Genomic DNA, 141,706 nt, shown 5'->3' with positions numbered 1-141,706 from the left:
CTTTCTCTGTCTTAGTTCACTTGTATGATAATCCCTAGGCTCTCTATTTTGCTGCAAATGGCAACATTCCATTCTTTTGTGTGTGTGTGGCTGAGTAATGGTAAGCAGTCTTTTTATTAAACTCACGCCAGTCACTCACTTTGGATCTGATGTCTGCTTTCTGCCCAGACTGGAGGATGTGGTAGTTAGCCGTACTGAGAACATCCTAAGAGACACTGTCCCAGCTTAACAGGAAACACTCTATGTAATTCACCCAATGACCCCACTGGGGTCATTGAAGAGGTGGCAAGAGTACACAGAAGAACTGTACAAAAAAGATCTTCACAACCCAGATAATCATGATGGTCACCTAGAGCCAGACATCCTGGAATGTGAAGTCAAGTGGGCCTTAGAACGCATCACTATGAACAAAGCTAGTGGAGGTGATGGAATTCCAGTTGAGCTTTTTCAAATCCTTAAAGTTGATGCTGTGAAAGTGCTGCACTCAATATGTCAGCAAATTTGGAAAACTCAGCAGTGGCCACAGGACTGGAAAAGGTCACTTTTTCATTCTTATTCCAAAGAAAGGCAATGCCAAAGAATGCTCAAACTACCGCACAATTGCACTCATCTCACACGCTAGTAAAGTAATGATCCAAATTCTCCAAGCCAGGCTTCAGCAATACGTGAACCGTGAAATTCCAGATGTTCAAGCTGGTTTTAGAAAAGGCAGAGGAATCAGAGATCAAATTGCCAACATAGGCTGGTTCATCGAAAAAGCAAGAGAGTTCCAGAAAAACATCTATTTCTGCCTTATGGACTATGCCAAAGCCTTTGACTGTGTGGATCACAATAAACTGGAAAATTCTGAAAGAGATGGGAATACCAGACCACCTGACCTGCCTCTTGAGAAACCTATATGCAGGTCAGGAAGCAACAGTTGGAACTGGACATGGAACAACAGACCGGTTCCATATAGGAAAAGGAGTATGTCAAGGCTGTATATTGTCACCCTGCTTATTTAACTTATATACAGAGTACATCATTAGAAATGCTGGGCTGGAAGAAGCATAAGCTGGAATCAAGATTGCTGGGAGAAATATCAATAACCTCAGATATGCAGATGATACCACCCTTATGGCAGAAAGTGAAGAAGAAACAAGAGCCTCTTGATGAAAGTGAAAGAGGAGAGTGAAAAAGTTGGCTTAAAGCTCAACATTCAGAAAACGAAGATCATGGCATCTGGTCCCATCACTTCATGGGAAATAGATGGGGAAACAGTGGAAACAGTAGCTAACTTTTTGGCGAGGGGGCTCCAAAATCACTGCAGATAGTAAATTGCAGCCATGAAATTAAAAGACGCCTACTCCTTGGAAGGAAAGTTATGACCAACCTAAACACCATATTAAAAAGCAGAGACATTACTTTGTCAACAAAGGTCTGTCTAGTTAAGGCTATGGTTTTTCCAGTAGTCATGTATGGATGTGAGAGTCGGACTATAAAGAAGGCTGAGTGCCGAAGAATTGATGCTTTTGGACTGTGGTATTGGAGAAGACTCTAGAGAGCCCCTTGGACTGCAAGGAGATCCAACCAGTCCATCCTAAAGATCAGTCCTGGGTGTTCATTGGAAGGACTGATGTTGAAGCTGAAACTCCAATACTTTGGCCACCTGATGTGAAGAGCTGACTCATTTGAAAAGACCCTGATGCTGGCAAAGATTGAAGGCAGGAAGAGAAGGGGATGACAGAGGATGAGATGTTTGGATGGCATCACCCACTCAACGGACGTGAGTTTGGGTAGAGTCCAGAGTCCGTGATGGATAGGGAGGCCTGGCGTGCTGTGGTTCATGGGGTTGCAAAGGGTCGGACAGACTGAGCGACTGAACTGAACTGAACGACCCCATGGAGAAATAGAGATCTGGAGAGGTAGTCTCTAGTCCAGAGTTTCAGAATGAATCAAGTGGTGGACCCAGGATTTGAACCGAAAGCAATCAAGAATAACTCGGAGCCACTGTGGGAATTTGAAGCCAAGAAGTCAGGTTGGTGTTTTGAGAACGCCCTTTGGTGGCTGGATGGAGCACGGTCAGCTGAGTTAGCATCTACCCTGGCCCTGACCCCGACACCTCCTCTTAGGAGTCCCTGCTTTCTAGGAGCCTTGGAGAAAGGCAGACACACCCTGGTATTCTTTCCTGAGAAATCCCCTGAACATTAGCTCCCTGGCTCTGCAGAGTACTCCTGTTTCAATATTTGGCTAATGCAGCGACAACATTGAACTATATTCAGCTGTGGACACTGCCTGGGTTCCAAGATGTCTTCTTGAAGGAAGTGACATTAGAGCAGAGCTTTAAAGGACAGGTAGTCAAGGCCTGAGAGAATCCCCCTTGTTCTGGGAAAAGGGTGCATCTTTGTGTGGGAGGGAGCCTGGCCAAGGAGGCTTGGTAAATAGGTCAGGACCCATTTGGGAAAGTACTCTGGCTTTGGCACTTTTTCTGGTAGCTTAGTTTGGACCTGCAGATTTCCCATACCATTTAGCTTCTGCAGTAGCAATGCTGTGTAACAAACCAGCCCTGACCCTCAGTAACTTTCATTTAGCTCACAAGTTTGTGGTGCCTGGGCAATTTAGGCTGATCTTGGCTGAATGGTTTTCCTGGGCTCAGCTGTGCTTACCCACAAGTCTGGGGCAGGGTAGGGGGTGGTGGTGGGGTGTCAGCTGTTGGGTGATCTAGCCTGGTCTCATCGCAACAAAAGTACAGGTTGAAATGGGTGGGGGCCCCTCAATTAAGACTTAGGCTGGGGATTGGCGCTCTGTCACTTCCAACTCATTCTGCTGGTGAAAGCAGGTCCCACAGCCAACCCAGAGTCATGTAACTACAAAGTTACATGGTAAAGAGTGTGAATACGGGGAGGGGTGAGGAATCGGGGGCCAAAAGTTATCATCAGCTCAGAGATCTTGGGCTCTGCTCCCCAGCAGGAGACATCAGAGCTTGTCTCTGAGAGGACCCCAGAGAGCTCCCAGGTCATGGCTCTTTGCAGAAAACTCTCAGGCCCAGGGTGGACAGGGTTTATGTGGGGAAAGGGAAAGTGAAGTTGCTCAGTCGTGTCCGACTCTTTGCGACCCCATGGACTGTAGCCTACCAAGCTTCTCAGTCCATGAGATTTTCCAGGCAAGAGTACTGGAGTGGGTTGCCATTAGGGAACACAATAGGGAGAATGGCAGGGGGAAGAAGCTGTTGTGTCTACATTTCTCATTTGGGTGTGGCTGTCTAGAGGGAGCTGGCGGGAAGCTTGGAAGACATCCACGTTTGCTGGCTGTTGAAGAGTGAATGCCTTATTTGATCATATCATTGCATTATCTGTTTTCTAAAAATATTTATTTATTTACTTATTTTCCTTTGGCTGCCCTGGGTCTTAGTTGCAGCCTGAGCAATCTTTTATCGTGGCATTCGAATTCTTAGTTGCAGCATGTGGGATCTAGTTCCCTGACCAGGGATTGAACCTGAGTCTTAGCCACTGGCCCACCAGGGAGGTCCCTGCATTATCTGATTTGAGGTTTTTAATCTAAATATATTAATTTAGATCTATTTATCATTCAATTATACATGGGCTATGTTTTTCTGAATTTTTGTCTTTAGCTCAATGAAGCCTTGCTTTGTAAATAAAGGTGCAGATGAGGGATTCATGCATCCTAAGATCTTTGGAGTCATTTCGAAATCTTTCCTCCTAGTTCTTGTGTAAGCTTTGAGCCCTGCAAACCCACATTCCTTCTTGTGTGCCCTGCAGAAGCCACTTAATCATCCCAGCAGTTCCCTATAGCCAGATTATGATTACCTCCATTTGACGAGCGAAGAAAATTGAGTGGTTTCCACAAGTAAGTTTCCCAGAACTTTTGCTGCTTGTAAAAATGATTGGATCCAGATGATTCTAGAACTTCCCTGGGTATTTTTTTTTTTTTTTAAGCGAGGTTCACTGGGCTGTCACCCTCAGAATGGAGACAGCTGTCTGGGCACAGAGGCCTGACCGGGACGCAGGCACACTCCCATCTCTCTGGCAACACAGCATGCAGAACGGAGGGGCTGGTCTCTGCAGTTGTCATTCTTACAGGAACTGCGGGTGTGGGTTTTTCCTGACTCTTGATCTGGAGTAGCCTCCCTATTCTCAGGGCTCATAGGCTTTGAGAAAGTCAAGTCTGGAATAACAGCAATCCTTTTACAGCTAATCTGGCAAGCCCAAGCCCATTCTTTCACATTTGGAAGCTGTATCATTCATTTGGCCTTTCCAAGTGGCCTTAGTGGTAAAGAAGCCGGCTGTCAATGCAGGAGACATGAGACTTGGTTTGATCTCTGGGTCAGAAAGATCCCCTGGAGGAGGGCATGGCAACCCACACCACTATTCTTGCCTAGAGAATCCCATGGACAGAGAAGCCTGGCAGGCTGCAGTTCAGAGGGTCGCAAAGAGTCGGACAGGACTGAAGCAACTTAGCACACAGCAGCATCATGCATTTGGAGTATTAATTATTTTCCCTATGTGTTACCAATCAGAGCTCAAATTTCTTGATACTTATCTCAAAGCAGTAGGAGGTACAGGGGAGGTGCCAGCCACGCAGAGATATTATTCTGGCCCAGGGCAAAGGACCTGGGTTCAGTGTTGGGCTCTTGTAACACTGATGGTGTTCCAGGCTCTTCCCAGTCCTATCACTGCACCCAGCTTGGAGCTGGGAGGACGTTATCAGCCCACACCCTGGCACCCTCAGCCTGCGCCCACCAACCTCCCGGGAGGGCTGCCCAGGTGCAGGGACAGCCCAACGATTAGGAAGTGCTTCCAGACAGAGTCTTGAGCCAGGTTGAGTTCTGAGAGTCCCATACGTCCAATTTTTGGCAACTGCAAATATTGCTGCCAGGAACATTCTTGTCTGAGTCCTTTGGTGGACATACCTATGCCCTCCTATCCAGTATGTAGGCAGGGCTGCAAGTGCAGGGTTAAAGGATATATGTATATATATATGTTTAGCAGAATACTGAGAAACAGTTTTCTCAAGTAGTTGTATACACTTGCTGAATTTTGAACCAGGGGATCGTATTTCCTATTTAAATTAAAAAAAAAATTTAGGCGTACAGCTACAAACACCACCAAATTGCCCAGACATTGCTTACATTGAGTGTATTAGTTTCCAATCGCTGCTATAACAGCTGACCACAATCTTAATGGCTTAGAATAACACAAGTTTATTATCTTACAGTTCTGGAGGTCAGAAATCTTGCATAGGTCTTCTTGGGCTAAAATCAAAAGCCTTCTTCTTTCAAAAGAGACTTCCCTCATGGTCCAGTGGCTAAGACTTCACGCTCCCATTGCAGGGGGCCCAGGTTGTCTCTGCTCAGGGAACTAGATCCCGCATGATGCAACTAAGCGTTCGCATGCTGGAACTAAAGACCCCACAAGACCTGGTGCAGCCAAATTCATAAATATTTTTTAAAAGGGAAAAAAAAAAAAAAAAAAGGAGGCTCTAAGAAAGAATCTGCTCCTTGCCTTTTCCAGTTTCCAGAGGCTGCCTGCATTCCTTGGCTCCCAGCCACATAACTCTGACTTCTGCTTCTGTCCACACATCTCCTTCTCTGACTCTGACCCTCTTGCCTCCCTTGTATAAAGACCCAAGTAGTTACACTGGACCTTTCCTGATAATTGTCAGGATAATCTTCCCATCTCAAGATGCTTGAGTTAAGCACACCTGCAAATCCCCTTTTGCCACACAGCATCACATAGTCACAGGTCCTAGGGATTAGGATGTGGAAATTCTAGGGGGGGCATTATTCTATCTCCCGGGCTTCCCAGGTGGCACTAGTCGTAAAGAATCCACCTGCTTAATTCAGGAGACAAAAGAGGCACGGGCTCAATCTCTGGGTTGGGATGATCCCATGGATGAGGAAACTGCAACCCGCTCCAGTATTTCTGCCTGGAGAACCCCATGGACAGAGGAAGCTGGGGGCTACAGTCCACCAGGTCACACAGAGTCGGACACGACTGAAGCAGTTGAGCACGTGTGTACGCATTCTATCTCCCACACCGAGCCACAGTTTCGGTACCAACAGAAAGACTCGTGTCACCCTCTATGGGTCACAGATCTGAATCAGCACTGGCTGTGGTGGCTGTGAGTGGGCCATCAGGCTCTGGCAAAAGAACATAAAACCCAAAATGACATCTCCTGCTTGGCAAGGCTCTCCATACCCAATTGGTCCCTGCAGAAGTGGGTGGCCAGGTCTTCCCCTATTCATTACTGAGATTTCATCTCAATATTATTCCGATAATGACTTTGAGCTCTTCTTCTTCTTTTTATTTTGCCATGCTGCCCAGCTTATGGGATCTTAGTTCTTTGACCAGGGATCAAACCTGTGCCCCCTGCAGTGGAAAGGCAGAGTCCTAACCATTGGACCATCAGGGAAGTCCCAGAGCTCTTCTTCTGTACAAGGTGATGTTCTAAGAGCTTCTTGAAGACTAAGTCATTTCACATGAATGAACAACCACCACCACACTACAAATTATGATTATTCCACTGTACAAATGAGGATACTGGGGCACAGAGAAGTTAATGAATATTTCCAAGGTCACACAGCTAGGGAGTGACAAAGCTGGGATTCAGTCCCTTGTTTTGAAAGGGCTACAATCCTCTGTAGTGAGGCCAGCATCAGTGCACAGCATTTCTACCCTAGGCCTACGCTCTGCTTTCTGGAGCACACAACCTTCCACCTTCAGGAATATTTCTAAGTGAGCAATGTCGTCTTCAGTGGGTTTTCCCTCCCGGAGACTTGAGTCTTGAGGGAGGAGAGAGCCACCTTGTGGTGAGACAGGGCATCTGAAGCCCTGGGCCCCAATTCTCCATGCGTGCACCCACTGGACCAGTCCTGCATTCTGCTATTTCATGCCTTGAATGCACCAACGTATTAGTTGTTTATTCTATTCATTAAAAATTTTAAAAATTTACATTTTTAATTATTGTGTAACTTAGAGCACAAAACTGAAGTGTACAGCTCGATATATGCATATACTTATAAAATGAACTGTAGCCTGCCAGGCTCCTCTGTCCATGGAATTAGTCAGGCAGGAATACTGGTAGCCATTCCCTTCTCCATGGGATCTTCCTGACCCAGGAATTGAACCTGGATCTCCTACCTTGAAGGTAGATTCTTTACCGTCTGAGCCACCAGGGAAGCCTGGTTACATATTATATAAATATAATATATATTAAATATGTATAATATATTATATAATATATAATTATATAATATATATTATATTTTAATATAATTGTTTTATATATAATTATATTATATAATATACAATATTACATTGTGTATAACATTATACAATAATATTAATATATAATATATAAAATATAATATATTATATTTATTATATGCAATATTGTAACAGAAATGAATAATATGCAATATAATATGTATATATAATTTATAATATAAATATATATCTCTATATTATAACATTATATAATATATATAAAATATAATTACATAACATATAATATATAATGTATAAAATACAATAAATTAATATATAATTATATAATATATAATTTTCATTATATAATATAATATATTGTTTATATAATATATTATTATATTTACATTATAATAATTTATATAATATTTAAACTGTTATTAATACAACATTATTAGTTAACAATAATTGTTAATGATTATTAATAATATTACTAATATAATACATTAATAATATATCAATGTTTATAATTTTATAATTTTATATTATATATTAATATAATATAACAATATATAAGAATATATTATAATTAATTACATAAAATATTATATTAAATATATTACAATATATAATATATAAAGTATAATAAAATAATATGATTATATATTTATATAATATAATATATAATATTTATATAATTATATATAATATAATTATATAATTATATATAATATAATTATAATATTGATTTATACTATAATAATATGTTCACATATATTATATAATATTTATATTGTATATTAATATTATATACTATACTATACTATACTATATTATTATATATAATATTATATGATATATTAATATACATTATATATTATACTGTATATAGTATTCGGCTTCCCTGGTGGCTCAGAGGTTAAAGCGTCTGCCTGCAATGCGGGAGACCTGGTTCGATCCCTGGGTCGGGAGGATCCCCTGGAGGAGGCCATGGCAGCCCACTGCAGCACTCTTGCCTGGAGAATCCCGTGGACGGAGGAGCCTGGTGGGCTACAGTCCACAGGGTAGCAGAGTCGGACACGACTGAGCGACTTAACTGAGTATTACATAGTATTATATGAAAATACTATATATAGTATTTTATATATATATACGTTCATTCATGTCACCACCCCTGAGGTCTGGAGACAGAACACTCATTGTTCCAGAAGGTTTCCTTGTGCCCTCCTCCAGTCAGTAACGCCCAGGGCTGGCTGTTAGTGTTCTATCACCATGAGCTGATACTTACATGAAAGGAATCTTTCAGTTATGCAGTCTTCTGTCCCTGACGTCTTTCACTCAACATTATGTTGTAAGATTCAACCATGTTATTGCATGTAGCTGTACTGTTATTTTTTAAGTTGCTGTGAAGGGAATTCCCTGGTGGTCCAGTGGTTAGGACTCTTTGCTTTTGCTGACAGGGACCCAGGTTCAATCCCTGGTCGGGGAAATAAGATCCCCAAGCTGCGAGGTGCAGCCAAAAAATATATATATTTTGGTGAAGCATTAAGTCTATTGTTGATGGACGGCTTCCCAAGTAGCATTAGTGGTAAAGAACTTGCCTGCCAATGCAGGAGATATTAAGAGATGGGGGTGTGATCCCTGGGTTGGAAAGGTAACCTGGAGGAGAGCACGGCAACCCACTCCAGTATTCTTGCCCAGAGAATCCCATGGACAGAGGAGCCTGGAGAGCTGTCCATAGAGTTCATAGGGTCGCAGAGTCGGACGCAACTAAAGTGACTTAGCACACATGCACGCATTGTTGATGGATATTTGGGTTGTTTCCAGTCTTTCAGTTCAGTCGCTCAGTTGTGTCCGACTCTTTGCGACCCCATGAATCGCAGCACGCCAGGCCTCCCTGTCCATCACCATCTCCCGGAGTTCACTCAGACTCACGTCCACCGAGTCCGTGATGCCACCCAGCCATCTCAACCTTGGTCGTCCCCTTCTCCTCCTGCCCCCAATCCTTCCCAGCATCAGAGTCTTTTCCAATGAGTCAACTCTTCACATGAGGTGGCCAAAGTACTGGAGTGTCAGCTTTAGCATCATTCCTTCCAAAGAAATCCCAGGGCTGATCTCCTTCAGAATGGACTGGTTGGACCTCCTTGCAGTCCAAGGGACTCTCAAGAGTCTTCTCCAACACCACAGTTCAAAAGCATCCATTCTTTGGCGCTCAGCCTTCTTCACAGTCCAGCTCTCACATCCATACATGACCATAAGAAAAACCGTAGCCTTGACTAGACGAACCTTAGTCGGCAAAATAATGTCTCTGCTTCTGAATATACTATCTAGGTTGGTCATAACTTTTCTTCCAAGGAGTAAGCGTCTTTTAATTTCATGGCTGCAGTCACCATCTGCAGTGATTTTGGAGCCCAAAAAAATAAAGTCTGACACTGTTTCTACTGTTTCCCCATCTATTTCCCATGAAGTGATGGGACCGGATGCCATGATCTTCGTTTTCTGAATGTTGAGTTTTAAGCCAACTTTTTCGCTTTTTCACTTTCATCAAGAGGCTTTTTAGCTCCTCTTCACTTTCTGCCATAAGGGTGGTGTCATCTGCATATCTGAGGTTATTGATATTTCTCCCAGCAATCTTGATTCCAGCTTGTGTTTCTTCCAGTCCAGCGTTTCTCATGATGTACTCTGCAGAGAAGTTAAATAAGCAGGGTGACAATATACAGCCTTGACGTACTCCTTTTCCTATTTGGAAGCAGTCTGTTGTTCCATGTCCAGTTCCAACTGTTGCTTCCTGACCTGCATGTAGGTTTCTCAAGAGGCAGGTCAGGTGGTCTGGTATGCCCATCTCTTTCAGAATTTTCCACAGTTTATTGTGATCCACACAGTCAAAGGCTTTGGCATAGTCAATAAAGCAGAAATAGATGTGTTTCTGGAACTCTCTTGCTTTTTCCATGATCCAGCGGACGTTGGCAATTTGATCTCTTGTTCCTCTGCCTTTTCTAAAACCAGCTTGAACATCAGGGAGTTCACGGTTCACGTATTGCTGAAGCCTGGCTTGGAGAATTTTGAGCATTACTTTACTAGTATGTGAGATGAGTGCAATTGTGCGGTAGTTTGAGCATTCTTTGGCATTGCTTTTCTTTGGAATTGGAATGAAAACTGACCTTTTCCAGTCCTGTGGCCACTGCTGAGTTTTCCAAATTTGCTGGCATATTGAGTGCAGCACTTTCACAGCATCATCTTTCAGGATTTGAAACAGCTCAACTGAAATTCCATCACCTCCACTAGCTTTGTTCGTAGTGATGCTTTCTAAGGCCCACTTGACTTCACTTTCCAAGATGTCTGGCTCTAGATTAGTGATCACATCATCATGATTATCTGGGTCGTGAAGATCTGTGTATTCTTGCCACCTCTTCTTAATACCTTCTGCTTCTGTTAGGTCCAGACCATTTCTGTCCTTTATCGAGCCCATCTTTGCATGAAATGTTCCCTTGGTATCTCTAATTTTCTTGAATAGATCTCTAGTCTTTCCCATTCTGTTGTTTTCCTCTATTTCTTTGCACTGATCGCTGAAGAAGGCTTTCTTATCTCTTCTTGCTATTCTTTGGAACTCTGCATTCAGATGCTTATATCTTTCCTTTTCTCCTTTGCTTTTCGCCTCTCTTCTTTTCACAGCTATTTGTAAGGCCTCCCCAGACAGCCATTTTGCTTTTTTGCATTTCTTTTCCATGGGGATGGTCTTGATCCCTGTCTCCTGTACAATGTCACGAACCTCATTCCGTAGTTCATCAGGCACTCTGTCTATCAGATCTAGGCCCTTAAATCTATTTCTCACTTCCACTATATAATCATAAGGGATTTGATTTAGGTCATACCTGAACGGTCTTTAGTTATTATGGATAAAGCTGCCACCAATATCCTTGTCCATGGATATATGCGCTCATATTTCTTGGGTGTATACCCAGATGTGGAATTACAAAGTCAGAGTCTCAGCAGGTCCGCCAAACTTTTTTTTCCAAGTGCTTACTAGTATTTTTCAACTCCACAATGTAATTTTTTTTTTTTTTTCTGTGACATGTGGCATGTGGGATCTTAGTTCCCTGACCAGGGATTGAACCTAGGCCCCCTGCAGTGGAAGCTCAGAGTCTTAACCATTGGACCACCAGGGAGGTCACCTATTATTTCTGTCTTTTAAAATGAGTCAGAAACTTGAGCCATGTGTCTTGAGACATGCTGAAGAAATCAAAACACTGTTTTAAAATTTTGTCTTGAACGAACTTTGCTCATTTCTGACTAGTTTCCTCCTTTGTTTGAAAAGTTGCCAAGGTAATAGATTGTTTTTCAGTTTGCATTTCCTGGGTTCCTAGGGAAGGAAAATGAACATTTTTTTCCAATCTGCTAGCGCACTAGATCATTTATTTGTTGTTGTTCAGTTGCTAAGTCCAACTCTTTGCGATCCCATGGATTGCAGCACTCCAGGCTTCCCTGTTCTCCACTGTCTCCCAGAGTTTGCTCAAATTCATGTCGGTTGAGTCAGTGATGTTATCTAACCATCTCATCCTCTGCTGCCCTCTTTTCCTCCTGCCTTCAGTCTTCCCCAGTATCTGGGTTTTTTTTTTTTTCCAATGAGTCGGCTCTTCCCATCAAGTGGCCAAAGTATTGAAGCTTCAGCATCAGTCCTTCTAGTGACTATTCAGGACTGATTTTCTTTAGGATTGACTGTTTTGATCTCCTTGCCATCCAAGGGACCCTCTAGAGTCTTCTTTAACACCTCAGTTAAAAAGCATCAGTTCTTTAGCGCTCAGCCCTCTTTATGGTCCAGCTCTCACATCCATACATGACTACTGGAAAAACCATTGCTTTGACTATACGGACCTTTGTTGGCGAAGTGATGTCTCTTGGTTTCTAAAGTGCTGTCTAGGTTGGTCATAGCTTTCCCTCCAAGGAACAAGCGTCTTTTAATTTCATGGCTGCAATCACCATCTGCAGTGATTTTAGAGCCCAAGAAAATAAAATCTGTTACTGTTTCCACTTTTCCCTCTTCTATTTGCCATAAAGTTATGGGGCCAGATGCCATGATCTTACTTTTTTGAATGTTGAGTTTTAAGCCAACTTTTTTTACTCTCTTCTTTCCCTTTTATCAAACAGCTCTTTACTTCCTCTTCACTTTCTGCCGTTAGAATGATATCATTTGCATATGTGAGGTTGGTGATATCTCTCCGGGCAATCTTGATTCCAGACTGTGATTCATTCAGCCCAACATTTCACCCCGATGTACTCTGTATATAAGTTAAATAATTGGAGTAACAGTATATAGCTTTGTCTTACTTGTTTCCCAATTTTGAACCGGTCTGTTGTTCCATGTCTGGTTCTAACTGTTGCTTTTTGACCTGCATACAAGTTTCTCAGGAGACAGGTAAGGTGGTCTGGTATTCCCATCTATTTAAGAATTTTCCACAGTTTGTTGTGATCCATGCAACCAAAAGCTTTAGTGTAGTCAATGAAACAGAGGTAAATGATGTTCTGGAATTTTTCTCTATGATCCAAGGAATGTTGGCAATTTGATCTCTGGTTCCTATGCCTTTTCTAAACCTAGCTGGTACATCTCAAAGTTCTGGGGGGCTACTGCTGAACCATACCTTGAAAGATTTTGAGCACAATCTTCAGTTCAGTTGCTCAGTCGTGTCCGATTCTTTGTGACCCCATGAATTGCAGCACACCAGGCCTCCCTGTCCATCACCAACTCTCGGAGTTCACTCAAGAGCATAACCTTACTGGCATGCAAAATGAGCACAGTTGTTCAGTAGTTTGAACATTCGTTGCTAGTTGGAACCTTGATGGGTAATGCCATTGTTCAAAGACCTGGGTCCACCGCTAGGGGGCACCACCCCACCAGGTGAATTCAGAGTTCTGCTTCAGGGCTCATCATTCAGGTGCAAACCTGTAGACTGCAGTGTTAAGACCCTGCCTCTCTTCCCTTAGGATATATATTTTTTTAATCAAGACTTTCTTTCCTAAGTGTCCCATCTGGATTTAGCACATAAATTTGAACCCTGGAGCAATCAAGGCCGCATAGTGTTCTGCTTGGTTATGGAAGCAATGCTGTTTCCCATCTGAAGCATCCTCTCTGGGTATATAATTCTCAGACATCTTTGAAGGCTCAGGTCTAGACTTAACTCAAAAGAGGCTTCCATGACCTCTGTAGGATCCCTCCCTCCTTCCTGCTGCATAATCAGATGGGTAATCCATGCTCAAAAAGATTAGACTTATTTTTTAAAAGGGTCTCTCTGGCTGCTGTGTTAAAAATAGAATGGGATTGGGGAAGGGGTAAGGTTGCAACACAGAGATCGCTACAATAATCAAGGAGTGAAAGGGTGGTGAATTGGATGAAGGAAGTGGCTGCGAAGGTCATGAGAAGTGGTCAGATTCTAGAGGAAATCTGATAGCTAGATATGCTAACCGACTGGGTGTAGATTAGGAGAGGAAGCGAGGAAGGCCAAGCGTAGCTCCAGCGATGTGGTCTGAGCACACTTAGAAAAGATTTTATTGTGGATGATTTCAAACATATACATAAGTAGACAAAAATAGCACAGGAAACTCCCCAACCCGGACCCAGGCAGTGAAAGCACTGAGGCGTTCACTTCAACAATTGTCACCTTATGGTTAATTTTATTTCTTCTGTGCCTCCACCAGTCTCTATCCCATATTACATTAAAGCAAATGTCAGACTTCATTTCATCAAATTTGCAAATCCTTTATTATATTTATTTCTTCAAAAATATAAGCTCCCTGCCTTTTTTGTTCTTTTAAAATTGAAGTATGGCTCGTTTGTAACATTGTGTTAATTTCTGCTGCAGAGCAAAGTGATTCAGTTACACATAGACACTGTTTTTCATACTCCTTTCTACTATGGTTTATCACAGGATATTGAATATAGCTCCCCATGCTATACAGTAGGACCTTGTTGGCTATCCATTCAAAAATGATCATTCGCATCTTCTAAGCCCAAACTGCTACTCCATCCCACCCTGCCTTTCCCCCTGGCAACCGCAAGTCTGTTCTCTGTGGGTCTCTTTCTGTTTTCCAGCTGTGTTAATTTGTGTCATATTTTAGATTCTACAAGTAAGTGTCTTTCTCTTTCTGACTTGCTTCCCTTAGTATGATAATCTCTAGGTCCATCCATGTTGTTGAAAATGGCATTATTTCATTCTTTTTTTATGATTGAGTAATATTCCATTGTCCCTGGAGTAGGAAATGGTAACCCACTCCAGTATTCTTGCCTGGGAAATCCCATGGACTGAGGAAACTGATGGGCTACAGGAGACTGATGGGGTTGCAAAGAGTTGGACCCCACTTTTCCACTGAACAGCAACAACAAAGGGACAAAGTAGGTGATTAAATCGTGACTCCCACTTGGGGATTGTAAGTAGAAAAAATATGCGAGACCCCTGTAAGTTGATGATTGCTCAAGAAAGCAGGTTTGTCCAGATATGTTAAGCTCCCCTCCCTTTAAAAATAAACATGCCACACAAAATTCTTAAATATTTATCAGAATATAAAATATTATTATATTATCAGTATTATTATACATAATGTTGACTATACAATAGCAACAGTTGGTTCTCACAAAGACCACCAGAGTCTCAGTAGTGCCACAAAAGGGAAAATTAAGTAAGGCTATTCGGGATGGGTTTTTCTAAGCAAGGAAGTAGCTAAGATGAAGCCAAGATTATGGCACAATCATTTAGGGTGGGTGAACACAAGGAAACGACAATCTTGCAACAAGCCTTGATAAGCAAACTTTTGTGTAATAAGTGAACTCGTTGCCTACATGAGCGATCTGTTATCCTGAAAAAGGACCTGTTTGCCCAGGTGAATAAACTGTTTGCTTAGATAAACTGGTTTGCATGAATTTCCTGGGGGTAAATATTGAGTTATGTATTATTTTACAGACATCCTTCTGGGTAAGATTTTCTTGGAACAAACCATTAAGTCACATTGAAATGCATAGTTCCAAATGCATAGTCTAAGAGAATTTAAATACATATAGGTTAAATAGCCAATCGAGGAATGGATTTCCTTACCTGTCTCATAAAAGTATTTTTCCTGGTTTTTCAAGTCAGGAGCCAAGTGAGTTTTACACACTGTACTTGATTTTGTGTGTTTAAGTTTCTTTCGGAGCTATAGCTTCCTTCCTCTCTCTCCTTTTATCCCATTAAAATTATTTTTAAAAATTTATTAATATTTATTGCTGGGGCTGTGCCGGGTCTTAGCTGCAACACACAGGCTCTTTAGTTGTGAGACACAAACCCTTAGTTGAGACATGTGGGTTCTAGTTTCCGGACCAGGGGTTGAACCCGGGCCCCCTGCACCGTGAGCTTGGAGTCTTAACCACTGGACCACCAGGGAAGTCCCAAACTAAATTAATTTTTGACAAAGCCAGGTCACTATCTTTCAGAATTTCTGCAGTCTGGGTTTTGCCGATCATATCCTGCGCTGTTGTTTAACATGACGCTTTGCCCCGTGAATTCCCTTTTATTTGACAGTTAGATCTGCTGATCTAAGCCACTTCAATAACTCTGGCAGACAGTGGGAACGCGACAGAGTGAGAAGCACCAGAATCTGTCTCTCCAACCTGACAACAACTGCACCCGCAGAATCTGTCTGATATAACTATTTTGGAACTCTGGCTTCCCAGCTGGCTCAGTGGTAAAGAATCCGCTGGCCAATGCAAGAGACGCAGCTTCAACCCCTGGGTCGGGAAGATCCCCTGGAGGAGGAAATGGCAACCCATCCAGTGTTCTCTCCTGGGGGATCCCACGGACGGAGGAGCCTGGCAGGCTACAGCCCACAGGGGTCGCTAAGAGGTGGACACGACTGCGCATGCTCTCACCACACCAGCGTCTGTCGACAGGCTTAACAACTTCCAGGGGAAGGCTTGATGTAAACTGTAGTTCAGTCAGTTTAAAATACTTGATGTAAATTGTGGTTCATTTCAGTCAATGGCACAGCAGCAGCTACTCATCCACCACCCCCACCCACGCGACAGGCTGCGGTGCCTGTGCTCCTGGAGCAATTTGCCTGCTTGCCCTCCAGAGAGCGGAGATCTCTGTTCTGATCGCTGATCGCTGCTTCCCCGGCCACCCCATCCCACCACCTATTTCAAAAGACTCTTTAATATTTTCTTTTCCATTTGAGCCTATTTTTTCTAACTGCAATGAAAACCATTTTAAGATCCGCTTGTGGGGTGTGACCCACAGTTTGAAAGCCACTGTTCTAAGCTTTCATGATCACTTGCTTGACCGACTACAGTTTCTTCCCGGCTTGCCTCCTCGTCTCCTGTCCAGCTTCCAGGCAGCTATCTTTCTAAAAGGCACAAACCTAAGGCTTTCTTGTTGACTCAAAGGTAAAGAATCTGCCTGCAATGTGGGAGACCTGGGTTCGATCCCTGGGTGGGGAAGATGCCCTGGAGAAGGGAATGGCTACCTGCTTCATTGCCAGGGAAATCCCATGGACAGAGGAGCCTGGCGGACTACAGTCCATGGGGTCACAAGAGTTGGACACGACTAACACTTTCAAATACACCACAGCCAACACTGCACAGATGAGACTGATGGCAGTGTGTGAGCCACATATGTTCACAGTCTGGGGAGGAGGGCATTGCACACCACGTGGGGCCACCCAGGGTTTGCACTTTGGTGCAGAGTGAATAAGCAGGGGCTGCAGGAGGCAGGCTTTGTAGTAATAAGAGGAGGAGGTGTCCCTTGGTTCCTTTGGCTTGATGGAAAAATCCAGTCTTGAAAATTCATGAAGGGGATGCAGGGGGGGTAATATGCATATAGATGAATCCCTGGGAGATGTCTGGGACTTTCTGATTAGTATCAAGAACATTCAATCTGTAAAAGGGAAGAACTCATTGTCCACCTCTCCTGCTGACTGGATAATAGGCCAGACTATGGGGCCCAGTACAAGCACCCAAGGAACTTACCCTAATACCCTCCAAGTCCAACCATGCTGTTGCAAACAACAACATTTCATAAAAGTGTCTGAGTAGTATTCTATTGTATATACATCCCACATCTTTTTTATCCATTCATCTGATGGATATTTAAGTCGCTTCTATATCTTGGCAACTGTAAATAATGCTGCTGTGAACACCGGGCTGCAAGTATCCATTGTTGGCCTTCCGGTTAGAATGAAGAGGTATATCATTGAGATTTTCTTTATGTCTAATGATACTGAACATTTTTTCATGTGCCTATTGGCCATTTGAACATATTCTTTGGTGAAGTATCTAGTAACTTTCTTAGGAAAGAAAGAGTTAGTCACCCAGTCGTGTCCTTGTCTTTGGGATCCCATGGACTGTAGCCCACAAGGCTCCTGTGTCCATGGGATTCTCCAGGCAAGAATGCTGGAGTGGGTTGCCATGCCCTCCTCCAGGGGATCTTCCTGACCCAGGGGTTGAACCCAGGTCTCCTGCATCGCAGGCGGGTTTTTTCCCATCTGAGCCACCAGGGGAGCTTCAGTCTCTTAGCTTAATTTTAAATTGGGTTATTTTTCACTTTATTATTGAGGTGTAAGTGTTCTCTACGTGTTCCAGTACAACTACCTTATCTGACACCTGACCTGCAAATACTTTTCTCCTATTCTGGCAGTTTTCTTTTCATTGTTATGAAAACTAAAGCGTAAACGATTTAATTTTACAAAGTCCAATTTACACACATTTTCTTTTGTCGTTCAGCCTTTTAGTGTCATATATGAGAACTCATTTCTTAACCAAAGGTCTTAAAGATTTACTCTTACATTTTCTAAGAATTTTATAGTTTCACCTTTAGAAATGGAGTCTGTGGCTCATGTTGGCTTAACTTTTGGGCATGGTATGAAGAAGGTATCCAGCTTACTTATTTTGCGTGCAGATATGCTTGTCTCAACACCACTTGTTGCAAAGATTATTATATTATTCCTGCCACGTTGACCTACCTTTTTTTTCTTGGCCGTGCCTGGCAACGTGTGGGATCTTAGTTCCTTGACCAGGGTTTGAACTGCCACCCCCTGCGTTAGAAGTGTGGAGTCTTAACCTCTGGAACGCCAGGGAAGTCCCACATTGAACTATCTTGATAGGTTATTGAAGATCAGTTGCAAATGTGGAGGATTAATTCCAGACTTTCAGTTAGATAGAGTTCCTTGATCTAAAACATGAAGACTAATAATAAGGTTCATTTTTTTCTATAATTTATTCTCTTACTTTTCCTTGTCATAGCTGGTGATACCGAATATATCAGACACGTCTGAGATGTGCTGAATTTTTGGTTTGTTTTTGGTAGAAGGGTCAAGATGGGTTTTAATTTAAATTTTTTATTTGTGTCTTGGCTGCACCACATAGCATGTAACATCTTAGTTTCTCCCCACCAGCGGTCGAACCTGGCCCTGGCAGTGAGAGCACCTCGTCCTGACGAATGGATTGGCAGGAAACTCCCTTGGAGATTTGGTTTTAAATCTTTTTCCTGCCCATGCTGCAGACTTTTCGTGACTCCTCAGCTAGGAACGAGTGTGTGTGTGCGTGTTTGTGTATACGCTCTGTGTGTGTATGATTGGGCCCCTCTTCACTTGTGTAAATTCAGTGTCATGAAAAAGTGTGTGAAGGGTATGAGAATGGACGTTCCCCAAGGGCCATATTTCCTTAAAATCTACTTGGAGGGCCAAAAAAGGAGGCTTCTTTGCCATTTCTCTGGGACCAGAAGGGAAGATCTTCTGATCCCCATTAACTGCATTGCTCTTACAATGTCCCAGTTGCCTTTTCTAAATTTTTAGTATTTATTGGTTGATTTTGGCCTCGCTGGGTCTTTGTTGCTGTGTGACTTTTCTCTCGTTGTGGCGAGCAGGAGCTACTCTCTAGTTACGGTGCCCAGGCTTCTTCCTCATTGCTGTGGTTTCTCTTGTTGCAGAGCCCGGGCTCTAGGGCCCACGGGCTTCAGCAGTTGCAGTGTGTGGGCTCAGTAATTGCAGCTCTGGGGCCCCTGAACTCGGGCTCAGTATTTGTGACACACGGGCTTGGCTGCTCTGTAGGGTGTGGGATCTTCCTACGCCAGAGATGGAGCCAGTGTCTCCTGAATTGGCAGGCAGGTTCTTTACCACTGAGCCACCAGGGAAGCCCCTGATTTCCTTTTATTTGTTTTTAATTGAAGTCTTTTTAATGAAAATACTTTTTATGTTTTAAGTTTAAAATTATTTAATGTCCTGGTTTCAAGTGAGGCTCTGCGTCTCTGGCCTTAAAACACAGAGGACAAATATTCTGTCAACACAGCCTGCCTGCACGGTGATTAAACATCTGTGTACCTCTTCCCTGGATGGTGAACGGAAGTCCATCACGGGTCTCGTGGACTCCTTAGATAGGCACTGGGTGTTTTGGACCAGGATAAAATTTAGTGATCAGGACCTTTCAGGACCTTCATTATTTCTAACACGTGTATATTTAACCTTCTTTCAGTCAGGCCCAGTTAGTGACGGACAAGTTTGTCTAAAGCTCCTGTTTGTTTTAAAAAGGAGAGTGGTCCTGTTGATAAATACCAAGGATGTGTCAGATTCTGTACTAGTACTGAGGTCAGGGAAAACAGCCCATCCTGACCCTTCTCCAAATTACAGCCCCACCGTGGAAGATGGGCAGTTTAATTTTAAGGAAAGAAAGGATGAACTGGAAAGGCGTGATCCAGACTGCTTATCCTATGGAGTCAGAGAACAGGTCCAGGAAGGAATAACATTTCAGCTAAGTTGGGAAAAGACAAATCTTTTATGACAAGGAGCAGTCCTCCATACCTCCTGGGACCCTCCTCCCCCCACCTCAAATCTTACCACCAGGTCTTCACCTGTCAATCAAGCCCCCAGGAGGGACAATTGTGATGTGTATTGATTTTCCATCGGGACCCCAAGGAAGGGAAAGGAAAACAAGAAGATCCTGCCTGGTTAACCTGAGCACGTTGAGACCTTCCCAATCAGGTTTCTTTGTGGAGGAAAAAAAAAAAAGACCACACCTGCTGAGAACGTGGTTTATTGATTGGACCCCCACACAGGGGGAACATGGTGGAGATGCAGGGAAAGGATTTCACCTCTGACTTTCAGAGCATCACCTTCATGCTTGAGAGTTCTTGATTTTCTTCACTGAGGTTTCAAAGGCTTGATGCATCCATGGCCAACGGTGGATGCACTGGACAGTAACTGAACATAGTTTTGGGGTCAATGTAAACGAGTCTATTTTGCTTCTCAGTCAGTCCCACGGAGGGCAAAGGTCTCTTTCTCCTTTGCTCTCTGCTCTCCCTGTCTCAATTCTGCTATCTCGCATGTGCTCCTAAGACTCTTGTCCTCTCTCTGCCCCTCTCTCCCCTTCTCTTCCACCTCATCGTGGCACCGATCCTCCCCAGATCCTCCTGCTTCCATTTGTCATCCTGCAAACTCTCTTTCTCCTTCCCTTGGGGACTCCCCTCTCTCCAGTGTTTGCAGTTTGCCTTCGTCTCGCCCTCTGTTTCCCTCTTTTGTCCCCTTTCTCCTCTTCATCCTCTCTGCATGTTTCTCCTCCTGAAACTCTGCTTCTCACTCTTCCTTCTGCATCTTTCTCCCCCATCCACTCCCTCCACCTGCCTCCTCTCTCTTCACTGGGCATCTGACTCCACCTCTTTTTCCAGCTCCGTCTCTTCCCTGCTCACTGCTGTCTCTTCCCACCCTCCCTGGCCACTCTTACCTCTTTTTTATGGCTAGCAATACTTCCAAGCTCCATCCTGGTCGTAGTTTGGAGAGAGTGAGCACCAAGCCCCAAAAATACTCCCAATTTTTGTGCAAGTCTCATATTTCTTGCCTCCAAAGATAAAGGGAAAGACACACTTGGCATGGTCTGAAAAATAGAAGGGAAGGGTGAAACATTAATTGCGGGAGGGTTGTTTTTAATCACGTCAAGAGAAAAGGGGGCTTCCCTGGTGGTCTGTGGCAGAGAATGCCTTGCAATGCAAGTCAAAATGCTTTCTGTTTGAACATGGGTTCGAAACCTGGTCTGAAAGATCCAGCAGGTGGAGGAGCTGTTAAGCCCAGGCACCTCAACTACTGAGCTGACACCCTGCAACTACCGAAGCTTGTACTCCTAGAAACCTGTGCTTCCCGACAAGAGAGGCCACTGCAATGAGAAGCCCAGGCACCAATGGAGAGTAGACCCCACTCACCGCAACTAGAGAACTGGGCATAGCAACAAAGACCCAGAGCCACCAGAGAGAGAGAGAGAGAGAGAAAGGGACATGAGTGGAACACATGGGGCTGGGTCAGGAGACGCCTGAGACTACCCTCTCAGTTCAGTTCAGTTCAGTCCCTCAGTCGTGTCCGACTCTTTGCGACCCCTTGCTGCACGCCAGGCTTCCCTGTCCATCACCAACTCCCAGAGCTTGCTCAGACTCGTGTCCAAGGCTTCCCTCTGGGAGGCAGTTATGGACTTTCCCCCTTCATCTGGGGAGCCAGGTGCTTCTCACACGAGGACAGGCTGCACACTCACCGCTCTCAGAACAGAATTTCCATCTTCCTACATAGTCTGCATCGAGGGAACACCACGGGAATATGGAACCGTGGAATGTGCAGTCAAAATGCTTTTTGTCTTTGTAGGTGAATGGGAAAACACATGCTTCATCTGAAAGAAGAAAGACATTGTTCGCTTCTTTGGCACTTAGGGTTTCATGATGTCTGTGGTAACTCTGGCGAAATCTCCATCCAAGCCTGCCCATCAGCCCCAAACCTGCTGTGTACAGAGCCCCTGCTAAGCATCGGGGATGTCAGGGTCAATGTGGTGTGGTCCTTCCCTCAGGGACTAGGAAGGCTTCTCTAACTTTGGACAGTTTCTACTTTATTTATTTATTTTCTGGCAGTGAAGAAAATTTTACTTAGAAATATAAGCCTGTCTATATGCTGTTCTGTACTTAGTTGCTCAGTCGTGTCTGTCTATAGACACAGAGAAAGTGGTATAAAGAGTGACCGCTAAGTTGCTTCAGTTGTGTCCGACTCTGTGAGACTCTATGGACTGTAGCCCGCCAGGCTCCTCTGTCCATGGGATTTCCCAAGCAAGAATACTGGAGTGGGTTGCCAGTTCCTTCTCCAGGGGATCTTCCCCACCCAAGGGTTGAACCTGCGTCTCTTACGTCTCCTGTCCTGGAAGGCAGGTTCTTTACCACTAGCACCACCTGGGAAGCTGTAAAGAGTGACTAGTGGACATGTTAAAAAGATATAAATTGGGAGGTTTTGTGCACGGATGTGAACTTGGGGGAGTTTCTACTTTAGCCTCTGACACCAGCTCTGAAGCCTGGACCCTATGTTCAGAGTCCAATCCCATTGTCTACAAAACGTTCACCCCCGATGCTGGCTTGGACACCCCCTGGGGGTATGTGTGTGACCGAGAGGGCAGCATTAGCTCATGCTTGCGAGGCATCTTTGGAGAATCCCCGTCACAGTTCCCCGGCCACGCATGTTAGCTTCCTGCACCGGGCTGTTTTTTTATTGTCGTTTGCTTCCCTTGTGGATCGTCTTGAGGATCTGCACCGGGAACACTACCTTCGTGTGATTCCTCAGAAGACTTGTCTCGGGTAAGTTCATCATCTGGAGGAAAAGCAGGAGAAAGGGAGACCGATGGAGGAAGAGTAGGAGCGAAGCAGCGTCAAGGTTTGGTGGAACAAATTGAGAGAGTAACGTGGACATATACACACCCCCGTGCGTAAAATAGATAGCCAGTGGGGAGGTGCTATATGACACAAGGAGCCCCGCCCAGCACTCTGCTGTCAACCTAGAGGGAGAGGGTGGTGGGTGGGGTGGGAGGGAGGGTCAAGAGGGAGGGGACATATATAGTGAAGTGAAGTCGCTCAGTTGTGTCCGACTCTTTGCAACCCCATGGACTCTAGCCTACCAGGCTTCTCCGTCCATGGGATTCTCCAGGCAAGAATACTGGAGTGGGTTACCATTTCCTTTTCCAGGGGATCTTCCCAACCCAGGGATCGAACCCGGGTCTTCCGCATTGGAGGCCGACACTTTAACCTCTGAGCCACGAGTTTGTGTGTGTGTGTGCTGAGTCGCATCCAACTCTTTGCAATCCCATGGACTGTAGCCCGCCAGACTCCTAAACCCATGGGATTCTCCAGGCAAGAATGCTGGAGTGGGTTGCCGTCTCCTCTTCCAGGGGATCTTCTCAACCCAGGGATCGAACCAGTGTTTCCTGGACCTCCTGCATAGGCAATCACATTCCTTTACCACTAACCCCATGAGATGCCCATATGCATATATAAATATATGTGTATATGTGCGCACACATACGTATATATGGGCTTCCCTCCTGGCTAAGATGGTAACGAACCTGCCTGCAATGCGGGAGACCTGGGATCAATTCCTGGGTTGGGAAGATCCCCTGGAGGAGGGCCAGGTAACCCACTCCAGTACTCTTGCCTGGAGAATCCCCATGGACAGAGGAGCCTGGCAGGCTACTGTCCATGGGGTCACAAAGAGTTGGACATGACTGAGCGACTAAACACACACACACACACACACACACACACACACATACCTCTCTCTCTATATGCACCTATGGCTGACTGGAGATGTTGTAGAAACCAACAAAGCACCATAAAGCAATTATCCTTCAATTAAAAATGAAAAACCAAAGCCACGGTAACAGAAAAACAACAACAACCAAAAAAGAACGAAGCAGGGCCGCAACCGGAATATCATCTCTAGTGGGACCTGCCCTGTGTCTCTAGCTTTTATCTTCTTGTATGTTTTGAAGTCCTTGTTCCCCCTGAACAGATACACTTGCTGACTAGAAGGCCAAGAGAACAGGTGAGGGAGACACCGGGCGGTCCTCACTGCTTGCCTCTGGATCCGCATGGATCCAGCTACGAAGCACAGACACTGTCGTAGCAGACAATGCGTAGGGCCTGCCTGGAGACCACGCTGTCCTTCCTGCTTCCCACGACGTTACGGAAAAAATCTGAACGGACTTTTCGGCCAACCCGGTATTTCAAACAGTTAGCTCTACAAAGGTAGAAATACTCTTCATTTGACAAGATAACCAACGCTGGGAGTAGGCTTCCCATGTCTGGGACAGTGAGGTGGAGATTTAGGAATGAGGCAGCTCCCAAAAAGGCCTTTGGCTTTACTGCCAAACTCACCTGGGTTTCAGTGTCATGGGGTTGGTGGGAAATTAATAAAATGTGAAACCCTTCATAGCGTCTTGCCCTTGGGACATACTCAAGAAATGGGAGACATATTTGTAACCACTATGATTACTCTCATGACTTTTACGCTTCAGTCCACGTCTGGGGCAGGTGCTCTCTCACCAGGTCTAGCCCATCTCCCCTCTCTCACCTCCGTTCACAGGGTGCAGCTGCAGAATCACAGACACGCCGGCCCAAATCAGAAAGAGCCCCAGCCGCGGCGCCATGGTAGCCTGCCCTCCTGCGACTGACCGGCATCCGTCTGCTCCTTTTGTAATCGGTGACCTCACCATCCCTTCAGCCTGATAAGAATCAAGCTCACCTGGATGATGCTTGATCATTCCCCAGCCTGAGAGCATGAAGTTCAAGTTTATCTCTCAGATGGAAAGTACAGGACCTTGGCTGGCACTTTCGTGTCTCCAAGCCTCAGTGGTTTGAAAGGCATTTAAAAGGAGACCTAGGTCCAGTGGTTATGAATTCGACGAGGCAGCAGGGAGCGATAGCAGGAAGCGAGATCTTAATTCCCTGCCCAGGAATTGAACCTGGATGAGAACCAGGAATCCTAACCATCTGCCAGCAAAGGCTAGATTCTAGAAGCAATTTTTCCCTGGATCTTTGCTCCCAGTGAAAAATGCATTTGTCATGGAGGCAAAAACTTTGAATGCAGGTACAAAGTTTATTGTTAGAGACACAGCACAACAGCTAGTGGGAGAGCACACGGAAAAACAGTTTAGTTAAGTTAGAAGCAAGGCAGAGACGCACAACCAGAGAGAAAGGGTGTGGGTGTCTGCTTTAGTGAAGAGGAGCGTGGCAAAGAGACCGTTAAGTCATTTATATAAGTGAGTTCTTCAGGGTGTGTGTTTATCTTTAGCCAATTATCTGGTTTCCTTTTCTACACCTAACCTACCCTGGGGCCCTCCCCAGGGTGCTCATGCACCCCTTCAGCCAGGATGGATCTCCAGTGAAGGCTTCTGGGAGGAGAAAGACTCATTATGGCCTCCTGTTACTCCTGACTTTTGACCCACAAGGAGCCTTTCTGCACACTTGGAGTGGCTCACTTCTTCCCAAAAGTGGAGGGTTGGGAGTGTGGAGACCCCTTAATCCTTTATTCAAACAGGGTTTTTCCCCTCTTTGTCCTTGCCTTGATTATTACCTTGACAATTGCCATGAACCTTAAGGTGTTTACAAGAGACAAAGACTGGCTATTAACCTTGTTTCTATTGTTACTTCCATTCCTGAGAGCAAAAGGTGGTTGATGGTAAGTGCCTTAATTAGAGCTCATCTGTCTCTTGTCTCAGAAAATGCTAACAGTTCTAAGTATTTAGCCTGAAGCCCACTTCCTCATATCCCATGAAATGCAAACAGGAGGCTAGTTGTAAATATCTAACCTGGAACTCACTGATCTCCTGCCTGAGTTAAGGCTCCATGCTTCCGCTGTAGGGGACAAGGGTTCAATCCCTGCTCAGGAGGTTAAGATCCTGCCAGCCCCATGGTTTGGCCAAAAAAAGAGAAAGACACTACTGACTTCCCAGTTGTAAGGACCACTGATAGTCCATGGTGTGAACTGTTCTAGAGTCAGACAAAATATCTTTTCAGTTCAGTACGGTTCAGTTGCTCAGTCGTGTCCGACTCTTTGCGACCCCATGGATCGCAGCACGCCAGGCCTCCCTGTCCATCACCAACTCCTGGAGTTTACTCAAACTCATGTCCATCGAGTCATTGATGCCATCCAGCCATCTCATCCTCGGTCGTCCCCTTCTCCTCCTGCCCCCGAGTCCCTCCCAGCATCAGGGTCTTTTCCAATGAGTCAACTCTTCGCATGAGGTTAGGTATGCCTAATCAACCACTTAAAGCAAGCAGAGTGCCACGTGACTCTGTAGATGATACTTTTGGATATTTTTTGCAAGGAAACTAAGAAACATAATGACTTGGTTGGTTGCTCCTAAAGTCACCGTACTAAATGGTGAAAGAAGAAGGTGAGCTCAGGAATTCAAACTTTCAGCCCAAGTGCTGCCTAAATGACTTGAGAGTTTCTTGATGTCTTTCTCCTAGAGCTGCATGGCTGAAATCTGGAAATCAAACATAGAACCTCATCTTTCCACTGACAGATTTGGCAACTTGATTGCAATGCAAGTTGAACCCTCAGCCTCTCTATATGCCTACATTTGTTATTGTTGTTTCTTTGTTTCTTTTGATCACACTTTGCAGTCATGGGGATTTGTTAATTCTGAGACCAGAGAGGGAACCCCAGCCCCCTGCAGTGGAAGCCTGCAGTCTTAACCACTGGACCACCAAGGAAGTCCCTGTCTATCCTTTTAATTGTTCTTAGCATATAGGATTTATGGTATAAAACTTTATCTATTTCTTTTTTGGTCTTCCCTGGTGGCTCAGTGGTAAAGAATCCGCCTGCCAGTGCAGAAGACACAGGTTCTGTCCCTGGGTCGGGAAGATCTCCTGGAGAAGGACATGGCAACTCACGCCGTTATTCTTGGCTTGGAGATTCCAAGGTCCGAGGAGCCTAGAGGGCCACAGTCCATAGGGGTCACAAAAGAGTTGGGCACAACTTAGCGATTAAATAGCAACAAGAACGGCAGCATAGCTGCTTTGCTGTGTTAGCTTCTACTGCAGAGAAGAACGAACCAGCCATGCACACACATATCCCCTCCTTTTTGAGTTTGAGTTTCCTTCCCTTAGTCCCTGTCTTTACTTTTTTTTTTTAATAATAATTTTCATTTATTTCTTTGTCTTTGCCTGTGCTGGGTCTTCACTGCTCCAAGGGCTTTTCGCTAGTTGTGCCGAGTGAGGGCTATGCTCTGGTTCCAGTGCTCAGGCTTCTCATTGGAGTGGCTTCTCTTGCTGTGGAGCATAGGTTCTGGAGCACAGACTCGGGAGAGGTGACGCACAAGCTTAGTTGCTCCAAGGCACATGGGAATCTTGCCAGATCAGGGATCGACCTCATGTCTCCTGCATTGATAGATGGATTCTTTACCAATGAGCCACCAGGGAAACCCTTCCTAGCATCTTTGATGTTAAAAATAACTTCTTGTGGAGTTCCCTGGTGATAGAATGGTTAAGATTCTACACTTTCACTGCCCAGGGCCCAGGTTCAATCCCTGGTCCGGGAACTATGATCCCACAAGCACCCTGGCAAAAAACAAACCAACCAACCAAAAAAAAAAAAAAAAACCCAACAATAAAATAAAACCCACCAACAAAAAACCCACCCAAAATAAAACAACAATTCTTGTTTTAGATGAAAGCATAGACTCAATGAGAAACTTATACCAGACCTAAGAGATAGAAATAAATGTAGAGAGAGAGAGAGAGAGAGACAAAGAGGGTGAGAGGGAAAGCAAAAGGAAAGAGATGGCTTTTTTTTTTTTTTTTAAGGTGGGGTGTGGGCACAGAATCAGTGAGAGTCATAGCAGATTCCCAGTATTAGGAGGAGGATGGAGGTATGCAGGCTGCCTGAGAAGTGGACCATTGACTCTACCCCTTGCCATTCAGTAGTACTCGTAGGATCAAGAGTGCCATGCTGTTCCGATCATCCTCTATCCAGCCCACCTTAAATATTAGAAGAAAACCAAATACCCATCACCCAACACTGTGCAGATGAGGCTGACAGCAGTGTGTGAGCCTTGTATATTCACAGTCTGGGGAGGAGGACATTGCACACCACGTGGGGCCACCCAGGGTTTGCACTCTGGTGCACAGCGAATAAGCAGGGGCTGCAGGCTGCTTTGTAGTAACAAGAGGAGGAGGTGTCCCCTGGTTCTCTTGGTTTGAAGGAAAAATCCAGTTATGAAAATTCATGAAGTTGATGCAGGTGGTAATATGCATATAGATGAATCCCTGGGAGATGTCTGGGACTTTCTGATTAGTATCAAGAACATTCAATCTGTAAAAGAGAAGAACTCATTCTCCACCTCTCCCGCTGACTGATCCATAGTCCAGACTATGGAACCCGGTGTGAACACCCAAGGAACTTTCTTATATTCTTGTTTTGTATCTTTTTAAAAGCACATGTATGTTTTCTTTTTGTTTATTTATTTGGCTGCTTCAGGTCTTTTAGTTGTGGTGCACAGGCTTAGCTTCCCATCAATATGTGAGATCTTAGTTCCTTGACCAGGAATTGAATGCAAGTACCGCTGGTGGCTCAGAGGTTAAAGCGTCTGCCTGCAATTTGGGAGACCACGGTTCGATCCCTGGGTTGGGAAGATTCCCCTGGATAAGGAAATGGCAACCCACTCCAGTATTCTTGCCTGGAGAATCCCATGGATGGAGGAGCCTGGTGGGCTACAGTCCACGGGTTCGCAAACAGTCAGACACGACTGAGGGACCTCAATTTCACCCTGATGCTGAAGCTGAACCTCCAATACTTTGGCCACCTGATGGGAAGAGCCGACTCATTGGAAAAGATGCTGGTGCTGGATAAGATTAAGGGCAGGAGGAGAAGAGGGAGACAGAGGATGAGATAGTTGGATGGCGTCACTGACTCAATGGACATGTGTTTGAGCAAACTCGGGAGACAGTGAAGGACAGGGAAGCCTGGCATGCTGCAGTCCATGGAATTGTAAAGAGTCACACAGGTCTTAGCTACTGAATAACCCCTGAGTTGCAAGGCAGATTCTAAGCCATTGGATCACCAGCAAATTTCCTATTCTTGTTTTTAAAAAGAGCTTTACTGAAGTATAGGCTTCCCTGGTGGCTCAGATGGTAAAGAATCCGCCTGCAATGTGGGAGACCTGGGTTCCATCCCTGGGTTGGGAAGATCCCCTGGAGAAGGAAACGGCTACCCACTCCGTTATTTTGGCCTGCAGAATTCCATGGATAGAGGAGTCTGGAAGACCACGGGGTTGCAAAGAGTCAGACACAACTGAGCAACTTTCAAAAAAATTACTCAGGTATGGTTTGCATGCCGATCAAAAATCCACCTGTTCGATGTGTACAGAGCATTGCAGGAAGAGATTAAGAAGATCTGAATCAACAGAAAGACATTCCACGTTCACGGATGAGGAGACTTAACGTTGATAAGATGAAAATACTCACTAAGTTGATCTTGCTGTTTTTATTTTTGCTTCTTTCCCTCGTCTCCTGCAGGTATTCCCATGTGTGTATATTGCTAAACCCGGTAGTATCCCACGGATTGCCAAGGCTCCACTGAATTTTCTTCATTCTTTTTCTTTTCTTCAGGTTGGATAATCTCTATTGATCGATCATTAAGTTCACTGATTTTTTTTATTTTGCTAGCTCAAATCTGCTGTTGGGGCCCTCAAGTGGGTTTTTTTTTTTAAATTTTTGTTATTATACTTTCCAACTTCGGAATTTCCATTTGGTTCTTTTGAAAAAAACTTCTAACTTGCTATTAGTTTTCTCTATTTGATATATCAATATCATTAAACTTTCTTTTAAATCTATGCCACGGATTTTTTTTTTTTTTTTTTTTAGCTCTCAAATTTTTCTTTTCTTTTTTTACTGAGGGTACAGTAAATAGAGAGCTTCCCTGGTGGCTCAGTGCTAAAGAATCTGCCTGCCATAGCGGGAGACATATATTTGGTCCCTGGGTCTGAAAGCTCCCCTGGAGAAGGAAGTGGCAACCCACTCCAGTATTCTTGCCTGGGAGATCCCATAAACAGAGGAGCTTGTGGGCTATAGTCCATGGGGTCAAAAAAGAGTTGGACACGACTCAGCAACAACAACAACATAGTTGATAGACTTTAAAAAGAACAAAATAATGCCATTTTCAGCAACATGGATGGGCCTAGAGATTGTAGTACTGAGTGAAGTAAGTTATTTGAACATATTCATAATATAAACTTTGGAATCTTTGTCTGGTAAAAGTCTATCATCTGAATCTCTGAAAGACAGTAACTTCTGATTGTCTTTTTGTGTGTAAAGTTCCCTTTTCTATATCTTTGCATAGCTCATACTTTTTGTTGAAATCAAACATTTTATTTTATTAAACATTCTTTTTTAATATTGGCTAGAGCTGTTTAACAATGTTGTGTTAATTTCAGTGGTTCCATTAGCCATGTGTCTATTCTTTTTCAAATTCTTTTCCCATTTAGGTTATTACAGAAAATTGAGCAGAGTTCCCTGTGCTATAGAGTAGGTCTTTGTTGGTTATCTATTTTAAATATAGCAACGTGTGTGTGGACATTTTATCTTTATTTTGCCTTTTTAAAATTGAGGTAGGTTGATATACAGTATTGTATGTCTCTGGCATGCAAAACAGTACTTCACCTCTTAGAGGCTTATTTCATTCATAGTTATTATCAGCTATTGGCTATATTCCCCGATATTGTACAATATGCCCTTGTGGCTTATTTATTTTATTCATAGCAGTTTTTACTTCTTAATCCTCTACTTTGCTCTTCGCCCTTCTCACTGCTGTGGCTTCTCTTGTTGCAGAACATGGACTCTAGGGTGCATGGGCTTCCAAAGTTGTGGCCCGTGGGCTCAGCGGTTGCAGCTCCCGGACGCAGGCTCGATAGTTGTGGCGCGTGGGCTCAGCGGTTGCAGCTCCCGGGCGCAGGCTCGATAGTTGTGGCGCGTGGGCTCAGCGGTTGCAACTCCCGGACGCAGGCTCGATAGTTGTGGCGCGTGGGCTCAGCGGTTGCAGCTCCCGGGCTCTAGAGCGCAGGCTCGATAGTTGTGGCCCCTGGGCTTAGTTGGTCTGTGGCGTGTGGGAACTTCCCGGCCAAGGGATGGCCCAGTGTCCTCTGCGTTGGCAGGCAGATTCTTTACCACTGAGCCACCAGGGAAGCCTCTGGTTTCCTTTTATTTTGATTGAAGTGTTTTTAATTAACACACGTTTTTTTCTGTTTTAAGTTTAAAATTATTTATTTTATGTCCTGGTTTCAAGTGAGGTTCTGCATCTCTGGCCTTAAATCAGAGGACAAATATTCCATCAACACAACCTTCTTGCACAGTGATTAGAAGTCTGTGTGCCTCTTCCCCGGATGGGGACCGAAAGTCCATCACTGGTTCTCTTGATTCCTTCGATAGGCACTGGGTGCTTTTCATTAGGATAAAATTTTGTGGCTAGGCTCTTTCAGACCCTTCATTGTTTCTGCCACTTGTGAATTTAATTGTCTTTCAACCAGACCCAGTTAGTGATGGAAATAATATTTGTTTAAAATTCCTGTATGTTTTAAAAAGAAAAGTGGCCCTTTTGATCAATACCAAGGTATGTCAGGTTCTGCACTTAGGAGTGAGGCCACCCACGGTGAACACAGTCCATCCTGACCCTCCTCCAAATTCCTTCCCCCGTGGAAGATGGGCAGTTTAATTGTGAGGAGAGAAAAGATGAACTGGGAAGGCATGATGGGGACTCCTTATACAGGGGCATCAGAGAGTAGCTCCAGGAAGGCATAACATTTCAGCTAAGACTGGAAAATCTTTATGACAAGGCCCATGGGATCCTTCTCCCACCCCACCTCAAATATTACCATGGGGTCTTCACCTGTCAATCAAGCCCCCAAAAGGGACAATTGTGATGTACACAGATGTTCCATTGGGACCCCGAAGAAGGGGAAGGAATACAAGAAGATCCTGCCTGGTTAATTGGAGCACACGGAGACCCTCCCATTTGATACACAGGTTTCTTTGTGGGACAAGGACCACACTCTCAGAGAAAGTGTTTATTGATCGGACCCATGCACAGGGGGAGCATGGTGGCGATTCAGGGAACGCATTTCACTTCTGTCATCAGAGCATCACCTTCGTGCTTGAGAGTTCTTAACTTTCTTCGCCGATGTTTCAAGGTCTGGATTGCACCCATTGCCACGGGTGGATGCGCTGGACAGTAACAACATGGTCCTGGGGTCAGTGGTAACGAGTCTAGTTTTGTTTCTGAGCCAGTCCCACAGAGGGCAAAGGTCTGTTTCTCCTTTGCTCTCTGCTCATCCCATCTCAGCTCCTACTGTCTCATGCCTGCTCCAAAGACTCTGTTATCCTCTCTCTGCCCCTCTCTCCCCTTCTCTTCCACCTTGTCTTGGCACCGATCCTCCCCAGATCCTCCCCCTTCCATTTGTCATCCTGCAAACTCTCTTTCTCCTTCCCTCTGGGACTCTCCTCTCTCTATTGTTTGCATATATGCCTTTGTCTCGCCCTCTGTTTCCCTCTTTTGTCCCCTTTCTCCTCTTCATCCTCTCTGCGTGTTTCTCCTCCTGAAACTCTGCTCCTCACTCTTCCTTCTGCGTCTTTCTCCCTCATCCCCTCCCTCCACCTTCCTCCTCTCTCCTCACTGGGCATCTTACTCCACCTCTTTATCCAGCTCTGTCTCTTCCCTGTTCACTCCTGTCTCTTCCCATCCTCCCTGGGCATTCTTACCTTATTATTATTATTATTGCTAGCAATACTTCCAAGCTCTATCCTCGTCGAAGTTTGGAGAGAGTGAGCACCAATATCTTTTAGTGACACTCCCAGTTTTTGTGCAAGTCTGATAAGACTTGTTTCCATAGATAAAGGGAAAGACACATTTAGCGTAGTCTGAAAAACAGAAGGAATGGGTGAAAACATTAATTGTGGGAGGGTCATTTTTAGTCTCATCAAGAGAAAGGGAGACTTCCCTAGTGGTCAATGGTTAAGAATGCCTTGCAATGCAAGGGACATCAGCTCGATCCTTGGCCTGAAAGATCCCATAGGCGGAGGAGCAATTAAGCATGGGCACCTCAACTACTGAGCCAACCCGATGCAGCTAATGAAGCCAGCGCCCCTTTAGCCTGTGCTCCTGAATAAGAGAAGCCATTGCACCGGGAAGCCCACACACCAACCTAGGGTAGACCCCACTCGCTGCAACTAGAGAAAGCTCTTGCACAGTAATGAAGACCCAGAGCAGCCAAAGAGAGTTAAAGAGAGGAAGGGATGTGAACGGAACACACGGGGCTGGGTCAGGAGATGTCCAAACCTTCCATCTAGGAGACAGTTTTGACCTTCCCCCTTCATCTGGGAAGCCATGGGCTCCTCCTGTGAGGGCAGTCTGCACACTTACCTGTCTTAGTACAGGATTTCCGTCTCCCTGTATAGTCTTCATTGAGAGAACACCAAAGGAATATGGAATCATGGGATGTGCAGTCAAAAATTTTATGCCCCTGTAGATGAACGGGAAAACACATTTCATATCTGAAAGAAGAAAAACATCGTTCTGTTCTTTGTCTCTTAGGGTTTCATGATCTCCGTGGTAATTCTGGTAACATCTCTGTTTCAGCCTCCCAGGTGCAGAGCTCCCTGCTAAGCATTGGGGATGTCAAGGTCAGCACGATGTGGCCCCTCCCTCAGGGATTAGGAAGGGTTCTCTAACTTTGGGCAGTGTTTGCTTTATTACATTTTTGACAATGAAAAAATTTTATTTAAAATATATGCCCATTTATAGATACAAAGAACTAGATGTAAAGAATGACTAGCTGGCATGTTAAAACTACATAAATTGTGAGGACTGGTGTGCAGATGTGAGATGGGGCAGTTTCTACTTTAGCACTTTGGTGACGCCAGCTCTGAAGCCTGGACCCTGGGTTCAGATTCCAGCCCTGCCGGCTACACGTTGTTCATGTCTGATGCTGTCTGGGGTCGCCCCCTTGGGGGACATGCACAGCTGCCTGCTCCCGGGACCGAGGGGGTGCTATGAGCTCCTGCCTGTAAGGTGCCTCTGGAGAATCCCTCGGTTGCCCTGCCACACATGGTAATCTGTTGCACTGGCTTGTGGCTTGTGGTCTTTCTCTTCCGTTGTTGATTACCTTTGGTTTCTGCACCAGAAGCAGTGTCTTTCTTTTCTTCAGGAGGAATGCAGTAGTCCTCAGACAGCTGCTGATCTGGAAGAAAAGCGGGAGCAGAGGAGATGGACGGAGGAGGGGCAGGAACAGAGCAGGTCGTCCCCTTCTCCTCCTGCCCCCAATCCCTCCCAGCATCAGGCTTAGGCGGGACGAATTGAGAGCATAACTTCGATACATACGCACCACCCTGTGTGCAACAGACAGCTAGTGGGGAGCTGCTATATAACGCAGGGAGTCCAATGGCGCACTCTGTGTTGTCAACATAGAGGGGTAGGATGAGGGGTGGGGTGGGAAGGAGATTCAAACAGGAGGAGATATATATATATCCCATATGCATATATAATATACACATATTTATATATACAGTTATGTATATATACATACACATATTTATGGATGATTCACGTTGTGGTATGGCAGAAACCAACACAACATGGGAAAGCAATTATCCTCCATTAAAAATAAAAAACAGAAACAAGAGAACAGAAAAAGAGCAACAACCAAAATAGAACAAAGCAGGCCACAACCAGAATACCTTCTGTGGTAGGACCTGCCCTGCATCTCTCTTTTATTTTGTTTTATATTTTGAAGCCCTTGTTTACCCTGAACAGATATACTCAATGACTAGAGGGCTAACAGAACAGGTGAGGAAGACCCCGACCTGCTCTTATTGCTTAGCTGTGGACATACATGAAATCAACCACAAGGTCAGACTCAGCTGTGTCAGTCTGTTCCTAGGATATGCCCTGAGTCCACACTGTCCCTCTTATTTCATGCAATGTTAAGGGAAAACACAGACTGAATCCAATATTTCAAACAGTGAACTCTTCAAACATCAAAAATTCTTCATCTGAACAATGTAACCAACCCTGGTCTAGGCTGCCCATGTCTGGGACAGTGCCGTGGAGATTCAGGGGTGAGACAGCTCTCAGAAAGGCTTTTGGCTCTGCTGCCAAACTCACCTGGGTTTCAATTTCAGAGAGTTGCTGGAAAATCAAATACCATGTGAATCCCTTCACAGCATCTGGTCCTTCCGGCATACTTATGGTAGACGTATTTGCCATCACCATGGCCACCTGATATGAGTAGCTGACTCTTTGGAAAAGGCCCTGATGCTGAGAAAGATTGAAGGCAAAAGGAGAGGAGGACAGCAGAGGGTAAGATGGTTGGATAGCATCACTGATTCAACAGACATCAACCTGGGCAACCTCCAGGAGACACTGAGGGACAGGGAGGCTTGGCGGGCTGCAGTCCATGGGGTTGCAAAGAGTGGGAAACCACTTAGCGACTGAACATCAAAAAGATCATTATGATTATGTGACTTTTGCACGTCAATCCGCATCTGGGGCAGGGTCTTTCGCATCAATTCGAGCCTGTCTCCCCTCTCTCACCTCCAATGACAGGGTCCAGTTGTAGAAACATGGACGCGCCAACCCAAATCACAAAGATTCCCAAACACTGTGCCACGGTAGCTTGCTCTCCTGTGGCTGACCCACATCGATCTGCCCAACATTTCTTCAACCTGATAAGAATCAACTTCACCTGCACGGGGCTTGATCATTGCCCAGCCTGAGAGCATGCTGTTCAAGTTTATTTCTCAGATGGAAAGTACAGGACATTGGCTGGCATTCTAATGTCTCCAAGCCTCAGCGGTTTGAAATACATTTAAAAGGAGACTAAGGTCCAGTCCTTATGATCTCAAGGAGGCAGAGCAGCAGAGAGTGCCAGCAGGAAGCGAGATCTTAATTCCCTGCCCAGGAATTGAAGCAGCCTGGATAAGAACCTGGAACCCTAGCCATCAGACAGCAAAGTCTAGACTAGCAGCAATTTTTCCCTGGATTTTTGCCCCTAGTGAAAAATCCATTTAACAGAGGCAAAAACTACAAATGTGGGTGCAAAGTTTATTGTTAGACATAGCACAAGTGGGAAAGCACACAGTGAAAAACAGTTTGTTTAATTAAGACAGAAGCAAGGCAGAGATGCACACCCAGAGAGAAAGGGTGTGGGTGTCCCCTTTAGTGAGGCGGACCGCGGTAAAGAGGTGGTGAAGTCATTTATGTAAGTCAGTTCTTCAGGGGCTTTGTTTACCTTTTGCCAGTTATCTGGTTTCTTTTCCTACACGTGGCCTACCTTGGGATCCTCCCCTGGGAGCGCATGCACCCCTCAACCAAGACAGATCTCAAGTGAAGGCTTCTAGGAGGAGCAAGACTCATTATGGCCTGCTGTTATCCCCTGAATTTTGACCCACAAGGAGCTCTTTTGCACACCTGGAGTATCTCCCTTGTCCCAGAAATTGAGGGAGGAGAAACCCCGTAATCCTTTACTCAGACAGGGTTTTTCCCCTCTTTGTCCTTGCCTTGATTATTACCTTGACGATTGCCATCCCGATTTTCTCAAGGTGTTTACAAGAGACCAAGACTTTCCATTAACCCTGTTACTTCCGTTCTAGAGAGCAAGCAGGAGGCTGATGGTAAATGCTTAACTGGAGTCCTTCTATCTCTTGTCTCAGAAAACCTAACAGTTCTAAATATTCAGCCTGAAGCCTACTTCTTCAGACCCCATGATATCCAAACAGGAAGCCAGTTATTATTTTTTTTCTGATTTAATTTATCTTTTATTTTTTCTTTTAGCAAACATTAGGTAATATGAACAAAATTGTACTGTTAGCTATAGTTACACATCCTTATTTGCTTTATATGTTATAAACATACTTAAGCAGATAACATTCACTGAAGTAAATTAGACATATTCCAGAACTCTGACACATACTTTTCTAAAAAAGAAAGCTCATCAGATTTTCCTACGAGATCAGCATCATACAGCAAACTAAACTAGTATATGCTGCTTTTAACTTAACATGTGCCATTTTTCAGACTTTAATTTTAGGTCACAGCTAAAATAATTTTTGGAGAAGGCAATGGCACCCCACTCCAGTACTCTTGCCTGGAAAATCCCATGGGCGGAAGAGCCTGGTGGGCTGCAATCCATGGGGTCGTGATGAGTCGGACACGACTGAGCGACTTCACTTTCACTTTTCACTTTCACGCATTGGAGAAGGAAATGGCAACCCACTCCAGTGTTCTTGCCTGGAGAATCCCAGGGACGGGGGAGCCTGGTGGGCTGCCATTTATGGGGTCGCACAGAGTCAGACACGACTGAAGTGACTTAGCAGCAGCAGCAGCGAAATAATTTTTATCTCAAGTTTTATGAAAGAACAGAAGCTGAAACATACAAATCCTGTCCGTAACCAGTTATAAATATCTGAGCTGGAGCCTATCTCCTGCCTGAGTTAGGGCTCCACGCTTTCACTGCAGGGGGGCATGGGTTCAACCCCTGGTCAGGGAAATAAGATCCCACAAGCAGCATGGTGTGGCCCAAAAAAGACTGCTGACTTCCCAGTCATAAGCAGACCACTGATAGTCCATGGTGTGAACTGTTTTAGGATCAGGCAAAATATCTGTTAGATATGCCTAATCAATCACTTATAACAAACAGGGTGTTATGTGGCTCTGTGGATGATAATTTTGAACATTTTGGGGGAAACTAAGGAATATGATGACCTTGGTTTGTTGCTCCTGACATCAGCACACAAAATGGTGAAATAAAAAGATGAGCTCAAGAATTCAAACTTTCAGCCCAAGTGCTGCCTAAGTGACTTGGGAGTTTCTTGACCCCTTTCTCCTAAAACTGCAGGGCTAAAATTGCTGGAAATCAAACACAGAACCTCATCCGGCCATTGGCTGATTTGGCAGCTTGATTACAATGCAAATTGAACCCTCAACCTCTCAGGGTGCATACTCTTTCTTTTGTTGTTGTTATTTGTTTTTTTTTTTTGGGTCCCCCTTTGTGGCATGGGGGTTCACTAGTTCCATGAGCAGGGATGGGACCCAGGCGGAAACCTGGAGTCTTAACCACTGGACCAGCAGGGAAATCCCTCTATATAGTTTTTATTGTTGTTAGTGTATAGGATTTATAATGTATACCTTATTTTTTTTTTATTAAATAACTTTTATTGCAGTATAGTTGCTTTGGTCTTCCCTGCTGGCTGCTCAGTGGTAAAGAATTGTCCTGCCAACGCAGAGGACACGAGTTTGGTCCCTGGGCTGGGAAGGTCTCCTGGAGAAGGAAAGAGAACTCAGGCTAGTATTCTCGCCTTGGAGATCCCAAGGTCTGAGGAGCCTGGCAAGCTACAGTCCATGGGGTTCACAAAAGAGCTGGACATGACATAGTGGATAAACAGTAACAATGTAGTTGGTTTGCCATGTTGTGTTAGCTTCTACTGCATAGCAAGATGATATATAAGCATGTATGCATATATGAATATATATGCATATATGAATATATATGCATATATGCATACATGTATATATATCCCCTCCTTTTTGAATTTCCCTTCCATTAGTCCCTGTCTCCTGTTTTCCTCTTTTTTTTAAAAAAAATTTATAATTTTTACTTATTTACTTGTTTTTGGTCTGTGATGTGTCTTCATTGCTCCAGCAAACAACAACAAAGGACTTTCCGCCAGTTGTGACAAGCAGGGTCTACCCCCTAGTTCCAGTGCTCAGGCTTCTCATTGTGGAGACTTCTCCTGTTGCCATGCACAGACTGTAGAGCACAGATTCAATAGTGGTGGCACACAAGATTGGTTGCTCCGAGGCATGCGGGATCTTCCCAGATCAGGGACCGATCTTGCATCTCCTGCATTGGCTGGCAGGTTCTTTATCACTGAGCCACTTGGGAAACCCTTCCTAGCATCTTTGAGTGTTAAAAAAAAAAAAATTGTGAAATTCGCTGGCGATGGAATGGTTAAGACTCTGCCCTTTCATTGCCCTTTCATTGCCTAGGTTCAATCCCTCGTCTTGGAACTATGATCCCACGAGCACCAAGGCAAAAAACCAAACAAACAACCAGACCAGAAACCATCCCAAACAAAAACAACAACAAAAAACCTCTTTTTTGTGTATGTGTGTGAAAACCTGGACTCATCAAGAAATTCATACCAGATCTGAGTGATGGAAACAGATGTAGAGAGAAATAGAAACAATGGGAGTAAGGGAGAAATAAAAAGGAAAAATAAGGTAGGTTTTTTTTTTTTTAATGTGGGAATAAAAACAGTGAAAGTGAAAGTGAAGTCGCTCAGTCGTGTCCCACTCTTTGAGACCCCGTGGACTGTAGCCCGCCAGGCTCCTCTGTCCATGGGATTCTCCAGGCAAGAATACTGGAGTGGGTTGCCATTTCCTTCTCCAGGGAATCTTCCCAACCCAGGTGTTGAACCTGGGTCTCCTGCACTGCAGGCAGACGCTTTACCCTCTGAACCACCAGGGAGAAACAGTGAGAGTCATAGCAAATTCCCAGTATTAGGAGGAGGCATGCAGGCTGCCAGAGAAGTGGGCCTTCTGCCCCTCGCAGTTCAGTAGCACTGGTAGAATCATGAGGGCAAAAGCCATGCTGTTCTGACCATCTTCTGTTCAGTCCATCTTAAATATTAGGAATGAACCACACACACAACACCCGACACTGCGCAGATGAGGCTGACGGCAGTGTATGAGCCTCAGATACTCACAGCCTGGGGAGGACATCCCACATCACGTGGGGCCACCCAGGGTTTGCACTTGGGTGCAGAGCGAATAAGCAGGAGCTGCGGGAGGCAGGCTTTGTGGCAAGAAGAGGAGGAGGTGCCCCCTGGTTCTCTTGGTTTGAAGGAAAAATCCAGTCATGAAAATTCATGAGCTTAATGCAGGGGGGATAATATACATATATCCTGGGGGATGTCTAGGACTTTCTGATAAGTATCAAGAACATTCAATCTGTAAACGAGAACTCACTGTCCATCTCTCCTGCTGACTGGATAATAGTCCAGGCCATGGGACCCAGTGTAAACACCCATGGAGCTTCCTTTTATTCTTTCTTTTTTTTTTAAGTCTCTATTTTTTCTTTCTTTCTTTTTACTTATTTATTTGGCTGTTTCGGGTCTTTAGTTGTGGCATTCAAGTTTAGTTGCCTGTCGACATCTGGGATCTTAGTTCCCTGACTAGGGATTGAACCGGTATACCCTGTGTTGCAAAGCAGATTCTTAGCCACTGGACCATCAGGGAATTACCTATTCTAGTTTTTAAAAAGAGCTTTGCTGAGTATAGTTTGCATGCCTATCCAAAACCCACCTGTTTGATGTGTACAGAGCATTGCAGAAAGAAATTAAGAAGACGTAAATCCATAGAAAGATTTTATCTTCATAGTTGAGGAGACTTAACATTGTTATGATGGCAATACTCGACAAATTGATCTTACTATCATTTCTGCCCCTTTCTTCTCCTGCTGATATTCCTATGTGTGCATGTTGCTAAATGGGATAGTGGCCCACGGATTGCCAAGGCCTTGTTGAATTTTCTTCATTCTTTTATTTTTCTAAAATTGTGCTTAGTCGCTCAGTCCTGTCTGACTCTTTGCAACCCCATGGACTGTAGCCCACCAGGCTCCTCTTTCCATGCGGACTCTCCAGGCAAGAACACTGGAGTGGGTTGCCATTTCCTCCTCCAGTTTTTCAGATTGGATTATCTTTATTGATCTATCACCAAATTCACTGATCCTTTTGTTAGCGCAAGTCTGCTGTTGGGGCCCTCTAGTGAGTTTTTTGTTGTTTTTGTTATTGTGCTTTCCAACTAAGGAATTTACATTTGGTCCTTTTGAAAAAACATTCTAATTATTGGTATTCTCTATTGGATGTATCAATATCATTACATTTTCTTTTAAATCTGTTTGTTGTTTTGTTCAGTTGCTCAGTCATATCCAACTCTTTGTGACCCCATGGATTGCAGCATGCCAGCCTTCCCTGTTTTTCACTATGTCCTGGAGTTTTCTCAAACTCATCTCCATTGAATCGGTGAGGCCATCCAACCCATCTCATCCTCTGTTGCCCTCTTCTCCTCCTACCCTCAATCTTTCCCAGCATCAGGGTATTTTTCAATGAGTCAGCTCTTCACATCAGGTGGCCAAAGTGTTGGAGCTTCAACTTCAGCATCAGTCCTTCAAATGAATATTCAGGGTTGATTTCCTTTAGGATTGACTGGTTTGATCTCCTTACTACCTGAGAAACTCTCAAAAGTCTTCTCCAACACCACAGTTCAAAAGCATCAGTTCTTCAGCACTCGGCCTTCTTTATGATCCAACTCTCACATCTGTATACGACTACCGGAAAAACCATAGTTTTGACTATATGGACTTTTTATTGGCAAATCAATGCCTCTGGTGTTTAATACACTTTTATAGGTTTTTCATAGCTTTTCTTCCAAGGAGCAAGGATCTTTTAATTTCATGGTTGCAGTCACCGCCCACAGTGATTTTGGAGCCCAAGAAAATAAAGTCTGTCACTGTTTCCAGTTTTTGCCCCATCTATTTGCCATGAAGTGATGGGACCTAATGCCATGATCTTCATTTTTTGAATGTTAAGTTTAAGCCAGCTTTTTCACTCTCCTCTTTTCACCTTCATCAAGAGGCTGTTTAGTTCCTCTTCATGTTCCACCATTAGGGTGGTGTCATCTGCATATCTGAGGTTATTGATAACTTCTCCTGGCAATCTTGATTCCAGCTTAAGCTTCATCCAGCCTGGCATTTTGCATGATGTACTCTAGCCTCAGATATGCAGATGACACCACCCTTATGACCCCAAGATGCTTGTTCCTTGAAAGAAAAGCTATGACAAACCTAGAAAGTGTATTAAAAAGCAGAGACATTACTTTGCCCCCAAACTTCTGTATAGTCAAATCTATGGTTTTCTCAGTAGTCATGTATGGATGTGAGAGCTGGACCAGAAAGAAGACTGATGCTTTAGAACTGTGGTGTTGGAGAAGACTCTTGAGAGTGCTTTGGACTGCAAGGAGATCAAACCAGTCAATCCTAAAGGAAATCAACCCTGAATATTCATTGGAAGGACTGATGCTGAAGCTGAAACTTTAATACTTGGGCCACCTGATGATGAAATGACTGATTCATTGGAAAAGACACTGAGGCTGGGAAAGATTGAAGGCAGGAGGAGAGGGCGAGATGGTTGGATGGTGTCACTGACTCAATGAAAATGAGTTTGAGCAAGCTCTAGGAGATGGTGAAGAACAGGGAAGCCTGGTGCACTGCAGTCCATGGGGTCACAAAGAGTTGGACATGACTGAGTGACTGAACAAAAAAACTCTGCATAGATGTTATAAAAGCAGAGTGACAAGATACAGCCTGATGTACTCCTTTCCCAGTTTTGAACTACTCCGTTGTCCAGTTCTAACTGTTGCTTCTTGACCTGCATACAGATTTCTCAGGAGACAGGTCAGGTGGTCCAGTATTCCCATCTCTTTAAGAATTTTCCACAGTTTCTTGTGACCCACACAGTTAAAGGTTTTAGGGTAGTCAATGAAGCAGAAGTAGATGATTTGGGGAATTCTCTTTCTTTTTCTCTGATACAACAGATGTTGGCAATTTGATCTCTAGTTCCTCTACCTTTTCTAAATCTAGCTTGTATCTTTGGAAGTACTCAATTCAGGTACTGTTAAAGCCTAGCTGGAAGAATTTTGAGCATTACCTTGCTAGCGTGTGAAATGAGTGCAATTGTGCGGTAGTTTGAACATTCTTTGGCATTGCCTTTCTTTGGGATTGGAATGAAAACTGACCTTTTCCAGTCCTGTGGCTACTGTTGAGTTTTCTAAATTTCCTGGCATATTGAGTGCAGCACTTTCAAAGCATCATCTTTTAGGATTTGAAACAGTTCAACTGGAATGCCATCACCTCCACTAGCTTTGTTCATAGTGATGCTTCCGAAGGCCCACTTGACTTCATACTCCAGGATGTCTGGCTCTAGGTCAGTGACCACACCATCGTGGTTATCTGGGTTATTGAGACCTTTTTTGCATAGTTTTTCTGTGTATTCTTGCCGTCTCTGCTTAATCTTCTGCTTCTATTTTGTATATCACTGGTATTTTCTTTATGTCTGATGATGTTGAACACTTTTTCATGTGTCTGTTAGCCATTCGTACAATTCTTTGGTGGAGTATCTATTCAATCGCTGTAGCTCATGTTTAAATTGTGTTGTCATTTTATTATTGAGGTGTCAGTATTCTCTACATGTTCTAGATTCAAGTTCTTTATCTGATACCTGACCTGCAAATACTTCTCTCCCATTCTGTCAGTTTTCATTCCTCTGAAAACTAAAGCCTAAATTTCATTCTGATAAAGTCCAATTGATAAACCTTTTCTTTTGTCATTTGTCCTTCCAGTGTTACATATAAAAACTCATTTTTTTACCCCATGGTCTTGAAGATTTACTTGTATATTTTTTCTAAGAATTATGTAGATTCAGCTTTTAAGATTAAGCGCATGACTCATTTTGACTTTACTTTTGCACGTGGTATGAAGTAGGTATCCAGTTTATTTAGTCTGCTTGCAGATATACTTGTCTTGTAGAGAAGGGATTGTCAACTCACCCCAGTGTTCATGCCTGGAGGATTTCATGGACAGAAGAGCCTGGTGGGCGATGGTCTATGGGATCGCAAAGAGCGAGTGATGTGACTGAGCAACTATTACACACACACGATATGCTTGTCTCAGTACCACTTGTTGCAAAGAGTATAATATTATTCTTGCCATGTTGAGCTATCTTTTTTGTTTTTTGACCACACCTCGTGGCATATGGGATCTTAGTTCCCTGATCAGGGTTAGAACTCGCACCCTCTGCATTGGAACTGCCAAGTCTTAACCATGGGACCTCTAGGGAAGTCCCCACATTAAACTACCTTGATGTGTTGTTGAAGATCAATTGCAAATGTGATGGATTATTTCTGGACTTTCAAGTAGAGTTCATTGATTTAAAAAATAAAGAAAATAAAGTTCATTTTTTATATAACATTTTCTATTTTTTTCTTTGGCATGGCCAATGATATCTAACATACCAATTATTTAGCATGTATTGTCTGAGATGTGCTAGTTTTTTGATTTGTTTTTGGTAGAAGCATCAAGATTGGTTTTGTTTGTATTTATTTATTTATGTTTTGGCTGCACCAAGCAGCATTTGAGATGTTAGTTTCCCCACCAGGGATCGAACAGTGAAAATGCTGCATCTTAACCACCAACTACCAGGGAATTCCCTTAGAGACTGGTTCTAAATCTTTTTTCTGCTTATGCTGTAGACTTTTCATTATTATTCAACTGGGAATGCATGTGTCTGTGTATGTGTGTGTGTGTGATTTTTCCAATCTTCAGTTGTGTGATTTCAGTACCATGAACCACTGTGTGAAGGGCTTGAGAAAAGACTTCACCCAAAGGGCAGTATTTCTATATAATCTGTTCAGAGAGTCAAAAATGGAAGCTTTTTTGCTCTTTCTCTAGGACCAGGAGAGATTTTCTGAGCTCTATTAACTGCATAGCCCTTATATTATCTGGGTTTCTTTAAAAAAATTTTTTTTAAATTATTTATGTTATTTTTGGTGTGCTGGTTCATCCTCGCTTAGCAGGCTTTTCTCTAGTTGTGGCGAGCTGGGACTACTCTCCAGTCTCGATGGGCAGGCTTCTCAATGCAGTGGCTTCTCTTGTTGTGGAGCACAGGCTCCTCTGTGATTGCGGCATGTGGGCTCAGTAACTGTGCCTCCCAGACTCTAGAGCACAGACTCAATAGCTGTGGTTAGGCTTAGCTGCTCGAGGCTTCTGGGAGCTTCCAAGACCACGGATCAAACCCATGTCTCCTGTATTGCCAGGCAGATTCTTTACCACTGATCTGCCAGGGAAGCACTGTTTTTTTCTTATTTGTACATTTTTATTAAGCATTTTTTTAACAGCTTACTTTATTCATTTTTAATTGAAGTATAATTGCTTTACAATATTGTGTTGGTTTCTGCCATACATCATCATGATTGTTTCCTTTTACTTATTTTTATTAAAACATTTATAATGAAAACTTTTTATTTATTACCTTAAAATTATTTATTTATTTTTATGTCCTGGTTTTAAGTGAGGCTCCAAGTTTCTGGCCTTAAATCACAGAAGACAAATATTCTATCGATACCTCCTTCCTGCACAGTGATTAAAAGTCTGTGCATCTCTTCCCCAGATAGTGACTGAACATCCATCACCAGATCCCGAGGATCCTTAGATAGACTCTAGATGTTTTTGAAGAGGATAAAATTTAGTGTTTAGGCCCTTTCAGGCCCTTCATTATTTCTGACATCTATGAATTTGACCTTCGTTCAGTCAGGCCCTGTTAGTGATAGAAAAAATATTTGTCTAAATTTCCTTTTTTTTTTTTTTTTTAACAAAATTCAAATCAAATTTAATTCTCCCATCCAGACTATTCACTTATTTTGCAGTATTTCCTTTTGATTTTTAAAGAACTAATTAATTAGTTAATTTTAATTGGAGGCTAATTACTTTCCAATATTGTAGTGGGTTTTGCCATACACTGACATGAATCAGACATGGGTGTACGTGTGTCCCCCATCCTGAACTGTCCTCCCCACTCCTTCCCCATCCCATCCCTCAGGGTCATCCCAGTGCACCGGCTTTGAGTGCCCAGTTTCGTGCATTGAACTTGGACTGGTTATCTATTTCACATATGGTAATATACATGTTTCAATGCTATTCTCGAAAATTCTTATTTGTTTTTAAAAGGAGAGTAGTCCTTTTGATAAATGCAGAGGATGTTAGGACTGAGGCCAGAGCAAGCACAGTTCTCCTTGTTCCCTTCCTGTCAATTATAGTCCACCTGGAAAGATGGGCAGTTTAACTGTAAGGAGAGAAAAGATACACTGGGAAGACTCGATTGGGCCTCCTTACACTGGGGAGTCAGAGAATAACTCCAGGAAGAAACAACATTTCAGCTAAGTTGGGAAAAGACAAATCGTTTATGACAAGGACCAGCCCTCCATACCCTCTGGGACTCTCCTCCCATCCCAGCTCAGGTCTCACCGCTAGGTCTTCATCTGTCAGTCAGGCTCCCGGGAGGGACAATTGTCATGCGCACTGATGTTCCATCAGGACTCCGAGGAAGGGAAAGGAACACTAGAAGATCCTGCCTGGTTAACCTGAGAATGCTGAGAGCCTCCCATTTGATACACAGGTTTCTTTGTGGGACAAAGAAAGGCCACACCTGCAGAGAAAGTGGTTTATTGATTGGACCCATGCACAGGGGGAACACGGTGGACATGCTGGGCAACAATTTCACCTCTGTCATTCAGAGCACCACCTTCATGCTTGAGAGTTCTTGATTTTCTTCACTGAGGTTTCAAAGGCTGGATTGCATCCATGGCCAAGGGTGGATGCACTGGACAGTAACTGAACATAGTTTTGGGGTCAGAATTAATGAGTCCGTTTCGTAGTCAGTTCCACGGAGGGCAAATGTCTGTTCCTCCTTTGCTCTCTGCTCTTCTTGTCTAGATTCTTGTCCCATCTCAGCTCCTAGTGTCTCTCGCCTGCTCCAAGATTATCTTGTCCTGTCTCTGCCCCTCTCTCCCCTTCTCTTCCACCTCATCATGGCACTGATCCTCTCCAGATCCTCCTCCTTCCATTTATCATCCTGCAAACTGCCTTTCTCCTTCCCTCCGGGACTCCCCTCTCTCCAGTGTTTGCAGTTTGCCTTTGAGTCTCCCTCTGTCTGCCTCTTTTGTCCCCTTTCTCCTCCTCATCCTCTCTGCGTGGTTCTCCTCATGAACCTCTGCTCCTCACTCTTCCTCCTGCCTCTTTCTCCCTCATCCCCTCCCTCCACCTGCCTCCTTTCTCCGTCTCAGTGGGCATCTGACTCCACCTCTTTATCCAGCTCTATCTCTTCCCTGCTCACCCCTGTCTCTTCCCATCCTCCCCAGAACACTCTTACCTTTTTTTTTTTAATACTGATCGCAGTACTGCCAAGCAAAGTCTCGCTCAAAGTATTCAGTGAGTGAACACCAAGCTAAACCAAAAGCACTCCCCTCTGTTGTGCAATGGAAATATCGTTTATCGCGATATATAAAGGGGAAATGACATTTGGGACGGTCTGAAAAAAGAATGGGTGAAAACATTAATGGTGGGAGGGTTATTTTTAGGCTTGTCAAAAGAAAAGGGGGCTTGCCTGGTGGTCCAGTGGTTAAGAATGCCTTGCAATGCAAGAGATACTGGCTCGATCCCTGGTCCAGGAAGAAACCAATGCTGAGGAACAATTAAGCCCGCTGCCTCAACTACTGAGTCCACACATGGCAGTTACAGAAGCTGGTGCACCCAGAGCCTGTACTGCACCAGACAAGCCGCTGCAATGAGAAACCCACCCGCCAATGAAGAGCAGCCCCCACTGAGACTAGAGAAAGCCCACGTGCAGCGACAAGACTCAGCACAGCCTCCCCCCCGCCCCCAAAAGAGACCCAGAATCAGATCCGAATAGAACTCATGGGGCTGGGTCAGAGGCTGCCTGAGGCTTCCATCTAGGAGACAGTTATGAACCAACCCTCTTCATCTCGGAAGCCACATACTCCTCATATGAAGATGAGCTGCACACTTACCTCCCTTTCTACAGATTTTCCATCTTCCTACATAATCTTCATCAAGAGAGCACCATTCTCTTTCGGAATTCACTGACGTGCACTTATAATATATTTTGCGTCTATAGGTGAATGGGAAAGCACATGGAGGACCTGAAAGAAGAAGTCCTTGTTCCCTTCGTTGACTCCTAGGCTTTCACGATCGCTGGTAACTCTGGCAAAGTCTCCGTTCGAGACTGTCATGTACAGAGTCCCCCGCTAAGCCCTGGGGATGTCAAGGTCTGTCTATCGTGGTCCCTCCCTCAGGGACTAGGAGATTTCTTTAACTTTGGACAGCCTCTACTTTAGCATGTGGCAGCAGCTGTGAAGCCCGGACCGTGGGTTCAGGTTCCGGTCCCACCATCTACACATGCTCACCCTTGATGCTCTCCAGGGTCGCCCCCTTGGGGAATGTGGACGCCTGCCTCCTCCTGTGACTGAGAGGATAAGATTCGCTCTTGCCTGTGTAGTGTCTTTGGAGGATCCCCATCACAGGCACCAGGGCGCCCGGGTTAGTTTATTGCATTTGGTCGTGGTTTGGCTGTCATTCTGTCCCTTGTCGATTACCTCAAGGAACTCAACAAGGAAAGTAGGCTTTGGGATACATACTGTCGTCCTCATGTGGCTTCTCCACTAGAAGAAAAGCAGGTGCGGAGGAGGTGGATGGAGGAAGAGAAGAGCAAAGTAGGGCTAGGGTTAGGGTTAGGAGGCAGGAACTGCGAGAGTAGCGTTGACGTATATACCTTTCAGGAGTGAAATAGCTAGCTAGTGGGAAGCTGCTATATAACACAGGGATCCCAGCCTGGCACTCTGTATTGTCAATGTAAACGGGTAGGATGTGGGCTGAGGTGACAGGGATGCTCAAGAGAAGTGCAAATGTATATACTTATGGCTGATTCATGTTATTGTGTGGCAGAAATCAACACAAGATTATAAAGCAATTATCCTCCAATTAAAAATAAAAACAAAACCAAAATAAGAAGAAAACAACCACCACAAAAGAACACAGCAGAGCCACACCCAGAATGTCATCTGTAGTGGGACCTGCCCTGCACCTCTAGCTTTATGCTCTCATTGCTCCCGGAGCACACACAGGGATTCAAGCTCAGCACCGGGGCTCAGCCGAAGCACCCTGCCTCCCCCATGCCCTGCTCTGCCCGTCTCGACTCCTGCCCTGTCATGCCTGCACCAAAGACTGTGCTGTCCTCTCTCGGCCTCTCTCTCACCTTCTCTTGCCATGAATCCTTCCCAGGTCCCCCTCCTTCCGTTTACCATCCTTAGCATCCGGCTACGGATCGGGGATGTCAAGGTCAATATGGCGTAGTCCCTCCCTTGGGGACTAGGAAGGGTTCTCTGACTGTGGGCAGTTTTTACTTTATTGTTTTTGACAGTGAAAAAAAATTTATTTACAGATATACACATGTCTATAGATAGGAAGAAATCAAAGTCAAGAGTGGCTAGTCGACATGTTAAAAGCACCTAAGTTGTGAGGATTGGTGTACTGATGTGAATCTGGGGAGTTGCTACTTTATCATGGGACAGCAGCTCTGAATCCCGGGCCCTGGGTTCCGACTGCAGCCCCACCATCTACAGAGGCATATCCCTGATGCTCTCCGGAGAAGCCCTCTTGGGGACTGTGCACACCTGCCTCCTCCCGTGACTGAGAGGGTAAAGTTAGCTCCTGCCCTTAAGCATCTTTGGAAGACCCCCATCACAGTCTCCAGGACCCGCGTGTCAGCTTCTTGCATTTGATGCTGTTTCGTTGTCGTTCCCCTCAGTGTGTGATTACCTTGAACATCAGCAGTGGTGTAAGGCCAAATTGTAGTGGGCATTTCGGGAAGGTTGTACACATACGGCGGCGGCTCATCTAGAAGAAAGGCAGGAGCAGAGGAGATGGATGGAACGGAGTAAGAGCAAAGCAGGGTTAGGGTTAGCTGGGATGAATTGAGAGAGGAGCATTGACGTGTACACCAGAGAGCTGGTGGGAAGCTGCTCAGTAACAGGGAGCAGAGGATGGGGCGGCGTGGGAGGGAGGCTTGCGAGGGCGGGGATTATATATATATAATATTATAAATATATTTGCTACTCCATAGGCTGCATAAATATATATATACATATTTATGGCTGATTTGCATTGTCATACGGCAGACATCAACACAACATTGTAAAGCAGTTATCCTCCAATTCAAAATAGAAAACAAAATAAGAACAACTAAAAAATAGCAACAACGACCAAACGAGCCCAAAGCAGAGCCGCAAGCAGACTGTGGTCGGTCGCAGGACACACCCTGCGTCTCTTTCACTCTCTTTGATATTCTGAAGCCCTTGTGCACCCTGAACAGATACACTCGATGACTAGAGGGTGAACACATAGGTGAGAGAGACCCTGACACATTCGCATTGCCCCCCTACCGAGACACATGGATTCAACCACAAAGTCAGACACTCACTGTTCTTTGGACCTGCCCTGAGACCACACGGTCCCTGTGACTGGGTTGGCCCCAAAGTTGCTTCTGGTTTTTCCATACAATGGTACGGCAAAACAGAAAGGAATGTATTTTGGCCAACTCGATATTTCCAACAGTCAACTCTACAAACATCAAAAACTCTTCATTTGAACAACATAACCAACCCTGGCATAGGTTGCCCATGTCTGGGACAGTGCAATGGAGATTTAGGAAGGAGACAGCTCCCAGAAAGGCCTTTGGCTCTGTTGCCAAACTCACCCGGGTTTCAATTTCATAGAGTTGCTGGAAAACTAAATAAAATGTGGCTGTCATAGCGGCTGGCCCTTCTGACACATTCAAGAGATGGCAGCGGTATTGGTTACAGTATTATTATTGTCGTGACTTTTACTCATCAGTCCACGTCTGGCGTGGGCTTCCCTGGTGGTTCAGCATTAAAGGACCCACCTGCCATTGCAGGAGGCGTGGGTTTGCTCCCTGGGTCGGGAAGACCCCCTGGGGAAGAAATGGCAACCCACTGCAGTATTCTCGCCTGGGAAATTCCACGGACCGAGAACCTGACGGGCTACAGTCAAGTGGGTTGCAAAAGGGTCAGACACGACTGAGCGACTAGCACTGCAAATCAGCGTGTCTGGGGCAGGGTCTTTCTCACCAATTCTAGTCCGTCTCCCCTCCCTCACCTCCATTCACAGGGTGCAGTTGTAGAAACACAGGCACACCAGCCCAAATCAGAAAGAGCCCCAGACGCGGTGCCATGGTAGCTTGCTCTCCTGAGGCTGACCAGCGTCGATCTGCTTCTTATTTAACCGGTGACCCCAGCGTCCCTTCAACCTGATAAGAATCAACCTCACCTGGTCAATGGTTGATCATTCCTCAGCCTGAGAGCATGCAGGGCAATTTTATCTCTCAGATGGAAAGTACAGGACATTGGCCGGCAGTCTAACGTCTCCAAGCCTCAGGGGTTTGAAATGCACTTAAAACGAGACCCGGGGCTCTGTCTTCCACTGCTGAGGCACAGATTCGGCCCCTGGTTGGGAACTAAGATCCTGCAAGTCACACCGTGTGACCAACAAATAGGAAAAAACTCTAACGAGCTCCCAGGCTTAAAGTGACTGATCTCGGAGGGAGAGCAGTGACTGGTCCTCTAGAGAGAACTTAGCTCCCTGCCCTGGAATTAAACCTGGGTCACCCGGATGAAAACTAGGAGTCTAAGCCGCTAAACTAGCTTAGGCTAGAGTCTAGAAGCTAAGGAGGCCTGGCTCTTGCTCCTGTTTGAAAGCAAGAATGTTTCCAGGAATCAAAAGTGTCACAACAAGTACCACGGTTATTATTAGAGACATTGCACAACAGATGGGAGACCACACAGAAAAACAGTTTGTTTATCCAACTCAGAAGTTAGGCAGAGATGCACACCCAGAGAGACAAAGGGTATGAGCATCCTCTCCAAGGAGAAGAGTGTAGGAGCTCAGAAGCTGGGCAGAGATGCACACCCTGAGAGGAGTGTGGGCGACCTGGAGGAGGAGTGTGAGGTACGGAGGTGATGTGCACCACTTTTATAGGACAGCCCCTCCGGGTGTCTGTTCACATTTGGGCAATTATCTTGCTTCTTTCTTCACAGCTGTCTGGTCCATGGACCCTCCGCAAGATATGTGCTCAAGTTCTTGCTAAGATGGATCCCAACACAGAGGCCTACGCCTGCTTGTCTACACTTATTCTGGAGTGGGGCCGCCTCCCTCTTTGACTCCGAGAAGGCTTTCTGGACAAGTGCAGACGGGGCAGTCAGCCTTGACCTCTTGACCTCAGGAGTGGGCACCTTATCTCTTCATTTGAGCCGAGCTCAGCGCCTGCCTCTAGCTTTGTCCTTGGAGTATCTGAATTTTACTTAAATTTTACTCCACTTGACGAATACCAGGTGTCCAGCTCAGAGACCCACTATCTCCTACCTTAAGGTGACTTGGAGTCCACGGTGTGAACTGTCTTAGAATCAGGCAAAATGTCTGTTAGATATTCCTGATCAACCACTTACAACAGTCAGGGAGCTCTGTGACTCTGTCGGGGATACTTTTGAACATTTGAGTGGAACCTAAGGAATATGAAGGTCTTGGTTGCTTGCTCCCAATGTCACTGGTGAAAGAAAGAGGGGCGCTCAGGAATTCCAACGTTCAAGCCAACTGCTGCCTAAATGACTTAAGAGGTTCTTGATCCCTTTCTACTATAGCTGCTGGGCTGAAACTGCTAGAAATCAAACATAACACCTCCTCCGACCATTGGCTGACTTGCCACCTGATTCCAAGGGAAGCGGAGCCCTCCGTCTGTCAGGTGGCTGCGAATTTTCTTTTTGTTTGTTAGTTTTGTTTGCCTTGCCACCTGGGGTTTCCTAGGACCCTGAGCAGCGGAAGCGCAGAGTTTAACCACTGGACCACCAGGGAAATCCCTGGCTGCTGCTTCTGTTGTTGTCAGCATGCAGTCTTTATGATATAAAGCTCCTTTGTTTTAGGCTTCAGTGGTGGCTCAGTGGTAAAGAATCGCCCTGGGATATCTGGGTCAGGAAACTCCCCGGGAGTAAGAAACGGCAACCCACTCCAGTATCCTCGCCTGGGGAATCCCGAGGCCAGAGGAGCCTAGTCAGCTACAGTCCATGGGGGTAACAAAAGAGCGGACATGACTCAGTGACTAAACAACCACACAGTTGCTTTACGACGTTGTGTTCGCTTCTACTGCATTAGCAAAGTGAATCAGCCACACAGATACACATATCCCCTCCTTTTTCGATTTCTCTTTCATTCACTTTTTATTGATTGGTTTGTTTTTTGCTGTGCTGGGCCCTGACTGCTGCCCCGGCTTTTCTCTAGTTACGGCAAGTGGGGGCTAGTCCCTGGCTGTGATGTGCGGGCTTCTCATTGCGGTGGCTTGTCCTGTTGCAGAGCAAGGGCCCTAGGGCCCTAGGGCTTCAGCAGTTGCAGTCCCCAGGCTCTAGAGTAGGCTCAGTAGCTGTGAGCCGCGAGCTTAGCTTGCTCTGCGAAACGTGGGATTGTCCGCGACCAGTGCTGGGACCCGTGTATCCTGCATTGGCAGATGAATTCTTTACCACTGAGCCCCCAGGGAAGCCCCTGGTTTCCTTTTATTTATCTATTTTTATTAAAACATTTTTAACTGAAACTTTTTATAATTTAACTTGAAAATTATGTTTTATTTTTACCTCCTCGTTTCAAGTGAAGCTCTGAGATACTGGCCTTAAATCACAGAGGACAGACATTCTCTCTTTTTTTTTTTTTTTTCCCCATGCACGTTTCCATAACCCTTTGTAAATACCCACTGTCAGATTCTCAGTGTGAGACCAAACTCTTGGGGGCTAGAGCTGGTCTGAACTGCCTTTTGAGCTACCCTGCTGCTGCTGAGTCACTTTAGTCGTGTCCGACTCTGTGCGACCCCATAGATGGCAGCCCACCAGGCTCCCCCGTCCCTGGGATTCTCCAGGCAAGAACACTGGAGTGGGTTGCCATTTCCTTCTCCACAGACATTCTCTGAATACCTCCTTGCTACACAGTGATTGAAAGTCTGGGTCGCTCTTGCCTGGGTGGAGACTCAAAATCCACTGCCAGGTGCCAAGGATTCCTTAGATAGGCACTGAGGGTTTTTTTAATTTAAATGTATTCATTTTTAACTGAAGGACAATCGCTTTGTAATTTTGTGTTGGTTTCTGCCATACGTCAACATGAGTCAGCTGTAAGTATACACGTGTCCCTTCCCTCCACCTCCAGCCCCATCCCACTCCTCTAGGCTGTCACAGAGCCCGGGTTCGAGCTCCGGGAGTCGTCTCGCAGATCCCCACTGACTGTTTTGCGTATGGGAGTGCATGTGCTTTCCTGCTCCTCTCTTCATTCGTCCCATCCTCTCCTTCCCACCCTGTTTCCAAAAGTCTGTGTCTATGTCTGTGTCTCCACTGCTGCCCTACAAATAGGCTCATCAGTACCCTCTCTCTAGATTCCATACGTGTGTGTTAATATGCAATATTTGTTTTTCTCTTTCTGACTTACTGCACTCGGTGCAATAGGCTCTAGGGTAACCTACCTCACTGGAACTGACTCAGATGCGTTCCTTTTTATGGCTGAGTAATATTCCATGGTATATATGTACCACAGCTTCTTTACCCGTTCATCTGTTGACGGACATCCAGGTTGCTTCTATGTCCTAGCTGTTGTAAACAGTGCTGCAATGAACATTGGAGTATGTGTTGGTGTTTTTTCCAGTTATGGCTTTCACAGGGTATATGCCCAGTACTGAGGCTGTTGGGTCATATGTAGTTTTATTCCCACTTTTTAAAGGAATCTCCGTACTGTATTTGATAGTGGCTGTATCAGTTTACACCCCCACCAACAGTGCAAGAAGTTTCTCTTCTCCACACCTTTTCCAGCGTTAATGGTGTGTGCATTTTTGGATGATGGCTATTCTGACTGGTGTGAGGTGAGACCTCACTGTAGTTTTGATTTGCATTTCTCTAATAATGAGTGATGTTAAGCATCTTGTCATGTGTTTATTAACCATCTGTATGTCTTTGGAGAAATGTCTATTTAGGTCTTCTCTCCATTTTTTGATTGGGTTGTTTGTTTTTCTGGTATTGAGTTGCACGAGCTGCTTGTATATTTTGGAAATTAATCCTTTGTCAGTTTTTCATTTGCTGTTATTTCCTCCCTATGCTGAGGGCTGCCTTTTCACCGTCTTTACAGTTTTCTTTGCTATGCAAAAGCTTTTAACTTTAATTAGGTGCTACTTGTTTATTTCTGTTTTTATTCCGTGACTCTAGGAGGTGGATCATAGAGGGTCTTGCTGTGATTTGTGTCAGAGAGTGTTCTGCCTGTGTTTCCCTCTAAGAGTTTTCAAGTTTCCAGTCTTACATTTAAGTCTTTAACCCATTATTGAGTTTATCTTTGTGTGTGGTGGTAGGAAGTGTTCCGGTTTCATTCTTTTACACGTAGCTGTAAGAGTTTCCCAGCACGGCTCAGTGAAGAGACTATCCTTCCTTCATTGTCTATTCTTGCCTCCTTTGTCAAATGTCCAGTACCGTGGATGCATGGGTCAGTGTCTGGGCTTTCTCTTGTATTCCGTTGGTCTGTATTTCTGTTCTTGTGATAGGCACTGAGTGATTTCTCAGGACAAAATTTAGCAATCAGGCCTTTACAGGCCCTTCAGTATTTCCGACAGCTGTGAATTTAACCTTCTTTCAGTCAGGCCCAGTTAGTGATGGAAAAAGTATTTGCCTAAAATTCCTGCTCATTTTAAAAGGGAGAGTAGTCCTTTTGAAAAATGCCAAGGATATGTTGGATTCTGCACTTACGTCTGAGGCCAGGGCAACAGAGTCCATCCTGACCCTCCCCCTACCCTAATCACAGCCCCCTAGTAAGACAGGCCATTTAATAGTAAGGAGAAAAAGGGTGAACTGAGAAGAAATCTGGGGACTCCTTATACTGGGGCGTCAGAGACTAACTCCAGAAAAAATAACATTTCAGCTAAGTTGAGAAAACAAAACTTTTATGACAAGGACCAGCCCTCGGTACCCTCTTGGACCGTCCTCCCACACCATTTCAAGTCTCATGACCAGGTCTTCACCTGTCAATCAAAGCCCCAGGAGGGACAATTGTGATGTATATTGAGATGTGTATTGATGTTCCAGCCTAAGGAGAGGAAAGGAAGACAAGAAGGTCCTCCCTGATTAACCTGAGCACGCCGAGAGCCTCTCATTGGATACACAGGTTTCTTTGTGGGACAAAGAAAGGCCACACCTGCAGAGAAAGTGGTTTATTGATTGGACCCATGCACAGGGGGAACACGGTGGACATGCTGGGAAAGAATTCACCTCTGTCATTCAGAGCACCACCTTCATGCTTGAGAGTTCTTGATTTTCTTCACTGAGGTTTCAAAGGCTGGATTGCATCCATGGCCAAGGGTGGATGCACTGGACAGTAACTGAACATAGTTTTGGGGTCAGAATTAATGAGTCCGTTTCGTAGTCAGTTCCACGGAGGGCAAATGTCTGTTCCTCCTTTGCTCTCTGCTCTTCTTGTCTAGATTCTTGTCCCATCTCAGCTCCTAGTGTCTCTCGCCTGCTCCAAGATTATCTTGTCCTGTCTCTGCCCCTCTCTCCCCTTCTCTTCCACCTCATCATGGCACCGATCCTCTCCAGATCCTCCTCCTTCCATTTATCATCCTGCAAACTGCCTTTCTCCTTCCCTCCGGGACTCCCCTCTCTCCAGTGTTTGCAGTTTGCCTTTGAGTCTCCCTCTGTTTGCCTCTTTTGTCCCCTTTCTCCTCCTCATCCTCTCTGCGTGGTTCTCCTCATGAACCTCTGCTCCTCACTCTTCCTCCTGCCTCTTTCTCCCTCATCCCCTCCCTCCACCTGCCTCCTTTCTCCTTCTCAGTGGGCATCTGACTCCACCTCTTTATCCAGCTCTGTCTCTTCCCTGCTCACCCCTGTCTCTTCCCATCCTCCCCAGAACACTCTTACCTTTTTTTTTTTTTTAATACCGATCGCAGTACTGCCAAGCATATTCTCGCTCAAAGTATTCAGTGAGTGAACACCAAGCTAAACCATAAGCACTCCCTTCTGTTGTGCAACGGAAATATCGTTTATCGCGATATATAAAGGGGAAATGACATTTGGGACGGTCTGAAAAAAGAATGGGTGAAAACATTAATGGTGGGAGGGTTATTTTTAGGCTTGTCAAAAGAAAAGGGGGCTTGCCTGGTGGTCCAGTGGTTAAGAATGCCTTGCAATGCAAGAGATACTGGCTCGATCCCTGGTCCAGGAAGAAACCAATGCTGAGGAACAATTAAGCCCGCTGCCTCAACTACTGAGTCCACACATGGCAGTTACAGAAGCTGGTGCACCCAGAGCCTGTACTGCACCAGACAAGCCGCTGCAACGAGAAACCCACCCGCCAGCGAAGAGCAGCCCCCACTGAGACTAGAGAAAGCCCACGTGCAGCGACAAGACTCAGCACAGCCTCCCCCCCGCCCCCAAAAGAGACCCAGAATCAGATCCGAATAGAACTCATGGGGCTGGGTCAGAGGCTGCCTGAGGCTTCCATCTAGGAGACAGTTATGAATCAACCCTCTTCATCTCGGAAGCCACATACTCCTCATATGAAGATGAGCTGCACACTTACCTCCATCACTACAGATTTTCCATCTTCCTACATAATCTTCATCAAGAGAGCACCATTCTCTTTCGGAATTCACTGACGTGCACTTATAATATATTTTGCGTCTATAGGTGAATGGGAAAGCACATGGAGGACCTGAAAGAAGAAGTCCTTGTTCCCTTCGTTGACTCCTAGGCTTTCATGATCGCTGGTAACTCTGGCAAAGTCTCCGTTCGAGACTGTCATGTACAGAGTCCCCCGCTAAGCCCTGGGGATGTCAAGGTCTGTCTATCGTGGTCCCTCCCTCAGGGACTAGGAGATTTCTTTAACTTTGGACAGCCTCTACTTTAGCATGTGGCAGCAGCTGTGAAGCCCGGACCGTGGGTTCAGGTTCCGGTCCCACCATCTACACATGCTCACCCTTGATGCTCTCCAGGGTCGCCCCCTTGGGGAATGTGGACGCCTGCCTCCTCCTGTGACTGAGAGGATAAGATTCGCTCTTGCCTGTGTAGTGTCTTTGGAGGATCCCCATCACAGGCACCAGGGCGCCCGGGTTAGTTTATTGCATTTGGTCGTGGTTTGGCTGTCATTCTGTCCCTTGGTGATTACCTCAAGGAACTCAACAAGGAAAGTAGGCTTTGGGATACGTACTGTCATCCTCATGCGGCTTCTCCACTAGAAGAAAAGCAGGTGCGGAGGAGGTGGATGGAGGAAGAGAAGAACAAAGTAGGGTTAGGGTTAGGGTTAGGAGGCAGGAACTGCGAGAGTAGCGTTGACGTATATACCTTTCAGGAGTGAAATAGCTAGCTAGTGGGAAGCTGCTATATAACACAGGGATCCCAGCCTGGCGCTCTGTATTGTCAATGTAAACGGGTAGGATGTGGGCTGAGGTGACAGGGATGCTCAAGAGAAGTGCAAATGTATATACTTATGGCTGATTCATGTTATTGTGTGGCAGAAATCAACACAAGATTATAAAGCAATTATCCTCCAATTAAAAATAAAAACAAAACCAAAATAAGAAGAAAACAACCACCACAAAAGAACACAGCAGAGCCACACCCAGAATGTCATCTGTAGTGGGACCTGCCCTGCACCTCTAGCTTTATGCTCTCATTGCTCCCGGAGCACACACAGGGATTCAAGCTCAGCACCGGGGCTCAGCCGAAGCACCCTGCCTCCCCCATGCCCTGCTCTGCCCGTCTCGACTCCTGCCCTGTCATGCCTGCACCAAAGACTGTGCTGTCCTCTCTCGGCCTCTCTCTCACCTTCTCTTGCCATGAATCCTTCCCAGGTCCCCCTCCTTCCGTTTACCATCCTTAGCATCCGGCTACGGATCGGGGATGTCAAGGTCAATATGGCGTAGTCCCTCCCTTGGGGACTAGGAAGGGTTCTCTGACTGTGGGCAGTTTTTACTTTATTGTTTTTGACAGTGAAAAAAAATTTATTTACAGATATACACATGTCTATAGATAGGAAGAAATCAAAGTCAAGAGTGGCTAGTCGACATGTTAAAAGCACCTAAGTTGTGAGGATTGGTGTACTGATGTGAATCTGGGGAGTTGCTACTTTATCATGGGACAGCAGCTCTGAATCCCGGGCCCTGGGTTCCGACTGCAGCCCCACCATCTACAGAGGCATATCCCTGATGCTCTCCGGAGAAGCCCTCTTGGGGACTGTGCACACCTGCCTCCTCCCGTGACTGAGAGGGTAAAGTTAGCTCCTGCCCTTAAGCATCTTTGGAAGACCCCCATCACAGTCTCCAGGACCCGCGTGTCAGCTTCTTGCATTTGATGCTGTTTCGTTGTCGTTCCCCTCAGTGTGTGATTACCTTGAAAACCAGGAATGGTGTAAGACGAAGTTGTAGTGGGCGTTTCGGGAAGGTTGTACACATACGGCGGCGGCTCATCTAGAAGAAAGGCAGGAGCAGAGGAGATGGATGGAACGGAGTAAGAGCAAAGCAGGGTTAGGGTTAGCTGGGATGAATTGGGAGAGGAGCATTGACGTGTACACCACCATGTGTCAAACAGAGAGCTGGTGGGAAGCTGCTCAGTAACAGGGAGCAGAGGATGGGGCGGCGTGGGAGGGAGGCTTGCGAGGGCGGGGATTATATATATATAATATTATAAATATATTTGCTACTCCATAGGCTGCATAAATATATATATATATACATATTTATGGCTGATTTGCATTGTCATACGGCAGACATCAACACAACATTGTAAAGCAGTTATCCTCCAATTCAAAATAGAAAACAAAATAAGAACAACTAAAAAATAGCAACAACGACCAAACGAGCCCAAAGCAGAGCCGCAAGCAGACTGTGGTCGGTCGCAGGACACACCCTGCGTCTCTTTCACTCTCTTTGATATTCTGAAGCCCTTGTGCACCCTGAACAGATACACTCGATGACTAGAGGGTGAACACACAGGTGAGAGAGACCCTGACACATTCGCATTGCCCCCCTACCGAGACACATGGATTCAACCACAAAGTCAGACACTCACTGTTCTTTGGACCTGCCCTGAGACCACACGGTCCCTGTGACTGGGTTGGCCCCAAAGTTGCTTCTGGTTTTTCCATACAATGGTACGGCAAAACAGAAAGGAATGTATTTTGGCCAACTCGATATTTCCAACAGTCAACTCCACAAACATCAAAAACTCTTCATTTGAACAACATAACCAACCCTGGCATAGGTTGCCCATGTCTGGGACAGTGCAATGGAGATTTAGGAAGGAGACAGCTCCCAGAAAGGCCTTTGGCTCTGTTGCCAAACTCACCCGGGTTTCAATTTCATAGAGTTGCTGGAAAACTAAATAAAATGTGGCTGTCATAGCGGCTGGCCCTTCTGACACATTCAAGAGATGGCAGCGGTATTGGTTACAGTATTATTATTGTCGTGACTTTTACTCATCAGTCCACGTCTGGCGTGGGCTTCCCTGGTGGTTCAGCATTAAAGGACCCACCTGCCATTGCAGGAGGCATGGGTTTGCTCCCTGGGTCGGGAAGACCCCCTGGGGAAGAAATGGCAACCCACTGCAGTATTCTCGCCTGGGAAATTCCACGGACCGAGAACCTGACGGGCTACAGTCAAGTGGGTTGCAAAAGGGTCAGACACGACTGAGCGACTAGCACTGCAAATCAGCGTGTCTGGGGCAGGGTCTTTCTCACCAATTCTAGTCCGTCTCCCCTCCCTCACCTCCATTCACAGGGTGCAGTTGTAGAAACACAGGCACACCAGCCCAAATCAGAAAGAGCCCCAGACGCGGTGCCATGGTAGCTTGCTCTCCTGAGGCTGACCAGCATCGATCTGCTTCTTATTTAACCGGTGACCCCAGCGTCCCTTCAACCTGATAAGAATCAACCTCACCTGGTCAATGGTTGATCATTCCTCAGCCTGAGAGCACGGTGTTCAAGTTTATCTCTCAGATGGAAAGTGCAGGACATTGGCCGGCAGTTTAACGTCTCCAAGCCTCAGGGGTTTGAAATGCATTTAAAATGAGACCTAGGTCTTTGAATTCTGCTTCAGGAGTGTAAGTTTGATCCCTGGTTGAGGAACTAAGATCCTGCAAACTGCGTGGTGTGGCCGAAATAAAATACACTAATGACCTCCCAGTTTTAAAGAAACCACTGATAGGCAAAATATCTGTTAGATATGCCTAATCAACCATTTAAAGTAACAAGCAGGGTTCTATGTGACTCTGTTGATAGTACATTTGAACATTTGGGGAGAAACTAAGGAATATAATGACCTTGGTTGGTTGCTCCTAAAGTCATCAGACAAAATGGTGAAAGAAAAAGGTGAGCTCAGGCACTCAAACTTTTAGCCCAAGTGCTGCCTAAATGGCTTAAGAGTTTCTTGACCCCTTTCTCCTAGAGCTGCTGGGCTGAAATTGCTGAAAATCATACATAGAACTTTATCCTGCCATTGGCTGATTTGCCAACTTGATTGCAAGGCATGTTGAACCCATAGTCACTCAAGTTGTCTTCTGGTTTTCTTTTTGTTTGCTTGTTTGTCTGTGTTTTGTGATACAGGGGTTCTTGGTTCTACAGCCAGGGATGGAACCCAAGCCCCTTGCAATGAAAGCTCAGAGTCTTAACCACTGGCCCACCAGGGAAGTCCCTGTCTACTGTTTTTGTTAGCATATAGCATTTGTGATATAAGCTTTTTTTTATTAAATAATTTGTATTTCAGTACAGTTACTTTGGGCTTCCCTGGTGGCTCAGTGGTAAAGGATCTGGCTGCCAGTGCAGGAGACACAAATAGATCCCAGGGTCGGGAAGATCCCCTGGAGAAGGAAATGGCCACCCACTCCAGTATTCTTGCCTGGGAAAGCCCAGGTGGAAAGGAGCCTGGTGGGCCACAGTCCATGGGGTCACAAAAGCATCGGTTATGACCTACTGACTAAACAACAGGATCATAGCTGCTTTACAATGTTGGATTAGCTTCCACTACATAGCAAAATGAGTCAGCCATGCATATACAATATCCCTGCCTTTCTCAATTTCCCTCCCATTTGTCCCTGCGTACTATCAGGACTCCCAAGTGTCCCATTGGTAAAGAATCCTCATGCCAATACAGGAGACCCACAAGGGGCAGGAGATAAGGGTTCAGTCCCTGGGTCAAGAAGATCCCCTGGAGAAAGGAATGGCAAGCCGCTCCAGTATTCTTGCCTGGAGAATTCCATGGACAGAGGAGACTGTCAGGCTACAGTCCATGCGGTCGCAAAGAGTCAGACACAACTGAGTGACTAACTTTCACGCGTTCACTCAGACAAATACCATACGATATTACTCACATTTGGAATCTATTTTTTTTTTAAGATATAAACGAACTTATTTACAAAACAGAAGCAGAGTGTATACAGTTTGAAAACAAATGGTTACCAAAAGATATTGGAGTGGGGTGCCATTTCCTTCTCCAGGAAATGAAACATGAAAGCTGGGAGGGATAAATCAGGAGCTTGGGATGAGCACGTGCACCCTGCTGCTGCTGCTGCTGCTAAGTCACTTCAGTTGTGTCCAACTCTGTGCGACCCCATAGACGGCAGCCCACCAGGCTCTGCCACGTGTACCCTACTCTGTATAAGATAGACAACCAGTGAGGACCTACTGTATAGCACGGGGAACTCTACCCAATACTCTGTGATAACCTGTATGAGAAAAGGATCTAAAAGAGAATTAATAAATGTATATGCATAACTAAATAGCTTTGCTATACAGCTGAAACTAACACAACAGGGTGTGAGCTCAGTCACTTCAGTCGTGTCCAACTCTTTGCCACCCTATGGGCTGTGGCCCGCCAGGCTCCTCTGTCCGTGGGGATTCTCCAGGCAAGAATACTGGAGTGGGGGGCCATGCCCTCCCCCAGGGGATCTTCTCCACCTGGGAATTGAAATCATGTCTGCCAGCATCTCCTGCATTGCAGGTGGATTCTTTATCCACTGAGCCACGTGGGAAGCCCATATAACATGGTAAAACAACGATACTCTATAAAATTAAAATATTAAATAAGTAAAGGATTTGTTCTTTCCTGACCTATCTGAAATGTTCTTTCTGGAAATATATTGGGGCTCCTCAGTATGAGGATCTCTGGTCAGGTCCTGCCAGGTTTCTTACTTCCTTCTTGCAGTTAAGTTGTCCCTCCTCCTCAGCGGACTGTAATCTTTGGAAGAACCAGGTGGACTGGGCTCTCTGCCCTGGCATCATTCCTTAATGATTGGTCCCCCGATGTTTTTCAAAGGGCATGTTTTCCTTTAAAATAAAAATCAGATATTCTGGAGAGCAATATATGAGTTAGTAGCTGAACTTGAATAAGACAAAGTTAAATTCACAAGTGTCAGAAATAATGAAGGACCTGGAAGCCAGAGCCTAATCTTTGGGTGTAATAGAGGCTGTGATTGACCTTTAAGTCACCATTCAGGTGAGGTTGCCATTCTTGACCTTTATGATGTGGAGATTGATAACTGAGGTTAAAACTAAAAACCTGGAGAAGAGCACAGCAACCCACTCCAGTATTCTTGCCTGGAGAATCCCGTGGACAGAGGAGCCTGGCGGGCTACAGTTCATAGGGTTGCACAGAGTCAGACACGACTGAAGAGACTTAGCGCTCACAAAACTAAAAACCGGGTGATATTAAGGGCTATCCAGTTAAGGAACCTAGAAAACCTTCACCTGTGGTTCCAGAAAAGCAGCAAAGAAATTTTCATTTTTGTGACTCTAAGTGGATCACAAAGAAACATTTATTTAGGGACCTGCCTGGCAGTCCAGTTGTTAAGACTCTGAAGTTCCATCCCTGGTTGGGGGAACTAAGATCCTGCATGCTAGCACTGTGCGGCCAAAATAAAAGAGAAGAAATATTTATTTAAGGAAATACACTGAATATCAGTGGAACAGCAAAAGTCTGTGAGATTTGGAATGATGCTCTGTATGTGCCTCCAGCTCTGGTTGATGAAAGTAACGTTAACTGGGTGTAGCAAAAAGAAGGTTCCTGGGCTTCCCTGCGGGTCCAGTGGTTAAGAATGCACCTTGAAATGCAAGGGACACCAGTTTGATCCTTGGTTCAGGAAGATCCCACATGCCTCAGGGCAACTGAACCCATGCACTGCAAGTACGGAGCCCGTGGGCCACAGTTCCTAAAGCCAGAGCACCACTGAGCCCAGGCTCTGTGACAAGAGGAGCCGCAACAGTGAGAAGACTTCAAGCAGCCCTGGAGAGTAGCCCCTGCTCACCAAACTAGAGAAAGCCCTCGCTCAGCAAGGAAGACCCTTAAAAATATAAAAGTGAAAAATAGAAGCCAGATTCCCTCATCCCCGTTCTCCAGCCAACGACTATATAGCATCATTGTCAGCGGGGCAGGCTTCCAGCTTTACTCACCCCGCTCAATTCCGTGTCGCAGATGGATAGAGGGAAATTTCAGGCAAGTGCGATCGAGAGGCTAGAGACTGTATCCTCCAACCCAGCTTCAGTCATGGGGCTGAAGCTCCAATCAGCAAACAGCAAGCTGAGAATACGGGGGTCTCCATCACCCTTACTCCAGCCTGCTTGTAGTGAAGAGTCTCCACGCCAGGAGAAGCAAGCCAAGAAGACCAGAGGCTACCACCCCTGCCAAGTGTCCTGTTAATAACAAAGCAGGTGTGGCATTCTGAAAAAATCTCTCCACTGTCCTTGCCTCCAGCTCCCTAACTGTGGCTCAGAGATGCAGACAAGAACAGGGAGCTTTAAGGTTCTTTCCACAGAAAGCGACTTTATTTGGAACAGAAAGGGAGGCTGGGGGCGGGGGGTGCGGGGGAGTTCATGACTAAGGACACTCTGCAAACAACGGAGATCAAAAATAAATTTTTTTATGAAGGCCATTTTTTAAGTCTTTATTGAATTTGTTACAATATTGCTTTTGTTTTATGTTTTGGTGGGTTGTTTTTTTTTTTTGGCTGTGAGATATGTGGGATCTTAGTTCCCTGCTGTTGCTGCTGCTAAGTCGCTTCAGTCATATCCGACCAGGGATCAAATCTGCACACCCTTAAGTGGAAGGTGAAGTCTTAACTGGACTCTCAGGGACATCCCCAACAATGGAGATTTTGGTGGTAAGCAATGAAGAGGAGACTAATAGCCCCACCGTGTCAACTAATTAAACCCTAGGCTCACTGTCTAACAAAAGAGAACTAGAGAAAGAGATAACTAACAGGAGTCCTCTGGGGGTCAGGACAAACTCAAAGCTTGGCCTCGGAAACGACCCTTGACTGAATTTAATAGAGTCTGAATGTAAAGCAATTTATATTCCAGGCACTGTCAAAAATAATAGGATAGGTGCTTTCCTGGGGGGTCCAATAGTTAAGAATCCACCTGCCAATGCAGGGGACACGGGTTCCATCCCCGGTCGAGGAAGCTTTCGCATGCTGTGGGGCAACTAAGCTCATGGGCCACAATTATTGAGCCCTAGAGCCTGTCCCCTGCAGCAGGGGAGGCCGCAGCGATGAGAAGCCTGTGCACTGCAGCAAGAGAGTAGCCCCGGCTCACTGCAACAAGACAGTAGCCTGTGCAGGGCAGCAAAGGCCCATTGCAGCCAAAAATAAATTTAATTTTTTTTTAAAAGAAGAATCAGCCAGAAACTACTGGAACCTAAGAGCTGGGTGTGATAACCAGAGAGATTGGGGGAAAGACAGACAGACGGCCTTGGTAGAACCACTGTCTTTCCAGGTAGACTGTGTGTATGCCCAAAGGAGGTGCCCTCCCAAAGGGAAGACTAACATCAGAGGCTCTCTGCAGAGAAAATAGACATCACTGAAATAGTCTAGCCAAGTCACTGAACAAACAAACAGACAAGCAAAGAACAACAAAAGGAAGCCTGTTGTTTATTATTATTGCTGGTTCTAATCAGTATCCAGAGTAGGGACAATGTATTATATAAAATGTTCAGGTTTCAATAAAAATATTGGACACTTATAATGATGCAAGAAAGTAAGACTCTTATACAAAGTTGCAGGTTACAAAATAAATTTTAAAATCAATTGTATTTCGATACACTGGCAATGAATACTCTAAAAACAAAATTAATAAAAATATCAAAAAGAATAAAACACTTGTTCAGTTGCTAAAGAAGCACAAGTTATTTTAAAAAATCAGAAACTATTTCTGAAAGAAATTAAGAAAGGCCTAAATAAATGGAAAGACCCCACGTTCATGGATTGGAAGACCTAAAATACTGTTAAGATGGCCTGTGCCCTTGTGCTTAGCCACTCCGTCATGTCCGACTCTTTGAGACCTCAGGGAGGGACTGTAGCCCGCCAGGCTCCTCTATCCCATGGGATTTCCCAGGCAAGAATGCTGGAGTGGGTTGCCATTTTCTTCTCCAGGGGATCTTCCTGATCCAGCGACTGAACCCACGTCTCCTGAATTGCAGGCAGATTCTTTACTGTCTGAGCCACCAGGGAAGCCCATTAAGATGGCAATACCCCCAAACTGATCCAGAGATTCAACTCAGTCCTTATCAAAACTCCAGCTTTCTTCTTATTCTAAGATTTGTGTGGAAACTCAAGGGACCCAGAATAATTTAAACAGTCTTTTTTTTTTTTCTTCAAGATTTGTGTTTTAAAATCATTTAATTTTTTTTTTTTTTTTTTACTTTGGCCACACCACACAGCTATTGGGATCTCCGTTCCCTGACCAAGGATTCAATCTGGGCCATGGCAGAGACAGCCCAGAATCCTAATTACTTAGGTCTCCAGAGAACTGCCCAAACTAGTTAATTTATACAAGTGATATTTTGCTACAAAATAATTTTCTTACTTAAAAAAATACATATAGTGCAAATTTAATGTGTTGCGCACCTGAAGATTATGTCTGCCACCTTTTGTTTATCTGTTCCCCTAGTCGTGGATATTTGAGTTGCCTCCGACTCCCTACAAAAATGCACGGAGGGGTTATACAAATTGTAGTTCCAAAGTTTTTAGTGTAGAGCAAGGAACAGATAAATTGCCCAATAAATGATTATTGTCTTCATTAACATTAAACAATAATAAAAGAATCTGAACAACTAATTTTGCAACCCCTGATCAAAACTCACCTCCCACTCTGACATCACTGCCCTAAACGAGGATGTGCCCATCTGGGTACTAAAACATCATCACAAAATAAAGGAATTTTCAGATTCTTTCCTTTCTGCAGTGCTCATCCTTCTCAGACTTCTGCCTCTCTTCTTGTCTACTCTCTAGAACTTACTGCCTTTTTTTTTTTTTCTTTCTCATTAGCATCAAGTTTCAGGTAATTAGCGGCAGTTGGTGGTGGTTAGTTTTGTTGTTTCTTTTTTTTTAAAGATTTCTTTGGAGAGGGTTGTTGGCGGAATAAGGAGTTTAGGGGTTTTTTATTTAGACTTTACATTTTATTTATTTATTCATTTACGGCTGCACTATGTCTTCACTGCTTTGAGTGGACTTTCTCTACTTGCGGCCAGCTGGGGCTACTCTTCATTGTGGTGTGTGGGCTCTATACTCCAGCTCAGTACTTGTATCATACAGGTTTAGTTGCCCCACAGCATGTGGGATCTTTCTAGACCAGGAATTGAACCCATGTCCTCTGCACTGGCAGACAGATTCTTAACCACTGGACCACCAGGCAAGTCCCTAGTTTTGTTGTTCAAGAGGAATGTGTGTGCATGCATAGTAGAAGTTTGAAAGTGAAAAGTGAAAGTGTTAGTGAGTCGTGTCTAACTCTGCGACTCCATGGACGGTAGTCCACCAGGCTCCTCTGTCTGTGGAATTCTCCAAGCAAGAATACTGGAGTGGGAAGCCGTTCCCTTCTCTGGGGGAGTCTTCCTGACCCAGGATTCAAATCCACATCTCCTGTATTGCAGGCAGATTCTTTACCATCTGAGTCACCGAGGAAGCCTCAACAGCGGAAGTTTGGCTCACTTCAATAAGCAGTTCCGGAAGACCCGTAACATCAAGTTGCCAGTCACATTTCATGGATGCTATTAAGTCGTAAAGCTGTCGGAAACAATGCCTGTCCCTGAAGTGTTGTTACCTTGTCTGGGGAGGTTATACATTGTGTGGGAACAGTATGATATTGAAGGGAAGCTGGCAGGTACGTCAGGGCTCTGTGGAGGGAGATCAGTGCCAGCGAAGTCAAGCAAGGTCTGCTGGAGTTGCAGGGAGGCATCTAGTGGGACCCTCCAGGGTGGGTAAGTGGGAACAGGAGATGGAGCTCCAGAGAGGAAAGGACACAAATGCAGCCCTGGAGGGAGCGACGAGTGTCACGGGCGATGTGGAGGCTGGCGTGGTGGGTGAAGCATCTACATGGCAGGGTTATGTTTTGCTGTCGCTTTTATCCGCCCACATTCCCGTTCTTCTTCTTCTTCTTCTTCTTCTTTTTTTCTTTTTTCCATATTTTTGGCTGCACTAGGTCTTCCTTGTTGCACACAGGCTTTCTTCTAGTTGCAGTGCCCGAGCTTCCTGTTGTGGTCGCTCTCTTGCTACAGAGCCCAGGCTCTAGGGCGTGTGGGGTCAGTAGTTTCCACCACCCGGGCTTAGTTGCCCCGCAGCATGTGGGATCTTCCTAGAACAAGGATGGAACCAGTGTCCCCTGCACTGCAAGGGGAACTCTTAACTACTGGACCAAGGGGGAAGCCCCCCATTCTTTATATTACTTCTCTTGCCCTTTCTCCTCCAGTTAGTCAGTAGGCCTATTACTCTAGAAATGCAAAGAGCCAAAAACACCTTTATGTTGAGCCTTGAAGTTTCAAAAGAGATTATGTAAATTGAAATGGAAGTAGATGTAATTCCAAAGGCCTAACTTTTGCTTATTAGACATGGAATTTTTAAGTTTCAGTGTAAGAATGAAGGCTTTATGGTATGAGTGGTTTGTTTATTTGTTTTTAAGCTATTCATCTTATGGAATTTCAGTTTCTTGATCAGGGATTGAACCTGGGCCCTAGTGTTTGTTGGCGGTCAAAATCTTGGCTTTCTCTGCCCCACAAAGAGAAATAAAAATACAGAGATAGAGTTGAAAACAATAGGTGGCTTAAATTCTCAGCTGGCAGAGGGGAAAGCTAGGCTCATGCCTCAAGAGCTGCGCCCACCCCACCGTGAGGAGCCTAGGGGCTTATATAAGATGAGGGCTTGAAATGGGGGGGGGTGGTCAGTGATGAGGATCAAAGGTGTTAGGGTCTTGTCTTCTCCCTCCTGCATTGTTTCAAAATAGCCACAGGCTGGCGTCAGGTAGCCTCTGGCAGTCTGGAGGCCCATTAGTTGGGTCTATTGTCTCCTGTGTATTGTTACAGAGGCCTCCTTTCTGATCTGCAAGAAGAGAAAAACTACAAGGGTTGATTTGTAGAGAGTGGTAAGCACCAGATACAGAATGTAATTAGCATAGAATCAAAGGATAAGAGGTGCAAAATGTAGCTCATACAGAATTAGGGGTCAGAAAAGAAAATTTAGTTGCAGACTACAAATAAGAAAGTGAAATCGCTCAATTGAGTCCGACTCTTTGCAACCCCATGGACTGTAGCCTACCAGGATCCTCCATCCATGGGATTTTCCAGGCAAGAATACTGGAGTGGGTTGCCATTTCCTTCTCCAGGAGATCTTCCCAATTTGAACCCAGGTTTCCCGTATTGTAGGCAGACGCTTTACCATCTGAGCCACCAGGGAAGTCACATAAATAAGAAACAAAGTAAAAACATCCCTGGTGGCTGCAATGTAGGAGATCCAGGTTCAATCCCTGGGCCAGGAAGGTCCCCTGGAGAAGGGAATGGTTACCCACTCCAGTATTCTTGCTTGGAGAATTCTATGGACAGAAAAGCCTGGCAGGCTATAATCCTTGCGGGTTGCAAAGAGTCCGACAGGATGGAACTACTAACGTTTTCACTTTCAAAGTAAAAATTAGGAATGTTCAGGCCTGTTCACTGTTCTGTTTACCTTCTTTGTTCTCAGAAAAGGGAAAGAAAAATGCATTCCTCTTTTTTCCTTTTCACTGCAAAATAGGCCCTCAGCAGTGAGAGGGCCAAGTCCCCAACCACTGGACTGGCAGGGAATTCTTATGGCATGATTGTTGAAAAAAGAAAAAATAGATATGAGAAGAATGTGTGCTAGTGGCCTGTAGGTGGTGGGTGATAAATTCCAGGGTCTAGGTCCCATCTCTTTCCCAGGGACCTTAGGAAAAAGCAAGTCTCTATGAAATTATCTTTTCTCCAGAACTTGGAGGAATTTCATCTATTATATGGGATTCCTAGGTTGCTTCAGATTCCTGGAGGACCTCAGTGGGATTTCAGAGCAGTTGGAAGAGGCTCCAGAGTGGTTAAGAGGGATGGCAGAGCACACAGGGCCTGCATGGAGCCCATGAACACCAGACCAGATCAAAGGTTTCCCAGTGGAAGCCAGCAGGAATGGAAGCTGAGAACCAGACATCAGTAAGAACTTGAACTTCAGCTGCACGAGGGGTGAAAACTAGACAGTCACCTCATTCCCACCAGCACTACCTCAAAGCTGTGGATAAAGAGAGTGAAAAGGAAAAGAAGCCCTGAATTGATTGATTAGATCTGAAATGAGGCTTCCCCATCTGCCTACAATGCAAGAGACCTGGGTTCAATCCCTGGTTCGGGAAGATGCCCTGGAGAAGGGAATGACAGCCTCCTCCAATATCCTTGCCTGGGAAATCACATGGACAGAGGAGCCTGGCAGACGACAGTCCACGAGGTTGCAGAGTCAGACACGACTGAGCGACGAAGCATGAGCAGGGGATCTGAAATGGCTGAGAAAACTCTGGCTGAATTTATAACAATTTATTCAAACAGGTTAAGTTTCTTTTTCTTCTTCTTCTTTTTTTTTCATAATTACTTGGCCCTGCTGGGTCTTAGTTGCAGCATAAGAACTCTTGATTGTGGCATATGAGATCGAGTTCCCTGACCAGAGATTAAACTGGGCTCCCTGAACTGGAAGCACAGAGTCTTAGCCACTGGATCACCAGGGAAGTCCCAAACTGATTAGGTTTTATCTACCACTAGGTAGCAGCAGCAGGTAGAATGGGGGATTGTTATAAGCAAAAGTATCATAAAAATTAGTCATACATTTGAATAGCTTATATATTTATACTATGAAATTAGAAAGTTTGCACACTTGAGTTTTTGGCCTGAGAAATTTGTTCATGCCATGTCAAGCTTATTAGCATATTATAATTTTACCAAAACTATTCACAGGCCAAATTTTTTTAAAAGGTAGCTTTCCTTCATTCACTCAGGAATGTCTTCTGCAACTGTATTCAGTGCCATTAAGAAACCAGCGTCAGATTTCAATCATGGCGGCTTCCATTTCGGGCTACACCTTCAGGGCTGTGTGTTTCCACAGCGCCAACAGCAACGCTGACCACCTGCAACTCTCTTCTTCCATTGCTCTCAGGAAGGATTTTTGCTGGGAGAGGTAAGGCGAGAGGAAACCCTCAGCATCAGTGACTCCCAAATCATCAACACAGAATTTCTGCAAGTAATTGAAATCCATAACCATCAGCCTTGTTCTAGACTTTTTAGTTTTTATGACTATGCAAGCAAAGTTAATGAAGAGAGCTTGGACAGGATTCTTCAGGATCGGAGAAAGAAGGTTATTGGGTGGTACCGATTCCAGTGAAACACGCAGCAGCAGATGTCATACAGAGAGCAAGTGATCCATAAGCAGCTCACCTGCACCCTCGGGGCGGCTGACCTCATCTTCCTCCCCTTCAGCTTCATCTCCATGCCAACAATTCCACTCATGCTTTAGAATATGTTCTGTTTAGATACAAGATATAATTAAAGGCTATCCCTCACTATTCCCAATCTAGGCAATACTAGCCAGCAAGAGTATAAGGTGTCTTCAGTGCCAAATACTTCTTAGAATTATGCCAAAGTTATTAAAGAACATGGTACTGACTTTTCTGACAAGGACAGACTAATGAAAGCCATCAGGGTGATTTATCAGGTTTATAACGCGGTTCAGGAGAAAGTGCAAGCAGTGTGTGCAACTGTAGAAAAGAGTGAGCGAGTTGTTGAATCTTGTCAGGCAGAAGTGAACCAATTAAGAAGACAGATCACTCAGAGGAAGAATGAAAAGGAAAAAGAAAGACGATTGCCGCAGGCAACACTAAGCAGACAGATGCCATCTGAAAGTCTGGACCCCACCTTCAGCCCTCAGATGCCCTATCCAGGGTTCACAGCAGAAGGTCAAAGTACACCTGGAGATGCAGAGGCCTCAGACCCGCCTCCGCCTAATTCTGATCTTCACCCAATCAAGAAAGTACTCTGAGCCATTCTCACATGGAAACTAGCATGTTTATGCCTCAACCTCAAGTCATGGACTCCTCCAGTTATGCCTCCACCAATGCTGAACTGAAAGTGGAGCAGACCCCCTCCTTTCCACAGAGCAGCTGGAGACAGTGCTGAGTAATCAGACGACAGTGATTGTGAAATTTTGATTGACCCTACAGAGTCCTCTAATAGTGAATACTCACATTCAAGGGATTCTGGACCCATGACACATCCTGATGAGGGCTCCAGGAATGCTTAGACCTCCCAGATTTAACTGAACGAAAGAAACTCTCCAGTTAGCACTGTTTTTCTTAATCGCTAATTGAGAGAGTTTTTGAGGACTTCCTCTTGGGTGAGAACTGCTGTCTCAGACCCCTGGACTCCCCAAGACAAGAGCTTTTGGGCTCAGACTTTGGAGGAGCCTCCAAGGGGTCCATGTGGGGTCCTCGCCTGCAGACACAGTGTGCAAGGCTCACAACAGAGTCATTAAGATAATCAAATTGTCCGAATTCTGGTGCAATTCATGATGTCCTGGTAAATTTAGGCAAAGATAAATTTATCAATGCCGTTTCTGTTCTTTAAAATAATTTGGAAATTAGAGACTAACCACAATTAATCTATAAATGTTCTATAAACAAAAACCTCATCTCTTGCATTATCATGCCTTCAAATTTACTTTTTAAAAGGAAAACTAGTTTAGCAGCAATGTTCAAAGACTGGAGCAAATCAGATGTACCTTCTTTTGTCTGCATGACTTTGTGAGATCAAAAGAGAGGGCTTTGTTTCCACTTTTTTTCTACTTGCCTGATATGTGTTGTCACTTAAAATGGTTGCCTTTAAAAAAAAAATGTAGGAATACTAATTACCAGTAAGTAATCATCCAAATAAGTATGTCATAAAATAAATTACTTATTTTTCTTTCAGGGAATTCCAGTGACTGTTATGTTGCACTAGCCATGTTTATGGTCTCTGTTCTGGAGTCTTTTCTTTTTTTTAATGTTTCTACTGTTCTTCTTTTTTTAAATATAAATTTATTTATTTTGATTGGAGGTTGTTCTGGAGTCATAAATGAAGTACACACAACAGTATAACAGAAAGGAGTTCTGTTCTAGACCCGAGTTTTACGAAGAACAGACTCCAGACACCGTGGATTTAGCCAAGTGCGTACATAAAGGAGATAGCTTGTGTAGGTCTTCTGACAAATCCTAGTGTTAGTCTTATTTGTGGAAGAAAGACATTTAATAAACTGTTTGGGAAGCTTGGTTATTGAACAGAGATTCATTTTCAATCGGAATAACCATACTTTTTAAAGTTACCGTTCGGTATATAGCTGTGGAATGTGTAGAGACTGTCTTTGGGGATGCACTTAACATTTTTATTTACTGCTTCTTTTCTAGTTTTGCCCAGAATGTGTGAAACCACTACAGAAGTTCATGAGTATGACATGCTCCTGGTTTGGAAAAGACAAGACCCCTCCTCCATTTATGGCAGGGTCAGCCCACAAAGCTAATGCCATGGATTATAACTGCCTTTTCTTTGGACTAGTTACAACCTGTAAGAATAAGGAAGTTGTTAAAAAAAAAAAAAAAGCTTAAAGTCCAGTTTCTGAAAAAGTAGTTTCATTTTGTAAGAAAGAAGTTTTAGTCTGACTGGAAATTAAGTGCTCAAACTGCCATTCTTCAGGTATTTACTCGACAGATTCTGTATCTTCCTACTCTCCAGTTTTATTGGCCTATACCACTGCCATTTGATTTGAAATGTTTCAGGGCTTCCCTTGTGGCTCAGCTGGTAAAGAATCTGCCTGCAATGCGGGAGACCTGGGTTTGATCCCTGGGTTGGGAAGATCCCCTGGAGAAGGGAAAGGCTACCCACTCCAGTATTCTGGCCTGGAGAGTACAGTCCATGGGGTCACAAAGAGTCGGATATGACTGGGCAACTTTCACATCACTTCACTTCAGACCGCTTTATCCGCGAATGTGTTCCAGTGTTTACCAGCTACCTTCTCGTGGCTTCAGCACCAGTGTGAAATTTTTTATCTTTTTAAGTGCCATCACCATCTCCTCTGTTCAGATTTTGACATTCAGGAAAATATTTTTATTTTTATGCCATACTGAAACCTACAATGTATATCTGACAAAGCAGTTAAATGTGACAATAAAAACTTATTTAATCATGAAAAAAAAAAAAGAAACCAGTGTCTTATAGGAAACACCTACTTTGCTTTTTTGGTTTATTTTATTTGTTTCTGATTTTGTGTTTTACCTTGAATAGTATTTACCAGTATGGCTCTGAATGCTTGTAATTTCCCACATTTATATGTCCCCTCATTAAGTTAACATTTTGTTGGTGTTTCTTCTCACTTTTTAGATTTACCAAACTGACACAATGGAGAGCTGGATGCCTAAGAACAAAGATAAAATATTAACTTGTGTGGGGTAACTGTAACTCCAAAAGTTAGAACTAGAGAACTTTCTAGAAAGAACTTGGCTGGACTATGCTACGATCAGCCTCCCTGTCCTTTGTGGGAGGGGTCAACAGTTTGCAATAAAAGTCTCTCCTCCCACCTCCAGTGCAGTTTATTGTATGTCTGTTAAGTCTCAATAAAGCTGCTTTTTAAAAAATGAAAAAAGTCCGTTTCTCTTTACTCTTTTACTTTGCTCTATATAGCTCCTGTATCACTGGAGTCTTTTACAATAACATAGACTTTATGTATTCTTGAGTAATAAGTTAAATAAAAAAGCATAAGAATTTGAAAAAAAAAAAAAAACCTCCCCATCCACATTATTGTTTGGCTCACACTCACCAGAACCTATGGAGCCCTAGCTCCATCCTAAGTTCTCTCTGTCCACTGAGGAGGCATTAAGTAAGCAGCAGAGTTGAAAAAGAATGATATAAAGTGGGCAAGGAACAAACAGGATAGGGGAGACAGGGCCCATTGTAACTGAAGAATTGGAATCTGATTTTTCTGACACACCTCCCCAGGAATTATTAGAACCCCAAAGCACATGATTTTGGCCTTACGACTGGGTTGGGAGTGTTCTAGAGGAGGATAATGTTAGTCTCCTGTCTAGCCAGCAAGAGAAGGAAGCCTACTACAGTGAAAGGAATACCAGACTTTATGGCTTTGTCCATAGCTATGTAAGTGTGAGAAACTCACTCAAGTTTTTGAGATCTTTGATTCCCTTTCTGCAAATGTGTGGGTTGGAGACCACGAATTTTAAGGACCCTCTTAGCTCAATAACACCACGTCTAGTCTTGAGGCATACACAAATCACAGCAGAAACTTTACTAGAAATGTCAAATACATTCACAGGAGCTGCTCTTCAAATCTCCACCTGCTCCTCAAGCTGCCAATGATCAGTCTGAAGAGATGATTAGGGACCAGAAGCACTCCCTCCAAGGACAAGCAGTAACAGCATCAGCAGTAGCTTTAACTTCCAAACTGAAGTGTGAAGCCACGTGGCCCCACTGTCAATCTTTCGGGTCGAAATGGACATGAAGGGGCAAGCTTCCTTCACCCACAGAGGTCCTACTTTAAAGACCCCAGACATCAGCCTGCAACCAATGATCGATGTACAGCCTTTGACCTCCAAAAGTGAGTTGACATTTCCTGTGGAACAAGGACGGGGCGACACATAGATGTTTGAGGAAATCAGAGGGGAATCCAGTCCTCACCTCATTCCTGGAACTCAGTGTCAGAACCTCGTAGGCTACATGCACATGCCTGAGGTTTTCTGGCCTCTGAAACCATCAGAGGTTCGGCTTACCTTCAGAGATCTGGAGTTTCCCCTGATAGCATCGATCTGTATCGTTGGGGCAGGCCAGAGAAGGAGCATTCAAACAGGACCCCACAGCCAGACAGGTTGGGCAGCGGAGGCCTGTTGTCCCTTTGGTTTCTGAAGAGTGAAGAGAGAGAAAGTTAAGGACGTGTCCTGCCTCTGGAGTTATCTCTCCTTGCTGCCTTCTCTTCCTTGAGTCTTTCCTGCTGATGCCTCTCTACTCAAGGCCTGTTACTACCACCTCCCCATCCCTTTCCAACTGATTTCTGTGCTGTCAGAACACAATCCAACATGACTTCCAAACTGTGCATAGGTGTGGAGGTACAGATACGCAAAGGACACAGTTCCTGCCATCTAGGATCATTGTCCTGAAAAGGACAGACATGTAAGTAATTAACTACAACTCTGTGGGCACTGTGGCCACGGTATGGTAGCAAAGAAATGGAAGAATGCTTAATTATCTAAAATAATTTGGTTGAATTTTTCCCAGAATAGACACTTCAGTTGAGATGGAGGAAGAACAGAGGTTAGCTGTGTGAAGTGGGGGTTGCGTGAGGGTAAAAAAGGCAACAGCAAGGACAGAGGCCTGGAAGTGTGAGCTGGCTTGGTGGATTTGGGAATTGTGAGAAATCACCAGGTGTTGATATTCAGCTGGTAGGCACAGACAGGCAGGGCTGGACTGTTTTTTATAGCCAGCATCCACTCTGATTGGTCAGTAGCATCTCCATTGCTAAATATTTTGAATCCTGCCCTAGCTAAAACACAATAAATGAGAGAGGGAAGAGAAGAAAATGACCTGAAAAGGTAGGTGTGGCCAGGTTACTGTAGACTTTGAGGACAAATGCAGGAACTGGGCTGTGGCCACACAGCAATGGGGAAGCCGGAGCAGTTAGACCGATGCCACCAGCCTGCTCAGAAACCTCCACTGACATCTTATTGCTTAATAAACCCCAAATCCACTTTACACTGCGGCCTTCACTGATGTCCCTCTGCTTGGAGTACTGTTTACAGTACTCCGAGGTGACAATTTAGAAAAAGAGAGACAAGCAGAAGGTCTGAGGTTCTTTTGTGTATGGCCCACTTGAACCTAAACCAAGTAAGAACACAAAGAAGGAAGCCTCCCATTTTCTTTTCAGGAGTGTATAGAGTTTCTCTTATGGGGGAAGAGCACCCATCTCTCCCCTCACAGGGTACCTTCTTTGGTCTCTTGTATATTCCATATATCATATAATCCCTCTCTGTTATTGCAAAAGGGATCCTCGCAGTAATTACTGTAGGAGATTGCAACTAGGCCAGGGTCTGCAGCGTGCCTGATATACGTTATTGCCGGTGTCCCATCCAAGCTGCAGCTCTTAGTGGCCAAAATCGCTGTCTTGGTCCCTGCTGTGAGACAGGAAGGAAAGAAAGTGGGTGGGGACGCTACTGTTTGGCCTGGGGAAAGCGGAACAGTCTTAACGTGAACATAATCCTCTCCCCTCTACCCCGCCCCCACCAACCCAATCGCCCCTTTCTCATTTTACCAGTTTTGACCAGCAGGATGGTTTCCTGGCACAATGCCCCATTGTCACAAGCTTCAACTTTCTCTGAGGTCCAGTTGAACGTGTTTGCTGGATTCTCTTGGATACCCGTGAATGTACCCTTTTGACAAAACAATTTCTGTGCCACTGGGGAGAAAAGGAGATAAAGATGAGCACTTGTCCTTCTCTGCCGGGGCCCCAAATCACTCTTTTTTCACCAGAAATCCACCCTCCTTGACCCAACCACTCCCTACCCCCACATCTCCAATACATACTGATCAAGGTCGAGGCTCCTACAAGAAACAGCAGCAGCAGACCCTGAAAATGACAGGCTCCCATGGCTTCTTTTAGAGACGTGTGGAAGAACTGATCAGGATCTGTGATTTGATGGACATGGACAGGAAGCTTTTCAGCCACATGGAATAAGATAAAATCTGAGCAAGCACCGACTTAAGGGCAGAGCTTATGGGGATATATAAAACGATGGCTTCTAAAGTCATTCTTTCCCGATCTAGCTTGTGAGTTTCGGCAACTTAACTAGTTAACAAGCCTCAGTTTCCATAGCTGTACTTCTCAGACTCGGCAACCCAGACCAACGAGCTCCACCCACAACCTGTACTCTCCAACCTCTGGAGCCATAATCCGGCCTACAGGCCCCTTCTCCCTCAGACTCTAGAGTCCAGATTCAAACCTATGCCCTGGAGGCTCAGGTCTCTCGGCCTCCATCTTCATCCGAACCCGGGATTCTGAGATCTCAGCCTGGTCCTAACTAAGGATCCAGGAGTTTGGGTTCAGCCACCTTTTCTGGCAGGACGCGTGATTCTGGGCATCCAGCCCTCCCCCTCTCAGATCAACGAGCGCAAGGCTCCAGCTTTCGCCCCGCTAACTCCGGAAGTCCCGCTCCCACCCCAGACTTATCTTTACCCAGGACCCAGGAAACTGGGTCCTCAGCCCCTCTTTTTCTCTTTAAGGGACCAAAATTCCTCCTGACTTCCAGATAATCTCACAAAAATATACTGGTGCTGAAGCAACGCCCTGGAACGCTACACTCTCGCAACCCCGCCTTCTCCTTCAGGCTCCCTGAGGCACGGAAGGCGGGACCTGTTTCACGCGACAGCTCATTCGAAGCCCCATTGGTTGACACAAAAGAGTCTTCTAGCTCATTGGATGAGCCTGGAGGAACCCCACACCCCATTGGCCTATCCCTGACCGGCTTGGAACATACACAGGCACAGAATGGCGAGTGGCGTATAAGCTGGACGACTGAGAACTCGCCGGTCTTGGTGGTGCTAGGCCCGTTCAGTGTCGGGGCGGCGCATACCCAAATGACCTTGCTTAAACTTTTCTACAGTTTGAACTATAGAGTTCATACTTCCCTAGGCTCACTAGGAAGGCAAACCTTTGGCTTTCATCCCCCGAACTCTTCTCCTAGCCCAGATTCCGCTCATGGTACCAGCTTGGCCCCTTCCCAGCATCCATCGCAGTGGCCATATCTGTTGGGAGTCAACTTGGTGCCCTCACTCTTCACTTGCAGTGGTTCCTGCTCAGCCCAGGCCTCATCCTCTGTACACACCAGGGCGCCAGCCTCCTCCGTGGTCTTCTGGAAGACTGAATAGAGGGATGCTGGCTTCAGCGTTATTTCTGGCACCCTTGAAAGGCAGAATGCCATTGTAGCTAACCCACATATTGGTGTCAGTATCATAAACCAGACGCAGCATTCAGATTTCTTGTTTATGGCTGGAAATCATTACATATATATATATAACACATATGTATACTTACATATAAGTTCCCTGGATGTAACGAAGATGCCACATGTATTCTTTCAGACTTGATACTGTTTCTGTGAGTTTTGTGGTATAAATGAATATTTATTTTTCATAGAGAAAATACCACAGTAAGAATGGTGTTGGTAAAATTCTTAACTTTATGTGAAAACACATTAAGAGCTTCCAGTTGGGGACTGTTAACATTAAGAATATAATTATTAATATAGTTATTCATGTAAATATTAGAAAGAGTTAATATACATAGTAAGAGAGCATTCTGGTCCAAAGACCCTGCCCCTCAGGACCCAGGAATCTGAGCCACACTCCCTTATTTTGGGGACTCAGGCCTCCAGAACTCATCTCCTCTGATCTGTAACAGTATGTGGTTTTCCTGGGTTGTTGTGTAACTATAGGTCTGGAGCAAGGTCTCAGATCTTGGCCACCATTGCCAGTGTGGGACCAATGAGTTAAGGGTAACTGGAGGGCAGAGAGGGTGGTTGGAAGCTGCATAGACACCTGCTTGGAGCTCCAGAATCTTAAGACCCTTATCCCTTCCCATGCCTCTGAGTAGCACTCATCCTGCCTCTTCAGTTCTAGCTCCATAGCTGGCATCTAGCAACTGTAGTGAAGGTCATCTTAAATAACACATTGGCCTGTTAATTAGTATGCTGAGGCTGCCATAGCTAAGTACCATGGGATTGAGAGGCTGGAAGACTCTTTTTCTGTGTGAGCTTTGGACATTGTTCCATGTATTTCTCCCTGGAAGGTTGTTTGCACCCAAATGCACAAGCTTAAATAAAGGGCTTCCCCCACAACCCCTGCTCTATTCTAAAGTAAATTGCCTGTGTCTGCTCACTTAGCCCTCGTAGGGATACATGGCATTTTACTTGTGTGTTTTATATTAACTTTTGGCATGGTTAAGGTGGCCCCAAACCACCTCTGAGTAAAGTAACTAAAAGCAGGCATTTTAACAAGAGCTAGTGCTGCTTTAAAATGTTAATCACTAAAAAAATAAAAAAATAAAAAAATAAAAAAAATAAAATGTTAATCACTGATATAAATATAGTAAATCTTTCTTTGGGTTCGGTTTTTAAAGCCATCAGTAACTCGGTAGAAATTCTTTTTTTTTTTTTTTAATTTTATTGCTTTATATTTGTCTGTGCCAGGTCTTAGTTACCACACATGGAATCTGTTAGTTTCAGCATGCGGGATCTAGTTACCTGACCAGGGATTGAACTCAGGCTCCCTGCATCAGGAGGTGGAGTCTTAGCCACTGGACCACCAGGGAAGTCCCCATCCTTCTCATATCTTGGGAATTGTAGGTGTTGGTCATCTCGGGTAACTTCTCAAGACATAATAGGGAGACCCATAGTGTTGCTGGTTTCAATGCTCACACACTACAAATCTTGGATATTGAGGTGCCCATGCTTCCGGCAGTGAGCCAACTTGGTCCCTTACCCACCCACCCTGGGTGAGGCTACCCTGACGGGTTCAGAGATGGACGAATACGGATCTACTCTTTAAGAATTGAGAGCTCGGGGGATCCTTGAGGGCTCTCAGGGTAGGTTGTGCAAGAGCATTTGTGCATACTCATTGGCTCTCTCTGGGGTGTGGGCCATGCTGTGCTGGGACTGACTCCACCTGGTTCATGAGAGTCAATTTTCAGGAGTTTTTCAAGCCAGTTGCTAAATAGAGCCACTGTTAAAAATTAAATTTTGTCAACTTAAAACTAAATTATATTGAAGCGAAGGTAGGACTTCCCTAGTAGTCCAGTGGTTAAGAATCTTCCTGCCAATGCAGGGGACCCAGGTTCAATCCCTGGTCTGGGCAGATTCCACATGCTTCAGGGCAACCAAGCCCACGTGCCACAGCTATTGAGCCTGTGCACTGCAGCTACTGAAGTTCACACACCCTAGAGCCTGTGCTCCACGGCAAGAGAAGCCAGCAAAATGAGAAAGCCTGCTTAGCCATAAATAAACAAATAACAAACACTTTAAAACAAAGGTAATAAATACTCAAAAATCATCACTTCCCAAATTATCTACTATTTTACCATTACCTATGCCTTTGAGGCTATTTATAACTATTGCATTTGTATGGTGCGTGTGTGTGTACGCAGTCTCTCAATCGTGTCTGACCCTTTTGTGACCCCCATGGACTGTAGCCCGCCAGGCTCCTCTGTCCATGGGATTCTCCAGGCAAGAATACTAGAGCAGGTTTCCATTTCCTCTTCCAGGGGATCTTCCCGACCCAGGGATCAAACCTGTGTCTCCTGCATGGTCATTTTTCCCCAACTCCATAGGCAGGGACATCATGAGAGCTTGAAGTCAGCCACAGTGGGAGTATTTACACCAAGAACATTGGCAAATGCTACAGATCAGAGTTTTTCTTTCTCCCTTCAGGGAGGCAGCTGTTCATTTACCAGCACACCATGAGTGTACGTGGCTTTGTGTTCAAGTGTGGATTTATGTAGAAAGGAGCTCTCTCCCCCATTTCAGTACTGGGCCTCTTCATGCCAGTTATAAATCTATGAAGTGCATGGCACCCCCCGCCCTAGATGTAGAGCAATCCTCTTTGTTATATATTGTTGCAGTCATATGTTTCAAATACATGAAGGAGTTCCCTGGTGGCTTAGTGGTTATGATTCTGGGCTTTCACTGCCATGGCCTGGGTTCAATCCCTAGATGGGGAACCGAGATCCCACAAGCTGTGCAGCACAGCCAAAAATAAATAAAATTAAATAAAATATACGATTACTCCCAACTCCTGCACCATCCTTTGTGGTTTCCCTGGATCCAGTATTGATAGTTGTAATCAGCACTGCCCTTAATAAATTCTACTCATTACCCAACTTGGGTGAACAATTTATTTCCTGCTACCAGGTGGCTCAGTGGTAAAGAATCCGTTGCCAATGCAGGAGATGAGGGTTCAATTCCTGGGTCAGGAAGATCCCTGGAATAAGAAATGACAACCCACTCCAGTATTCTTCCTTGGAAAATCCCATGGACAGAGGAGCCTGGAGGACCAGGGTTCATAGGGTCACAAATAGCTGGACATGACTGAGTGACTGAACCTGAAGCCAGGACCCTGACCAATTCAGAAATCAGGATCAGCAGTGGCATCCAGCAACAGACAAAGAAACTTGTATTCTGGGATTAGGTTTCCACTACATGGGAGAAGCACAGGGATGACCACCTTGATAGAAAAAGATAGGGCGCAGGTGAGAGAAGTCCTGTGACAATTTCATAGTTGGTCAAGTTATCACTGGGGTAGCAATGAAAGAAGTGCAGATGGAAAGCAGGGTATTGGGGGCTGAAGTGGGTGTGGCACCTTGTTACTATGGCAACAGAGGTGCACAGGTTGACTGGGGAGTCAGCTGGTTTCTTCCGATGACCCTAGTGAGCAAACGTGGGGGAAGAGGAGCAATGGGAAGATAAGATCGTCCAAATGGAAATGTGACGGGCAATCAGAGAACTCGCGTGGCAGAGCATCTCTTGTTTCCAGTCACAGGGCAGATCTGGCTGAGGACCAAGCCTAAGACTCGAGTGAACGGGTTGCAGAGATGCACTGCCAGGTAAATGTTCAGTGTTGCCAGTCTGTGTTAAGGGAGTGTGACCCTCAGATATGGGATAGAGACCACTCACAGGAAACTGCTTCTCCTCCAGACCCACAAGAACGAATTTCTAATGTAGTCCAAAGAAGCACAGGACTTGGTCTTGCACGTACACGCCACACATTGAGAGCATTAGAGAACCTCACCAGTTTGCACGGGCAGGAATCCCAGAGCGTGTGTATGGGCAGATTCTGTGCCAGTTATGGCCTCTCAGCTCCAGATTTATTGCCCTGCTGGATCCTGCAAGCAATTTTGTTCATCAATGGCACCCCACTCCAGTACTCTTGCCTGGAAAATCCCATGGACGGAGGAGCCTGGAGGGCTGCAATCCGTGGGGTCGCAAAGAGTCGGACACGACTGAGTGACTTCACTTTCACTTTTCACTTTCATACATTGGAGAAGGAAATGGCAACCCACTCCAGTGTTCTTGCCTGGAGAATCCCAGGGGCGGAGCCTGGTAGGCTGCCGTCTATGGGGTTGCACAGAGTCGGACACAACTGAAGCCACTTAGCAGCAGCAGCAGCAGCAGCAGCCAGGGACAATGTTAGGCTTTGCCAGTAGAGGGTGGTAGAGGGACACTGCAGGCTGAAGAGCTTGTCTTCCAGCCCCAAGTGTGGAGGTTGCTCCCTAGATGCACTATTCTCTTATCTTCGTCACGTGCTAAGTCGCTTCAGTCGTGTCCGACTCAGTGCGGCCCTATGGACTGTAGCCTCCCAGGCTCCTCCATCCATGGGATTCTCCAGGCGAGAATACGGGAGTGTGTTGCCATGCCCTTCTCCAGGGCATCTTCCCGACCCAGGGATCAAACCCTTGTCTCTTACATCTCCTGCATTGGCAGGCAGGTTCTTTACCACTAGCGCAACCTGGAAAGCCCTGTGTTCTTCAGGCTTAGTAGCAAATCCCCTCTTAACCCTCACCCCGTGTTGCTAGATAATGATTCTTTCTTTCCTTTTTGGCCTTGTGGATCTTAGTTCCTGACTAGAGATGGAACAATGTCCCCTGAAGTGGAAGATCAGAGCCCTAGCCATTGGACTACCAGGGAATTCCCTCATGATTCTTTTATTTTTAAATATTTCCTTTTTAAATATTTATTTTTATTTATTTTGTTGTGCTAGGTCTTAGTTGCGGCACTTGGGGTCTTCAGTCTTTGTTGCAGTATGTGGGATCTCACTCCCCGACCAGGGGTTGAACCCAGGCCCCCTGCATTCGAAGGGCAGTCTTAGCCACTGGACTCTCAGGGAAGTCTAATAATGATTCCTTATACTAACTGGGGTTTGATCCATGGTTAGGGAACTAAGATCCCACGGGCTGCGTGGCCAAAATAAAAACAAAACAAAAAACTTTACCTGTTAAAATTAGCAGGTGGTTCCTGACACATGCCTGGACCCCGACTGATACAGATTCTAAGGGTGTGAGACTAGACAGGACAAAGGGGAAGACTTCATGGGGCCAAAATCTTTCACAGGGAATATAGGAGCGGATGTATTAGTTCAAGCACCCGGGGACAGAATTACTACTCTGTTGGGTTAGTGAGTTAACTAATGTCTCCATGCAGTGACAACAAGTGCGCTAACTCTCTCCAGGTGACCTGGCTGTTGACTCCACTCAGCGCCCAAACCAACAAAGGCAGAGGCCAACCTCAGCCTGTTATGGCATCTTTCTACAGCAGGACTCTTCAGGACGTATACCCAGCTCTCGAGACTGACCTTTCTCCCTGCAGGGTAATGCACACTGTGGATGCTGTTCCGCCTGCCTTGTGCTCACTGCGTCTGTCAACACTGCCATCTGGGGACTTAGGAAATAAATGTCTGCTCTATTGCTACAGGATCCCAGGAAGTTTTTTAAAATTAATTAATTAATTAATTAATTATTCTCTTTTTTGTGTGCTGCCCTAGGTCTTCCTTGCTACATGGGATTTCTCTAGTTGGGGTGCACAGGCTTCTCACTGCTGTGGCTTCTCTTGTTGCGGAGCACAGGCTCTAGGGTGTGTGGGCTCAGTAGTGGTGGCATACAAGCTTATTTGCCACGTGGCCTGTGGGATCTTCCTGGACCAGGGATTGAACCCCTGTCCCCTGTACTGGCAGATGGAGTCTTAATCACAGGACCACCAGGGAAGTCCTCCCATGAAGTATTGCTTCCAACTAGAGGACGTATTTTAAGGCAAAGGAACTGAGGCAGTTAACTACCCCCAGGGAGCTCACTGACCTTCCAGGTGTCCCCCTACACAGACACAGTTGGCTTATCAGAAGGGTCGAATGGCCACGATGGCTTTTGAAGGCACCAGGAAGAGAAGGTACCTTGCCACCCAACAGGAGATGCCCTAGGTCTCAAACTGGCCAGTCTATTGTGTCACCTGCCCTAGAGCCAGAAGGCAGGGGTCCATGACACAGGGGAGGATAAGGAGGTGTCCCCGCCCATCAGTACACATGACAACCCACCTAAAGGATTTTTGCTCCTGGTCTCTGTGACCGTGGGCTTGGTGTGGGTGAGAAACCCAATCAGAGCCCTAATCAACCGGAAGCCAGACCTGCCCCCAGGCTATTTGGTGTTCCTCGTGCTGCTGAAAGAAGAGGCAGAGAAGAGGACCAGAGGGACTGACCACCAGAGGGGGGCTGGTTTGCCGGGTCAAGGGGGACTACGTTTGGAAGCCAGGGGATGTGTTGGGGGTAATATTTACTTGCTGGTGGCCCTGTTCAGCAGGAAGTGGCCAAAAGCCAATAAAGAGAAGACTATTGAACACTTACTTCCCTTAGGAATGAAGATTTGCGTCCCAGCGATGTCCAGAGGAGGTTTGGCAGGTGGTAAGAGAACATAGAAGGGGTGGTAGAAGCAGGCGGCTCTCATCACCACCAGCCGCACAGTCAGGGCCTTTGCAGCTCTGTTACAGGCTTTCCCCCCATTCCCCTCTCATTGAGGTTCATGAAGAACTGGCCATCTAAAGCTGCGGGCGTGCAATCCCTTGTCATTAGCACAAGATGATTCTATGATTAAGGAACAGATGGGAATTGTGTGTCTTCTGTACTGCGGACTCACGGGGTGGATTGTGCGGTTTCCTTTTTCTCATTCATTCTCTCCCTTTCTCCCCCTGCCCTGCGTTGTGGGGACTGTTAGTGGGATCTCCCACCTTCCAGCTGGGTCCGGTGGATGGGGAGCCCCAGCAGGAGACCGAAGGGAGGACACTGAGTGAAGTTGGGGTGTTCATTCCCCGGCTCCCTCCCTGTAGTGTCGTTGTGGAGTTGGGTGGATTTTTCAGCCTGAGATCACGGCTCCTGTCAGGCAGCCCTCTCTAAACACCACCCCTTTCCAGATTCTAACAACAGTAATGACTTCCTAGTCTTTCAAGCCTAGGATAACAGACCCAGTGATATCAGCCTCAGGAAATGGTGCCAACCCTCTCATTTCTCTGCTTCACACAAACCATTATGTCAATTTATTCAAGTGGTGTGAGCCCCCTGTTGGTGCTGCCTGCTAAAACAGAAGCTTCACTGGCACGCCTTCACTTCCCAAGTGATTGTTTGTGTGTGCTCAGCGGTTCAGTCGTGTCTGACTCTTTGCAACATCATGGACTGTAGCCCGCCGGATTCCTCTGTCCATGGAATTTTCCAGGCAAGAACATTGGAGTGGGTTGCCATGCCCTCTTGTGGGGGATCTTCCCCACCCAGGGATCAAACCCAGGACTCCTGCATTGCAGGCAGATTCTTTACTGCTGAGATGCCTGGAAAGGCCCCCCAAGAGGCCCTAATACTTCTGCTTGCAGGACCTGGAAGACTCTGCTACCACCCAAGCTGGTCCAGGGGGGCTGTGGACCAGACCAGTGAGGGATGACCTGAGATATGACTCTCTCACCGGCTTCCTCTCCTCCCTTGAGCCAGGTCTCTGGGAGCTCTGCCCTCCCCTCACATAGAAAAACCCCTGCATGTGGGGAAAGGACAATGTCTTTATTATCGCACACAGGTGGCCACTGGGTGAATGTCCCTCCTGCCAGAGGATCAGTTCAGCTGTTCTCAGACCCTTCCATATGCTGTCTCCAGGTCAGATAGTGTATGTGCATGCATGTGTGTGTGTGTGTGTGTGTGTGAGTGTGTGTGTGTGTGTGTGTGTGTGTGTGGTGGTGGAGGGGGTGGTGATGAGGACTGGGACATCATTCAGTGTCCAAGGCTGTTGAGTTATGAGGTCAGAGGGAGAGGTGGGGCGTGGGGGGTCAGCAGGAGCTAAGGATCATGGGGGAACAGGGTCAGCAAGGAGGGCACCCCACACCAAAGGGCTAGGGACAGCCCCACCGCCCAAGCCAGGGAAGGGACAGGGGCAGCTCCACTTTGGATTAGAGGGTGACCCACTTCAGTGACACCCTCACGGGTCTCAGTCACATCGAAGACCCCGATACTCTTCATACGGCTCAACAAGGTGCTGGAAGGGTGGGCCACGCAGCCCTGGATGCCCACTGGGGAGACCAGCCCACCTAGAGAGAGTAGATAGAGTCAGAGAGGGTTCAATGCTCCTCATGCTTAAGTTCCTAGACCCTATTAATCCTAGACCTTCCCCTACTCCACCTCAGACCAAGAGGCTTAGTCCCCTCCTCCCTCAGACCTAGAAAATCTGGGTTCCCAAGCCCCGCCCCCCCAACCCCAAACTTGTGAGCCAGGTGTGGAGCCCTGTACCAAGGTCACAGGATAAAAATCTCTGGAACTGACTAAGCCCCATAGCAACTGTTGCCATGAGCCTCTGGATCTAAAGCGACCAGTTCCCTGACCTGGTAGTAGATAAAATAGCCACCCTATAGCATCCTAACCAATCACCTAATGCCACCATTCCAGTAGGAATTTTCTCTGTCTTGAGGCTGTAAAAACTGGCTACTAGCCTGCAAAAGGGTTTGGCTCTCCCTTGAACCAGCCCACTGTTTGGTTTTCCCACTCTATTAAACTTTATTCTCCTCTCTTTCTGCCTCATATCTGGAAATTCTTTTCCAGCCTGCACATGGACCACAACACCAGGGTCTCAAGCACTCTCCCACCTTGGGACCCCGTGAATCCAGGCCCCCAGCTCGAGTACTCACCTCCCTGGAGAAAAATCTCACCCTTGTAACAGTGACTGGTGCCTTTAGGACACGTCACAACGTTAGAGCTTTGGGAGCAGGATCCAAGGGCCAGACAGATGGGACATTGCAGGTGTCCTGGGGCCGGGGCGGCTGGGGAGCAGAGAGAAGGTTGGGAACACAGAGCCCTGCGCTTAGCTGTGGCCACCCTCCTTGAGCGCCGAGTTGTGTCTCTGCGGCCCCGTCTCTCCCTATCCCGGGCCCCACCCAACCCGCTGGCATCACACACCTGGACGAGGGAGGACATTGATCAGGACGCTGCTGCTGGCAGCCGAGTTGCAGTAGTTGGAGGAGCAGACCCGGGTATAGGAGGCGACCAGCACTCCGGGGGGCCTCGAGTGGATGGAGGTAGCCTGGGTTCTGACCTGGCTGCAGCCTTTGCTTCCCAGCAGGATCGACCTGGGTCCTGAGGGGTGAGAGAGAGAAAGCTGGGCGGCGAGAGTGGAGGCTCCAAGGGCGGCAGAGCCAGGGGCTCGTCAGGCAGGAGACAGGTACGTGACCAGGGGCACAGGTCCTGTAGAGAGCACAGGGAAGCCTGGGGCCAGAGTCGGGGTCCTCTCCCAGCTCTGCTGCCTCTCATTTCCGGCTGAAAGGTCACCTTAGGAGTAGACTGTCCTCTGAATTTCCCGTGGGAAACGAAAAGTTTTCTGCTCTGAGCCCTACCAGTCAACACGCCTTTTTCAAATGCAAATTTCTGAGCCCAGATGAAACAAAGCCAGGTTTTTGGAAGCCAGTAGGAGCTCGCTCTCGCGCTCTCTCTCTCTCTCTCTCTCTCTCTCTTTCCGGCTGAAAGGTCACCTTAGGAGTAGACTGTCCTCTGAATTTCCTGTGGGAAACGAAAAGTGTGTGTGTGTGTGTGTGAGAGAGAGAGAGAGAGAGAGAGAGAGAGAGAGAGAGAGAGAGAGGCAGCCATCCACCACATTTGCCACCTCTTGGACGTGACTGAAGTGACGCAGCAGCAGCAGCAGCATGATAAACAAGAAATTAGTTTGTGAACAATAAAGAAAGCAGGACTGGCCCCAGATAGCTAGATGCATATGAAGCTCCAATACTCTGGCCACCTGATACAAAGAGCCGACACACTAGAAAAGACTCTGATGCTGGGAAAGATTGAGGGCAGGAGGAGAAGGGGACGACAGAGGATGAGATGGTTGGATGGCGTCACCGACTCAATGGACATGAGTTTGAGCAAGCTCTGGGAGCTGGTGACGGACAGGGAAGCACAGTGTGCTACAGTCCATGGGGTTGCAAAGGGTCAGACACAACTGAGCGATTGAACAACAACAGCAACAAATATGAAGGAAACGGTTTCAGCAAGTCTGAACACTTGCATCTTCCCATAGAAGATAGAAGATTGCTAAATCTCTTCATGTGAGAGATTAAGTTTTCTCTTAATTAACAGTAATCTTTCCTACTCAGATTACCTGCTGCTTGCTGCAAATGTGTATAACATTCCCACTGAATAAATAACTCTCAACCTTTAGGTTTGGGGGTTTTTTAGTTGACAGGGAGCCTTCAGAGCACAAACTGCAACCTTCACATCATTCTCCCGATCTCCCATCCCCACTGGACTTCTGTCCACAGCTCTTGTCTTCATACACGATATCTTACTCTTTTGTTTTGTTTTGCCTGTAGCTTCCCCACTGGCCTGTAAAGCTACAAGAAGGCAAATGTAATGGGATCTATTGCACCTAAAACAGTGCCTGACACATAACAGCAGTTCCTTAGACTTTGAATGAAATGAGTTAAGAGCCTCACACGACTGAAATGACTGAGCAAAAGCTTTCTCTGTGCCGGCTCTGTTCTCAGCTCTTTGCCTGGACTACCGGCTATATCCTAGTAACCACCCTGTGAAGTAGATTATTGTTACTGCCATCATTTCATCCCGATTTTCAGAAGGGGAAACCAAGGCACAGATAGAGGAAGAACTGGATTTAGAACTGCAAGCCTGAAGGGACCGTGGCAGGAAATTTAGTGCACAGAATCCAGGGCAGGGGGCTTCCCTGGTGCTCCAGTGGTTCAAATTCCTTAACCACTTAAGGAGGATTCCTTGCAATGCTGGGGACACCGGTTCGATCCCTGGCCCAGGAAGATCCCACAAGCTGCGGGGCAACCAAGCCCGTGAGCTACAATTACTGAAGCCCGCACGCCCTAGAGCCTGTGCTCCCCAACAAGAGAGCAATGAGAAGCCAGCGCACGGCAGCTAGAGAGTAGCCCCCACTCTCCACAACTGGAGAAGAGCCCATGTAGCAACGAAGATCCAGAGCAGCCAAAAATAAACAGAGAAGTATGTTTTTTTAATCCAAGGCCGGATATGACCCAGCAATCCCACTCCTGGGCATACACACTGAGGAAACCAGAATGGAAAGACACACATGTACCCCCAGTGTTCATCGCAGCACTGTGTACAATAGCCAGGACATGGAAGCAACCTAGATGTCCACCAGCAGACGAATGGATAAGAAAGCTGCGGTACATATACACAATGGAATATTACTCAGCTATTAGAAAGAATGCATTTGAATCAGTTCTAAAGAGGTGGATGAAACTGGAGCCTATTATACAGAGTGAAGCAAGTCAGAAAGAAAAACACCAATACAGTATATTAATGCATATATATGGAATTTAGAAAGATGGTAACAATGACCCTGTATGCGAGACAGCAAAAGAGACACAGATGTAAAGAACAGACTTGGACTCTGTGAGAGAAGGCGAGGGTGGGATGATTTGAGAGAATGGCATTGAAACATGCATATTACCATATGCGAAATAGATTGCCAATCCAGGTTCAATGCATGAGACAGGGTGCTCAGGGCTGGTGGGATGAGATGGGGAGGGAGGTGGGAGGGGGTTCAGGATGGGGAATACAGGTACTCCCATGGCTGATTCATGTCAATGTATGGCAAAAACCACTACAATATTGTAAAGTAATTAGCCTCCAGTTAAAATTAATTAATTAATTTTTTAAAAATTCAAGGCAGGGAGACACAGGACCCCATGCAGGGGTCTTGCCCTCTTGCGCAGCCCACGCACCTACATCTATGAGCAGAAGGGTCTCCTGACACACCTCCCCAGGGTTACACTGCTGCTCCCTGGATGCGGACCACTTGACAGGGTCCCGGCTCAGGTTTGGAGACATCTGCAGTATGATCCCCCGATAACACGTCAGAACACCTGCAGAGAAAGAATCAACAGGGTCTGTGGAAGCCAGGGACCCGCTGTGCGTCTTTCTTCTGGTCCCACGCTTGGGAAGATGCCCACATTCTTGAGCTACCCTGCCAGCCCGTTGGGCCACTGGTCCCTCAACCTCAGATGTAGAAGGGACCTTCAGGGCTTCCCTGCTGGCTCAGATGATAAACAATCTGCCTGCAATGTGGGAGATCCGGATTCAATCCCTGGGTGAGGAGGATCCCCTGGAGAAGAGAATGGCCACCCACTCCAGTATTCTTGCCTGGAGAATCCCACGGACAGAGGAGCCTGGCTACAGTCCATGGGGTTGCAAAAGAATCAGACATGACTGAGTGACTAACACTTTCACTTCTTTCATTTTGGAAATCTGAGCCCATCCTCATTCTTTACCCTGTTTCTGCTCAAACACACTGCAGGAGCATTTTTCAATGCCCCCTGAGGACAGCTGCTCTTTCCGTCAGCTACGATGGAGACAGATGGCTCTTCCTTAGCCTGAGTCAATCTCTACTTCCCTCTCTGGGCCTCAAGGTCCTCATCTGGATAAATAGAAATGTAGCCTGACACCATATATGTCTTCACTGAGCAACACTATGTTCCAAACAGAAATACTCAAATGCCTTGTGTGCACTAAACACTTAAAAGGTGTCCAGCTGCCGTGATCAGTTTCCGAGGATGAACCCTCTCCAGAAGCTCACCTCACCTGGATTGTTTCATTTCCTCCTGGCACCCCCCTACCCCAAACAGGTTGTCATCCTCATCACCCCGATTTTCCAAGTGAGAAACAGAGGAGTTTTGAAAGCCGCTTGCCCAGTGTCCCACCGCGAGTGAGTTAGGAGCTAGGCTGGGAACTCAGGCATTATTCTGGCTCCTTGCAGGGAGTGATGGGGAAGAGGAGGACTGATGACCATCCTGGGCCACCTCAGCCCCTGTAGCCCTCGGCAGTCTAGTTTGAAAACCATTACACCGATTCTTGAGACCATCACACGATCAGCTGGGATGTGTCTCCTGATGCAGAACCTCTCAGGGCTGACCAGGCAAGTAACCCACAAATGGGTTAACTTTCACAACAGCCCCCGTGAAGGAGGGTCACTCATTCCCCCACTTCACAGACACTTCATGGCTCCTGCAGCCATCCTTTCAGCCTGGTTCCCGCTCTGCCTACCCCCATCTTTCCCGTCTTGGCCAATGGCACCTCCTTTCTTGCAGTTGCTCAAGTTGAAGACATCGCTGTTATTCTCGACAATCCCTCCTCTCTTACACCCCATGTTGCGCCCATCAGGAAATCCTGTCGGCTGAAGCTGCCTCCTTCACAGCTTCCACCAGGGTCTAAGACTCCTTGGCTCTCACCTGCTTCTTCCTGAGTCTCCCTGGAGGGTCCCCTCCCCCATGCCCACTTCCCCTTCACTCTATTCTCCACCAGGCATTCAGAATGATTCCTATAAAAGAAAGGTTGTTTCACATCAATCCTTTGTTCAGAAAACTCCAGTAGATCCTCAGCCCATGCAGAATAAAATTCCAAGTCCTAAAAATGGCCCCAAAGGCTCTACCTGAGGTGCCCTCCTCCCTCTGCACAGTCCTCCTGTCCTGCTCTGCTCCCGCTTAATCACTCTGCTGGAGTCCCACTAATTTCTGGAGTCTTCTTTGAACCACACATGGAGGCACATGCCTGCCCCCATGCCTTTGGATATGCTCTGCCACCTCTGACCATCAGTGAGAGTCTCCTCCTCTCTGAACTCGGTGAAAGAGGCTCTAAACAGTGGTAATCCTCAAAAGCTGGTTCAGTGGCAGAGCCCAGACTGAAACCCATGTCTTTCCATTCAGACGCTAAGCTCTTAACAGTTGCGCTCTCCCGGGCTGAGCTGACTCACTGCTCTAGCTGGAACCACGATCCAGTTCCTTAGGGGGACAGTCAAGGCTGTTAAAATCCCGGACCTTTGGTTCTTCTTCAGTCTGGGCTCCTGCGGTGGCCTGTTTTGCACCCAGTCCTCTCCTGCCCCCATGCCTTCCAGGAGCTGTTCCCTGGGATGTCCTTCTGTTCTCCACTTACTCCCTGACATCTTGCTCCACCCTAGCTGGGGGCTTTCCTTTTGGTCCAGTGGCTAAGATGCCACACTCCTATTGCAGGGGGCCCAGGTTCAATCCCTGGTTGGGGACTAGCCTCCACATGCCACAACTAAGAATTCACGTGTCTCAACTAAGACCAAGTGCTGCTGCTGCTGCTGCTGCTGCTGCTGCGTCGCTTCAGTCGTGTCCGACTCTGTGCGACCCTATAGACGGCAGCCCACCAGGCTCCCCCATCTCTGGGATTCTCCAGGCAAGAATACTGAAGTGGGTTGCCATTTCCTGCTCCAATGCATGAAAGTAAAAAGCGAAAGTGAAGCCGCTCAGTCGTGTCTGACCAAGTGCAGCCACATATATCAATAAAAATTAAACAATTTTTTAAAAAATCTGGCTTTGATGCGGAAAGCCAATGAAACAGGGACATATGTGAGGAATATCCATTTGTGGTGTAATGGCTGTGTCGTATGTGACACGTGTGTGGTCTGGGCAGCACATATATGTGGGATATGTGTGGGGTGTGTGAATGTGCAGCAGGCCTGTGGAGGGTGTGGGGTAGTATGGGAATGTGTGGATGTGCACGGCGGGTGGGTACGTGATGTGTGGTGTGTGTGTATAGTGACAGAGTGTGTTGGTGATGCATGTGGTGTGTGTTCGTCATATGAGTGCACCGTGGTGCGTGTCCCATGTCTCTGTGCTGCGTGCGTGTGTCAGGTGCTGGGTGTGTGCTGGGTGTGGCATGTGGTGTTGTGTGGTGTGTGAGAGGAAGAAACACGTGTGTGGTGTGTACACAGCACAGTGTGTGTGGTTGTGTCTCTCGTATGTATTGTGTGATGTGTGGTGTGTGTGTCTAATTTGTGTCTGAATGTCTGCTGGACTATGTTACCTAATATTCCTGTTAGTCCCAGTGGGCCAAATAAGTAAGCTAGCATTAATAAAAAAAAAAAGATTCAGACTCTGTCCCTCCCTGACCATGGTTCCCCTGCCTTTAGCAGAAAGGCCAGCCCCATCAGTCTGGCTAGGAAGCTATCTGACCCACCACCAGGACTCCTACCTACCTCTCGGCTCCCCCCACCAACATCCAGTTCCAAGACACAGCAGGGTGTTCCTTCTGCTTGGAAGGGCTCTGCCTTCACCACCCACACTCCCCTTGTCTGCCTGGAAAACTTGTCACTGCTCACCGCTCCCAGCTGTACCTCATCCTCGCCATGAGCCCTCCTCGGGCAGAGCCCAGGGAGCCTTCTTGAAAACAGCGGGCTGCCCCCACCTCCAAGCCTTTGCCCATACTATCTCCTCTGGCTGTTTGTGCCCTTTTCCTCTTCTGTGAATGAACTGCAGCTCATCGTTAAGACATGGGTCACAGCTCACCTCCTCTGTGAAGTCCTCCCTGATTTCCCCCTTCCAGAACATCAGTATATTCTTCCTCTGAGCTCCCCCAGGCTCCCTTCAGGACAGCCTCGTGGCTACCTGTGTCTGTGATGTCTCTGTTCCCAGTCCCAGAGGCCCTTTAGGGCAGGGCCAGGGTCTGAGTCCTCTGGGGTCCCCACAGGAGACCTTGGAATGCTGTATGAACTCCTGTTAGCAAATACATCCTGGGGAACCCATCGTTACCCAGCCCTTGTGCTGCCCGAGGCTGGAAACCTTGGTGCCAGGGACATCTGGGTTCTGTCCTCAAAGCTCCCAGTCCAGCCAGAGAGATCCAAACAGGAACGTTTGCTGAACTCACTCAATTCTCTGCCTGAAGCTTGGTCAGGGAGGACCCTCCTCCCACTTTCTCCAGACCCCACTTCCCTCCTCGCCCCACCCCTCTCCTCATCCTGCTCCCTGACATCAAGACGTGCCAGGCCACGCTCATCCACTGGTGCTCCACCTGGACTGGGTTTCCGTGGGTGAGTGGGAACCCTCCCCGGGGCCTCGTTAGGCTCTCACTCTCCTTGTCACACCTGAAGCACCCTTGACATCCTTCTGATCGCTTTTTCTCTGCAGCAGGGCTGCTGGGGCCTCCGGTACCAGGGGTGGGGGTTGGGCGAGGGTGGGATGCCAGAGTTGGGGCGGGTGTCAAGGGGAAGCCAGAGACCCCAAGGTCAGGGAGGTGGAGAAATAGAATCAGAAGCAGCTAGTCACGCCCAGCAGGGAAACCAGCAGGCAACTCCTGCAGCCAATGGATAGAGTGGCATTCGATGTGGCCCACCCTCTTTGCCTCTCTAACCTTCCTCCTAGCTCCATTGCTCCTCTCCCACCTGGACAGGCTGTCCTAACTGAGCCAGGCTCAGCATCATTTAAAACACCTGTCCTATAGATCTCGTGTCCTATAGATCTCCTGTCCTATAGATCTCCTGTCCTAGAGATCTGTTCCCTGGACCACGTACCTTCTCTGTTTCCTGGCATCCTCGCCCGAAGTGCCTACTGGGAGAATCCCTCCCATCACACCTGCCTAAGTGAGTAGTAACATCTGAATGACTTGTGATGCTGGTTTTGCTGGGATGTTTGGATGCCTGCCTTTCGCAGGGTTGTCATACCCCGGAACTTCCACCCCTGTCACTTGGTCTTGTCACCGGGACATTCACCTTCAGGGCTGCAAGTCTCCCGCAGGCTGATGGGCCCGATTTCCTGGGTCCCGTTCAGCAGGTTGCAGCCTGCTTGAGAAATGCATCCTTGGACTTTGAGTCTGGTGGAGCCGCCCTCTGGAAAGCAGGAGAAGGTGGAGACACTTTTACCGGGACCAGCCAACACTCAGGGGGAAGCCAGGCCCGCCCTCCTCAGGGTTCCCATCCTCACCTCGCTTTCCTCCCCAAGAGACTCAGATCTTGATCCTCAGCCCCACACGCCACCCCCCCAGCCTCCCCCAAACCTGGCCCTGACCCCACCTCCCGGCCGCTCACCAGCAGTGAGGTGGAGGACCCCATTGTAGCAGTGTGAGCTCTCGGCCGGGCAGGTCATCTCTGGGACCGACAGACAGCCTTCTGTAGACAAGCAGACTGGACACCGCACAGAACCTGGGACTGGAGAGGTGGGAGACAAAGGTGGGACGGAGCAAGGGGGCTCTGAACTCAGACCAGGCGCCTTCCCTCCACCCTCCTCAGCTTTTTAGCTCTTCACGGCTCCCAAGAATCAGCTCCCTTAGCCTCCCTGGGCTCCTCTCAGGAAGGTCTGGGGAGCAAGGCATTAGGACCCTTGACTAGAGAGAGAGACCAAGGCAGGGAGGGAGCATGAGATCTGGGGAAGGCTGCCTAGTAAGGGGAGGGGAGGGGTGCCCTGGGAGGACCCAGCGGCTCCACTGAACCGTGGAAGAAGAGGAGATGCCCATGTCCACCAGCGATGCCCAAGAGTAGAGAAACGCAAAAGGGCAGAGCGAAATCCGATTTACGATCTCAGACCGAAGAGTACGGTGGGAACCCACAGGTCAATTTCAGTTCGGAAGAGGAGATGCCGAAACCCTGGTGGGCAAGTTCCCAAACCCCACGGGAAAAAAAGAAGGAGTGGGCAGCAGGTTAGGGCCAGAGCCGCAGTCGGAGGTGGGTAGTCGAACGTGAGGGAACATCGGTCCAGTGCTGCTAAGGGACTGTTAGGAGAAGCTGTGCTGGGGAGGCTGGACGGGGTTGAGGGGAGGCAGGGAGGGATTCTAAAAGAACAGTGCCTGTGTGCTCACCCCAACCCCCTCAACCCCACTGCCCCCCTCCTCCGGGCAGTGCCTTTCTCCCCCCACCTCCGGCACCTGTGGGTGGGAGCGGGGTCCAGAGAGGGAGGCTGGTGGAGAGGTCGTTGCACAGATTCTCCCGGCATACCCGGGTGTAGGAGGTGATGGACAGGCCGGGGCCTGCCCTGTGCTCGGTGACGCGGGCCTCCTGATTGGCTGCCTGGGTGCAGCCTTTGATGAGCAACAGGTACAGGAGGGGTTCTGCAAGGAGAGAGAAGCAGGCCAGGGTGGGGTCAGGGCTCCAGGGTCCTAGAGGGAGGGTGTGCATCTGGAAGGGTGCAGAGGAGGCCCCTGGGCGGCTAAGGTGGGCGCCGCTCCTGGTATTTCGGGGAGCGGTCTTCTGAGTTTGTACACAGAATGCAGGTAGGACTAGAGGGTGGGGTGATAGGGGCCTCTCTCCAAGGGAGAGGCTGCAAGTCAGGAGCGGGACCCGTCTCACCGTTCTGGGTGATAATCACTGTTTCCTGGCAGCCCAAACCTTCCCCACAGTTCTGCTGGGAAGTCTTCCACTGGAAGGGTTGTTCGGATACATTCCTCACGGTCTGCGCTATGCCCCAGTGACAGTTCAGGGCCCTCACTCCTGAAACGGGAGGAGCAAATCCATCTGAGCTCAGCCTCCAGGTGGATCCCCTCCCTGGCCGGGTCTCTCACTCACCGGGCAGGGGGCGGGTGATGCCCAGCAGGGCCAGCAGCAGGGCAGAGCTCATGGTCTGGGTGGCGGGAATGCTCGCTCCCGCTCTTTCTCCCAGGAAACAGCACTTTTATATCTCGTCACACCCAAGGTAGTCCAGGAAAGGGTGGGGAGGACAGGGTCTTGCTAAACAAGGCCAGGGCCTCCTTCTGAGTCTCCATAGCTTAAAGGTGGTGGGGTGGGGTGAGGTGAGTAGGGTGAGGATCCAGAGGAAGGATGGGGGAGGAACCTGTGTCCTCTTTCCCTCCTCAGACCCAGGGGTCCAGCTCCCCAGCCCCTCCTCCTTCAGACCCAGGATTCAGCCCCCGCGACCCCCTCTCCCCCTCTGACCCAAGAGTCTGGCTGGGCCCGCAGGCCCTCTCAACAGTTAGAGACCCCAGACCTCACTGGTCCAGGTCCCCAGCCCTCCTTCCTGCAGAGCCCAGCTCTGTGGGTCCCCACCCCCAACCCTGTTTCAGAGTAGTTTGAGAAGGCGGTTTCCTCATCTCCTAGCAGCTCGGCCACCTTCTGGCCCAAGATGGGGAAATGACCCAACTGCCTGTGAGGACACTGGGCGGTGAGTCTTGCCTGGTCCTTATGCTCTCCCTACCTGAACCCTTGCCCCCCATGGATTCCTGCTTCTCTTTTCCTTCTCTTTCCTTCCTGTGTGTGTGGTAGTCGCTCAGGCATGTCTGACCCTTTGTGACCCCATGGACTGTAGGCCGCCAGGCTCCTCTGTCCATGGGATTCTCCAGGCAAGAATACTGGAGTGGGTTGCCATGCCCTCCTCCAGGGGATCTTCCCCACCCAGGGATGGAACCTGTATCTCTTACGTCTCCCGCACCGACAGCCGGGTTCCTTACCACTAGCGCCACCTTCCTATACTGCTGTCCTTTTTATTCTCTTTTTCATGAACTTCCTTCACGCTTCCTCTTCTTGCTCTGTTCTCTCCACTCTCAGCACAACCTGGTCCTAGAACTTCCGCTTTCCCGCCATCCAGGAGGGAGGTGAGGAATGGCGGGGGTGGACAGGTGGTGGTGGAGACTGAGTATCTATCAGAGAATTAGGATATTCCTTGGCAAAGCAAAGTGTCTCTGCCAGAAATAGATAGAAGAGTGGTGTGCTAGAAGATCAGCTTTTCAGAAAAACAGCATCATAACATCAGCCTATTTCTGTGGTGTACATTCTCTTATCCTGTCTGGTTTTAAGCTACCAATCATTTTCACAACCAGCTCGAAAATTTCCTAAATATTTAACAATTGGCTTTTGCAAAACCTGCACAAACCAGCTCTAGCATGCTGGGTAGGAAGAGACAGGGAAGAATAGGTGATGTCTATCCGTGACTGCAGAGGCCAGATATGAATGTGTGAGAAAGAGAGGGGAAACTGAGAAAAGATTGAGAACAATAGCAGAAGAGAAAGAAATGAATATGAAAGTTGCAATCACATGTTTATTTCAGCATCCTTTTACATTTTATTTTTCTTTGCGTGTGCAAGTTTATTTTTTTAAGAATTTTTAAAATTAATTTTGCTTATTTATATTTTTTGTTCACGGGTGCGCAGGCTTTTCTCTAGTTGCGGAGAGCAGGGGCTACTCTTCATTGCGGTGCACGGGCTTCTCATTGCGGTGGCTTCTCTTGCTGCGGAGAATGGGTGCTAGGGTGCACAGGTTCAGCAGTTAGGGCCCGTGGGCTCAATAATTGCAGTTCCCAGTCTCTAGAGCTCAGTAGTTGCGGCACACAGGCTTAGTTGCTTTGAGGCAGGTGGAATCTTCCCGGATCAGGGATCGAACCCACATCTCCTGCATTGACAGGGCGGATTTACCACTGAGCCACCAGGGAAGCCCCTGTTTTGCAGTTTTAAAATTTGCTCCATGGACAGAGGCATGTTCTGGTCATCTGCTACTGTGTCTCCACCACTAACATGATGGAGCCTAGATGCTCAACAAATATTTATTGAAGGAAGGGAGAGAGGGAGGAAGGAAGGAAAGGTACAATGGAGCCATCACTACCTTTGCATGGGTTGTGTGCTGTGATTCACACTGTGGCTGTGTGAATGGCGCCCTCTGGAGTTGTGTGCGTACTGAAGCAATGTGCCTGGAGGAAGAAGGAAGGGGGGCAAAGAGGCCCATAAGGTTGTTGCTGGTGTTGTTTAGTCGCTCAGTTTTGTTTGACTCTTTTGCGACCCCACAGACTGTAGCCCATCAGGCTCTTCTGTCCGTGGGACTCTCCAGGCAAGAATACTGGAGTAGGTAGCCATTTCTGGAAGAAGCCAGACACAAAAAGTCACATATTGTATGATTCACTGATGACATAGTCAGAAGAAGTAAATCCACTGAGACATAACTGGTGGTTTCCAGGGGTTAGGGGATGGGGGAGTTGGGAGCAACCTCTTAATAAGTAGAGTTTTATTTGGAAGCGATGAAAGCGTTTTAGGACTATCTAGGTGGTGGTCATTGGAGAAGGAAATGGCAACCCACTCCAGCGTTCTTGCCTGGAGAATCCCAGGAACGGGGGAGCCTGGTGGGCTGCCATCTGTGGGGTCGCACAGAGTCGGACACGACTGAAGCGACTTGGCGGCAGCAGCAGCAGGTGATGGTCATACAGCTTTGTGACTGAGCTGAATGCCACGGAATTGTTCACCTTAAAACGGTTTAGATTTGGTGAATTTCATTTCAATAAAAAATTATTACATTGAATGAAAGAAGCCAGATGAAAAAAGAGAACCTACTACAAGATTTCATTTGTATACAATTCTGAAAACTACAAACTAATCTACAGTAACTGAAATAAGGGGAGTGAGTGCCTGGGTACTGTCGGGGTGGGGCTGAGTACAGAGGTAGGGATTACAAAGGCTCATGTGGAAACATTTTAGGTAAACATGTAAAATTGTTCAAAATTTCAGATTCTCCATCTTTTTTTCTTTAGCTGACTTAGTTGCCCTGAGCCATGTGGGATTGTCCCAGACCAGGGATCGAATCCTGAGTTCCCTGCATTTCAAGGCAGATTCTTCACCATGGGGCCAGCCAGGACATCCCCATGTGGAAGTCCCCATGTGGAAACTTGGGTGGAATGGATACATTCACTATCTGAACTGTGTTGATGACCTTACAGAGTGTGTGTGCACATGAAAACTCATTGAACTGTATACTTCAAATGTGTGTGGTTTCTTGCCTGTCCACTCACTAGAGCTGTAATCAAGGCTTGAGGTTATGGATTGCCTGTGTTGTCAGGAGGAGAGAATACTACCCCACCACTAATACGCCCAAGTTGGTAGACCCTGGATGTGTGCACACTGGTGTGCAATAATTATAACTGCTGGGCTTTATGTAGCGCTCAGTGTGTTCAGGGCACTTCAGGTGTCTTAGCTCATTTAATCACCCAAGTGAGTCAGTTGAATTTTACTTGACTCAACTTTCCTACCCCCTGGCCTTTGCACGTTCTGGGTCCTCTGCCTGGAACTCATTTCTGCCCTTTTGTGAAAAGTGAAAGTGAAAATCTGACAGTGTTAGTTGCTCAGTCGTGTCCAATTTTATGTGACCCCATAGACTGTAGCCCACCAGGCTCCTCTGTCCATGGGATTCTCCAGGCAAGAATACTGGAGTGGGTTGCCATTCCCTCCTCCAGGGGATCGTCCTGACCCAGGGATCCAACTTGCATTTCTTAGTTTCCTGCATCTGCAGGCGGGTTTTTTTGTTTTTGTTTTCATTAACCACTAGCACCACCTGGGAAGCCCCAGGGTGCTACAGTCAAAAGTACGTGCCCATGACCATGACCTCGGAGGTTAAAGTATACTTCAACCAATATGGATTCTCCCTAGCAGTCAGGGCCCCAGCTCAAATGGGGACCCATTCCGCCTGCATAACTTGAAAAGAGATTCTACATGAGACAATTGGAAAAAGCATGAGACTGTTGTGGAGACACAAGGGTTAGAGCAGTGTCCTGGTTCTGATACCACTGTGTTTCCGTTGCTGTTTCACTGCAACACGGAGGGGTTGCAAGACAGACACTCAAGAGAGAACCCTCTCTGGAGATGGCTACTTGACAGGAGCTCCAACTTCAGGCTGAAAAATTCACACAGCCAACAGCAGCAGTACAGGGAGGGAGCTGGGCAATTAACACCCCAGCTTCACTCAGTGTCCTCCCTGCGGTCTCCTGCTGGGGCTCCCCATCCACCGGACCCAGCTGGAAGGTGGGAGATCCCACTAACAGTCCCCACAGCACAGGGCAGGGGGAGAAGGGGAGAGAATGAATGAGGAAAAGGAAACCGCACAATCCACCCCGTGAGTCCGCAGTACAGAAGACACACAGTTCCCATCTGTTCCTTAATCATAGAATCATCTTGTGCTAATGACAAGGGATCGCACGCCCGCAGCTTTAGATGGCCAGTTCTTCATGAACCTCAATGAGAGGGGAATGGGGGGAAAGCCTGTAACAGAGCTGCAAAGGCCCTGACTGTGCGGCTGGTGGTGATGAGAGCCGCCTGCTTCTACCACCCCTTCTATGTTCTCTTACCACCTGCCAAACCTCCTCTGGACATCGCTGGGACACAAATCTTCATTCCTAAGGGAAGTAAGTGTTCAATAGTCTTCTCTTTATTGGCTTTTGGCCCTTTCTGCTGAACAGGGCCACCGGCAAGTAAATATTACCCCCAACGCATCCCCTGTCTTCTAAACGTAGTCCCCCTTGACCTGGCAAACCAGCCCCCCTCTGGTGGTCACACTCCCTCTGGTCCTCTTCTCCACCTCTTGTTTCAGCAGCACGAGGAACACATGGGGGCAGGCCTGGCTTCCGGTTGATTAGGGCTCTGATTGGGTTTCTCACCCACCCCAAGCCCACGGTCACAGAGACCAGGAGCAAAAATCCTTTAGGTGGGTTGCCATGTGTGCTGAGGGTGGGGACACTCCCTTATCCTCCCCTGTGTCGTGGACCCCTGCCTTCTGGCTCTAGGGCAGGTGACATGATGGACTGGCCAGTTTGAGACCTAGGGCATCTCCTGTTGGGTGGCAAGGTACTTTCTCTTCCTGGTGCCTTCAAAAGCCATCGTGGCCATCCAACCCTTCTGATAAGCCAACTGTGTCTGTGTAGGGGGGCACCTGGAAGGTCAGTGAGCTCCCTGGGGGTAGTTAACTGCCTCAGTTCCTTTGCCTTAAAATACGTCCTCTAGTTGGAAGCAATACTTCATGGGAGGACTTCCCTGGTGGTCCTGTGATTAAGACTCCACCTGCCAGTACAGGGGACAGGGGTCCAATCCCGAGTCCAAGAAGATTCCTGATGCTGTGAGGCAACTAAGCCAATATTGCCACAACTACTAAAGCCTGTGCACCTCGAGCCTGTGCTCCACAAGAGGTCACTTCAGTGAGAAGCCTGCCCACTGTAACAAAGAGCAGCCCTGGCTCACAGCAACTAGAGAGAGCCCACCTGCAGCAATGAAGACCCAGCGAAGCGAAAATTAAATAAATCAACTTTTTTTTTTTAAGAATAGAACTATTTCTCACAGTTTTGGGGGCCAGAAGTGCTCAGGGTGCTAATGTGATCAGGTTCTGGCGAGGGCCCTTTTCTGGACTGCAGGTGGTAGATTTCTCATTGCATCCTCACATGGCTGGAGGAGAGCCAACCAGCTCTGCCTTCCTCATAAAAGGGCACTGTGGTAATTAATGTTCAACTTGCCACATCTAAGGGGTGCCCAGATAGCTGGCAAAACATGATTTGGGGGTGTTTCTGTAAGGGTGTTTCCAGGAGACAATAGCATTTGAATTGGTGCACCGAATAAAGATTTTTGCTGTTGTTCAGTCACTAAGTCATGTCCAGCTTTTTGTGACCCCATGGACTGCAGCACACTAGGCTTCCCTGACCTTCTCCATCTCCTGGAGCTTGCTCAAACTCATGTCCATTGAGTCGGTGATTCCACCCAACCATCTTGTCCTCCAATGTCCCCTTCTCTTCCTGCCTTCAATCTTTCCCAGTACCAGGGTTTTTCTAATTAGTCGGCTCTTCTCATCAGGTGGCCAAAGTATTGGAGCTTCAGCTTCAGCATCAGTCCTTCCAATGAATATTCAGGATTGATTTCCCTTAGGATTGACTGGTTGGATCTACTTGCTGCCCAAGGGACTCTCAAGGGTCTTCTCTAACACCACAGTTCAAAGTATCAGTTCTTCAGCGCTCAATGTTCTTTATGGCTCAACTCTCACATTCTTATGTGACTGCTGGAAAAACCATAATTTTGACTGTACAGACGTTTGTGGGCAAAGTGGTGTCTCTGCTTTTTAATTTTGCTGTCTAGGTTTGTCATAGCTTTTCTTCCAAGGAGCAAGTGTCTTTTAAAGATGAATAAAGATGGCCCTTGTAGAAAAGAGTGGGCTTCTTCTAGTTCGCTGAGGGCCTGAGTAGAACAAATAGGGAGTAGAAGGAAGAATTCGCTCTCTGCTTTGAGCTGAGACGTCACTGTATCCTGCCCTGGGACATCAGTTCAGTTCAGTTCAGTCACTCAGACATGTCCCGACTCTTTGCGACCCCATGCACTGCAGCACGCCAGGCCTCCCTGTTCATCACCAACTCCCAAAGTTTATTCAAACTCATGTCCATCGTGTCGGTGATGCCATCCAACCATCTCATCCTCTGTCATCCCCTTCTCGTCCCGCCTTCAGTCTTATCGGGCCTTCTTATCTCAGGGTTTCTACCTTAGACTGGGACTTAGACTGCTTGTTCCCCTAGTTAACAGGCTTGAAGTTTCAACTGTACTGCCACATTTTCTGGGCCTCCAGCTTACAGACAGTAGATCCTGGGACTTCCTAGCTTCCATAATTTCATGAACCAATTCTTCATAATAAATCTACATATGTTTCTATATATCTGTTTGGGCTTCCCCGGTGGCTCAGATGGTAAAGAACCCACCTGCAATGCAGGAGGCCCAGGTTTGATCCCTGGGTCTGGAAGATCCCCTGCAGAAGGGAATTGCTGCCCAATTCCAGTATTCTTGCCTGGGAAATTCCATGGACAGAGGAGCCTGGTGGGCTACAGTCAGTCCATGGAGTCACAAAGAGTTAACACAAGTGAGTGAATAACACACACACACACACACACATATATCTGTTTATACCCTATTGATTCTGTTTCTCTGGAGAATTTTGATGAATATGGGCACTAATCCCATCATTAGAGTTCCACCCTCATGTTCTAATGACCTCCCAAGGACCCCAGCTCCTAATACCTTCATACTGGGATTAGCATTTCCAGTGCACCAGGCATTCAGCCTTCACTGGGGCCCAGTAATAAGCCTAGATGGCTCACCGGTAAAGAATCTGCCTGCCAATGTAGGAGGTGCAGGTTTAATCCCTGGGTCAGGAAGATCCCCTGGAAAAGGAAATGGCAACCAGCTCTAGTATTCTTGCCTGGGAAATCCCATGGATAGAGGAGCCTGGCAGGCTACAGTCATGGGGTCTTAAAAGAATCAGATATGACTTAGTGACTAAACAATAACAAGAAGCCTAAAGCCCCTTTCCAAATGTCTGATTGCACTCTTCAGAAGAAGGCCTGAATTTTCTCCAAAACAAGGAATTCGGCACTGTGATTCTCCTATGAGACTCTGTAAGATGTTCCATGTTGTAATATACCGGGTTTGAAACATAAACATTCTTACAGTCATTATTTCTGAATACAGTCACCCAGGAGTTACTTAGAAGGACATTTTAATATTTCCGGGGTCGGGGGGAGATTTCTAGTATAACTCTTTTGTAGTTTAAATGGTTTGTTCTTTTTTCTAATTTATGGCTACTTCCTATATGGCCGATGGCTTACTATCCCTGCTGCTTGATATTAAAATGTATCTGCATTTATCAACTTGCGATTGTACTTTTTCAGAACCTGTTGAGGATTAGCCAAGTCTGATTTCCTCTTACAGAAAGTTAAGGCTTTTGCCCAAGGATATTTGTGAAACAAGGTTACAAGATTTTAAAAACCAATTTCAGAGAAGTTAATTTGTGAACCGGTTCCAGATTTTCCATTCTTTGGCATCGAATAAAGCTTGTTTTGTTTTAGTCTTTAAAAAAATAAAAAATCCGAAGTTCCTGATTCATTACAAAAAATCAACAGTGGGTTAAAAAAACAAGTATTGGAATTTAGATTTTACTTGTTTATTTGTAGAGCCTTGAACCAACTAATGCTCCTTTGGTTTCTAAATTATTCCTGTTGGGACTAAAGTCAATTTCAGTTTGCAAAGAATCAACTTTTCAAGCTGTTTAAATTCTTCTAGTTTGAGTTGCAAAGGTGGAGGAGAAAGAAGAGGGATTAAGAAAAAGAGAGAAGAGAAAAGAGAAAGAAACGGAGGGAGAGCAATGAAAAATAAAACCAAACAAAAATTCGCTACAGAATGTAGAAGGAGGGAAAATACTAGAGACAGAATGAGGCTGATTTGTGATATCTAAAGATCAGCCTCTCTCTTTTGGACATCAACCTCTAATCTGATCCCAGAAGCAGACTGATTCTTAACTCTGATCCCAGGTCAAGCCCACATTCTGACTATCAACATCTTCTCACAAGCAGTTCCTGATCCTGAGCAGGCTAAGCCCTAACCCTGACCCTAAACCCCGGTTCTCTCTACACTGCGAACTCGAACTTTAAAGCATCTAAAATAGTCCTTCGCCAAGTGGACATTCACATCCAGAGATGTGGTTTCATGGTTTCATGGGGTCACTGTCTGCGCCCTGCCAGCCTTCAACTTCCCTCTCTGCATCTGCTTTGGCCCCACCCCCCACATCCTCTAAAGCAATCTACTGAAAAAAACTCACTTCCTTGATCTTCCATCCCGTTCACTGCTTCTTCCCTTCTGGGTCAAGCATCTTCAATTATCTGGACACATTTTTGTGTTAATTTACTTATTTGTTTATTTTATTTAGCTGTGTCGGGTCTTAGCTATGGCGTGAAGGCTTCATTGTTCCACCACATGTGGGATCTTAGTTCCCTGACCAGGGATCAAACTTGCGTCTCCTGCATTGGAAGGTGGATTCTCAACCAGTGGACCACTAGGGAAGTCCAGCCCTGGACACTTTTTTTTTTTTGGCTGCCCTGGGGCTTCACTGCTTGCGGCTTTCTCATGTTGCAGACAGCAGGGGGGCTGCTCTTCACTGCAGTGCACAAGCTTATCGCAGTGGCTTGTCTTGTTGCAGAGCATGAGCTCTAGAGGGCTGGCTCAGGGGTTGTGGCCCATGGACTTCGTTGCCCCGAGGCATGTGGGATCTTCCCGAACCAGGGATCAAATTCCTGCCCCCTGTGTTTGCAGGCAGATTGTTAACCACTGGACCACCGGGGAAGCCCACAATTTTTTTTTTTCTTCTAGTTTTTCACCTTTCACTCAGTCCTCCATGCTTTCTTTCCTTCTCTTCTTCCTCTAAAATTGCTTTTACCAAGGTTGATGTAGGAGACGGATGGGCCCCTGATCCGAACTGCTGGTGTCTGTCCAGTGGAGTAAAATCGAAGCTTTGTTCTCACCCAGACACTCTGAGGACAGAGCTAGTGGCAGGAGCTGAGCTCTGCTGAAGTAAAGAGATAAGACGACCACTCCTGAGGTCAAGGGAAACTTCCCTGTGTGCACCTGTGTAGGAAGGCTCCTTGGGAGTCAAAAAGGGAGGCGGGGTCGTCACCCAATATGTGTGGACATGCCTCTGCGGTGGGATCCATCTCAGCAAAAAGTTACCCATGTGACTTGGGGAGGATCCTAGGACAGGTCTGATGTGGAAAAAGGTTATATAACTGGCCAAAGGTAAACAAAGACCCAGAAGGACTGTCCTGAATGACTGATTTAAATCATGTCTTAACTACGCTTCTCATTCAGGATACCCACATTCCTCTCTGGGAGTGTATTTCTGCCTTGCTTCTATCTTAAATAAACAAACTGCTTCTCTGTGTGCTCTCCCACATATTATGCTGTGTCTCTAATAAAATTTCTTATTGTCTTAATTTTCTCTTCCTTGAAAAATTCTTGCTTTCAGTGAGGGGTAAAGCGAGGGGAACTTTGCCTCTAGCCCCTGGTGGCCTCACTACTAGGATTCCTGGTTTTCATTCAGGCTCAGTTCAGTCGCTCAGTTGTGTCTGACCCTTTGTGACCCCATGAATCGCAGCACACCAGGCCTCCCTGTCCATCAGCAACTCCCGGAGTCCACCCAAACCCATGTCCATTGTGTCGGTGATGCCATCCAACCATCTCATCCTCTGTTATCCCCTTCTCCTCTTGCCTTCAATCTTTCCCAGCATCAGGGTCTTTTCAAACGAGTCAGCTCTCTGCATCAGGTGGCCAAAGTATTGGAGTTTCAGCTTCAACATCAGTCCCTCCAATGAAAACCCAGGACTGATCTCCTTTAGGAGGGACTGGTTGGATCTCCTTGCAGTCCAAGGGACTCTCAAGAGTCTTCTCCAACACTGCAGTTCAAAAGCATCAATTCTTCTGTGCTCAGCTTTCTTTATAGTCCAACTCTCACATCCATACATGACTACTGGAAAAACCATAGCCTTGACTAGACGGACCTTTGTTGGCCAAGTAATGTCTCTGCTTTTTAATATGCCATCTAGGTTGGTCATAACTTTCAGGAGCCAAGTGTCTTTTAATTTCATGGATGCAATCACCATCCGCACCGATTTTGGAGCCCAGAAAAATAAAGTCAGCCACTGTTTCCACCGTTTCTCCATCTATTTGCCATCAAGTGATGGGACCGGATGCCATGATCTTCGTTTTCTGAATGTTGAGCTTTAGGGCAACTTTTTCACTCTCCTCTTTCACTTTCATCAAGAGGCTCTTTAGTCCTTCTTCGCTTTCTGCCATAATGGTGGTGTCATCTGCATATCTGAGGTGATTGGTATTTCTCCCGGCAATCTTGATTCCAGCTTGTGCTTCCTCCAGTCCAGCATTTCTCATGATGTACTCTGCATATAAGTTAAATAAGCACGGTGACAGTATACAGCCTTGACGGACTCCTTTTCCTATTTGGAATCAGTCTTTTGTTCCATGTCCAGTTCTAACTGTTGCTTCCTGACCTGCATATAGGTTTCTCAAGAGACAGGTCAGGTGGTCTGGTATTCCCATCTCTTTCAGAATTTTCCACAGTTTATTGTGATCCACACAGTCAAAGGCTTTGGCATAGTCAATAAAGCAGAAATAGATGTTTTTCTGGAACTCTCTTGCTTTTTTGATGATCCCGCAGATGTTGGCTAATCGGGTTCAGTTCCTGGGCAGGGAATCATTAAACATATACATCCACTACATTTTCATTAGTATTGTCATTTAAAAATATCAAGTCTCCTAGTACATGAGCACAGAATATCTTTCCACTTATTTATGTCTTCTTTAATTTCTTTTACTGTGTGTTCTCCTTTTTAAAAATTGTTTTTCAGTTTTTCTGTGTACAAGTCTGTCACTTACCTGGTTAAGTTAATTCCTAAGTATTTCATTCTTATTGATGCTGTTGTACATGGGATTTTGAAATTTTCCTTTTCATACTGTTCACTGTTTATTTATAGAAATATGGTGAGTGTCTCTCCTGGGGCTGTGTCTCCAAGGAATCTTACGTGGCTAGGCAGGGTGTGAGGACTTATCCCAAACGGAGGCTGGGACACTAAAAATTCTAGAGGTAGAGATTCATTTGGAAACCCAGGATTTCCTGGTAGGGCAGGGAAGATCCATGCCCTACCGGGGAGGAAGGTCATTTCTCAGAATTGAGATTGAATTCACATCCCTACTGGAAGCCGATGTGATGTTTCCTCTGTGCAAAGGGGCAGTGAATTCAGAGGGCCTTCCATCAGTAAATCCCCACCCCAAGACCCCTGAGAGGCACATATTCATACCTGTCACACTTGGTACCCAGAGAAAGCTGCAACCATGAAAAGGTGGGAAGTTATAACACACAACAATAACCATCAGTCTTTCTTAGATTTCCAAAGCCTTCAAAAATATCTGAGTGCCAAAAGGCCAGATTGGAACTGAGTGAGAGCTGATTTGTTCCACCACGTGCCCTGACCGACCAGGGAATCCCTACCCTCTGAAATATGAGAGGTGATCTCAGTCCCCACCCTCAGTCTGGCACAGGTCCTCACACCCTTCCTAGTCATGTAAGAGTCCCAGAGACATGGCCCCTCTGAGGCCACACCAGCCAGGCAGCCGTGGGATGGCCGAGCTTCCAGGAGCCCTTTCCTCATCCTGCCTCCTTCCCCCTCCTGCCTCTGTCATGGATGCGGGCATCTCCTATGGTGAGACTTTCCCTGCCTCTGGTGCCCTGGGTGCTGTGGGCCTCAGCCCCTCCTGCCTCTGGAGCCTGCTGCCGAGAGACACACCTGTGAGACATACCTGGGCAAAACTCAGGCCTTGTGAACTGGCAGAAATCTTCAGAAGTGCACTGAGGCCTCCCCTCAATCCCCCACACCTTGCCCCACCACCACCTCAGTCTAATGCACTGGGGTCTGGACCACAGACTGAGGGAAGCGAAATCCTTAAGTCTTAATCATGGGCCCCCAACCCTGCCACCACCTGCCACCTCCTTCAGCTAGAAGTCACATCAGCTTAGGAACAGCCTGTTCTGAGGCCATAAGGCAACTCTGCATTTTCATGGTACAAACACTCTCAGCTCCTAGAAGACCTTCTCAGGTTCTAGGCATGAGTCTTCCTCTATCTCAGTGACTCAGAGAAGTATAACTCAGAGAACATCCCTTAAATCCAATCCCTCTTATACTTCTAATCTCACTGATTTCTGAGGCCAGCTTAAAAAAAACAATCTGCTTTCAAAGTGCTCCTGTGATTACATTAAGCCCACTTAGATCACGTCTTTTTTATAAACTCAGAGTAAACTGATGAGTGACCCTCTGCAAAATCCCTTTTGTCACGTAACATAACACAATTACCCACAGGATTACTCATCACACATTCTCAGTCCAGGGATTAGGAGTAAGTTTTGAGGTTCCATCCTAGAATGTTGCCCTACAACAGCACCAAATGGAAGCTGTTCTTGCTCTCAGGGAGAACCCACCAGTTAGGATACTCTACTCAGCAAGATTATAATTTTGAATTGAAGGAGAGATCTTAAAAAAAATAAAAGCTTCACAGAGAAGCAAAAACTAAGAGTTTGTTAATACTGAACTTTATTGTTTTAGCTTAGTTGCTAAGTCATGTCTGACTCTTTATGACACCATGGACTGTAGCCAGTCAGGCTCCTCTGTCTGTGGGATTACCCCAGGCACAAATACTGGAGTGGGTTGCCATTTCCTTCTCCATTGGATCTTCCTGACCCAGGGATCGAACCCATGTCTCCTACAATGTCAGGTGGATTCTTTACCACTGAGCCACCTGGGGAGCTCCAGGCAAAGGTAAAGCCTTGAAAAGTCGATCTATTAATTCAAGGTCAGCGTTTAGTCACCAGCCCCAGGTCTCCAGTTCCTTGGCCCACAATTCTGCTTCTTCTGTCAACAGACCTAGAAAATGCTCCCAAGCGCAACTGACTGGGATTTCCATAACCTTCCCCTGGATGCAACTCAGGAACGCCCTACCCTACAAGCTACGGAACAGGGAACCTCAAACCATGGCACCAGTTGAGGGTGGAAACTCCTGAGAACAAACAGGAGGGCTTTTGACTGTAGATAAAAAAAATAAGCCCCTTGTCTCTAGTGGATGGAATCAAACCACAGCAGGATCAAGGAAACCAGTTTTATATCCAGAGATCAGGACTTGGCACCACAATATGAAGGTGGAGAGGAAACAAGAAAACCACATGCTTTAGGAAAATAAAGCCAATTGCAATAGTTCTTACTCACCCCTGGTTTTTTATTTTCACTGGGTTTTTATTTTGTTTTTCCTTTCTCACACAGGCCTCTGAGTCCCCTGAGGATCTAGAAAGACCAGGAAAAGGAGTGGCTCCCTGGAGGGTGGAGAACACAGGATGAGATTCGATGGCTCTGTTTTATGACTGTACTGTCGGTAGAAAAAGAAGTCACCCTATCAATTCCCTAACTGCTGGTGAGAGAAAAAACCAAAAACCAAAACACTCCACCCCTAAAAATACCCCACCCCCTGCAAAATACTAGGGCCCTGCCCCTCTCAGTACCTGCAAGAAACAGGAGGGCGGAAAAGCAGAAAGGCCTGAGCCTTAAACAACCACCTCATGAGCACATCCTCCCAGCCACCAAGTCTGAAGCTACTTGCTGTGATTTCGAGTTGCTGGAATACTTTGTCTGGCTCCGTAAAATGTCTCTGACCATCTTCCTTGATGCCCAGAGACCCATTCCTTTGGGTTTGATCCTTCAAGTGACTAAACTTTTTTTTTTTTTTTGCCACATTGCATGTCATGCGGGATTTTAGCTCCTGACCAGGGTTTGAACCTGTACCCCCTGAAGTGGAAGCACAGAGTCCAAACCACTGGACCACCAGGGAAATCCCTGATGGAACATTAAGACTAAAGAACAGAGTCTTATGCTCAGCCCCAGACAAAGGCTACCGTCCCTACTTCCTGCCCTAGCACAAGCCTCTCCTCCACCGTGAAGTCCTTCCTTCTCTGGCCCTTGCTCTCAGCACACTCCAGTGGTGAGCTCTCTCAGGGGTCCACCTGCAGCCTAGTAGTGGTTCCGTCTCCATGCTCCCACAGTTCGATGAATATACCTCCGTTTGTAACAACACACCGTAATGATTTTGAAAATTAAGATGAAGTATGAAACAGAAAACTATCATCAAGAATTCCATTTTCTACCCATAAAAAGTGAAAGTGTTAGCCACTCAGTGGTGTCTGACTCTTTGCAACCCCTTGGACTGTAGCCCCCACCCCAGGCTCCTCTGTCCATGGGGTTTCCCAGGCAAGAAGACTGGAGTGGGTTGCCATTTCCTCCTCCAGGGGTCTTCCCAATCCAGGGATCAAACACATGTCTCTTGCATTGCAGGCAGATTCTTTACCATCTGAGCCATCAGAGAAGCCCTTTCTACCCACAGTCTAGACTTAATCATTATTTAGCAACTTGGAAAGTTTCTTCCAATTTCCTTTTCTGGGGTGGCAAACTGTAACCTCCTGGAATGCAAGGATGATATACTGTTTTTTTGTCCATGTGACATGCAGTATCTTAGTTCACAAATCAGGGATTGAACCTGTGCCCCCTGCAGTGAGAGCACAGAGCCCTAACCACTGGACTGCCAGGGAATTCCTAATGACGATATACTTTCCCCCCATTCGTACAGTTCTGGAGGTTACAAGTCCAACATGGTGTCACTGGGCTTACATGAAGGTGTTGGGCAGACGGTGTTCTTTCTGGAGATCCAAGGAGTGAATCTGTTCCCTCTCCTGATCCAGGCTCCAGAGACGCCCACACTCCTTGGTGCCCCGCCCCCTGCATCCGCCAACCCATCTGGGATTCTGCCTCCATCTTTCTTCAGATGGAGTCTGATATCACTCAAGATAGCTCACTGCATTTACATGGAGAGATCTGCTTTTTATAAGGGGTTTCCCAGGGGGCACTAGTAGTAAAGAGCCCGCCTGCCGTGAGAGGAGAAGTAAGAGATGCCGGTTGGATCTCTGGATCAGAAGATCCCCTGGAGGAGGGGCTGGCAGCCCACTCCAGTCTTTTGCTTTTTATAAAGTCCTTTTCTGTTCACATGAAGCTTATATAAACATCTTCGTAGCTTATACCTGCCAGTCCTAATTCTGCCCTGATAATTTCTACATGCCTTTTCTATTTCATCTTTTTTCAGTCTTTCCTTTTCATATTATAATTAAGGCTAGTACATAGACAAAAGTAATGCCTGGGCCACAACAGGGAATTCCTTCAACAAGATGAGTGTAAGGCATCCCCTCTGAAGCCTGTTGCTAGGCTTGGGATTCAGCAAAACCTTTAACTCTAGGACACACTCCCAGACCCCCAGAGACAATAACTGTGACACAATCCCCATGCCTTCTGAATATTCCTATCTTCGGATTAAGACATTTTCCAGAATGTCACTCATGAGTTACTGCCACCCAGTCTTTCTGGTCCTGCAAGGCAAGACTTGTCCATCATGTCCATCTCCAGCTGCCCTACCCAGACCCTTGGCTACAAGACCCCTTCCCTCAGATGACCAGGGTGACACTTTCGCCTGTTCCCGTAATTATAAGAGCTCACACTCACTCACACTCACCAACTGCCAGGCAAATACCGTGAGTGTTATCACCCATGTTTTGCCAGGTTAAAAAAAAAAACCTAAGACAGGACTTACCTGGAGCTCCAGTGGTAAAGAATCTGCCTGCCGATACAGGGGTCGTGGATTTGATCTCTGGTCTGGGAAGATTCCACAAGCCCCGCAGCAATGAAGCCCGTTTTCCAGAACTACTGAGCCTGTGCTCTAGGGAGCATGCTCTGCAATTAGAGGAGGCCCCGGAATCAGAAGCCCCGGCACCGCAATGAAGAGGAGACAAAGTCTATGCTCAGCAACAAAGACCCAGCACAGCCAAAATTTAATTATAAAAAAACAACAAAAGTGAGACAGAGAAGCTGAGCATCAGAAGAAGACAGCATCGTAACAACATAATTTAATCTCCTCTCCCACCCAAATGTTAATGGTTCCATCTTTGCAGAGGACACCCTTAGATTTCACTTAGAGGTCTCCTGAGTGAAATCCACCTCCTAGAGGGATTTTTTTCCCCTTCCATTTCCAGGATTTTGCCCCTTTCCATTTCCACACTCAGCCTTTTGTTTCCTGTCTTGCTCTTCACTTAGGCACCTGTTTCCTAACACCACACTCACAATGACACATCGTTCTTCATAAGGGCTTGCTTTTATAAACTGCAGCTTCTGTCAGGGAAGAAACAGGGGCAGGATCCCTGTCCCCATAAAATGTCGTTTTTATTGAACTGTCAACTGTTTGCACAGCCACTCTCTGGCCATGGAAGGTGTGCACTGGGGAAAAAAAAAGTGTGTAATAAGGAGGAAGCAGGAGTGGGGAGAGTCCCTGGAAGGGTCACAAAGAGCAGGAGATTGCAGATGCAGAAACGGTCAGAAAACACACCCAGAGATTAGGGCTTTTCAACAATGGCAGCCCCATCTGCCTCTTTCCATACCTGTTAACCCCAGACTTCCTCCTCCGCCCGTCCCGCCCAGCCTTGACTTAGACCAGTACTAGGGGTCTGTTGCTATGCTCAGTCACTCAGTTATATCCAACGGATTGCAATCCTAGGAACAGTAGCCCACCAGGATCCTCTGTCCAAGGGATCCTCCAGGCAAGAATACTGAAGTGGGTTGCCATGTCCTCCTGGGTCAGGAAGATCCCCTGGAGGAGGACATGGCAACCCACTTCAGTATTCTTGCCTGGGAAATCGCATGGACAGAGGAGCCTGGAGGGCTACAGTCCATGGGGTCACAAAGCATCGGACATGACTGAAGCAAGTGAGCACAGCACGGCACACAGCAAGGCCAACATAGAGTCCTCGTTATAGTAAATATCTTTAAACACCATTCATCTCTACCTTTTAAGGGAAATAAGCTGTAGCTTGTTTTTCAGATATAGAGCAGCTAAGAGGCAGTTAAGTTATTTTTCCAGGTGAGAATCTTTCATGTAGTTTTTTCACTATTCTTCTTTCACTTTCTCTGTTCTTTCACAATTTACAAATGGTGCTCTTTAAAATTTATTTAAAAAATTTTTTTATTGAAATATAGTTGATTTACAATGTTGTGCTAGTTTCAGGTATACAGCAAAGTGATTCAAATTATATTTGAATCTGTTCTTTTTAAGAATTTTTTCCTTCGAGGGTTATTACAAGATAATGAGTATAATTTTCTGTGCTATACAGTAGGTCTTTGATGCTTATCTATTAGTAGCGTGTATAATTTAATCCCAAACTCCTAATTTATCCCTTCCCCTTTTCCCTTTGGTAACCATAAGTGTGTTTTGTCCTTGAGTCTACTTCTGTTTGGTAAATAAGCTCATTTGCATCATTCTTTTAGATTTTACATATCAGTGATATCCTAAGATGCTTGTCTTTGTCTGACCTACTTCACTTAGTATCATTATTTCTGGGTCCATCCATGATGTTGCAAATGGCATTATTTCATTATTTTTGTGGCTGAATAATATCCCATTGTGTATATATACACCACATCTTCTTAGGGGGGCTCCATGTCTTGGCTGTTGTAAACAGTGCCGCTATGAACAGTGGGATGCAAGTATCCTTTTGAATTATACTTTCCTCTCAATAAAGGCCCAGGTAAATGACTTCTAAGCTTTATGATTCAGAGTGTGGTCCCATAGCCAGTAGGAATGGCATCACTCAAAATCTTATTAAAAATGCAGAAGCTTGGGCTTCCCTGCTGGCTCAGCGGTAAAGAATCTGCCTGCCAATGCAGGAGACACAGGTTTGATCCCGGGAAGATTCAGGAAGAATCCCGGGAAGATTCCACAGGCTGCAGAGCAACCAAGTCCATGAACCGTAACTATCGAGCCTGTGCTCTAGAACCCAGCAGCCGTAACTAGTGAAGCCTGCGTGCCCTTAGAGCCCATGCTCTATCACAAGAGAAGCCACCGCAATGAGAAGCCCCTGCACTCAACTCGAGAGCAGTCCCCGCTTGCAGCAACTAGAGAGAAGCTCGTGCAGTAACGAAGACCCAGCACAGCCAAAGACAGACAGATAAATATTTTTTTTTAAATGCAGACTCTCATGCCCCACTAGAAGAATCAGATCTGTATTTGATCAAGATAATCAGCTCAATTAGCCCTTTAAAACTTGAGTCACTTCCCTGAAGTGCCTGCCACTTTTACAGAGCAATTGCTTGAGACTCACCTCAACTCTGTCACTTCGCAGGAAAAAAAAAAAAAAAAGGTTCACCTCATCATTTCACTTGTGCCCTTTTTCTAATCTTAATCATAGCTCTCAGATTTGCCCACATCCCAGAATAGAGTGGAGCCTTTGTAATGGCTCAGACAGTAAGAATCCGTCTGCAGTGCAAGAGACTTGGCTTCGATCCCTGGGTCTGGAAGATCCCCTGGAGGAGGGCAGGGCCACCCGCTCCAGTATTCTTGCCTGGAGAATCCCCACGGACAGAGGAGCCTGGCGGGCTACAGTCCAGGGGACTGCAGAGTCACACGACTGAGCGACGAACAGAATAGAGTGGTTGGAAACCCGAGTGGGGCAGTGCTGCCACCTTGTGGGCATGAACATGCGGCAAATACACTTGATTCTGACCGTTCTTAGCTATAAAGGCAACCCACTCCAGTATTCTTGCCTAGAGAACCCTGTGGACAGAGGAGCCTGGTGGGCTGCTGTCCATAGGGTCGCATAGAGTCGGAGACGATTGAAACAACTTAGCATGCATGGATGCGCTGGAGAAGGAAATGGCAACCCACTCCAATATTCTTCCGTGGAGAATCCCAGGGACCGAGGAGCCTGGTGGGCTGCCATCTATGGGGTCGCACAGAGTTGGACACGACTGAAGCGACTTAGCAGCAGCAGCAGCAGCTATAAAGGAGGCGGGAGGGTGGGTGGAGCGGGTGAAGTCCAAGTCTCAGCGTAGGTAAGAGAATCACAACCACCCACACCGACTGGAAGCGAGAGCCACAGAGACCTGGGCTGACATCATACAGTAATGTCACTTTTCAAAGGGCAGATTTTACAATGCCTAATAAAATGTAGTATTAGTGGAATCCTGGGTTCCAAGCCAAGCTCTACCCTTGGAATCTTCAAGACACAACAAATCACTGTCACAGTTATTTTCAGACACCCAGCTCCTGCCTGAACTCTGCCAGTAAACTTATAGTTTTCCAAAGAAACTTACTTTCGTCTGACAGTTCTTTCTCATCCTGAGCCAAAATGTGTCTGGTTGCAGACTCGCCAAGCCTCCTGTTACTCTCTGTAGGCATGGAAACAAGTCTCAAACCTTTTCACACAACAGACCTTCAAGTACTTGTGAATAACCACCACGCACCCGCTACGTCTTGCCTGAGCCATTTCCAAAACGACGTATTCTGAAGCTCCGGGACACTTTCCGGTCACTTTCTGACGGGCAAGTGAAGTATGTCAACCAGAGCAGAGACTCCGGTCCTGGGAGTGTTCCACGCACAGCTGCAGGGGGTAGGATGAGCCACGTCCTCATGCTGAGCACTTCCCCTGTATTTAGAAGCCAAATTCCACCTCGGTTCACGCGAGGAGATTGGAGTCTCGACTCATGCTTCTGCCCCAGTCGTTCCAGATCTGCGGATGCGTCTACTGTTTGTTGTTTCACTTACTCTCTGTGCTGGGCCTTCACTATTGCATGGGCTTTTCTCTAGTTGCGGCGATCGGGGGCTACTCTAGCTGCGGAGCACACGCTTCTCATTGCCGTGGCTTCTCTTGCTGCGGAGCACGGGCCCTGGAGCGCTCCGGCGTCGGTACTTGCAGTGCGTGGGCTCAGAGGTTGCTGATCCCGGGTTGTAGAGCGCAGGCTCAGGAGTTGCTTAGTTGTTCCGCGGTATGCGGGATCTTCCCGGGCCGGGGATAGAACCCATGTCTCCAGCACTGACAGGCAGATTCTTTTTTTTTTTTAATTTTTATATTTCATTGGAAGATAATTACTTTACAATATTGTGATGGTTTCTGCCATACATCACCAGGAATCAGCCACAGGCAAACACATGTCCCCCTCCCTCTGAAACCTCCCTTCCACCTCCACACCTCTAGGTTGCCATTACCACTGAGCCTCCAGGGAAACCCTGTTGTTTTATTTTTAAGAAATATTTAGTGAAATAAGTCAGAAAGAGAAAGACGAATATCGTGTATTAACGCATATATGTGGAATCTAGAAAGACAATACCAACAATCCTACATGCAAGGCTGCAAAGGAGACACAGATGTAAAGAACAGAATTTTGGACTCAGTGGGAGAAGGAGAGGGTGGGATGATTTGAGAGAATAGCTTTGAAACATACACATTACCATATGTAAAATAGATAACCAGCGCGAGTTTGATGTGTGGAGCAGGGCACCCAAAGCTGGTGCTCTGTGACAATCTGGAGGGATAGGGAGGGAGGTGGGAGGGGCTTTCAGAATGGGGTGGGGGGGACATATGTGTACCTATGGCCGATTCATACTGATGTATGGCAAAAACCATCACAATATTGTAAAGTAATTATCCTCCAATTAAAATAAATAATTTTTTTTTAAAGAAATATCTATTAGAGCCTGTGTTGCACTAGAGACACAAGGATGAATCAGACCTGGTCCCTGCCCTTACTGAGGGAGAGAATCCAACCCAGCATCAGAGCACTGCAGTCACGTGAGAAATATGTTGATAAGAGGTAAACACAGGCGTCTGGGCACATCTCATCAGCTCCCCCAAGAAAATCATCCACTCTGGGTTTTCTAGGCTCTCATTTTCCTCATTCCAAGTTCAAAGTGAAAAAGAGAGAGAATGCAAGTGTCCCAGATTTTTGCAGTCACGGTTCAACCAGACATTTATCTCTGGATAATCCAGGGTATTGGTCGCCGCACCCCCCCCCCCCCCCACCTCCCCCCCCCAACCCCCACCGCACTGGCGCACACAGCAGCCAGGCAGCTGCCCACTAAGGCAATTCCAGCAAGTCAGGAAACTAGAGTTCTTCTCTGGCTTGGAGGCAAACTGACCGTGACCTTGAATAAAATATGGAGCAGTTGGACTAACCCTCCACAGGTCTATGTGTGGGGTGAGAGCTCTTCAGAGAGACGTCACACCATCTTCTTCTTCTTGGAAGCCACCACCCAAATACATTAGGGACTCTGATGCTCCCTGACTGTGCGTGCTAAGTCGCTTCAGTCCTGTCCGACTCTTTGCAACCCTATGGACCATAGCCCACCAGGCTCCTCTGTCCATAGGATTCTCCAGGCAAGACTACTGGAGAGGGTTGCCATGCCCTCCTCCTCCTACGACTGTGTGTATGAATAAATGACTCTTCTTAGGGCAGCGGGAAGCATGGATATGATATAATCAACAAGCAGTTTTGAATGTCTGTGCACTGTACATGCACAGAGGAGCCTGGTGGGCTACAGTCTACAGGGGCGCAGAGTCGGACACGGCTGAGCGCGCGCGCGCACACACACACACACACACACACACACACACACACACTAAGTATACTGAAGAGTGGGGAAACTAAATAACAGTAGAAAATGGTTATTTCTCCCACTTTCCCCTCACCTCCTTCCTGGAAGGAGACCTTTGTAAGACACAAAGACTGTGCTTGACATTACCGTAGTTCTCAGGGTGAGCTCTAAGCGTGCATGCTCAGTTGTGTCTGACTCTTTATGACCCGATGGACTGCAGACCCCCAGGCTCCTCTGACCATGGGATTCTTCAGGCGAGAATACTGGAGCGGGTTGCCATTGCCTACTCCAGGGGATCTTCCTGACCCAAAGAACGAACCTATGTCTCTTGCATTTCCTGCATTGGCAGGTGGATTCTTTACCACTAGAACCACGTGGGAAGCCCTAAATGATTGTCTATATTAAGAGAAAAGTCTGTCTTGGGAGTGTCTTACATCAATGCAGTTGAGACACCCAAAGTTCTCTCCCATGGGAAACAGGACCCGACATCCCTTTTCAAGTCTATAGAGGGGAAAATCAGATGGAGTGAACTGTTAGGGAGCCAGGACTTGGGGAGATGATGGGGGTGAACAGACTGAGGGGACTTGGAGGAAGCTGCGGGGAGGAGCCCCCTGATTAGCAGCCTTGGGGCAGACTGGAGGAGGACCTGATGCGGAAGTAATGCACCACCTCAGGCTCCCTATGTGTGCGTGACCTTCTATCAGAAAAATGTTTTACCGATAATGGACTGCACTTTCACATGCTTCCTAACATAGCAGGTCTAGATAAAGGCTTACAAAAATATCAGTCAATTCAGCAAATATTTGCAGAGCACCCACAAAGTGCCAGGCCCTACATAAGCTTAGGAACTTACAAGCGAACAGTTAACAGCCCTGCCTCAAAAATCCCCACCCAGTCAGCTCTGTGCTCCTTCTCGGCCCTGCCCTCCTCCCTGCCTTCCATCAACAGAAACCCTACCTCACCCTTCAGACCCAGCCCAAGTTCCACTGAACCCCAAGTTTTTTGAGCTACTCACTGTTCACAGTGAACTGCTGCCACTTCTGAAATTTGATTGCACAATATCCCTAGGTCTTATGAAGTGTATGTCATCTCTCCTGGTTACACTTGAGCGTCCTGAGGACTGAGACCATGGTTTAAAATTTCCAGGGAGTAGTGGCTCAGTGGATAAGAATCCACCTGCCAAAACAAGGGACATGGGATCAATCCCTGGTCTGGGAAGGTTCCACAGGCTACAGAGAAACTAAGCCAGGGTGCCACAACTTCTGAGCCCTTGTGCCTAGCGCCCATGCTCCACAAGAGAAGCCACCACAATGAGAAACCCCACAATGAAGAGTAGCCCCCACTCACTGCAACTAGAGAAAGCATCTGCAAAGCAACAACTCAGGGCAACCATAAGTAAATGAATAAAAACATTTTTTTAAATAATAATTTTCCAGGGAGGAGCCACAGTAGTGCTTTATACATTAGACCAAGCTCAGATGGAGCCCTTCATCTCAAGGACAATCTCCACTGTCCAGTGAAGTGCCAGGCAGCGGCAGATGCTTATAACCTTTGTAGCGAAGTCTACAATCAAGTCTCCACCAGGTCCACAGGTGAAAATAATCTGAAATTGACAGGGTAGGAATGAGCAAACCAAAGCCATGACTGACCTCTTCCCTTCTCTTGACTAGAACAAAGTCATACCACCTTCTCTCACACCTGCCTGGAGGAGCAGGGAGGACTTCCTTGTTAATCTTCCCCTCAGCCCCACAAAGGATCCCACAATGGCCCAGCAGGTAAAGAATCGGCATGCAATACAGGAGACACAGGAGACTCGGGTTCAGTCCCTGGGTCGGGAAGATCCCCTGGAGGAGGAAATGGCAACCTGCTCCAGTATTCTTGCCTGGAAAACTCCATGGACAGAAGAGCCTGGTGGGCTACAGTCCAAAGTGTTGCAAAGAGTCGGACATGACTAAGCATTTCTTTTCTTTCTTTTAGCCCCGCAAACATCTCTAGGCCCTTAAGACCAGCCTCTCTTCTATTTTTGAGCCCAGTTCCTGGAATGAGTCACATCAGTAAGTGCGGCCCTTCTGGACCCTTGCGGTTTACCTCTCTCTTTCATCTTGGACTGATTTCAAACAAGATGGCACCAGGAGCCCCAGCAGCCTGGGCAGACACTTTCCTTACTGTGGCTTTTGCTTCTCAAATCCTCTTGGACCTGAAGCCTTGAGGGTCTTCCGCCAACCCACATCCCTCTCCTCTAGGCAGGAGCCATGAGGCCATATACCACGAAGTTCCAATACTTTGGCCACCTGATGCAAAGAGCCAACTCATTGGAAAAGGCCCTGATGCTGGGAAAGATTGAAGGCAGGAGGAGAAGGGGATGACAGAGGATGAGATGGTTGGATGGCATCACCGACTTGATGGACATGAGTTTGAGCAAGCTTCGGGAGTTGGTGATGGACAGGCAAGCCTGGCTTGCTGCAGTCCATGGGGTCGCAAAGAGTCAGATATGATTGAGCAACTGAACTGAACTGTTGGTGTCCCACTGAATCCTGGCATCACTTCATAACCAGGTTCCCTCTTGAAGGCCGGCTTCATTCTGGGGGCCACTGTTCACCCCTCCTGGCTGGCAAATCGGTCTCTAAAGTAAACCGATGAGTTTGAGCTAGCTTCGGGAGTTAGTGATAGACCAGGAAGCCTGGCTTGCTGCAGTCCATGGGGTCGCAGAGAGTTGGATCCGACTAAGCGACTGACCAACAACAAGCGCAGCCACCTGCCTGACCACCAACAAGGAGGCCTGCTTTGACCCAGTGCTCCAGGGCAGTGTTTCGGCAAGGGAGAAGAGCCTCTCCTCCATCCTCTCTGCTTCCCTCCTTACACAGCCACAGAATTGGAGGATGCTGTCCACAGTGGGGGACACGGCAACATCTGATACTGTGCTGAGGCTGGAAGTGGGGAAGACAGAGGGGAGACAGGCCGTGTCACCCTCTTTGCCAACCCTTAGCCTCATTTTCCTGCCAGACACTGAGCTAGAAAACGTCACTCGAACGTATAAGGAAATTCAAACAAGCCAAAAGAAGAAATCATAGCACATTGCGGGGTGGGGAGGCGGGAGGGAGGGAGGGGACGAGTACAGCGGCCAGGTTACCAGTCACCCTCTCGTGTTCCTACAAAGGCTTCATTTGTTTGGCCAGTTTTGCCTCCCAGATTCCCATAAAACACATGGTCCAACCTGTTACCTAACAAGGCCAGCGCCACTCGGCCCTTCCCGCCCTCTAATGAGAATGCTGGCCTGGGAGTAAAGTGCAGATCCACCCCCCCACCCAAGGCACATTCCACGCACGGCCTGAGCCGCCAGGAGAAGCGGGGACCCTCTCACTGGGAGCTGCTGAAGAGTGGACACACAGCAGCACTGACGGGTGAAATGAAGGTTCTAATCTCTTCCCTCCTCCTGTTGCTGCCACTAATGCTGATGTCCGTGGTCTCCAGCAGCTCACACACAGGTAAAAAAAAAAAAAAAAAATCCACTTTCTATGAAAGATAAAAAGCGGGGAGAAATGTGGCAAAACAGAAAAGAGCATGACCGCACACGCGGTAAAATGTAGCCCCTGCAAGGCTACGGGGATTAGCGGTGAGTTAGCCTGTCTGGGTGGCTGTTTCTTCATTTGCAAAAAAAGGAATGATCTGAACGTAAACCCTAAGAGCGTCGTAAAGTTAAAGGAGCCCGTGTGTATGGAGTGTCTGCAAGGGTAGCTGGCGGGAGAGGACCTTACCTCTCCCCGAGTCCCTGTTCGGGGGTATTGAGTGTCCTGGGGGCTGAGCCTGGAGGCCGTGCAGAGAGGGTGTTGAAGGCAAGTGTGCGTCCAGTCAGTCAGTCATCCTCGATTATATACTTCCTAGTACACCAGACATGCCCCAATAATTCTTAATGCTATTTCATGGTAAGGTGATAAACCAGAAAATCACATCACCAGGTAGTACCCGTGTTTGAAGCTGTGACCACACCAAGCTGTTGAGGCAATCCGAGAGCCAGTTGGAAAAGAATTTCCAGACACAGAGCATTACAGAAGGGAGTGAGCTTATTAAGAACAAAGAGCAGAGATAACGTGGGCCCTGCAAGCACAGCGGGCTGGCAACTCCTGACAGGCCAGGGAGAGTCGACAGTGTTCGTGGGTTAATAGCCAATTTTTATAGCCTCGAGACAAAGACAATTCCTGCTGGAAGGCTGGCGTTCGGGGACTGGTTGGGGCTTTATAGGGTGTTTACTGGAGTGGGCATCTTTGACTAATTTGGAGTCAAGAAGCCTGTTAGTGATGACCATGGGCTTTTGGCAACGGTTACGTGTGTGTGTATCCCATCACTTCAGCCACGTCCGACTCTTTGTGACCTATGGACTGTAGCCCGCCAGGTTCCTCTGTCCATGGGACTCTCCAGGCAACAGTTACAAAGGGGCTCAGTCAGCTTTGGAGGAGACCTTGGTTCTCAGCTCTGCGTCTGTGTTCTTGGTACAAGGCCTCACACCTGTGGCCTGGGCGGCAACACTGCACACAGGCCCTGTTTGAACAGCTCACCTTTAGGAAGCAGATCGTGGGTTAGGAGCTCCAAATCCACCCCACTGTTCCTTATAGCCGGAGTGGCCCAGCCCTTAGCAGAACAACTGTGCAGAAGGGACCCCCTCCCCACCTATGTTCCCACTCTAAGTGACCATATCCCCAAGCGCCACTTTGAAGTGAAGCAGCTTTGTTACATACTCAGCATCGAGTGGGTCCTAAAATCAGGAGTCTACCCTCCTGCACCCATCTCCAGCATCTTCTCCTTTATAGAGTTCTCTGGAAGCACTGGGACCCATGGCCCAGCAGGGGAGGCCCTAGACCAGCATTCTGGGAGGGAAGCCTTTTCCACCGCTGTGATGGCCCCCAGGCTGGAGACCTCAGCCTGGACTCCAAGCTCCAGTCACAGCCGCCTTTCCCGGCCATCCCCCCACACACCCCACGCTAACAAGGGCCCATGTTCCTCTCAGCCGGAATCTCGGAACCTCGGCTGCTCCCCAGCTGCTCTTGTGTCTTCCCACCAGCTCGGTTCTGCTCCCACAGCCGCCCTGATGCGGCCCAGAGGCAAACGTGAGCCCTCCCTCCCCTGCACAAGCTCGGCCCCGACTGGACTCTCTGCACAGTCCGCGTTCCACCTTGAGATGAGTGTCGGTGCGTCTCCTACCGCAACCCCTGCCCTTCTGCGCTGTAACCTCGCCACTGGCACAGCCTGGTGTCTTGTTTCCATGTCCCTCTCGTGACCCAGCAAAGTGTTCAGTAAATATATCTAAGTGGAAGAATAAATCCTCAGGTTTCTAAGTTCAAAATGTTCCCCTTAGGAGACGGGACACCTTGGTTTCATAGCAGCTCTGTTGACATTAGAGATTAATAATTCTTCTTGCAAGGGGGGCAGGGCGCCCTGTTCTGTTCTTCCTAACCTGTTTAGCAACATCCAAGTGGCCTCTACCCTCTAGAAGCCAACAGCGGCCTCTTCCCGCCCCCACCCCATTAATACAGCCAAAAATATCTCCAGATGTGGCCAAACATCCCCTGGAGGGGAAGACTCACTCCCCAGGGGAGCCCCTGTTTTACCAATAATTCTCAAACACGGTGACACATTCAGACTCACCCAGACCTTTAGACTCAGACTTGAATTCAGGGGATCGACCATGATCCAAATCTTGGCTCCATCACTCACTTTGTAACCCTGGGGTGTGTGTGTGTGTGTGCGCGTTCAGTCATGTCCGACTGTTTGTGACCCCATGGACTACAGCCCATCAGGTTCCTCTGTCCATGGGATTCTCCAGGCAAGAATACTGGAATGGATTGCCATTTCCTTCCTTCTCCAGGGGATCTTTCCCACTCAGGGATCAAACCCACGTCTCCTGCATGGCTGGTGGATTCTTTGACCACTGCACCACCTGGGAAGCCTCTTGGAACCCTGGACAAGAAGCTTAACTTTTTTAAGCTTCATTTTAAAATGAGTAAAATACCACTTAGCATGTACAACTGTTGCGAAGAGTAAATGATGGATAATGTGAACCTAGTAAGTGTTCAATAAATCGAGTGAGTGAAATTTCATTCTCAAGTAGCTACAAAGGCACAAGGGCAATGAGATGGGGAAAGCTCACCGGGGCCCCGGGGGGTGCAATTACAGGCTCAATTCCCATTTCCCAGGCAAGGGTAGTTGCAATGTGAGCAGAAATAGTAGTCTGGTGAGCAGAAATAACACTACACAATCCTCCTGCCCAGAAATCTCCAAATAAAATTTGATCTTGCTTTATCTCTTAAAATAACCACATGCCTGCTTAATATGCTTTTCATGGGAAAGTGGGGAAAAATAAATAACTGAGAAGCAATGACAATGTTGAGAAACAAATTACTTACAATAACAGAGTAATTCCTTATAAGATGCCCTATTAATTATAAAATTACTTATGATAAATAGCTCCCATGCCATTAGGTCATGTAGGTTCGAAGACAGAATAATAGGCTAAGAGCTTTGGACCTAGGTTTTAGCTCCAGATGACTCACCATTAACTCTGTGAACTTGGGGATTGCATCAGCTCTCTCTGGGCCTCAGTTTTCTCACCTCAAAATAAAAGAGATGGTGATTCACTTAATTAGTGCTGTGTTATAACAACAGCTGGGTAATGATATCAAGAAACACAAAACAGAAATAAGAGAGCATCAGGTAATAAGATGGACCTGAATGCAGACAAAAGGAGAAATGGATTTGTTCCAGAGGGACAGAGGTAAATACCATCCTCTTATATTAATAGTTGATCTGGGACTGTGGATTCAAATACAAGCAAACACAGAGGTCAGGTGAAGTTCCTGGCTGGTTTATGGAATAATCTGCTCTTTGCTCTTATTTCTTGAGTCAGGAGGATTATAACGCATGCAGGGCAGGGACCTTAATGGGGAGGTTGTCAGGTCTTGATCAACAGCCCGACCTTTTGTCCTCTCTTCTCTCCAGAAGCTGTACTTTCTCTGTCTACCTCCAGCTAAGCTTTTCTCTAGGCCAGATTTTACACTTCAGTTCCTCATCCATGGAAAATACTCCTCTCTTGAAGTACCCTAGACCCCTGAGTAAAAAGGAAGAGCAATGGAGCTGCGCTGACCCAGAGGCACAGTGATCAGGAACCAAGTCGCTTGGCGCCTTCCCTTTCCAGTGCCTGGAAGTGACCTGTTTCCTTCCCACAGGGGTTGCCAGAGGCCAGAGGGACCAACGCCAGGCTTCTGGGAGGTGGCTCCGAGAAGGAGGCCAAGAATGTGAGTGCCAAGGTCAGTAAGTAACACAATATTGACGAGAGTGCACCGTCGAGATCCCCACCTGCTCCCCTGAATCCCTCTGAGAGCAGAGCAGATATTACCTGAGCTGCCCTTGCCCCCTGCCCTCTCCCCCAGCCCGCCACTCATTTCTTCCTGAGTCTCTTGTAAGAGCCAGACTCCTCCAGGGTCCAGGGGAGCTGGCGGAAGGTCTGGCTGGCCCCTTCTCCCTTACCGTTTTCCCCGACAACCCAGGGCTGCCTTCCAAGAGGTTCCTGGACCCCATCCTCAGCCTAATTTTACCCACAGGCAAGACTGAAACAGAGAGGAAAAATGGCTTAGTTGAAGTAAAGCAGCCACTAAAAGGCACCCCTTTATTCCTCATTTTTTTAAATTTATGTTTAATTGGAGGATCATAGCTTTACAATATTGTGTTGGTTTCCGCCACACAACAACGTGTATCAGGCCTATGTATACATATGTCCCCTCCCTCTCGAACCTCCCTCCCACTCATTGCTCATTTTTTTGGTCTCCTTAATGACACTCTGATGCTTCCTCCAAACCTGCCACCAAATTCTTGCCCTTGAAAGTGAAACACGCTCAGTCGTGTCTGGCTCTTTGCGACTCCATGGACTGTACAGTCCAGAGAATTCCCCAGGCCAGAATACTGGAGTGGGTAGCCTTTCCCTTCTTCAGCGGATCTTCCCAACCCAGGAATTGAACCAGGGTCTCCTGCATTGCAGGTGGATTCTTTACCAACTGAGCTATCAGGGAAGCCCATTCTTGTCCATACAGGTCAGCAAAACAACTCAGAGACCCTGGTGGTCATATGACTGTTCTGGGTTGACCCTTTCCCACTGCAGTACGAAAAACAACTGGGGGGCAAGGAAGATGGCAAGTCAAGTCCTGGCCCTCAAACATATGATCCTTCCTAAGCAGCAACCCCCTTATTTCAGATTGGTTCCTGAGAGCCCTAGAACACCCATCACAGCTCCCAGGCTGACAAAGAAGCCATGTCCCTGTGATCGTTTCAAGGGCAGGATGAAGAAAACCAGTAAGTTGTCAAAGAATGACCCTCCTTAAGCCAGAGGTGCTCTGTGGAATCAACTAGGGATGAGAATGAAAGTGTCAGTCACTCAGTCATGTCTGACTCTTCTCGACCCCACGGACTGTAGCCCTCTAGGCTTCTCTGTCCTTGGGACTTGCCAGGCAAGAATCCTGGAGTGGGTTGTCATTTCCTTCTCCAGGGCTTCTTCTTGACCCAGGGATCAAACCTGGGTCTCCTGTATTGCAGGTGGATTCTTTACCATCTGAGCCAGCAGGGAAGCCCCAGCTAGGGATGAAGCAGGGGTTAAGAGACAACAGAAAAGAGATGAAGGTCAGGATTAGCATGCATCTCAGCTCATCCCACTCAAGGTCAACGTGTGGGGAAACAGGAAGAGCAGGAAAAGCAAAACACAATTCCCCTAATACTAGAGACGGCTCGCCAAAGCCTCCGATGATAGAATGCCATTGCTTATCAAAGTGGAGGGAGATGGGGCTGTTGGCGAGCTGGTCACTGGTCTCTGATGATGATGCCGGTGTCGGTGTCAAACAATGAGATTCCTCCCTAGTCTAGGTATAATTAAATGTCATATAAAAAGTATACTGGCAAGTGTTAAACTGATGGATATTGTGGCATTATTATGATATTACATGATCAAGAATGGGATGATCCCTGGAGAAAGAAATGGCGACTCACTCCAGCATTCTTGCCTGGGAAATCCCACAGATAGAGGAGTCTGGCGGGCTATGGGGTGGCAAAGAGACGCCACTTAGCGACTAAACAACAACAACAATTACGTTTATATACAAAAGGTATGGAAAACTATGCCGCAAACTAGTAACAACAGTTTGCTCACCAGAATCAGGAGTGGAAGCAGGGGTTGGGGCATCCTTTATCTCCTTACTGTAGATATTTTTTCATTTAAATTTTCCCCCACGGGATGAGTCTCACTTGTAACATTTTAAAAGCTCTCATAAAAAATTAAATTCTAAGAATGTTTTTAACTGCAGTGTCTCCCTTTCCTCTTCACCCTAGGACACCGAAGACATCACAGGAAGTCAGACAAGCACTCCAGAGCCTGCCAGCAGTTTCTCACACGATGTCTGCTAGAAAGCTTTGCTCTGCCCTTATAGGTGCTCTGAGACCCCACCCTCCCGATGAAACATTCTCCGTCAACAAAGCCGTGAGTGCACCTAGAAGGCGCTCCTCTCCCATCTCGCGTTCCCCCGTTCCTGTCCGCACTCCCTAAATCATCCCCAAAGCATTTCCCCTGAGATGACTGCCCCCTCCAGTGCCTTCTTCACTTGTCAGTCTTTTCCTGGGGCTGCCCCTTCACACAGCCTTAAGCTTACTTATCTGAAAGAAACCAAGAATCTCTGAGTACCTAGCTGGTCCTCCCCGACTGTAAACACAAGCAGGAAAACAGCAAACAAAATCAATAAATATACTTAAATGTAATAGATCAAAATCATTTTCAAGTGGGGTCTCGAAATGCACATTCAATCAAGACGACCCACTTGACCCTGTTCATTCCAAACCATTCCCAGATTGTATACACACCTCTATCCACGACCACCTTGAGTCTCTCTCCGCTGCCTAAATTTTTACTCTTTCACTCATCCAACAAACCTTCCTGAGGTAAGAGCTAGGTAGGGCCAAGAAAGCAGTGAAAGCAATGGATCAGACATTGTCTTACTAACGATAATACAAGTTTAAAAAGAACCTGGCACCATTTCCTAGCACATAAAATGCCTCCCCAGTATTTATGATTGTCACCACCGCCATCATCACGAATGGTCACCAGACTCTGTGGGTTTCCAGGCAACCACAGCAGACACATGTGCAGAGGCAGGGCTCAAGGAGAGTGCTCACTCACTCAGTCACGACGGACTCTTTGCAACATTATAGGCAATGGCACCCCACTCCAGTACTTTTGCCTGGAAAATCCCATGGACGGAGGAGCCTGGTAGGCTGCAGTCCATGGGGTCGCTAAGAGTCAGACATGACTGGGCGACTTCGCTTTCACTTTTCACTTTCATGCATTGGAGAAGGAAATGGCAACCCACTCCAGTGTTCTTGCCTGGAGAATCCCAGGGACGGGGGAGCCTGGTGGGCTGCCGTCTGTGGGGTCGCACAGGGTCGGACACGACTGAAGTGACTTAGCAGTAGCAGCAGACTATAACATGCTGGGCTCCGCTGTCCATGGGATTCTCCAGGCAAGAACACAGGAGTGGATTGCCATGCCCTCCTCCAGGGGATCTTCCCGATGCAGGGAATTGAACCAGCATCTCCTGTGTCTCCTGCAGTGCAGGTGGATTCTTTACCACTGAGCCACCTGGGAGAGACAGTGTGGAAGATCTCAAATGCCACTGAAAAGGGCTTTCCGGCTGTAAAAATGGGAAGATATCTTTTTTCTTTTTTAACATGGGAATAAAATGATCAGAAAAATAATATAAGGAAATTAAAGTGGGAACCATCAGGAAGAATAAATAAAGAGAGGAAAGTTACAACGGGGTAGATCCCGCTTCCCTCTCTGACCCTCTCCTCAAACATCAGAAGGGGAAGTAAGAAAAGGAACACTTGAGACTTCCCTAGTGGTCCAGTGGTCAAGACGCCACATTCCTGATGCAGGGGGCCCCAAGTTCGGTACCTGGTCAGGGAACTAGATCCTACATGCTGCAACTGAGAGTTTGCATGCCGAAGGTAAAGATCCTGCAGACAGGAAGATGTCAACAGGAAGATCCCACGTGCTACAGCTAAGACCCGGTGCAGCCAAGTAAATTTTTTTTTTTTTTTTTTAACGAGAAAGAAAAGGAACATTCCTCCAGAGTCTAGCTTCTGTCATCTGGATCAAACAGAGGACTCAGTTGGGATGCTGCCTTCATGAGAAGAAATATTTTATATGAGTGGGGAGTGGAATGGGGCCTCTTCAAGACATAACCCTCTGGTGGGAGGGTGATGGACACCCAGCTTCCTTCTGTCCCCACCCTTCCTCCTACAGCAAGAGACACAAGTGCTTCACTCGGCACAGGAGCGGGGAGCCAGCGGTGCTCAGCCCACTTGCCGACCGCCTCCAAAAGGAAGACCAGGGATGCCAGGTTGAAGGAGTGGAACCCAATATGGTGGGAGAGCCACCATGAGCAGCCCACGAGGGATCTGTGACAAAGGAGGTCTGTGGGGACCCAGAGGGATGAAGCCAGGGAGATCAGTACCTCCCACGAGGGCTTCCCTGGTGCTCAGGGGTAAAGAATTCGCTTGCCAATGCAGGAGACACAGGTTCCATCCCTGGTCCAGGAAGATCCCACATGCTGCAAAGCAGCTAAACCCGTGTATCACCACTACCAAGCCTGTGCTCCAGAGCCTAGGAGCCACAATTCATGAGCCCACGTGCTGCAACTACTGAAGCTGGAGCGCCCCAGAGCCCGTGCTCCTCAACAAGGGAAGCCACCGCAACAAGAGAGCAGCCCTTGCTCACCACAGCTAGAGAAAAACCCACGTGGCAGCGAAGACTCAGCACAGCCAAAAATAAGTAAATAAAATTATTAATATATATATATCTCCCTTGAGAAAAAAAAAAAGCACAGCAGAGCCAGGTTCTAAGTTTGTATTTAAGCCTGTTAGAGATTCATGCATTGGAGAAGGAAATGGCAACCCACTCCAGTGTTCTTGCCTGGAGAATTCCGGGGATGGGGGAGCCTGGTGGGCTGCCGTCTTTGGGGTCGCACAGAGCCGGACACGACTGAAGCCACTTAGCAGCAGCAGCAGCAGCAGCAGCAGAGAATCAAAGCCACGTCAGACAATTAAACCCAGCTGGAGCCTGCACCAGAAAAAATATCCAGACCAGCCAGCATCTAAGGATCAGCAGGGACCCGGTAGACAGGGATCCAATAGCCCACTGCACAGCAAAGACCCTCCTCACTCAGCAGGAGCCCCTTGCCCATCACCAAGCTGAAGCCCAGCAGGAACCTCGAGCACAGCAAAAATCCACTCTGCATCAGGAGTTTCGTCCGCCGCAGGCCTCTGCCCCACAGACATCATCTCCCATCCAAAGGGTGCCCTTTAGTAAACAGGAAGCTGCCTCACAGCACAGACCTGAGCCAGGAAAAGAATCTAGAACTCAACAGAACCCAGAACTGAGACAGGGATCCGGAGCCCAGTCAGAACCTGGTCCTATAGAGCCTCTTGTAGCCCCACAAGAAGCCGGATCAACCACCTCTGGCCCAGCCTAGACCTCAACCCCAAAATGGACCACCAGCCCAGACTAAACCTATGTCCTGAGAAAGATGGTGAGAGTCGGACCCTGGCTCAGCACACAGCTCCAGCCCAGGGAGCCAAAGGCCAGCCGAGGTCTTTACCACGGAGATTTCTAGCAAAACCAAACCAGGGCTTCCCTGCTGGACCAGTGGTTAAGGAGCCACCTGCCAATGCGGGAGGTTTGATCCCTGGTCTGCGAAGATCCCATCTGTCGAGGAGCAACTGAGGCTGTGCACCGCAACTAACGAATCTATGCTCTAGAGCCCAGAAGCCACAGCTACTGAAGTCCGTGTGCCCTGGGCCCGTGCCCTGCAACAAGAGAAGCTGCTATGATGACAGACCCTCGCACTGCAACTCGAGAGTAACACAGCTCTCTGCAACTAGGGTAGAGCCTGCATAGCAATGAAGACCTGGCACAATAATAGATAAATAAATTAATTAAATTATACATATATAGAACCAACCTACCACCACGCAGAAACCCACTTCAGAGCAGAAGACATTTCTTGAATGGGTAATAGAGTTTGGTGCAGATTTGGATGTGGGGTTTACTTTAGAGACCGATTTGCCAGCCAGGAGGGATGAACAGTGGCCCCCAGAATGAAGCTGGCCTTCAAGGGGCAACCTGGTTATGAAGTGATGCCAGGATTCAGTGGGATACCAACAGTTCAGTTCAGTTGCTCAATCGTGTCTGACTCTCTGCAAACCCACAGACTGCAGCACGCCAGGCTTGCCTGTCCATCACCAACTCCCAAAGCTTGCTCAAACTCATGTCTATCAAGTCAGTGATATCATCCAACCATCTCATCCTCTGTCATCCCCTTCTCCTTCTGCCTTCAATCTTTCCCAGGGTCTTTTCCAATGAGTCAGTTCTTCGCATCAGGTGGCCAAAGTATTGGAGTTTCAGCTTCGGCATCAGTCCTTCCAACGAATATTCAGGACTGATTTCCTTTAGGATGGACTGGTTGGATCTCCTTGCAGTCCAAGGGACTCTCAAGAGTCTTTTCCAACACCACAGTTCAAAAGCATCAATTCTTTAGCACTCAGCTTTCTTCACAGTCCAACTCTCACATCCATACATGACTACTGGAAGAACCACAGCTTTGACTAGATGGACGCTTACTGGCAAAGTAATGTCTCTGTTTTTTAATATGCTGTCCCTTGGACTGCAAAGAGATCCAACCAGTCCATCCTAAAGGAAATCGGTTCTGAATATTCATTGGAAGAACTGATGCTGAAGCTGAAACTCCAATACTTTGGCCACCTGATGCGAAGAACTGACTCATTTGAAAAGACCCTGATGCTGGGAAAGATTGAAGGCAGGAAGAAAAGGGGACAAGAGAGAATGAGATGGTTGGATGGCATCACCAACTCAATGGACACGAGTTTGAGTAAATTCCAGGAGCTGGCAATGGACAGGGAGGCCTGGCGTGCTGCAGTCCATGGGGTCGCAAAGAATCAGACACAACTGAGCAACTGAACTGAACTGAACTGAGGTTGGTCATAGCTTTTCTTCCAAGGAACAAGTGTTTTTTTAATTTCATGGCTGCAGTCACCATCTGCAGTGATTTTGGAGCCCCCAAAATAAAGTCTCTCACTGTTTCCTTTGTTTCCACATCTATTTGCCATGAAGTGATTGGACTGGATGCCATAATCTTAGTTTTCTGAATGTTGAGTTTTAAGCCAACTTTTTCACTCTCTTCTTTCACTTTCATCAAGAGGCTCTTTAGTTCTTCTTCCCTTTCTGCCATGAGGGTGGTATCTCACCAACACCCAGGAAGAAAATCAGCAGCCAGAATCCCAGACAATACCGGTACACAGGTGAGTTGAGCTTGGAGGAAGGGAGAGGGGGAGGGGCTCCAGGGATGGCCACTCCTTCAGTCAAGAAGAACTGAGACCTGCCGGAACGTCAGGTGAGCTCAGGTCACCGTCCAGCAGTCCAGACAGAGAGCCAGAGCCCCCTCTGATGGAGGAGGGAGCCGAGGCCTGGAAGACAGGGAGCCTGTAGGTACCGGGCAGTAGGGGCTGCCGGCGCGCCAGGATCCCCAGCCAGCCTTGGACTCCTTGCCCTGTTCCAGGCCACCTCCCCGCAGGGACACGGGGGAATCAAACAGAAACTAAGAAAGGCTGTGGGCGGGGGCGGGTGCTCATCCCCCGGGCCCAGAACGCTGAGCACCGCTGGGGGCAGGCGCCTCGCTGACCGGGCGGGTTTCCACACAGGCCAAGCCGGACACCGGGCAGGGGCAGCCTTTCAGTTCTCCGGGGTGCCCAGTGGGCAGGAGGATACTCGTCTTGGGGAGTCCCAGTCCTTCCAGGCCCGTGGCCACATGGGGTATGATCTCAGGAAGTAAGTTAGGGGAACGGAGCTGCCTTGGCCACTGGGGCCCTGGCCTGAGAAAGGGCCCAAGATGGGTCCAAGAGCCATAGCCACCACCATGGTGGCTAAAAGGCAAAGCCAAGGGTGAATGGGCGGGGTTGGGGAGTGGCCCTGATGGTACGTACCTTAGACACCCTACGAGAAGCCGGGCAGAGTGCACTGACCCACTGCCACAAGAAGTGGGGAGCCCATGGACTGGCTCACGGGGTGGGTGCGGGCATAATCCATTGAGAGAAGGGGGTGACGTGCCAACAAAGTGTCACACCCAGCACAGAGACTATTGGATCTTGGGAGGAGAGTCCAGAACGTGAGTGTCCCGAACCAGGGTTCCCGCTCCGGCTCCGGACTCGCTGCGTGACCCTGAGCGACTCCTGCCCTCAGTGTTTCCAACGTGGGAAACGGTTCAAGCGCGATTTTCCTGTCTCTGACACTCTTGAGACGGTAATGGGGGAGAGGTTTAGAAGGTCTGGCCCAAAGAGGAAGTTAAGCAGTGAGTCAGGGAAAGGTCGGAGGAAGGGGCACGCCTGGAGGAGGGGTGAAATACAGCTTCAAACAGCCCTGTTCCAGCATTCTTCACTCAATCCGCTTATCTATGCATGATCAGTCCACCAACCTGTTTCCTGACTCCTACTCTTAGGACAAGGGGCTGTGGGTCAACTTGGGACCTTCACTTGGGCTTCCCTGGTAACCCAGATGGTAAAGAATCTGCCTGCAGTGTAGAAGACCCAAGTTCAATCCCTGGGTCAGGAAGATCCCCTGTAGAAGGGCATGGCAACCCACGCCAGTATTCTTGCCTGGAGAATCCCATGGACAGAGGAGCCTGGCAGGCCACAGTCCATGAGGTCAAAAAGAGTTGGATATGACTGAGAGATTAACACTTTCACTTTTAACCTTTACTTGGGAGAAAGGAGAGCTGCCACCTGGGTTCCCTAGGTTGTCACGTTATTTACAAGTCTCAGAAGGCTGGAGAAACTGACAGACAAGACATCCTGCCAGCCTCAGGCCCACATGAATCCTTGCTGGATTAGGAGTGTCGATCCAAGTGAAGACCTATGGGAATTTCCTCTGCAGGAGAGAAGCTGACTTAGCCCTCGGGCCCAGAGACCCCAAACTCATCACCGTCCCTGCCATAGACATCATCAGTAGCCAAGGGGAGAAGTGCAGCTGGCTCCAGACGCACATAGGAAGGCTCAGAGCTCAGACGGGGGCCCAAGGGCATTCCTTGTCACACTGCAGGACACAGCTTCACAGACGGGACCGAGTGCCCAGAGGCAAGACAATGATCAGGAAACGGGCCTTGGAGCCCTGATGCCTTAGGCTGTGAGGGTTGGTACACTGGACCGAGGCTCCCTCCCTCCCTGCCTCAACTTTCCGAGCTATAAAATGGGCATAATTACAGGAGTGCCTATCACTGGGCAATTGTGAGGTCTGGAGAGTGTAGGAGGGTGTTTGGTGCTACAAGCCCTCAGGAGGGTGGAAGTGCTCCTTACTGTCACCCCAGCTAGACTGTGAGTCCCCTGAGAGCTGGCCGTGTCCACTTTGTCTGCCCTACAATTGCAGAGTCTGGTGCGCCAGGCACACAGGCATTCAGACATTCATTTGCTTAATCAGGGAAGGCGTGCATGGACTGTGACTGTCCTGGAAACTCCAGGAGCCTGCACAGCCCCAGACAGACATCAGGGTCAAAGCAAAGGATCAGAGTGACCCACGTGATGTCTCGGGGACAGTCTGAGTGACAGACTCACTCAGAGTATGCTGTGAGGGCTGAGATGGAAGAGTGGTGGACAGATGGTCTCAGAGGGGTTGGCACTGCAGGGAGTAGAGAGGGGTATCAAATGCAGGAATGGTGTCCTGAGAGGCGGGGTGGCAGGACCTCCCCGTCCCAGCACCCCGGGTCCTGATCTGGGGTTGACGGACCTGGGACCCCAGCTGCCCCCTCAGGCCCCGGGAGAACCTGTGCCGCAATGATAGACGCATCTCCCCTGACCCTTCCCAGCACAAGGCCTCCTGAAGTGCCCAGGAGGACTCGTCTCCTTCTGTGGAGGGTCCATTCTGGAAGGTTCCTCAGCAGTCCAGCCAAGGGCACATGCGCAGATCCTGAGTGACAGGGCCGCAGGTTCACAGCCGTTTCCCCAGTGCCCACGCTGGTGGCCTAGGCGTCTGGGCACCCGTGTCCAGCCCACCTGCCCACTGTGCCTGGAGCCGTCCCCCTCATCAGTGACTTGGGTCCTGGGGTGGGCTCCAGGTCACCAGTCCATCTTGCCACCTGCTCCACGTGAGGTTCTTCCTGCAGGACCCTGATGTCTGTCCCAGGAGCTTCACCCAGAGCAAATCTAGAGAGTGTTTGAGGGCTGGTGGTTGTGGCAATGAACACACGGGCATTTGTCTCCGGTGATGGAAAAAGAGGCGCGTGAGTGCCCTCTAGTGGGCTGGTCATGCTAGAAGAGGAGCAAAGAGGACCCTGGGGAGTTGAAATTGGGGCTGACCTTGGACAAAGGGCACATTCAGGTTCAGGAGGCATATTTAGGGGGGATTAATGAAATATCAATAACCTCAGATAGGCAGATGACACCACCCTTATGGCAGAAAGTGAAGAGGAACTAAAAAGCCTCTTGATGAAAGTGAAAGAGGAGAGTGAAAAAGTTGGCTTAAAACTCAACATTCTGGCCTCATCACTTCATGGCAAATAGATGGGGAAACAGTGGCTGACTTTATTTTGGGGGGCTCCAAAATCACTGCAGATGGTGATTGCAGGCATGAAATTAAAAGACACTTACTTCTTGGAAGGAAAGTTATGATCAACCTAGATAGCATATTCAAAAGCAGAGACATTACTTTGCCAACAAAGGTCAGTCTAGTTAAGGCTATGGTTTTTCCAGTGGTCATGTGTGGATGTGAGAGTTGGACTATGAAGAAGGCTAAGTGCCGAAGAATTGATGCTTTTGACCTGTGGTGTTGGAGAAGACTCTTGAGAGTCCCTTGGACTGCAAGGAGATCCAACCAGTCCATACTAGAGGAGATCAGTCCTGGGTGTCCATTGGAAGGACTGATGCTAAAGCTGAAAATCCAACACTTTGGCCACCTCATGCGAAGATTTGACTCATTGGAAAAGACTCTGATGCTGGGAGGGATTGGGTGCAGGAGGAGAAGGGGATGACCCAGGATGAGATGGCTGGATGGCATCATGGACTCAATGGACGTGAGTCTGAGTGAACTCCGGGAGCTGGTGATGGACAGGGAGGCCTGGCATGCTGCGATTCATGGGGTCGCAGAGTCAGACATGACTGAGCAACTGAACTGAACTGAATTTATGGCTGCCTGTGGCACTAGTGGTAAAGAACCTGTTTGCGAATGCAAGAGATGTGAGAGATGTGGGTTTGATCCCTGGGTCAGGAAGATCCCCTAGAGAAGGGAATGGCAACCCACTCCAGTATTCTTGCCTGGAGGAACCCATGGACAGAGGAGCCTGGTGGGCTACAGTCCATAGTGTCGCAAAGAGTCGACACGATTGACATTGATTGACTAACATTTTTACTTTTCACTTTCATTTCCATTTAAAATCAAATAGAAAACTGGAGGTTGCTCCTGGGCCGTTTCCCAGAGCCAACTGCCTATGACCAGCGGCAGGATAAGCTGAGGCTTGGGCTCCCCTGGTCCTCAGGACAACAGAGAAGCCACCCCCACCTGTCCCCCTGAGCTGGCTTTCAGCCACGAAGCCTGAATTCACTGGGAGGCTAATTAGGGGATGCAGGGCCCTGCAGTTGCCCAGGGGGTCTCTGGCTTTTTTACTTGCTCAGTCCAAAACATCACCAGAACCATAGGCTTCACCTCCAGCCCTGTCCAGGACATTGGAAACTCCTGAATCTTAATCCTACTGGAAGGCAGTGATTCCACCCTCAGGTCTCGTGGGCACCCGAACATCTCAAGCACCTGATATGCGCCCCCTGCCAAGATGCCACTGGGAGGAACCCGCCAGTTCCCTCAAGTGGTGGTCGTCAAGCCTTGCAAGCAAGTTCCTACAAACTGCCTGGCGCCGTCACCTGGACCTTCTCCCCAGTACTAGGAGAATCAACTACAGCTCTGGGTTGTGGTCGACTCAGCTTCAAGAGCACCCAGAACCCAGACTGTTGTGCCAGGGAGGCTGTGTGAGACCTCAGGCAACTCAGGGATGGGAGGCGAAGTTATAATGAGGACTCACTCTTCTTTGAGAGCCAACTGGGAGAGCAGGGGGCAGAGCCAGGGCAAGGGACTTCTACATTAAGCCCCTGACTGCAAATGTGTTTATCAGGGCTTCCCTGGTGGCTCAGTAGCAAAGAACTCACCTGCCAGGGCAAGAGACACAATCTTGATCCCTGGTCCGGGAAGACTGCACGTGCCTCGGAGCAACTAAGCTGCAACTACTGAGGCTCTACTTTTTACAGGCCAAGCTCTGCAACAAGAGAAGCCACCACAATGAGAAGCCCAAGCACCACAATTAGAGAGAGCCTGCCCAGCACAGCCATAGCTAAATAAATTAGATTACTTTTTAGAAATGGGTTTGTTTTCCTTGAGACGGGGGCTTCCCTGGTGGCTCAGATGGTAAAGAATCTGCCTGCAACGCAGGAAACTCGGATTCAACCCCTGAATTGGGAAGATTTCCCTGGAGAAGAAAATGACAACCTGTTCTAGTGTTCTTGGCTGGAGAATCCCATGGACAGAGGACTAACAGTTACTTATTTGAGACCACGGGGAGCTCTGAACAGAAGGTTCTGCTCTAGCAACAATGTCTGGAAGGATGAAACGGAAGCCAGACAAGATATTCAACGGTATGTGTGCACTCAGTAATAGACGATCAATAAACATTCATAAAATGGATGAGGGATGCCACCCAATGGTCTACCCCTAGTGTGACACCTAGAGGTCAGAGAATATTTCCTGTGGACACAGGGGCACTGGCATCAGCCTGGGAGGAGACCTGCAAGTGTCTGCGGCTGCTGCTCCACGACAGGACTTGATTCCTCCAGGAATCAGGAGAGAGGACATGCTAAGAGCTAAGTCGCTTCAGTCGTGTCCAACTCTTTGTGACCCTATGGACTGGAGCTTGCCAGGCTCCTCTGTCCATGGGATTCTCCAGGCAAGAATATTGCTGTGGGTTGCCATTTCCTTCTCCAGGGGATCTTCCTGACCCAGGGAGATGACAGGGTCCGCTTAACTGTGAGGAGTCAGACTCCTGCTCATTCCTAGATAATCACACCCCCTTCTATCTCTACTGGGGAAGAATCTTGTAGTCTCCCTGGAGGGCCTGGGCCAGCAGCTTGAGACCTTCCCCTTCTCACGGAGACCTGACCTGGTTCAGACTCCTGATCTTCCATCCCATCGGGAGTCACCCTGGGGAAGGGGGAGCCCCAGTGTGAACTCATGGGAAAAGGGGAGCAGCTCCTCATCACAAGGCCCCTAATCTGTGGGGACACCTGGGTCTGGTCCCTGAAGACATCTAAGCCTCCTCAGGCATCTGGGGGAAGTTGGGAACTTCCGGAGCAGGGTGGAAGAGGGGAGCCCAGCTTCTGCAGTTGCTCCATCTCAGAGGGGCTGGGGTCCCATGGGGGTCTCTCCTCCCCTGACAGAGGAGCCTGTGTGACAGAGTCTCCAGATGGAGCTGCCCAGGTCCTGACACTGTGGGGAGGCCAAGAACAGACCACTGATGGGGACACAGAGAACTAGGGTGCAGCCCCAGTGCTGTGAGAGGGGCAAGAACAGGGCCTTCTGGGGTCCAGCCCACAGGCTGCCACCCTCTCCCCAAAGCCCCAGAGACTCCCCCACAGCCCTTCCTTTGACGTCTCAGTGACTAAGAGCTCCTCCTGAGCACACGTCCACCTGGATGGACGGTTCTCCTAACACAGGGTAATGCCCATCCACTCCCTGGGCTCAACCTGCACTGGGATGGAGTCAAGTAACCTGGGGACCCACAGTGACCAGGACCCCGGCTAACCAGCCCCAGTCTGGGGGTCAGAGCCCACCTCTGCCCAGGGCTCACGGCTGGCTCACACCCTTTGGAGCCTGCCCAGCACACCTGGTACATCCTGACACTGGCCCCAGGTCTGCTCATGAACTCCAGCGGGCATCATCAGGTCATACAGAGAACATACAAGAAATTAACAGGCGAATTTCACTTTGGTTAAGGAGGTGGAGACATTACTTTGCCAACAAAAGTCCATCAAGGACCTTTTTCCAGTAGTCATGTATGGATGTGAGAGTTGGACTATAAAGCTGAGTGCCAAAGAATTGATGCTTTTGAACTGTGGTGTTGGAGAAGACTCTTGAGAGTCCCTTGGACAACAAGGAAATCCAACCGGTCCATCCTAAAGGAAATCAGTCCTGGGTGTTCATTGGAAGGACTAATGCTGAAGCTGAAACTCCAATACTCTGGCCACCTGATGGGAAGAACTGACTCATTTGAAAAGACCCTGATGTTGGGAAAGATTGAAGGCAGGAGGAGAAGGGGACGACAGAGGATGAGATGGTTGGATGGCATCACTGACTCAATGGATATGAGTTTGAGTAAACTCTGGGAGTTGGTAATGAACAGGGAGGCCTGGCGTGCTGCAGTCCATGAGGTCGCAAAGAGTCGGACACGACTGAGCAACTGAACTGAACTGAAGGAGGTGGAAAAGGAGCCTGAAACCCATCCTTCCCTCTAAACAGACCCTCGGGGCCCCTCCTATTGTGCCTGCTCTATGCCACACACTCCTTCTAGGGGCCTAAGGACACCCTGCCATGCCAGCTCCCATCCCTCCTGTGACCCATGGGAAAGGTCACAGTGAGCACAGGAAAATCAGCCAGGGTGACAGGGCTGCCTCTAACGGCACGGAGGAACACGGACAGTTTATGAGCCAAGACTCAGCCAACAGAACAAAGCAGGAGGGTCTCCCCCAAACACTTCCTCCGAGGACCAGGGAGCCCACAGTCAGCCCATCCCCCAGAGCCAGGTTCCTCTCTCCCCAGGACATGCAGGAAACCTTTTCCTTCTCACCTGAGAACCGCAGCTCCTCTGACAGACGCCAGGCTGGTGACACTCGAAAAGTGGAGGTCAGGCCCCCTCACCAGTCATCACTCAGCTGACCCCTTTCCCTCCTCCAGAGTCATCTGTGACCTTAATCTTCTCAGATATTTGAGAACAATGGGAAGACCTGGGGCACCCATCTGGGTTTCTATGTCACCACAGAAATTATCATCAATTTTGGAGATCCCGGGGTGTCTGTGTCGTG

At 47.2% G+C, this 141,706-nt stretch overlaps 7 protein-coding genes, 1 long non-coding RNA gene and 1 pseudogene across 9 annotated transcripts; 2 read left to right on the top strand and 7 right to left on the bottom strand.

Annotated features, from left to right (window-relative positions):
- On the bottom strand, positions 20,948-24,651 carry LOC102182822 (seminal plasma protein PDC-109-like). Its single transcript, XM_018063286.1, has 4 exons — positions 24,576-24,651; positions 22,776-22,820; positions 21,730-21,861; positions 20,948-21,084 (listed from the first exon to the last, which is right to left on the bottom strand). Exons 1-4 carry the CDS (start codon positions 24,649-24,651, stop codon positions 20,948-20,950), a joined length of 390 nt encoding a protein of 129 aa, XP_017918775.1.
- LOC102182823 (seminal plasma protein A3-like) lies at positions 32,778-36,580 on the bottom strand. Its single transcript, XM_005692764.1, is given in 6 exon segments — positions 32,778-32,917; positions 33,420-33,521; positions 33,524-33,550; positions 34,162-34,236; positions 35,589-35,739; positions 36,566-36,580. Coding segments are annotated over 6 exon segments (510 nt in total).
- LOC102182531 (seminal plasma protein BSP-30 kDa-like) lies at positions 47,046-50,932 on the bottom strand. The gene is made up of 5 exons (XM_018063277.1): positions 50,857-50,932; positions 49,501-49,578; positions 48,321-48,344; positions 47,694-47,825; positions 47,046-47,194 (listed from the first exon to the last, which is right to left on the bottom strand). The coding sequence occupies exons 1-5, from the start codon at positions 50,930-50,932 to the stop codon at positions 47,046-47,048; spliced, it is 459 nt and encodes a 152-aa protein (XP_017918766.1).
- LOC108638072 (seminal plasma protein BSP-30 kDa-like) lies at positions 56,552-60,596 on the bottom strand. The gene is made up of 6 exons (XM_018063184.1): positions 60,521-60,596; positions 60,295-60,335; positions 59,147-59,291; positions 57,967-57,990; positions 57,340-57,471; positions 56,552-56,840 (listed from the first exon to the last, which is right to left on the bottom strand). The coding sequence occupies exons 1-6, from the start codon at positions 60,594-60,596 to the stop codon at positions 56,692-56,694; spliced, it is 567 nt and encodes a 188-aa protein (XP_017918673.1). The 3' UTR covers positions 56,552-56,691.
- Positions 71,087-72,362, top strand: LOC102181982 (annotated as a pseudogene).
- TEX101 (testis expressed 101) lies at positions 75,344-79,039 on the bottom strand. Its single transcript, XM_018063276.1, has 6 exons — positions 78,784-79,039; positions 77,660-77,761; positions 77,388-77,531; positions 77,062-77,250; positions 75,856-75,984; positions 75,344-75,698 (listed from the first exon to the last, which is right to left on the bottom strand). Exons 1-6 carry the CDS (start codon positions 78,857-78,859, stop codon positions 75,463-75,465), a joined length of 876 nt encoding a protein of 291 aa, XP_017918765.1. The 5' UTR covers positions 78,860-79,039; the 3' UTR covers positions 75,344-75,462.
- CD177 (CD177 molecule) lies at positions 86,686-97,741 on the bottom strand. The gene is made up of 9 exons (XM_018062510.1): positions 97,458-97,741; positions 97,242-97,382; positions 96,821-97,003; positions 95,988-96,107; positions 95,673-95,789; positions 90,892-91,032; positions 88,088-88,264; positions 87,820-87,951; positions 86,686-87,225 (listed from the first exon to the last, which is right to left on the bottom strand). The coding sequence occupies exons 1-9, from the start codon at positions 97,507-97,509 to the stop codon at positions 86,978-86,980; spliced, it is 1,311 nt and encodes a 436-aa protein (XP_017917999.1). The 5' UTR covers positions 97,510-97,741; the 3' UTR covers positions 86,686-86,977.
- Positions 98,897-114,344, bottom strand: LOC108637992. Of its 2 annotated transcripts, XR_001919507.1 has the most exons (4): positions 114,205-114,344; positions 113,678-113,817; positions 111,259-111,362; positions 98,897-99,732 (listed from the first exon to the last, which is right to left on the bottom strand). It is a non-coding gene; the product is annotated as an uncharacterized LOC108637992 (long non-coding RNA). The 2 variants fall into 2 exon arrangements; XR_001919506.1 differs by having other exon boundaries at positions 113,678-114,344.
- CXCL17 (C-X-C motif chemokine ligand 17) lies at positions 122,637-129,309 on the top strand. Its single transcript, XM_018062511.1, is given in 5 exon segments — positions 122,637-122,988; positions 126,721-126,801; positions 127,743-127,757; positions 127,760-127,840; positions 128,867-129,309. Coding segments are annotated over 5 exon segments (354 nt in total). The 5' UTR covers positions 122,637-122,909; the 3' UTR covers positions 128,965-129,309.

Source organism: Capra hircus, chromosome 18 (assembly GCF_001704415.2).
Source record: "Capra hircus breed San Clemente chromosome 18, ASM170441v1, whole genome shotgun sequence".
Lineage (NCBI taxonomy): Eukaryota > Metazoa > Chordata > Mammalia > Artiodactyla > Bovidae > Capra > Capra hircus.
Note: the sequence above shows the minus strand (reverse complement) of the source record. Positions and strands in the feature narration are given on the sequence as shown.

Bases quoted from the DNA above. Each gene is read 5' to 3' on its own strand.
- LOC102182822 (XM_018063286.1), bottom strand. From the start codon at position 24,651: ATGGCGCCGCGGCTGGGGCTCTTTCTGATTTGGGCCGGCGTGTCTGTG. The intron at 22,821-24,575 runs GTGAGAGAGGGG...CTTTTCCTCCAG, and splicing joins GCTGCACCCTGTGAACGGAG to ATGATGAACTTACCCGAGAC. The intron at 21,085-21,729 runs GTGAGTGTGCAG...TCTATTTTTCAG, and splicing joins GAAATTCTGTTCTGAGAGCG to ACCATGCCAAGTGTGTCTTT.
- LOC102182531 (XM_018063277.1), bottom strand. From the start codon at position 50,932: ATGGCACCGCGTCTGGGGCTCTTTCTGATTTGGGCTGGTGTGCCTGTG. The intron at 49,579-50,856 runs GTGAGGGAGGGG...CCTTTCTTCTAG, and splicing joins ACTGCACCCTGTGAATGGAG to ATGAGCCGCCGCCGTATGTG. The intron at 48,345-49,500 runs GTAATCACACAC...CTTTTCTTCTAG, and splicing joins CACCACTGCTGATGTTCAAG to TGGAGAAGCCACATGAGGAC.
- LOC108638072 (XM_018063184.1), bottom strand. From the start codon at position 60,596: ATGGCACCGCGTCTGGGGCTCTTTCTGATTTGGGCTGGTGTGCCTGTG. The intron at 57,472-57,966 runs GTACGTATCCCA...TTCTTCTTTCAG, and splicing joins GAAGCCGCATGAGGATGACA to GTCCTCCATGTGCTTTCCCA. The intron at 56,841-57,339 runs GTAAGTGTGCAG...TTCTTTTTTCAG, and splicing joins GAAAATCTGTAGTGATGGAG to ACCGTCCCAAATGTCATTTC.
- TEX101 (XM_018063276.1), bottom strand. From the start codon at position 78,859: ATGCTGGGAAGGGGCCAAGCTGGTACCATGAGCGGAATCTGGGCTAGG. The intron at 77,532-77,659 runs GTATGTATTGGA...TTTTCTCCCCAG, and splicing joins AGGAGCCTCGACCTTGATCA to TGGCACAGAAATTGTTTTGT. The intron at 75,699-75,855 runs GTAAGCCGAACC...CTTGTTCCACAG, and splicing joins GAAACTCCAGATCTCTGAAG to GAAATGTCAACTCACTTTTG.
- CD177 (XM_018062510.1), bottom strand. From the start codon at position 97,509: ATGAGCTCTGCCCTGCTGCTGGCCCTGCTGGGCATCACCCGCCCCCTG. The intron at 97,383-97,457 runs GTGAGTGAGAGA...CTCCCGTTTCAG, and splicing joins CATCACCCGCCCCCTGCCCG to GAGTGAGGGCCCTGAACTGT. The intron at 96,108-96,820 runs GTGCCGGAGGTG...CCACCTCTCCAG, and splicing joins GACCCCGCTCCCACCCACAG to TCCCAGGTTCTGTGCGGTGT.